Source organism: Ananas comosus, linkage group 19 (assembly GCF_001540865.1).
Source record: "Ananas comosus cultivar F153 linkage group 19, ASM154086v1, whole genome shotgun sequence".
In the NCBI taxonomy this organism is placed as follows: Eukaryota; Viridiplantae; Streptophyta; class Magnoliopsida; order Poales; family Bromeliaceae; genus Ananas; species Ananas comosus.
In genome coordinates, this window is record NC_033639.1 from 9582348 (window position 1) to 9719589 (window position 137242).

General features: G+C 35.7%; 21 protein-coding genes and 1 long non-coding RNA gene across 42 annotated transcripts; 11 read left to right on the plus strand and 11 right to left on the minus strand.

Moving 5' to 3' along the window:
- Nucleotides 17201–19623, minus strand: LOC109724993 (fructose-1,6-bisphosphatase, chloroplastic). Its single transcript, XM_020254026.1, has 3 exons — nucleotides 18952–19623; nucleotides 18093–18489; nucleotides 17201–17835 (listed from the first exon to the last, which is right to left on the minus strand). Exons 1-3 carry the CDS (start codon nucleotides 19381–19383, stop codon nucleotides 17435–17437), a joined length of 1230 nt encoding a protein of 409 aa, XP_020109615.1. The 5' UTR covers nucleotides 19384–19623; the 3' UTR covers nucleotides 17201–17434.
- Nucleotides 18483–22056, minus strand: LOC109724992 (pentatricopeptide repeat-containing protein At3g62890-like). Its single transcript, XM_020254025.1, has 2 exons — nucleotides 19910–22056; nucleotides 18483–18748 (listed from the first exon to the last, which is right to left on the minus strand). The coding sequence occupies exon 1, from the start codon at nucleotides 22049–22051 to the stop codon at nucleotides 20084–20086; it is 1968 nt and encodes a 655-aa protein (XP_020109614.1). The 5' UTR covers nucleotides 22052–22056; the 3' UTR covers nucleotides 18483–18748; nucleotides 19910–20083.
- On the plus strand, nucleotides 25323–30991 carry LOC109725184 (vacuolar-sorting receptor 6-like). Of its 2 annotated transcripts, none has more exons than XM_020254279.1 (13): nucleotides 25323–25715; nucleotides 27235–27927; nucleotides 28021–28112; nucleotides 28288–28357; nucleotides 28521–28604; nucleotides 28697–28773; nucleotides 28884–28965; nucleotides 29539–29621; nucleotides 29726–29789; nucleotides 29876–30004; nucleotides 30143–30246; nucleotides 30366–30471; nucleotides 30665–30991. In XM_020254279.1, the coding sequence occupies exons 1-12, from the start codon at nucleotides 25427–25429 to the stop codon at nucleotides 30465–30467; spliced, it is 1869 nt and encodes a 622-aa protein (XP_020109868.1). In that variant the 5' UTR covers nucleotides 25323–25426; the 3' UTR covers nucleotides 30468–30471; nucleotides 30665–30991. The 2 variants fall into 2 exon arrangements, with proteins under 2 accessions (XP_020109868.1, XP_020109869.1); XM_020254280.1 differs by having other exon boundaries at nucleotides 25324–25715; nucleotides 28024–28112.
- On the plus strand, nucleotides 32959–37609 carry LOC109725166 (50S ribosomal protein L22, chloroplastic-like). Of its 2 annotated transcripts, XM_020254256.1 has the most exons (8): nucleotides 32959–33276; nucleotides 33561–33617; nucleotides 34301–34423; nucleotides 34629–34720; nucleotides 35474–35635; nucleotides 36378–36488; nucleotides 36896–36962; nucleotides 37082–37609. In XM_020254256.1, exons 3-8 carry the CDS (start codon nucleotides 34303–34305, stop codon nucleotides 37348–37350), a joined length of 822 nt encoding a protein of 273 aa, XP_020109845.1. In that variant the 5' UTR covers nucleotides 32959–33276; nucleotides 33561–33617; nucleotides 34301–34302; the 3' UTR covers nucleotides 37351–37609. The 2 variants fall into 2 exon arrangements, with proteins under 2 accessions (XP_020109845.1, XP_020109844.1); XM_020254255.1 differs by lacking the exon at nucleotides 33561–33617 and having other exon boundaries at nucleotides 32960–33276.
- On the plus strand, nucleotides 41378–43871 carry LOC109724651 (myb family transcription factor PHL12-like). Of its 2 annotated transcripts, none has more exons than XM_020253537.1 (6): nucleotides 41378–41833; nucleotides 41994–42070; nucleotides 42236–42293; nucleotides 42552–42618; nucleotides 42720–42792; nucleotides 42911–43871. In XM_020253537.1, the coding sequence occupies exons 1-6, from the start codon at nucleotides 41665–41667 to the stop codon at nucleotides 43574–43576; spliced, it is 1110 nt and encodes a 369-aa protein (XP_020109126.1). In that variant the 5' UTR covers nucleotides 41378–41664; the 3' UTR covers nucleotides 43577–43871. The 2 variants fall into 2 exon arrangements, with proteins under 2 accessions (XP_020109126.1, XP_020109125.1); XM_020253536.1 differs by having other exon boundaries at nucleotides 41379–41833; nucleotides 42717–42792.
- On the plus strand, nucleotides 47389–49890 carry LOC109724623 (dihydroneopterin aldolase 2-like). The gene is made up of 3 exons (XM_020253504.1): nucleotides 47389–47564; nucleotides 48779–48983; nucleotides 49520–49890. Exons 2-3 carry the CDS (start codon nucleotides 48787–48789, stop codon nucleotides 49728–49730), a joined length of 408 nt encoding a protein of 135 aa, XP_020109093.1. The 5' UTR covers nucleotides 47389–47564; nucleotides 48779–48786; the 3' UTR covers nucleotides 49731–49890.
- LOC109725147 (ALA-interacting subunit 1-like) lies at nucleotides 51622–55910 on the plus strand. The gene is made up of 8 exons (XM_020254230.1): nucleotides 51622–52003; nucleotides 52254–52312; nucleotides 52429–52503; nucleotides 52603–52719; nucleotides 53044–53114; nucleotides 53678–53978; nucleotides 54510–54799; nucleotides 55585–55910. Exons 1-8 carry the CDS (start codon nucleotides 51913–51915, stop codon nucleotides 55637–55639), a joined length of 1059 nt encoding a protein of 352 aa, XP_020109819.1. The 5' UTR covers nucleotides 51622–51912; the 3' UTR covers nucleotides 55640–55910.
- Nucleotides 56747–60448, minus strand: LOC109724890 (ribosomal RNA large subunit methyltransferase I). Of its 3 annotated transcripts, none has more exons than XM_020253860.1 (10): nucleotides 60409–60448; nucleotides 60129–60242; nucleotides 59860–60012; nucleotides 59033–59258; nucleotides 58804–58938; nucleotides 58356–58578; nucleotides 57812–57998; nucleotides 57422–57606; nucleotides 57144–57281; nucleotides 56747–56998 (listed from the first exon to the last, which is right to left on the minus strand). In XM_020253860.1, exons 1-10 carry the CDS (start codon nucleotides 60431–60433, stop codon nucleotides 56870–56872), a joined length of 1515 nt encoding a protein of 504 aa, XP_020109449.1. In that variant the 5' UTR covers nucleotides 60434–60448; the 3' UTR covers nucleotides 56747–56869. The 3 variants fall into 3 exon arrangements, with proteins under 3 accessions (XP_020109449.1, XP_020109448.1, XP_020109450.1); XM_020253859.1 differs by having other exon boundaries at nucleotides 60105–60242; XM_020253861.1 differs by lacking the exons at nucleotides 60129–60242; nucleotides 60409–60448 and adding an exon at nucleotides 60104–60124.
- LOC109724891 (haloacid dehalogenase-like hydrolase domain-containing protein 3) lies at nucleotides 60563–63199 on the minus strand. Of its 8 annotated transcripts, none has more exons than XM_020253865.1 (5): nucleotides 63055–63165; nucleotides 62840–62959; nucleotides 61686–62740; nucleotides 61324–61530; nucleotides 60563–61101 (listed from the first exon to the last, which is right to left on the minus strand). In XM_020253865.1, the coding sequence occupies exons 3-5, from the start codon at nucleotides 61941–61943 to the stop codon at nucleotides 60790–60792; spliced, it is 777 nt and encodes a 258-aa protein (XP_020109454.1). In that variant the 5' UTR covers nucleotides 61944–62740; nucleotides 62840–62959; nucleotides 63055–63165; the 3' UTR covers nucleotides 60563–60789. The 8 variants fall into 8 exon arrangements, with proteins under 8 accessions (XP_020109454.1, XP_020109456.1, XP_020109458.1 ...); XM_020253867.1 differs by lacking the exon at nucleotides 63055–63165 and having other exon boundaries at nucleotides 61686–62026; nucleotides 62689–62740; nucleotides 62840–63048; XM_020253869.1 differs by lacking the exon at nucleotides 62840–62959 and having other exon boundaries at nucleotides 61686–62036; nucleotides 63055–63186.
- On the minus strand, nucleotides 66821–68761 carry LOC109725056 (extensin-like). 2 transcript variants are annotated; one of them, XM_020254113.1, is made up of 3 exons: nucleotides 68400–68761; nucleotides 67165–68088; nucleotides 66821–66944 (listed from the first exon to the last, which is right to left on the minus strand). In XM_020254113.1, exons 1-3 carry the CDS (start codon nucleotides 68482–68484, stop codon nucleotides 66913–66915), a joined length of 1041 nt encoding a protein of 346 aa, XP_020109702.1. In that variant the 5' UTR covers nucleotides 68485–68761; the 3' UTR covers nucleotides 66821–66912. The 2 variants fall into 2 exon arrangements, with proteins under 2 accessions (XP_020109702.1, XP_020109701.1); XM_020254112.1 differs by having other exon boundaries at nucleotides 67165–68091; nucleotides 68400–68758.
- Nucleotides 74184–75498, plus strand: LOC109724805 (protein UNUSUAL FLORAL ORGANS; the record flags this gene model as incomplete). The annotated part of the gene is made up of 2 exons (XM_020253733.1): nucleotides 74184–74560; nucleotides 74928–75498. Coding segments are annotated over 2 exons (948 nt in total), but the record flags the coding sequence as incomplete, so codon positions are not given.
- Nucleotides 77129–82599, minus strand: LOC109724847 (protein SUPPRESSOR OF FRI 4). Of its 2 annotated transcripts, XM_020253789.1 has the most exons (7): nucleotides 82066–82599; nucleotides 81040–81137; nucleotides 80017–80140; nucleotides 79098–79489; nucleotides 78371–78528; nucleotides 78232–78285; nucleotides 77129–77494 (listed from the first exon to the last, which is right to left on the minus strand). In XM_020253789.1, the coding sequence occupies exons 1-7, from the start codon at nucleotides 82254–82256 to the stop codon at nucleotides 77423–77425; spliced, it is 1089 nt and encodes a 362-aa protein (XP_020109378.1). In that variant the 5' UTR covers nucleotides 82257–82599; the 3' UTR covers nucleotides 77129–77422. The 2 variants fall into 2 exon arrangements, with proteins under 2 accessions (XP_020109378.1, XP_020109377.1); XM_020253788.1 differs by having other exon boundaries at nucleotides 77129–78285.
- LOC109724868 lies at nucleotides 82785–86333 on the plus strand. Of its 3 annotated transcripts, none has more exons than XM_020253818.1 (4): nucleotides 82785–83061; nucleotides 84357–84473; nucleotides 84804–85017; nucleotides 86195–86333. In XM_020253818.1, the coding sequence occupies exons 2-3, from the start codon at nucleotides 84377–84379 to the stop codon at nucleotides 85007–85009; spliced, it is 303 nt and encodes a 100-aa protein (XP_020109407.1). In that variant the 5' UTR covers nucleotides 82785–83061; nucleotides 84357–84376; the 3' UTR covers nucleotides 85010–85017; nucleotides 86195–86333. The 3 variants fall into 3 exon arrangements, with proteins under 3 accessions (XP_020109407.1, XP_020109406.1, XP_020109405.1); XM_020253817.1 differs by having other exon boundaries at nucleotides 86189–86322; XM_020253816.1 differs by lacking the exon at nucleotides 86195–86333 and having other exon boundaries at nucleotides 84804–85427.
- Nucleotides 86298–88069, minus strand: LOC109724866 (zinc transporter 4-like). Its single transcript, XM_020253815.1, has 3 exons — nucleotides 87358–88069; nucleotides 86972–87121; nucleotides 86298–86655 (listed from the first exon to the last, which is right to left on the minus strand). Exons 1-3 carry the CDS (start codon nucleotides 88024–88026, stop codon nucleotides 86350–86352), a joined length of 1125 nt encoding a protein of 374 aa, XP_020109404.1. The 5' UTR covers nucleotides 88027–88069; the 3' UTR covers nucleotides 86298–86349.
- On the minus strand, nucleotides 92188–96934 carry LOC109724559 (probable allantoate deiminase). The gene is made up of 12 exons (XM_020253415.1): nucleotides 96795–96934; nucleotides 96598–96692; nucleotides 95372–95475; nucleotides 95190–95274; nucleotides 94994–95110; nucleotides 94484–94593; nucleotides 94296–94401; nucleotides 94122–94208; nucleotides 93723–93962; nucleotides 93491–93616; nucleotides 93084–93245; nucleotides 92188–92550 (listed from the first exon to the last, which is right to left on the minus strand). The coding sequence occupies exons 1-12, from the start codon at nucleotides 96895–96897 to the stop codon at nucleotides 92413–92415; spliced, it is 1473 nt and encodes a 490-aa protein (XP_020109004.1). The 5' UTR covers nucleotides 96898–96934; the 3' UTR covers nucleotides 92188–92412.
- On the plus strand, nucleotides 100305–103609 carry LOC109724806 (polygalacturonase QRT3). The gene is made up of 4 exons (XM_020253734.1): nucleotides 100305–100376; nucleotides 100482–100706; nucleotides 102211–102799; nucleotides 103116–103609. The coding sequence occupies exons 1-4, from the start codon at nucleotides 100305–100307 to the stop codon at nucleotides 103607–103609; spliced, it is 1380 nt and encodes a 459-aa protein (XP_020109323.1).
- On the minus strand, nucleotides 105593–106382 carry LOC109725292 (RING-H2 finger protein ATL74-like). Its single transcript, XM_020254436.1, has one exon. The coding sequence runs from the start codon at nucleotides 106270–106272 to the stop codon at nucleotides 105733–105735; it is 540 nt and encodes a 179-aa protein (XP_020110025.1). The 5' UTR covers nucleotides 106273–106382; the 3' UTR covers nucleotides 105593–105732.
- LOC109725293 lies at nucleotides 108958–110543 on the plus strand. 4 transcript variants are annotated; one of them, XR_002220229.1, is made up of 4 exons: nucleotides 108958–109044; nucleotides 109482–109655; nucleotides 109910–110170; nucleotides 110399–110543. It is a non-coding gene; the product is annotated as an uncharacterized LOC109725293 (long non-coding RNA). The 4 variants fall into 4 exon arrangements; XR_002220228.1 differs by lacking the exon at nucleotides 109482–109655 and having other exon boundaries at nucleotides 108968–109044; XR_002220227.1 differs by lacking the exon at nucleotides 108958–109044 and having other exon boundaries at nucleotides 109051–109655.
- Nucleotides 110625–114472, plus strand: LOC109725291 (probable pectinesterase 8). Of its 2 annotated transcripts, XM_020254434.1 has the most exons (6): nucleotides 110625–110713; nucleotides 111129–112436; nucleotides 112523–112694; nucleotides 112794–113000; nucleotides 113638–113897; nucleotides 114140–114472. In XM_020254434.1, exons 2-6 carry the CDS (start codon nucleotides 112048–112050, stop codon nucleotides 114294–114296), a joined length of 1185 nt encoding a protein of 394 aa, XP_020110023.1. In that variant the 5' UTR covers nucleotides 110625–110713; nucleotides 111129–112047; the 3' UTR covers nucleotides 114297–114472. The 2 variants fall into 2 exon arrangements, with proteins under 2 accessions (XP_020110023.1, XP_020110024.1); XM_020254435.1 differs by lacking the exon at nucleotides 110625–110713 and having other exon boundaries at nucleotides 112275–112436; nucleotides 112530–112694.
- LOC109725042 (VQ motif-containing protein 22-like) lies at nucleotides 116655–117917 on the minus strand. The gene has a single exon (XM_020254091.1). It carries the CDS (start codon nucleotides 117855–117857, stop codon nucleotides 117129–117131), a length of 729 nt encoding a protein of 242 aa, XP_020109680.1. The 5' UTR covers nucleotides 117858–117917; the 3' UTR covers nucleotides 116655–117128.
- LOC109725041 (urease accessory protein D) lies at nucleotides 122968–126413 on the plus strand. The gene is made up of 8 exons (XM_020254090.1): nucleotides 122968–123170; nucleotides 123266–123331; nucleotides 123990–124064; nucleotides 124266–124310; nucleotides 124670–124903; nucleotides 125114–125196; nucleotides 125509–125677; nucleotides 126068–126413. The coding sequence occupies exons 1-8, from the start codon at nucleotides 122997–122999 to the stop codon at nucleotides 126191–126193; spliced, it is 972 nt and encodes a 323-aa protein (XP_020109679.1). The 5' UTR covers nucleotides 122968–122996; the 3' UTR covers nucleotides 126194–126413.
- Nucleotides 126586–131264, minus strand: LOC109725064 (UDP-N-acetylglucosamine diphosphorylase 1-like). Its single transcript, XM_020254124.1, has 15 exons — nucleotides 130971–131264; nucleotides 130147–130201; nucleotides 129913–130064; nucleotides 129704–129743; nucleotides 129360–129449; nucleotides 129170–129282; nucleotides 129015–129089; nucleotides 128793–128832; nucleotides 128613–128695; nucleotides 128459–128536; nucleotides 127960–128103; nucleotides 127732–127799; nucleotides 127422–127536; nucleotides 127108–127264; nucleotides 126586–126979 (listed from the first exon to the last, which is right to left on the minus strand). The coding sequence occupies exons 1-15, from the start codon at nucleotides 131142–131144 to the stop codon at nucleotides 126882–126884; spliced, it is 1482 nt and encodes a 493-aa protein (XP_020109713.1). The 5' UTR covers nucleotides 131145–131264; the 3' UTR covers nucleotides 126586–126881.

Consider the following 137242-nt stretch of genomic DNA (forward strand, 5'->3'; position numbering starts at 1 on the left):
ATAGTGAATATAAAAATAACAATAAAAAAAAGGAGAGATAGAAAACACAAAAAAACATAGAAGACCGGATCCGAAGCATTCAGTGTTTGATGCCCAACATTCACCATGGTCGCCGGCGTGCGGAGGACATAAGGAGACGCCATCTATCACAGAAAAAAAATAGTGATTATAAAAATAAACAATAAATAAAAGAGAGATAGAAAACACAAAAAAATATAGGATGATAATTCGCATTTAAACGAGTAACTCAGCTCACCAGATCCGAAGCATTCAGTGTGTGATGCCGAACATTCACCATGGTCGCCGGCGTGCGGAGGACATAAGGAGACGCCATCTATCACAGAAAAAAAATAGTGATTATAAAAATAAACAATAAATAAAAGAGAGATAGAAAACACAAAAAAATATAGGATGATAATTCGCATTTAAACGAGTAACTCAGCTCACCAGATCCGAAGCATTCAGTGTGTGATGCCGAACATTCACCATGGTCGCCGGCGTGCGGAGGACATAAGGAGACGCCATCTATCACAGAAAAAAAATCGTGATTATAAAAATAAACAATAAATAAAAGAGAGATAGAAAACACAAAAAAATATAGGATGATAATTCGCATTTAAACTTGTAACTCAGCTCACCGGATCCGAAGCATTCAGTGTGTGATGCCGAACATTCACCATGGTCGCCGGCGTGCGGAGGACATAAGGAGACGCCATCTATCACAGAAAAAACAGTAAACAATAAAAGAAAAGAGAGAGAAAACACAAAAGAAAAACATAGGATGATATACTAACCAAATGCGAAAATAAAAAACTAAACGACAAAGAAAAAAAATATGACGAAGCGGTGTAATCAGCTCCTAGCTGATCTAACACTATGTAAAGAGGAAATGGAGAGGGAAAGGAAGAATGAGGAGGAGAGAGTGATGGAGAGGGAGAAGGGAGAGGGAGAGAGAGGAGGTGATGGAGAGGGAAAAGAAGAATGAGGAGAAGAGAGTGAGGGTGAGGGAGATGGGAGAGAGAGGAGGAGATAGGGAGAGAGAGGAGGAGATGGAGAGGGAAAAGAAGAATGAGGAGAAGAGAGTGAGGAAGAGGGAGAGAGAGGAGAAAGTGACCCCGGATTAGGGGTGGAACTGGGCCGGGCTTGGGTCGGGTAATACTATGCCCAAGCCCGGCCCAAAAGAAAATGTTGGGCTTCGGGTCGGGCTTTTATCCAATTTTGTTTGAAAATTAAGGCCTGGCCCAAGCCCAAGCCCAATGCCCAATACCCATCTGGCTTTGTGAAGGCTCATTTTATACATTTATCATATAATACATAAATACTTTTATTTGTATAATAATATGTACCATATATTTACTCATAAATATGTATAATTAATTAATTATAAATAATAATTCTATTTAATATATCCTAATATGGAACTAAATATTTTGTTAATATATAATATATCCCCATATATGTATATACCATTAATAACACATATATTATATATGATATATTATATAATTTATTCTTTTTATAAATAAATATTTTATATATATATAATTAAATATTTTATTTTAATAATTAATATATCGGGCTTTTGGGTGGGGCTCGCGCCGGGCTTGGACATGCCCAAATAGGCCCAAAATTTTTTCGGGCCGAAATTTTGAAGCCCGGCCCGAACCCAAAGTCCGGCCCAAACATGGCCCATCCTGCCGGGCCTTGTTTAGGCCCGGGCCCAGTTCCACCTCTACTTATATTTGCTTATTAATAAAATTAATCAAGTACAAATTATATTAATTTAAGTTTATTAAAAAATAATATTAAATATGATCATAAATGATAATTTTNATGATATTTTAAAAATATGTAAAAGAATTTATGGTTTATGATTTAAAATTTTAGATATCATAAAATATATATATCTATTATATTAAATTATATTTAAAAAATAAAAAATAAAATTTTAAAGCAAAAGGGGTGAACCGGGTGCATTGAAAAAAAGCACACTGTTCTCCTAACAGGCAGAGCGGCGGGGTGATTGTCCCACGTGGCCCCAGTGCCACATGGCGTCCATCCGGAGTATCCCCAAATAATTCTATTTGAAAAAAGTGTATTTTCGCCCCTGGCCCGGTGCTTACGTCCAATCCACACCCACAGTAGTGTTACACGCGTGCGAAATGTCAGACATCTGAATGTGTTTTGTGCCGAGGTATTGTCTTTCACCTTTCCAGACGTAACCATGCAGAAAGTCTTGTGCATTGCTCAATTCCGAACCTGAGAAAATTACTGCAGCCGTCTTCACTACTGTACCAACAGACCCCGTGCCTTTTTTTTTTAAAAAAAAATTGAGACTCTTTTATTATTATTATTATTTTTTATTTGAATTTTCAACTAGGTTAAATTTTTAAAGGTAGCGTTTGGCTCGGAAAACAAAAAGGAGAATAAACCGTTGTTCCTCTTTTTGTTTCCAAACATCAATTTTAGAAATCAGAAACAGTAGTTTTCGAATTTCTGAAATAAACTGGTATAAGGTTGGAAAGGCTGTTTCACCTTTTATCTGGAACAAACTTGTTCTCGGATGAGAACAAGATTAATTAAAGTATAAATTTAATTTAATGACAATAAATCATTAATTAATCTAATTAATATATTTAAATTATTATTTATTGCTTAAATAATAAAATAATAAATTAATTTATTATTTATAGTTAATTATTAATAATTATATAATTATTATTATTATTAATTTATTATTTATAATTAATTATTAATAATTATTACTATTTATTATTCTTAATATTTTGATAATCAACATTATTATTAATTTATGATTTATGATTAATTATTAATAATTTATTTATTATTTATTTTTAAGTAATATTTTGATGTTAATTAATTAGATAATATAATTTTAATTTTAAATTATAATTCTTATTCCTCTGGTTCTAATCTAATCATTCAAATACTATTTTTTTTATTTCTAGGAATAACCTAATTTTTATTCAAACGCAAAATTGGTTTAGTTCATACTTATACTTAAACTTATATCTATCCCTGTAATTAGTAATTTTTATTTATACCTGAACCAAACGCAGCAAAGAGTATAGGATCCACGTGATTTTATACATTTATTAAGTTTTCCATTGAGTTGCAGATAAGTCTGTTAGATTCAATAAGTTTAATAAAATTCAATAATTAAACTAAAATAATTATTACTGCATAAGCTAGGTTCGGACATAGTTATTTTCTAGTAAATGACCAGTGCGTTGTACAGAATTAGAACAAAATATTTTATAATAATAATTAAATATATAAAATTTATAAATATGCTTTGTTGAAAAATAAACTTTAATATTTTACTATTATTTGGTTTAGAAAGATGAGAGTTATATAATTATTTAAAAATGTTTTAATAAAAATATAGGTCAATCTATTATTTTAATAATTAAAAAAATAGTATAATAAAGATATACAGAAAATAATACAAAAGATGGTGAAAATAATAATAATAATAATAATAAAATGCGAAAATTTTAGTAACCTCCTTAAAAATAATTAACACTTTAAATCTAAAACCAAAGAAAGATGTATATTAAAAAAAAATCAAAACTCATCAAAAAAATTAATAGACCGGATCGAAAAAAAAAAAAAAAAATATATATATATATACTATAATTATATATATATATAAGATTAACAACTCACCTGAAAAATTATAAATAATAGGCATTAATATAAAGCTAAAATTACAAGAAAAACCCCAGTGATTAATAACACTGTATTTTTACTTTCCCCTTGAATTTAAAAACCTTACACTTATGCCCCTTGTAAAATGAAAAAATGATTCCGGGGGGGATACCAGGATGTTGTAAAATGGACCATTTTTGCCCCTTCGATTGTTGTCTTCTTCCTGAGCTTCCTCAGCAGCCCCTTCGATCCGCCGCTATTTCCACCTCAATCGGCCACGATTCCTCTCCAATTTCTTCTCCACCTGCTCCCCTTCTCCTCCTACACCGTCGCCGCCCATCGATTTCGGCGACAGTAGGGAGGATACTAAGATGGGTGTTGATGGAGAGGTAGACAGAGACAACGAGGGCGAAGGCGAGGCGGCGGAGGAGGACGAAGGGGATGTGGGCAAGGGCGAAGCAGTGGAGGACGACGAGGTGGCGAGGCGGCGAAGCGGCGAGCCGGAGAGAGCGAAGCATCAGAAAAGAGGCATAGGGGTATTTTCGGTATAAAAAAATATTTTTTAACAGAACCCCAAACGGAACCCTAACGGTAGGGGTGAAGTGCACATTTTTCATTTTACAAGGGGGCAAAGTGTAGGTTTTTAAATGTTAGGAAAAAAATTTAAAAAGCGGATTATTACAGGGGATTTTCTATAATTTAGCCTTAAAAATATAATCGAATAGGGTTCGTGGGGACCACCGTCAGCTAATTCTTCCGTACAAGCGATCGTGGGGACAAAGGCAAAGGAATTTCCAAAAACCATTTTTGATGGCTACTCCTTTTCCGGAAATTGTGAGGGGCAAACCGCGCAGAGTAGGATTTGCACCTACTAGCCTATAGGCCAATTTGCACCTATTATAGGCCAATTAATGGGGCTAAAGGTTCAACATCTCGAGGGAGTCCAAAATTTTTTTTTGTTTTTGAGGATCCTCTTGATGGGTGCCGCGTGGCACCTGAGCCNAAATAATGTGAAATTTAAAAACTTAAAATCTAGCTTTAAACGGAGGTTTATTTATTATTTTAGTTTGTACACTTAACTTCATCTTATATGAATTTAATTACAAAATACAAAATCTTTTTTTAATTTATTGTAATGTAAAACTAAAAAAAAAAATTTTTTTTCTTTCTATCATAAGATGAGAAATATAAGGATTTTTTCTTTCTATCATAAGATGAGTAATGTAAGACTAAAAATCGTAAAATGGATTATGTTTCCATAGTTTATTATGTGAAAAATTCAAGAACAAATATATATTTTAAAATTTAATATCTGTAATATAATAATTTAATTTAATAATAAACTTGGTGTGTATGAGTTCCACCCCGTTTTTAAAATACCTGTCGTACAGGTTTTAAAAAAAAAACTCCTGCGAAACCTACCCGTGGCGCACCGTGGGCTCGGTGCGACCGGGTAGCCAGGAAACGAGAACTCGTCAACTTAAATATTTGAAGTACGATAATCTTCATGCAAATATTCTACTAGCACATAGACTATTCTTTCCTTTTTTAAAAAAAGTATTAGTGACAAATGAAAACCTAACCCTTCACACATAAACCATTAGATTAAATTGTACTCTTAGTATTTTTTCTATATGATTTTTTAAATTGTCTTAATATTTTTTCTATATGATTTGATAATCCGAGTCTATACTTTTTAAATATACACTAATATAATATATGCTAATAACATGTATTACAAACATATAATATATGGTAGTATGATATATTATATATGATACTAGTTAGCTTGTTAATTTTTCTACCATTTTTAGTGTAGGGACGTATTGGTGTTAGTTTCATTTCTACAGTTACTTACTTATCCTGTTTAGTCAGTAAATCATTATCATTGATAACGATACTCAATGAAAATTATTTTTACAATAGTTCTCATTCTTATTCTTATTGATATTATATTATATTTTTTTTAAGAGCACTACACACTTGTTGTTGTCGCTTCTGATAGAGGTAAGGTGATGGTGAGATAAATAATATTTTTTAAAGGTGAACTGTACTAGTGGTATTCTTGGCATGCTTTAGTTTTAGAGAATACTGTACATAAAGAACTAGTGATACTACTTGAATTATATTTTCTCTTTATATTTCCTGCGAGATAGACATTGCACCTATTTTGGAGTGATTGATGTATGTACAATATGATTTTATCTATATTGCTTTTATATCAATAATTGTATTCGATCCTTATATTGGTAGAAACATATATTACAAAAGTTTAATATATGCTAATATTATATATTATAAAAGTTTAATATATGCTAATATTATATATTACAAAAGTTTAATATATGCTAATATTAAGTTTAATATATTCTAATATAATATATGTTACTAGTACAAATATGGAGAAAAAGTGAGGAAGAGGAAGACGGAGGTGGCCGTGAAGGAGAGGTTTGTGTATATGTAAATAGTCAGGGGAGTTGTAAGGTAACTGTGGGGTGAGAAAAAAAACGCCGTTACTTCCTTGATAGTAGGATCATACAGCGTATAATCGTAATAGTTGAGAATCAAATTATCGAAAACTACCAAAAATAAAAACAGAAAAACAATTCTTGTTATTAGATATAAAAGGAAAAAAAAAGAGAAAAAGAATATATAGCAAGTCCGTATACATGTAAACCTTAAGTAAAGTTCATATCATGGCTGACAAGTGTAACACCAATATGCTCCTGAGTATCGATTCGTATTCTGTGAACTAAATATTTCATATCTATATGAAATGAAATACTGAGGTGTTAGTTACCTACAAAATATAATAGGCTAATTAATTCAAACTAAATTATATACCCCATATTAAACAGCTCCGTTGCGATAGCCAAATGTGTTGGGCGTTCATCACCCAAATGTAGGCACTCTTCTTCTTCACAAGATTCCGGTCCGAATTCGCGGCCATTACCGTGCTAAACTTGCTGTGCATCTGCGGCGAGGTGCTCCCCACGCTGGGCTTTAGTCGCGAAGCCTTCGGGAACGGAATGGAGGGCCATAGGCAGCGCGGCTAGAATGAAGCAGACAGGAACCCGTGGGAAGTGATCCCGCGGGATTGGAGCAACAATTTCGGGGCTAGCAGTGACAACGCTATGGAGAAGTACTGAGGGAGAGGGAGAGAGACAGAGAGGGAGAGAGAGGAGAGAGTGAAGGAGAGGGAGAGGGAAGAGCAGAGAGTGAGGGAGAGAGAGGGTGCCAACGCATGGAAAAGTGAGGGAGAGAGAGGGAGAGGGGTGTGTTAATTTTGGTATGGTCAAAAAAATATAAAATCATAATTTGGTCCTGAAATCTAATTTTATAATTAGATATATAAAAGTAAAAAAAGAAAAAAAAATATTAATTAAAAGTATACTTCTCCCTTATGTGCTCTTCCTCGGTAAGTGCAGTAACAGGCACATCATATTCTTGCAAAATATATATAGTATTTTCTGAAAAAAAATTTAAAATCATAACTTGGCTCTAAAATACAATAATAAAATTATTATTAGATATATAAAAATAAAAAAAAGAAAAAAATATTAATTAAAAGTATACATTCTCCCTCATGTGCTCTTCCTCGGTAAGTGGAGTAACGGGCACATCATATATATTCTTGCAAAATATATATAGTATCCTCGGAATTGAAGATTGAGTACCTGTATAAAATAAAGGTTAATTACTAACTAAAAATAATAACTTAATTATTTAATTTATTATTCTTATCCTAGATCCAGCAACCCATATGCAATAACATCTAGATTTGTTGCATTTTTTACCCACATGTAGGCATTTTTTTTTTTGCATAAAATCAGTTGTAATGTATGGAATATGGAATAGAAATAAAAAAAACGTGGTTATATAAAAATAAAAAAATAATAAAAAAGAGAAAACACTATGATAGTATTAAGTAATTCCAAAAATTGACAACCAAACAACTAGCGCTAGAAGAAGATGAAAAAGCTTCACAACCTAATCCATCTAAGACTGCCTAAAGAGAAGAAGAATTACAATCAGAGCTGTAAAAAAAATCTAGAAAAATAAGATAAAAAAATAAAAAACAAAAATTTTTTTGGAAAAAAAAGGGAAACACAAGAACACGTAGAGAAAACCTAGCGGAAGAAAAAAACGAAGAGAAAATACTGTGATAGTATATATATATATATATAGTCCAGCTATGGTGCTTGTAAAAGCACCAAGCACTTGGTGCTTATAAATTTTTTACCGTTAGATTTACTCCACGGATCATTTTCAACCATTAGATTATACTATTTAACCAACCATCCACTCAACCCTAGTGTGCCCACATCAGAGGGTTGTGCCCACATCATTCTAACCGCATATCTTTTAATCCAACGGCTAAAAATCTACAAGTACAAATGTCTTGGTACTTTTAAAACATAGGAGTTCAACATATATATATATATATATATATGACGTTATTATCATAATATATACTAATATAATATATGCAACAAAAATATAAATCTATACAGAAAATTTAAAATCAAAATTTGGTCCTGAAATACAATAATAAAATTATTATTAGATATATATATATAAAAAAATATTAATTAAAAATATATCTTCTCCCTCATGTGTTCTTCTTCGGTAAGTGCTTATTCGGTAAGTGAAGTAACGGGCTTGCAAAATATGTATAGTATCCTCGGGAACTGAAGATTGAGTACATGTATAAAATAAAAGTTAGTTCCTAACTAGAAAATAATAACTTAATTATTTAATTTATTATTCTTATCCTAGATCCAGCAATCCATACGCAATAACACCTAGATTTGTTGCATTTTTTACCTAGGCATTCTTTCTTGGCATAACATTATGTATGGTATATAGAAAAGAAATAAAAAAACGTGGTTATATAAAAATAAATAAATAAATAAATAAGAGAAAACACTAATATTATTAAATAATTCCAAAAATTGACAAGCAAACAACTAGCGCTAGAAGAAGATGAAAAGCTTCACAACCTAATCCATCTAAGATGGCCTAAAGAGAAGAAGAATTACAATCAGAGCTGTAAAAAAAATCTAGAAAATGAGATGAAAAAATAAAAAACAAAGAGTTCTCTGGAAAAAAAAGGGAAACACAAGAAAATGTAGAGAAAACTTAGAGGAAGAAAAAAAGAAAAGAAAATACTGGAATAGTATATATATATATACTATGGTGCTTGTAAAAGCACCCAGCACTTGGTGCTTGTGAATTTTTTACCGTTAGATTTACGACTTTGATCATTTTCATCCGTTAGATTATACTATTCAACCAACCACCCACTTAACCTAAGGGGGCCCACAACATCCTAACTGCACATCTATTAATCTAAGGGCTAAAAACTTACAAACACCAATGAATTGGTACTTTTAAAAGCATAGGAGCTGGACTCTATATATATATATATATATGGTGCTTGTAAAAGCACAAGTATTTGTTGCTTGTAATATATATATATATATATATGGAGAGAGAGTTTAGCTATGGTGCTTTTACAAGCACTTGATGCTTGTAAGTTTTTTACCGTTAGATTTACTCCACGAATCATTTTCAACAATTAGATTATATTATTTAACCAACCACCCACTCAACCTCAGGGGCCCACATCATCCTAACCGCATATCTCTTAATCTAATGGCTAAAAATCTACAAGTACAAATGTCTTGGTACTTTTAAAAACATAGGAGTTCAATTCTATATATATATATGTTTGTACAATATACGTTATTAGCATAATATATGCTAATATAATATATGCAACAAAAGTATAAATCTATACAGAAAATTTAAAATCATAATTTGGTCCTGAAATGCAATAATAAAATTATTATTAGATCTATAAAAATAAAAAAAAGAAAAAAATATTAATTAAAAGTATACCTTCTCCCTCATGTGCTCTTCATCGGTAAGTGGAGTAACGGGCTTGACGTGGGGAACTTTGAGCACGGGCTCCAGCAGAGGCCGGTAGGGTGCCATCTCTCGGCGCGTCATGACGGGGACCTGCGCCGGCCTTGGCGTGGGGAACTTTCAGCACGGGCGGAGAGGGGCGGAGGCCGTAAGGAGAGAAAAAGGGAGTGAAGATTTGTGGTGTTGCCATTGGAGAGAAAGAGGGAGAGGAAGAAAGAGGGAATGACAATTTTGATGCATGATACATGCATTCATAGTGGACGATGTACGAGAACATAACCGTTGTTGTGATGCATGATACAAACGCATACAATAACATCATGTATTCCTCTTTCTTAGGGCAATCATGAAGATGATATAATAGGGCAATCATGAAGATGGTATAATGGTCCTTCCCGATACATTTAAAAAACAAAAAAACAAACAGTTTTACTTATTTAGACACACTTTAGGGTTTTTAGTCCCAAAGAAGAAGAGCGTCATTCTTCCCCCTTCAGTCATCCATGTGGTAGAGAAATAATGGATTTTGGTATCGTATCTTCACGAATCTTCATGAGAGGCAGCCGCCCAAAAGCTTTTGGGATCGTATCTGCAACGAATCCTCTGTTATTTTTTTTTAAAAAAAAATTGAGACTATTTTAACCCTTTTTTGCCTTAAATTTAAAGTGCTAGAAAAAAAAATCAATTGATGCCAATTACTAAACTCGGTGATAGAATTCGATAATTGCCACATTCGAGATGTTCTTAAAATGATTCAGAATACAAAATTATTATTTGGAATTCTAACAATACAAATCTAAACAGCAAATAATTAATGAATAGTACCCATATAAATCAACTTATTTAATAACTGCTTATTAATTTGATAATCATCAACTCAAATGACGTTCAAGATAAATCAAGCAAAATGAAAAAAAAAAAAAACAAAACAAATTATGACAAGTATTTTAAGGTCGTCTATAATTGAGTGCATCAATATACATGCTACCAAAACCCAAGAACAACATACACAGAAAACACAATAAAAAAAAAAAAAAAAGTAGGACAAAACATAAAAAATAGAAGTATGTTTTAAAATTTTCTATAATTAAATCTCTTATTGGAATTCTCCTGACCTATTGATCCTAGAGGGTGCATTCTCATAAGATATGATCATAACCAGCATATCTCTCAAAGAAGACGATCCCTGAATTAATCAATATCTATCAATGATTCCAAAAAAAAAAAAAAAGATAATTAAAAATTAGAAAAATGAAAAGTAATTATAGTTTTTTTTTTTGAGAGAGAAATTATAGTTGTTATTAAGAATAGTATAAAAAAGGGTACCTCGATTCTTTTTAGGAGATTGTATTTAAATTTAGTTAATCCGCGCGTGCAAAAATCAGCAATTAACAAATTTGCTTTAATCAACTATGCACACACACGCAAAAAAAAACAAATAACCATCTAAATTAAAATGATCACAAAATTCAAATTAAAGTTAGATTTTAATTTTCAAAGAGAACTAAACCAAATTTTATTTCAAAACACACCTTGCGATCAAATGGACCCAGAGGGTGTGTCACCTTGACCATCAGCATCAATACCGATCAAATGGACCCAGAGGGTGTGTCACCTTGACCATCAGCATCAATACCATTCGTACCCCAACAATTCCAATGCCTTACTCCTAGAATCCACAGTACGTGGTAACTAAAATAGCAAAAAAAACCCTCAATAAATGCACATTAGCCAAAAATAGAAAGTAGCTAGCGTAAAAGGTTAAAATGTATAAATAGTCTCTATACAATTCCAAAACGTTTCACTTCAACACTCTAGCCTCTAAACTTTCTCGTATATATATAACAACCTAATCTCATATAGTTATAGTATCTGACTTTTCCTTGCGAAAATAACCATTCATGCATGTTAGATGAACATCCACCTCTATTAAGTTTTCCTGCTACTTCATATATGTCTTCTTAAGGTAGTAATTGTATTTAAAGAATGAATAAACAGATTAAGTACTGTGAACAGTTATCTAAAGAAATAGATTAGAGTTAGGGAGACATGTCAAAGGAAAAAAAAAATACCCGGACGAGCAGTATAGGGAGGGAAATGGTGGGAGGGAGAAGTAGGTGCATATCAAATGGTAAGATGTTACGGTGGGAGAAAAAAAAAAAAAAAAAGTTACAGTGCTTCAAAATATAGGGAGGTTATCTTTCGATCGGTTGCAAATTACATTTATAAATAATAATAATAATAATAATAATAATATGACTAGCGGCTAAGCACATCAAAAAGTACACATCTGCATGCTTATATTTTGGACTATAATTAGGATATATATGTTTCTTCTTATTATTAGCATCATTAAATGCCAGCCCATTTATTAATTAATTTCTATTTCTATTGCACCTTCTCACATTGCACTTTCTCACGTTGAAAACGAGTGACTTAAATTTGTTTCCTTTCTCCATTTATTAATAAGACGTTAGCGGTCAATGGGCTGCAAGTTCCCCCAAGTTGCCATGCACGTGGAAATATATATAGTGTATACACGTGGACGTGGTTGTAGTACATGTACGTAGTATGGGTACTGCGTCCTTTTGAAATTCCATAGCCAAAGCCAATGAGTTCAAAAAATACATAATTACATGGGTACTATTTAGGAATAAAATAAAATCTTTTCAAACGTTAGAGTGGTAATCACATGCATTGATGGATAAAAAAATAAAAAAATAAAAAAATCTACGGCGGTGGTCGCACCACACCACGACATTCGTTTCCTAACAAATTAATAAATTTTTTACTTTATAAAAAATATAATAAAAATATTTTTTTAAAAAAATTGTATTGAACGAATAAATTTCAAAAACTAAATGTGATTGAATGGAACAAAAAAGAAAAGATTTATAAGGTATAAAATATCAAATTTATAAAGTAAAGATGAATGGAAGTAGGCCGTGCATGGGTGATGTGGTAGACCACATACAGGCAATAATAAACTCTACACATAAATTTTAATTATTATTTTTAAGTTTATCATATAGAAAAATATACACATATTATTATTCAAGTACGTACTATACTTAATTACAAAATACTTATTTCTAAAACCAATTAAGTAAAAAATATAATTTTTTAGATTTTAACTTTTATAAAACTAATATATATTAATTAAGTTGATCGATTTTAGGTCATTAATGGATTTTAGTATGATTTAGATAGAAAAAATCCTACCAATTTCACTAAAATCGGCTGGTGCACAAATTTGATGGTTGGACTGTTAGTTCAAATGGTTGAAAGCTATATATTTTTATTTAATACGTTTAAAGGATTGAATTGATCATTTTTTAGACTTGGTCACGATCGAACCGGTCGAACTGGCTGGTTCCATCCAGTTTTTTAAATCATTGGTTGAAAGATCTACAATCAAATTAAAGTTGGTCATAGATCTAGTATTGCTCATATTTTTTTTATTCTGAGATTCTCTTAATTAATTTTTAAGTTTGCTGAATGAACAATTTTAACAAAATAAATCAAAAAATTTACCAAGCTTAACCAGTTCAAATTATTTTATAATAAAAAATATTTTTAATCATTCAATTCTTAAGGTATAGAAAATCGTAGTTAATGGAGCAATGGTGATTGAACAATCGATCGCGAACAAAGGCTTGATGCAGGAGGGAAGGGACTTTTTTTAAAAAAAAATAAATATTGTGAATATTTTATCAAAAATATAAAAATAATATTATAATAAAATGCTTTTCCGGTTCGTGGTCCGTACAGCGTTCGTGGGGACACAATCGTCAACGAACTACTAAATTTGTCGAGGCAATACTTTTTAATGGCAGCTTCTTTTTTCCCAAATTGTGAGCGGCAAAGCAGCGTAGGGTAGGAGTGGTGCCTATTATGTAGCCTGCAGTGTAGGCCAATTAATGGGACTGAAACAACACTTTTGTGTCTGTGTGGTTCAAATAATAATTTAATTTTATATTTTATATATATATATATATATATATATATATATATATATATATATATATATATATATATATATATATATGTGTGTATATATATGTATGTACATGTACATGTATACATACACACATAATGTTGCCATATTCATACGAGTATACAGGGCCAAAATTTATAAATTTTAAAAATTTGGCATTTTTTAAAAAGGCTTTTAAAATCGGCCCCGGGGCGTGACATACATACATATATATATATACATATATATATATATATATGTATGTATGTGTGTGTATATATATGTATGTATATGTACATGCATACATACACACATAATCATAATGTTGCCATATTCATACGAGTATACAGGGCCAAAATTTATAAATTTTAAAAATTTGGCATTTTTTAAGATTATAACTAAAATGCAAATAAAACAGGACTGGAAACAGAAGACCCGTCCTGCGAACATGAAATTCATTGGCGTTTTGCGCTCCCTCGCTTGCTGATGAAATATTTGTGCGCTAAAAATCCATCTTTGGCTGGCCGGCGCCTCGAATATGGCCAACTATGGATATTTTTTTTAAAAAAAATTTATTCAAATTTAAATTAAATGTAATATAATTTTTATATTATGTAAATTAAAATAGAAATTAAAAGTAATGACGGTATTATAAAAGTAAATATTTTAGAAAGAAATAATATTTAGGACGCAAATAATATTCTAAAAAGGGAAAAGTTATTTCTCTTATAATTTAATACTAATTATTATTCGGAGCGGGTTTTGCGGGGCAAATTAATTTATTTAGCAATATTTCGACCGAAGGTTTTTTCGAGTTAGAACAAACTGTCCGAATTCGTTTATTATCTCTAACTTCCAAGCTCCGAATTCGTTTATTATCTCTTACTTCCAAATTTGTTTGTGTGATAGTTTGGAGTTTAATTTCTTGATCTTTAGACGTTTTTGGCATGTATAATTTTGTAGTAGTTTATTTTAGCTACATGATAATTTATTTTATTTTAAAAAATAATTCAAAGATCAAATATTTTTACACATTTGATCATAGTATTTGAATAATAAATACTACAAGCTTCTTGAGTAAATTAAAGTGATATGTCAGACAAATATCCATGCATCCAAATTAGTTGCTAATTTTTTTTAAATTTTTAACATAAAAAGTGATTAAAACTGTTTAATTAGATAGAATTATTAATAAATCTTATAAAATTTTTTAGTTAGTTGACTAATTTTTTTTAATTACTACATATCAAAAAATTAAGGCAACGCCAATGAGGAAAATTAGAGAGCCATTTCAACTTGATGTTTATAGACCACATTCGGGCTAAACCAACGGGGCGTAAATGGTCTAAATTAAATCGAAGAGAAACCATACCCGGCCCAAAATCCTGGCCCGGCCCAATTTTGCCTACACGTATTTCTAAGACATTACCTTTCTTTAATATTCTACTCAATTCAATTCTGAATATCTTAAATGTTTTAAATATTAATTTAAAGACACTATATAATTATAATCATAATTTTTTTTAAAAAAAATTAGGAACCACTATTACAATTTTTATTACAATAACAATTGACACATGCTTTATTTTTTAGTTCCTTGTGTAAAAAATATATTTCACCTATTGCCTGCCTCTAGGCTCTAGGTTCTAGGCCAATGGGACCACCCAAATGGCTCAAAATTAAAATTATAAATTTCAAAATTATAATGATCGCGTTTTTCACGTGTAGGGATTAAAATTTTAAAATTTCAAATTTTAATTTTTCAAATCTCAAATATAAATTTTAAATTTTAAAAAATTACCATTTAAATTTAGAACGCAATAATATTGTAAAAAAAAAAAAATCTCTCTCATAATTTAATACTAATTATTATTGGGGGTGGGTTTGGCCTGAATTCCAAGTGGACTTAAATTTTAGCAGGGCAAATTAATTTATTCAAGATAATTAAATGCAAAATCCCCTGTATATATATACTTTTTTAGATACAGCAAAAGATATTTTAATAAAGGTCTCCTGATATTTTTTTTTTCTTTCAACAAAAAAAAAAGATTAATAAAATCTTAAAGATCAGCACTTCATTGCTTTTTCAAATACCGCCTCTCAATTATAATTTTTTATCAAGATCCTCCTAATTAATTTTTAAGTTTACTGAATCAAGTAAATTTAATCAACCTTATTAAATATTTAATATTAGAAGTAATTTATAATATCAAATATTCTCAACCATGTATAGAATTTTAATTCAACCATTCAGTTATTAAGGCATAAAAAATTGTAATTAATTGAGCAATGTTGATCGAAAATGATATCGCCACGGTAATATCAAACTTGCACAATTTTATTGATTCCCTTTTAAATTTTTAAAATACTATAAGTATTTCTTAAACACTTAAAATTTCATTAATCCTCCTACAAATCTCACAAACTATTGGGATTGAATTCGACCCTACAAAATTTCCTTTTGAGATGTAGTTGCGACAAAATTACATTTCTAACCCTATTTACGAGTTGGTAAAAATGTATGGAGACCACTCACCAGCAGGCCGACATTTTTTTGTTTTTTACCGACCGTGCCTAGAGTAAGTAACAAAGGATTTGGTAGTTGTTATCCGAGATCAAAGTTCGAATCCTAATTGATTCATATTTCCAGCTAAGTTTATTTTTAAATAAAATAAACGAAGTAGGTAGTGTGCTACCTATCTCTCAAAAAAAAAAATTTTTTTTTTTTGTTCAAAGTTTTTTATTAGTGGTTTTATAAAATATATATAGTTTTTTAAAAAAATAAATAATTTTTGATAAATTTAAAAATTTTAGTTAAAATTTGAATAATTAAAATTGATATTTATAAAGAGTTAATGAAAAACTTAAACAATATACTTTTTAAAAAATTATTAAACGGGCCATTAAAAAATATATTTTAGAAACAATAAATAAACGAGCTGGCCCAGTGCTTAAGGCCGGTCCAGAACGGACCAGCCCGCGCCGGCCCGCACTAAGGATTAGTGCAGGATTTATTGCCTTTTTCTTTCAAATACACCATTCAATGTGTTTGATTAATATTTACATGCCTTTTTCTTTCAAATACACCACTCTATTTGTTTGATTAATATTTACATAACTAGAGATCATATAAAATAATGTGTGGGAAAAGTGGTTAATAGGGACATGCATCACCTTAAGTTTAGTGGTTTAGTTGATTTTCACTATGTTCCTTGTAGCTTAAAAGTTTACACTTTGCTGTGCTATGATTTAGCACAATTTTATTTTACAATCCCGTTCTTTAAAAAATTACGCTGACCTACTGTGTAGTTTAGTATATTTTTCACTTTGCCACCTCTTGATTTTCTTAAAAAAATTCATTTATCGGCTTATTTAATATTAGAATTTTTTGATAAAATAAAGATCAAACCAAATGGAGGGTAAGTGTAAACTTTTTAGAATCAGTAAAGTAAAAAAAATAAACTAAACCACAAGAGGGCATATTTAAAGTTTACACTGGTTTAAATTTATTCTATTTCATTTGGCATTGTTTGATTTTGTGATATTTGATTCAAATTTACACCTACAAAATTTATCAATGTAAACGGCGTAAACTTCAAGAATAATCATTCCGCACAAAAGTTGAGAACCTCTTAATGAGAAATAAATTAGATTTAACCCAACTGGTACAGCAACATACATACATTACCGTAGTGAAAATTTCCACATTTCTACATACGAGTGAACAACAAGAAGTTTGTTTCTAGATACCATCACAAACAGGGATAAGATCAACACAATCTACTGGGTAACAAAAGAAGGAAAAAAAAAAAAAAAAAAAGGTGCTTTCCTATGAGATTCAAAAAATTACGACCATCAAACCTCGTACCCAGGATTTATCTTCTGCTGGATATTTCTATAGCTTTCTAATTCGTGCATATCCTCTAAGCTCCCCATAAACAGGGGAAGCCTTTGATGCAGCTCGACTGGCTGAATCGAAAGGACCCGCGTTTTACCATCTGACCCTCTACCTCCAGCTTGCTCCACGAGAAAACTGAGTGGGTTAGCCTCGTAGACTAAGCGAAGATGGTCCCTTGGGTTCATCACCAATCCACCGTACATCAAAGTGCGGTGAAAATCGGCGACCAGAGAACAGATATAGCGAGCCGAGTACTTCTTAGGAAATTGGCCTTTGCCTTGTCTCACCGTGTCAATATATTGCCTTAAGCCGTCGGGCCAGTCGAAGTATCGCGCATCATTCACGGAATATATCTGTCCTGACATTAAAGAGAAGAACCATAAAATGAGTTGAGAAGGATGCACATACATCACCTTGCATTACATTACATTGTTCACAAAAGAAAACTATCTAGTTTGGTTGAATGTCTAGAGGGATACAATTCCTTGGGTGCTTTTGAAAGTTAAAAAGAAATACATATTCATATGTATGTATGATTTTCTATATATGATAGATAAATAGGTAATTTTACGTGCACATGTACATAAATATATCAAAGTAAAATAATAATATTACCCCTTGGAGGAATTTGTATGCCTGGATGTGTGAGAACAAACTCTCCGGTTAGTTGATCTAAAGTAAATGCATGAGTTCCCGACCCAAAGCTAATGCACAAAATGGTGGCAGATGAATACAACACATAGCCGGCAGCAACAAGTCGCGCTCCATTTTGTAGGGAATTGAGCTGTGCCTTCTCTTCCACAGGCAGATGATCTAATTCCGCAAGCCTATTATATATCCCAAATATGGTCCCAGTGGGAATAGAGGCATCGATATTTCGCGAACCATCCAAAGGGTCAGTGACGACAACGAATGGGCCGTCATCGGCTATCCAAACCGGAAGATCGTCTTCTTCGGACGCCACAACTGCAACCTTTCCGGAATTTCTGAGCGAGGAGAGTATAATCTCATTCTGCGTAAGAAAATGTGCCATTAAAAAAAAAAGAAACCAAAAATCATTCATACTTGTGCTATCCTGATGCGAACGATATCTGGAGAAGTTCGTCTGAGTAGAGCTACATAAAAAGCGTCAACAGCTTTTTCATCAAAAATTCCTCTCCATAGCATTTTGCTTCTGCAGAAGTTGATGCTTGTACTCATTTCACTTTTTGCAAAAGTTCCAAATATTTAGTTTGCTAACCGCCAATCTGTTGCTTTTCATTGCAGAGAAACTGATAAAGAAGCCAAGTTGAACACGGAATTAGCATCCCTACTTAGTGTCTACTGAATAATACTTAACAGTTTAAGGTCAGTATCACTTTCTATATGAATTCACACAACCTGAAGCTAATGATTTCATCTTAACCGGACTAAAGACCATGAAAATTCGAACAAAGCTAATACATAAGAATTAAGTAAGCCAAATTGAGATTACCGAAACTACATCAAGCGGCTTCGGATCATCGCGCGCCGCCGCCGCCGAAGCCGCAGCAGAAGCCATGGCGCCTCGGCCGAGCTCGGCGTTGAAGGGGGAAGCGACGAGGGCGGCGATCCGCTTGCACGCGCACTGCACGTGCGCGAGGAGCACGGCGAGGTCGTCCCCGACCCTGTCCCCGCCCCCGCCACCGCCGACGTACTCCATTAGGGTTTTGCGCCCGCCCCCCACAAGAGAGGCCGAGGCGACGGCCATGGCGGGTCTGGTTCGCGCGGAGTACGAGAGGGCGGCGGGGACGGCGAGGAAGCGGCGGCGGAAGGGGCGGAGGCTAGGGTTAGGGTTTGGGTTTGAGTTCGTAGGGGTAGGGGTAGGGGTAGGGGTGAGGGTGGTGGTGGCGGGGCAGGGGAGTGGTGTGGGAGTGGCGTGTAGCATACCGAGGCGGCCTATGAATTGAGAGAGTGGTATGAAAACGTCTCTCCTCAGCTCTGTTTCTCCTTTTGTCTGGAGATGATGATGGAGGACAAGTGGAGGAGAATTATTGATTGGAATTTGGGCAGGTCCAATTTGGACCGCACCATTCTTCTCGGTTGGGGCTGGTCTATTTTTTAAATATTTTGATCACTTACATTTCAACAGGTGCTTGCTCCATCCAAAATCACAAATTCTGCTGTGCTTGCGATTAGATTGCAGTTATATTATTCTAAACTAGAAACCACCAAATTAGTTAAATATGAGTATAGGCTGTTTCATTTTTAACTACATGTATTTTTGGATCAAAGTGAACGGCTAATAGAACCATTAAATTTAAATTTGTAGCTTAAGTTATAGGATAGCTTAATTTAAAGAATTAAGAATAGTTTGGAACAGGCTCTGAAGTTATTAGAAGCAATATGGTAATATATTATCTTTACTAAAATTAGAAAATTCACAAGCTAGAGACCAATAATTTGAATAGCACCTTTTCAAACATGTTCCATCATTCATCTATGGTTTATCAGAGTCCAATTGTAAGCTCTTGTGCAGCTCCTCCCCCGCATTACCGCAATTAATCAAACAGTAAATTAAGATGTTTAACGCCAGCATGTTCTTCCTCCGATTCGAATTACTCTCAAGTATTCATCTCCGTATTTAGTCACCAGTACTCACCACAGGAACACAGCCCATCTCTGAAATGGTGAAACCGATTCACGTCTCTCACGATAATCTCCCTCTCATAGATCTTCGAAATGAATTTCATGGCCATATGACAATCTCCACATATGCGAAGGTTTTTCGTCACTCTTAAAACCTTACCGGGAGTCGTATTCAGAAGCCCAAATGCAACCGCAAGCTTCTCGCTATGCATAATTAAGTTACATTCCTTCTCTTCCTCGCTAACATCATGTAGAGCAAAACTAGTGTCGGGAACATACCCCGCGGGCTTAATCTTATTCGGAAAATCTTTCAACAGCATATAGATCTCGTTTGCTTGTGGATGAGACTTGTCGCCACCGAAGAATACGTGGAGTTTCTTATTGATCTCAGTCCAACTGCACCCAGGGCTCTTTCTAAAACCAGTGTTCTTCAAATAAGCTCTCAGTTTATTCAACTCCTCCCACCTTCCGGCCTCCGCATACATGTTGGAGAGCACTACATAGTTCCCACAATTCTCGGGCTCCAATATGAACAGTTTCTTTGCCGCAACCTCTGCGATCTCCAGATTTTTATAAGTCCGACAAGCTGAGAGAAGCGCACCCCACACACTTGGACTGGCTTCGATCTCCATCGAATTGATTAAATTCATGGCTTGAACTAACCGCCCCACCCGACCCAAAAGATCTACAACACAAGCATAATGCTCGGACCTTGGTTCCACTTTGTACACTGTTCTCATAGAGTCGAAGTATGAGAGCCCTTGATCAAGTAGCCCGGAATGGCTGCATCCAGAAAGCAAACCAGTAAACGTGATCGAATCAGGCCAAATTCCCAATCTGATCATCTCCTCAAATAACGATGTGGCGTCGATTCCGCGCCCGTGAGAAGCATAAGCCGCAATCATGGCATTATACGAAACTAAACCTTTGTGGTTCTTGCGAATTCGATCAAAGCAGTTTCGAGCTTTCGCGAGGCTCCCGCACTTTGCATACATTGTAATCAGCGCAATCTGAACAGTTGGGTGCAAGTCGAACCCCAACGCAGCGGCGTAACTGTGAATACTCTCCCCCTTCTCAAGGGCGGCGGAATGAGCACACGCAGGAAGCACGCTCACCAGCGTCACCCAATTGGGCTTCACCTCGGAGTCATCCCTCCTCATCTTGTCGAACAAAACCAACGCACGGTCCGCAAGCCCATTCTGTGCATAGCCCGAAATCATTGAAGTCCAAGAGACAATATTTCTATTGGGCATTTCATCGAACAGTTGCTGGGCAAGGTCGAAGGACCCGGCGTTCATGTACCCAGCAATCATTGCATTCCAGGATGAGGCATCTCTAACATGCATTTCATCGAACATGCGACGGGCATCGCGAATCTCACCGCACTTCACGTACAAATTGATCAACGAGCTACCGGCGTAGAGATCCATCTGGAGGCCGGATCGTAGGCATTGGGAGTGGATCGAGCGGCCGAGGGGGAGCGACGGGAGATCGGCGGAGCACTTGAGGGCAAAGGGGAAGGTGAAGTGGTCTGGGGAGAGGCCGCGCGCGAGCATGCAGCGGAGGAGGGAGAGGGCCTCGAGGGGGGAGCCGAAGAGGGCGTGGCCGCGGATGAGGGCGTTGAAGAGGAGGGCGGTGGGGTTAGGGTTCCGGCGGAGGAGGGCGGCCGCGGAGCTGAGGTCGCCGGAGCTGGAGTAGAATGCGGCGAGCTTGGCGGCGAGGAAGGGGTCGGGGAGGGCGCCGGAGACGGTGAGGACGGCGTGGAGGCGGCGACCGAAGGTGAGGGGGAGGGAGCCCGGGGAGCGGATGAGGAGCTCGAAGAGGCCGGGGTAGGAGAGAAGGGGATGGTGAGAGGACTTAGGGTTAGGGTTAGGGTTAGGGTTAGGGTCTGGGGGGGATGGGAGAGGGAGATGGAGATGGTGGGAGGAGGAGCGTTTTGCGAGGGACGGGAAATTGCGAAATCGCATGAGAGAGAGAGAGGCGAGGGAGAGATTGCCGTTTTGGCGGTTACCGTATTATAGTTGGTGAAACAATTACTGAGAACACCCTAGATTATAGATTATTTTGATCTGCAGCCTTCAATCTTATTATTTCTAATCGTTGTTGTTATTATTATTATTATTATTATTTTTATTATTGGATTATTGGATTGATACCAAGCTAACTTCTATACTTTCAATTTAGTTATTTTAATTAGTTTATCTGCAAATAAAAATTTTATTACACACGAAGCTATGTTTATATGTCAAAATAAAATACTCAATAATAACATATTCAGTACGAAAATTTTTTAGTGTAAATTGTTAGGAGTTTAAGTTTTATTCTTTGAAAGATTTTGGTATCCGTATGATAGTATATTTTAAATTTTAACTACGTGATGATTTATTTTATTCTGAAAAGATAACTTAAAAGTTAAATATTGTTTTAGATAGTTGATCATACTTCGTTAAGTAAATTATGTAAGCTTTTAGAGTAAATTAAAATGATATGTCAAACAAAATATTCATACAACCAAATATGACCTAAGTATATCTGTTAACTACTAGTTGCTAATTATTTTTATTTTATTTACTAAAAAGAAATTAAAACTAGTAAAATTTGATAGAATTATTAATAAATTTGATAAACTTTTTTATTTATTTGACCAAAATTGTTTAATTACTACAAATTTAAAAAATTAAAGCAACGACAATGAGGAAAATTAGGGAGCCAATTTAACTTGATGCTTGTGGACCAGATTCGTGGTCACGGAGATATAAGTTTCGAGCCAGACCCAAATCATTTCCAGCCCAAAATCCTGACCCGGCCCAATTTTTATTACATCTATTTCAAAGATATTTATCTTTCTTTACATTCCACTCAATTCAATTCTGAATATCTTAAATATATTCTAAATAAAATAGCAATAAGAACTGATTTAGTTTAACAATACCAAATAATTATAATTATATTTTTTTTAAAAAAAATAGGGACCACTATAACAATAATAATTGTCACATGCTTTTTCGTGAAGCTTGTAAGGTGTAAAAATATATTTTGAATAATATATTTTGTGATGATAATATTTTGTTACGTGAATAATTCAAATGGTTCCCCCTGTTCTTGATGAATTGTGTAGTTCCATAAAAAAGAAAGTAAACATAAATAAGAAAAAACAGATAAATTGATTAAAATAAAAAAAACAGTCCCAAGGCGCAGTGTATTTTCATGTTGTTTTATTCATATCGCTTACGTATTTTGAAATAAGAGCTTTTATCAGTCCTATCAAAATTTGAATTTTTGATTATACTTTTTATCTATAGTACTAGCAGATGTGTACTATGTTTGGCTTAACTTGAAATTATTAAAATTTGAAATTAAATTAGATTTCTAATTGATTAATTTTGATCAAAACTTGATTAGGCATGATCCAAATCTGGTCCAACCATGAATAGCATATACAGAGGAGAATTTATTTTTTTTAATTGAGGAGTTATTCCTATAGATCTACAACAACCTTCGTGTTGCATATGGAGAATAATAAACTACTATAGTGATGCCCAAAAAATAATAATAATCTTCTTTTAATTGACCCAAAATTTCTACTACAAATCTCAAGGGACATTATTGTTTTTTTTTTTTAAAAATAATCTAAGCCTCATTGACTTCGCTAATACCAAAAAATATCTTTTATGTAGATGGATTCCTGATTGATTAATTAATTAATTAATTAATTAATTACATCCTTCATGTACTTGATGCAGTGCCATATACATCACAATATTCAATCCTAAATACAAGTAGAGATGTCAACGGGTCGGATTCATGGCAGATTTTCAAAAATTCGAATCCGAACCCGACTCCAAACCCGAGACCCGAATCCGAACCAGAACCCGATGGATTTTAAAAACCATATCCAAATCCGAACTCGACCAAAAATCCGAAACCCGAACCCGAACCTAAAAATTTGAACCCGAAATATTTATTTTTTTTTCAATATTTCAAAATATATTATATATAATAAAAAAAAAATTCGGGTTCGGATCGGGTTTGGGTTTGGGTCGGGTACAGTCAAAATTCATATCCGAATTTATATTTGTCAGATTTCTATTTTTGATATCCATATATCTATTTAGCATCGGCGATATTCGTTTTATTCGGATTCGGATAAAATTTCGAATATCTATACCTATTGACATTCCTAAATACAAGTGTAGACTTATACTTTTCCTCATTTTATTATAACTTGTGTCCTTCAATTATTTACCACTTAATAATATTGCATGTACCTTTTATATATATAAACAATATCAATTAGGCCAAGGGCATAATCGTCCAAGCACTAACAATTTAAAGCGCTTAAACGGTCACTTTCACTCGCTCACCACCTTTGCCCCTGGTAGTTGGCTCCTCACATCTTTCTATCACCGTCCATGTTTACGCAACATTGACAGATCACTACCTAAACCAAACATGGTAGTAGTAGGAAATAAGCAACTTCCCCCTTCTTCTTTTCTCAATTGACCCAAAACACACAAATTTAAAAAAAAAAACAAATAACAAAAACAAATAACACGAAGTAAGCAATAAGACCTTCTCTCTCTTTCTCTGTGTCCCTCTCTAAAAATTCCACATGCAGATCGTAGGAAAAAAGATTATTTTAATTGGCCATTTTGATTTAAGTCCTTTCTACTATTTATGTTTTGTACTACACTCTTTCAATTTTTATCATTTTTATTAAATAAATTAATTAATTAATAATAATGCTTTTTTGATAGAAAAATAGCAAGTATATCTGTTGTGTTCATTTTTGAAAACATAAGTTTGAACTTGAAATCTCGAATACTAACTATAATTATAGTTCTGTTTAATTTTATTATTTCTATCACTCTTTTCAGTTGGTAATATTGTAAATTTTATACATAGTTAATAGACAAGGCCTCGTACACTCTCTTAACTTTTAATTTCTAAAAATTAAATAATTTTAATCAATTAAATGAAAATTCTTATTAACTTCGTCGAAATAAAACTAAAATAATAAACAAATAATCACTGCTACATAGAGCTACAGAATTTAGTAAAACTTTTTAACTTAAACTCGCTAGGATAACCCACATAAAAAAAAAATTTGGAAGTTAAACTAGTATCCATAATAAAAAAAAGGAAACTTTAGTAATGGGGCATTGTCAGTATTTCCAATAGTCGAAGGGCCTCCACACATTTTTGCCGTCTTTTAACAACCCAACTCGTTCAGTAAGTCGTCTCCCTCCTCCCTCCCATTTTTCTGTCTCTCTCTCTCTCTGTCTCTGAGAGTCAGAGTCTCCTTCACCCTTCTCTCTCTACTTTCTCTCTCTACCTCAACAATGGCGAGCCATGGGCCATGGCTCGCCTCGCTCCTCCTCGTCCTCCTCGGCGCGGGGTTCGCATCGGGGCGATTCGTGGTGGAGACGAGCAGCGTGCGGGTGATCTCGCCGCAGCACATCAGGGGCCACCACGACGCGGCGATCGCCAACTACGGGATCCCCAACTACGGCGGCACCATGGCCGGCGTGGTCGTGTACCCCGACAAGAAGACCACGGGGTGCGACCCCTTCGATTCCACCTTCAAGTCCAAATCCCGTCGCCCCGTCATCCTCCTCCTCGATCGCGGAGGTGAGCTCCCGTCGAATCGATTCATCCATGCTTTGATTTCGATTTAAGTAGATGTATGAGTGACTATTTTGTGTTTTTGTGTTCGATTAGTTACTTTTTTTTTGTGTGTGTGTGTGTGTGTGTTATTATTGATCTCTGAGGTGGGCTCTGATCTACATATGCAATGATCGATTTATCTATGCTTTTGTTTTCGATTAAAGTAGTTGTATGTTCGATTAATTGGGCTTTTTTTTTGTTTTTGCGTTCAATTAATGCTTTAGTTTTTTTAAAAAATATATATTCATTGCGAATTCATCATGAATTATTATTGGGATAACATGTTTGGAAAGTATCTGATGCGTTTTTGTTTGGGTCATATGTTTGGAAACCCCCTCAACTATATATTTATTAAATTTTCTGTAGGAGTTTGACAATTTTCATTTATTTTGGTTGCGGAATATTAGTGTGCTAGCAAATTTATCTGGCATTTTGAACTATACATATGAACTTATGAAGTCCCCCTAGTGTATATATTTTCTTAAATTGGTAAATGATTTGGTCAAACTTCATGACTCTACCATTTTTTCAGCAGATAAAAATGTAAACTTTATTAATAATTAGTGATCGCAGATAATAAAATCATGGGATTTTTATCAAATTTTATAGATAATTAACAAAATAACTCAAATTAAAAGTCCAGGGGCCTACTTCAAAATGGCCGATAGTTGAGCGGTCTACATTCTTTTTTAGTATAAGGCTTTAAGCACAGTGACTTTTAGAAACTTCCTAATCAATTTTTCTTTACCTAGAAGCTACATTGACCTCAATCTATAATTTGCTTCGATCTGACAATTACCGCATTCAATTAGTAAGTTGAACATTCTAATCTCTTGCATTAATTTTATTTAACTCTAAAATGGAAATCATACAAAAGTAGCACATATATAACTTCTTCCTTTAATTTTTTAAAAATTCCATTATTCATCCGTGAAGTAACTCAATCTTCTAAGATAGGCGAAGTCCCACTCTGTCTTTTTCGTCAGTGGGCCTTATTTTAACCCTTTTTTTAAGTCATGGAACTTAAGAGCTTATTAAGTAAATAATTGTGTTTCTTCTCTTCATTTTATGTTCCTATTTTTGGAAATTTGTTTATGAATAAGTAATCAGTTGTTCGCGTAACTTACTTTCTAGTTTCTTTGGGTAGGGATAGTGAATTTTAGAAATTACCACATCGTTTTTTTTTTTGTCTATTTTATTTGATGAAATGCTTCAGTTACTCCATTCTACAATTTACTTTGATGTGGCCACACTCAGTTTGTTAGTTAAGCATTTTTTTCCCTGTTACATTCAACACATTTAGCTTCGAAACAGAAAAACCATTGAAGTGTCAAATATTCCCTAAAAAATCAGTTGTTATATGATTTGTCAATTGTGTAACTTAACCTTCTAAGATGAGCAAAATGATCCTTTTCATCGCTCAACCTTAATTAAATCCTTTTGTTAACCTTGCTTTAAATCCCATTTTCTACTTTGATTGTAGATTGCTACTTTGCTTTGAAGTCATGGAATGCCCAAAATGCTGGTGCTGGCGCAGTATTAGTTGCTGACAACATAGACGAGCCTCTTCTCACTATGGACACCCCGGAAGAAACCCGGGATTCTGAATATGTTGACAAAATTACTATTCCCTCGGCATTGATAAACCGTGCGTTCGGGGAATCTCTAAAGAAGATGATTGAGAAAGGCGGAGAAGAAGTCGTGGTTAAGTTAGATTGGAGAGAATCAATGCCTCACCCTGATGAAAGGGTCGAGTACGAATTTTGGACTAATAGTAATGATGAATGTGGCCCTCGCTGCGATGAACAAATGGACTTTGTTAAGAATTTCAGAGGCCATGCTCAGCTTCTTGAGAAAGGGGGATATACTCAGTTTACACCCCATTATATAACTTGGTTCTGTCCAGAAGCTTTTAAGCTTAGCAAGCAATGCAAGAGTCAGTGCATCAATAATGGGAGGTATTGTGCGCCTGACCCAGAACAGGACTTTAGTGAGGGTTATGATGGGAAGGATGTCGTGTTTGAGAATTTGAGGCAGCTTTGTGTGCATAGAGTCGCGAACGAGAGCGGTCGGCCATGGGTTTGGTGGGATTTCGTGACAGATTATCATGTTAGGTGCTCAATGAAGGAGAAGAAGTATAGTAAAGATTGTGCCGAGGAAGTTATTAGATCTTTTGGTGAGTTTAATTAATTCAATCTCTGAGTTAGCCTTTCTTTTTTTTTTGTCATTTTAAAGACAGGAATTTGATGTGTTTTGGTGGTGTAAAAAGCAGGTTTACCTCTGGATAATATTTTGAAATGCATGGGCGATCCTGATGCTGATACAGAGAATGCTGTCTTGAAGACAGAGCAGGAAGTTCAGGTTGAAAATCTTACACATGACTTTGCTTGAGCATGTTGTTTCTCGGCATCTATCGTTGAAAGAAAATAGCATATTGATGATTGGGAACATTTTGCTTACAAGCCCTTTATTCACTGTGTATTTGGGGTTTCATACGACTGATTACTAGTTTTGCCTTTGCCTTGTTGTGTTATAGATCGGCCAGGGTTCTCGTGGAGATGTGACTATCTTGCCCACTTTGCTTATAAACAATGTTCAATACCGAGGTTTGCTACCGACCCTTATATTTGGGCTAGTTTTTTCCTTGTTCAAAATTTTTCTCACAATGATTAACATTAGGTAAGCTAAACAGTATTGGTCAATGCAAGCATGTTTAATGTAGCTATCGCTGACTGGCTGTATTGTGAAAATGTTCTTTCTTTCTCGAAGGAAAATTGGAAAGAAGTGCAGTGCTCAAAGCCATATGTGCCGGTTTTAAGGAGTCCACAGAACCTCATGTTTGCTTGAGCCCAGGTAAGGAATCAATGTTGATGTTATAAAGCGACAATTTAACCATTTGTGCGTGAAATATATTTTTAGTTTTCCTTCATTTCTCTTGACTGTAGATATTGAAACAAATGAATGCCTTCAATCAAATGGAGGTTGTTGGCAAGATCAGCACTTAAATGTGACTGCTTGCAAGGTACTAATTGCACAACATCCCTTTATATAAATTACATATTAGTGACTAAATTTATTTGTTTTATGTGAATTGGTAACTTATCCTCTGTTTTTTATCGCATTTATTTGCAGGATACTTTTAGGGGCAGATTATGTGAATGCCCATTAGTAAATGGTGTTCAGTATCAAGGAGATGGTTACACTTCGTGTAAAGGTACTTCAAAATTACTACAACATCTACTTTTGCTGTTGTCGATTAATTAAGCAATCAATGAATTTAGCTAAATATAGTACTAGACAAGAACATTAACGTCCTCAATATTGTGTAAGAACTATGAAATCCATAATACTGCTCTAAACGCTATGAAATCTTGTACGTTATGGGAATTCACATAGCCACGCAATCAAGATAATAGAAAGACAAAGAGTAAAGTTTTTTAGAATCTGAGAGGAGTCGTGAAATAAAGGACGCCCAAGACTTCTTAAAATTGTAGTTGAACTTCTCAAATCTGAGCTTCATATTCTCATTATGCATGCATTAACATATTTTCTGCCCTACATGCAATGAAGTATGTGCTGATTACATTCAGGATGAGTTAAACCCTCGACTGAAAAGAGGAAAAATGCCTTCTCCATAGGAAAACCCATAATCTGCCTGCAACCACGCCATTCCAATCTTTTATGCCCCGTTATGATTACATAGACACTTTGTATATGCCTTTTGGCTTAATTATACTTGCTCTGAAGCTGATAGTTAATAATACCTTATATTTCTTTTGAACCTCAGCTGTGGGACCAGGGAGGTGTACAATGAACAATGGAGGTTGTTGGTCAGAAACCAAAGATGGACTAACGTTCTCTGCTTGCTCGGTATTGTGATCTAGTCTTTCTTAAAGATAACTCATATTTTTACTTATCTATACTATGTTTCTTGAAGATTATTTTAATGTGATTCACCTTTTTGTCATACGAAGGATGCGGCATTGAACGGATGCCAGTGTCCTTCTGGGTTCCAAGGCGACGGCCACACATGCGAAGGTACCATTTGTCTATTTCCCCGGTAGTGAAAAATGAAATCTATTGGATTAAGAGAGTGAAGTGACCAATTTGTATTAATATTACAGACATTGATGAATGTAAAGAAAAGCTTGCATGCTCCTGTCCTGATTGCTCTTGCAAGAATACATGGGGCGGGTATGATTGCAAGTGCAATCGTAACCTTCTGTATATAAAATCCGAAGACACTTGTATAGGTAAGGATTCAGCATTAGGGTAAATAAATTGTTCCTTTAATCATTTTTGTATATTTCATTTTTCTCAGTAATTTGTAGAATAATATCTTGATCTATTACTTGCAAAACTCTGATGACTGTTTATGTTTTCAAATGCAGCAAAGAACACGTCGAGGCTTGGGTGGTTCTTAACTCTCTTAGTTCTATCATGTGTGGTTGGAGCCGGAGTAGCAGGCTACATATTCTACAAATATAGACTAAGGGTACGCTGTTGTGCTGTATTTGTAGTGCTAATTTTTTTTGAAGAGAAAAATAGTTTGCATCTAATCCATGATAAGTTTGAAAAAGATTAGAAAAGAAAATTAATCTTCTCCTTTTATAGTCATACATGGATTCCGAGATCATGGCAATTATGTCTCAGTACATGCCACTCGACAACCATCACAACGATGCCCAACCTCTTCGACAAGATTCAGAAGCATAAACAGGTACATATCTTTGTTTCAGCTCAATGTATTCCGTCTTGTAGAGGCCATTTTCATAAAAATCTTTTTTTTTAAAGTCCACTTTCTTTTTTCTTTTTAACTTTTTGCAATTTTTCATAGATTGAGAGGTCCCTACTCGAATATCTGTACATCATTCATCATTCGTCACAATTAAATTTTTTTTGTTCTTTTGCAGGAACAGAGATTGTTGTAAATTTATAACAAGTACACGGAGATTCTTCAGAGATGGTGCCGCAGATTTTCAAATTTTTGAAACTATCTACAAAAATCTTTTTCTTATTTCTCAAAAATGTTGTTGTAAGATGTCAATGAATTTGACACTGCATGTGACAAAAATAAAAATTTAGACTTTTTCACTACCCAATACTCAATTTTATCACTGTAAACTTCGAATTGTGGATATTCTTTAGTTACTGAAATTTGTCAGAACTTTTTTAAAGAACTAGAACTAGAACTGGAATGAAGAAATCATAATGCGACAAAGAACACTATTTTTATGTAATTAATGGTGGCTGTGAAGTTAATACTCATTTGGAATAGTTGGATATTTAAATGGAAAAACTTCAGATACCACAGTTATGGTTCAGCACTTTCTCATTTTAGTACCTTATAGTTTAAATTATATTGCTTTAATACATAGTGGTTTTGTTTTTTTCTTTTCGTTATCCCCTCTGTTAATTTTTTTTTATTAAATCAATGAAAAAGCTAAAACTACATGAAACTAAAATAAATATTCGATAAAAAAAAACGAGGTATCTTAAGTTTTTTTTATATATTTTAACGGAGAGTTGAGGAATAACGGAAAGAGAAAAATAAAACTACATATTACTAAAGTGATAACGCTTTAAATCATAAAATACTAAAGTGAGAAAGCACTAAACCATAGGGGGATATTTGAAGTTTCCCTATTTAAAATATTGTACTTGAACATGGCTGAATAAATACATGTATTGTATATTTGTATTGCATGCTCCATTATTTGCATTGTAGATCTGTAGTTGGTGAGTCAATATAATTAGTTTATCAAGCCAACATCAATTAGTGATCTTGCACCAAATGGTTAGAAATCCTTTTAATTTGTGGTTCATTTATTTAGTACTTAGATGGCGTCACGTTCTACATCATTCAGATCAGCTTGGTCAATAGTTATTATTTGACTAGTGGGAAATCTAAAACTTATAGGAAGCTCTAACTAGAATTACCTATCTCTTTTACAGCTGAAAAAAAAATCAATAAAATAGATATTAATGCTTCTCTAAATAGTTCTATTTAAATAATTCGACTTTTTGAAATGACACTAGTCCAAAATAATAAAGAGCTGGCCTGAATCACGGCCCGGCCCAAAGTGTCCCGGGGCTGGTGCCAGGCCGGCGGTCCAGAAATTCAGGTCCGGCATGGCATGGCCCGACTTTGGGGCGGATTCGGGCTGGTCCGGCCACCGGCCCATCTTGGACCGAGTGAATGTCTCATTATTTTTGTTAGTTAATTCGTAAATTATTCGTGAATTTTTTATTAATAAATAAAATAACCTGTATACATATTACTTTTAAAAATTCGAAATAATTTATATTTTTTTAGTATAAAATTATTATTCGTGAATAATTTACAATCACACAATTAATCGGTGAAAAAAACACGGCTTATCTTGGGCGCACGGCGCACTTAGGTGTGTTTGGTTCCACGTAAAACTGTGGAAAAAAAAATTTTGGTGAAAAAAGAATTTTACGTTGTTTAGTATTTGATTTGTAAGAAAGGAAACCATCCTCTCGCACGGCCACACGCCTCTAGAGTCTCGACATCGAAGTTTGGGTTCTTTAGAACCATCCTCGCCCCGGGCCACGCACCGCTTGCCATCGAAACGCCCCACGAGGCCGAGCATTGGAGGTTCAGAACCACTCCGGCCGCGCACCACTCGCCAATCACCATCGGAATCCCCCGCAAGGCCGAGCATTGCTCACCATCGGAAGTTTGGAACCAACCTGGCCGCTCCCACCGGAACCCCCTGCGAGGCCGCGCACCACTCGCAATCTGGTTTCGAGTTCCGCTTTTTCGCTGCCGCACGCCCGCTTCATCCGGTACAAAACTACAAATTCATATTTTTTATAAGACCATGACTACGAGTGAAGTTAATATTTACTATTATTTGTATGTGCAGTGTCAAATTCTTTTTTTTTTTCTTTCTATTTTGTAGCTCTTTATTTTTATATTTTTAAAAATTATGAGGATTTATGCTAACAGTACAAATCTAGAGGAAAAAAATTTAATTTAATAGTGAAATTTTTTATCCCAAATTTTTAATTGATGAATGTGTAATATCCGTATAAATCACATATCCAAATAATTAATAATCTATTTTTTAGCTGTAATTTTTAATAAATTTAAAAATTAGGATACAAATTTTATTTATATTATATACGTACTGAATTTTTGCCGAATTTTTGCCGAATCCCAATTAAGTCAGTAAGTGTCACATTACACCCTGCAGTCCCTGCCCAACCCTTTAACCCTAACAAACCTCCGTCACTCTCCCTCTCTCTTCTCCCATCCTCAACTTCAAAATCCAAGGTGGTTTCTCGATCGCCTCCTCTTTCTCCCTTAGACTCAAAGCGAAGCTTTTCGATCTCTTCCTCTCCGTTTTCCCTTCGATTTGAGTTTTGAGTCGAGGGTTTTGGGCTCAACTCTCGTCACCTTGGGCCATTGCCAAGCCCTAGCTCCGCCGCCACCGTCCTCAAGGCCGTCCCACCCGTCACCGCCCTCGACGCCGACGCTCACCAATCGGTCGCTCAGGTGCGGAATCACACGCTCCGATTTTGTCATTTTTGTGCTTAATTTTGTGGTGTTGTTGTTTGTGATTGTAATTTTGATTAAGGTGGACTAATTTAAATCGCAGAATTATGCCCCACATGTCAAATTGTAGTTGATAGATTTAGTATCGGTGAGCTGCTTCATAAAATAACGTTAACTTCGGTAAACTGTAATCCACTGCCAAATGATCAAGACCACACTATTTTTTTAATCAATGGTTTCTAAATCCAACAATGTTACTTAAAACAAAACTATTTTTTATGCAGGTTCATTTTCAGTTGGTTTAGGAGGCTGTTATACTTGTGAACTAGCTTAGGTGGAAGGTGGCATCTCAATTGAATCGAGCTTTTTGTTATAGTTTTATCATAGTTTTGACTGTTGCAATTAAGCTTTCTTATTAGCCTGTTGGAAGACTTCATCATGTTTGAGATAAGAGTATATGTGATTGGAATAGAAATGGGTGCATTAGAAGTGCGTTTTTGGTGGTATACTATCCATGTATTCTAGAGATTATTCAAAAAGTTTGGATATAAGATGCCGAATGGTAAGAACCGTAAGATTAACGATTAATTACTGCAATGTCAAAGGCACCTGTTTTTATGTGAATTTAATGGTAATCTGAGATGGCCCATTTAATACATCTGTATAAGTAGTTGTATGATTTGATGAAAAAAGAAAAACGAAGAATGACCCGTAGTTTGGATTCAAAGATGGTGGGTTTCCTTGGGTTGGTTTTCTTGGTTTTCCAGAAAATTAGTAGAGAAAATTGTTTAGGTTACCGTATCTGTTTGTATACCATATATGAATGCATATAATCAAGTGCAATAATGTTGTGTAGTTCTCTTTGTGCTTAGGAAATTTACTTAACATATTTTTTGCGTTAGGAGATTCCCCAGTGCATTGGATAATTTATATATCAATTTAATAAATCCTTGCTGCATTTCGTGATTTCATCTGATCTTTTATTGAACAGTTGTTGATTGAAAAGCTTTTTTTACTTTTTTAGTGATGGTGAGATGGCAAGGTTATCTGCAGTTTGCTCTGCGCCAGATTGGAAACACCATGGGGCAAAACCGTGAAATACACGGCTTTGCATATAGTACCAGTACAAAATGTTATCCATTACCAGGTACATACTGCTGCTCGCAAACCTCCTTATAATCTCGTATTTTCTTATATTTTAATAAAAGGTTTCGGGAGGGGATTTTTTTCTCTGAACAAAAGAAACTGCGCATTCACTGCCAGAAGTGTCGTTGTTTATAAGCTAGCATATTAGTGAAGCTACTCCTTGAAAACGGATTTAGTTACCAAAATTAACACGCATAGACATGCAGGACGATTTGGACGATTTGCACATGTATGGGGAGCATCTGATATTGCTTCAAGAAGAAATCAAGGGCCATTGGATCAATATCTACAACATGCTGTAATGAACTCTTACTACTCTACATGTTTATTATTGATTGTGGTTTTGGTGGCTTCAGATTGCATTACTTGGATTGCTTATTCTGTTAAATGAAGTTAGGAGAAAGTTGTAGTGTCATTTCTATGTTGCCATTCATACTCAATATGTGAATACTATGCACAGACACTCAACAAATGTTGACCACCCTATTCTTTACATCAACATCCAGCATGCTTTTATTGTGATGACTCCTACATTTTATTTGGTGCATGAGTTTGACGAGATATATAGAAGTCTGTTAGTTACTGTTCTTCCTTGATGATCTTTCTCCTCTTTAAGGGGACAATATGTCTCTGTTTTTCCTTATCTTTGAGGGTGAGGACCTTGTTGGAATCTACTTTTGTCTAAACTTCATTCGCAACTTTATTGTTCTTCTGAAAGCCATGTTACAAAGTATGGGGGAGACAGAGTCTCTGCTTATAGCTGAACGTCTTTTTTACAGAGTTTAGTCCTGAGAAAACTCCTTTGCTAGGTTAGTTAAGGCTAAATTCTATGGCTCTGTACTATCATTAAGAATTAATGATTTATGAGTTCTTTATGATGACTTCTTTTTTATACATTTAGACGAGAAATAGTCAGGACATTATATTTACGCTGATTTTTTATGTCATCACACTGATCTTCTTTCACTTTTATGAGTTGCCTTGTTTGTCTTGTTTGAATTTTTTTTATCCTTGTCTCTTGGATTCTGACTTTATAATTGTGTTGTTATAGGAAATTTCCACTACAAGGAGTTTGCTCGCTGGGGAAGAGACAAATATGGTTCCAATCTCTTCTCCTTTGACTCCCTTGATGGGAGAAGCTATGAAAGCTGAGAAAAAGGGTGTAGTTTCTAAACCTCTGACGGTTCAAGCTATTAAGAAGGATATCAGACAGGTGGAAAATATGAAATACTCTTTTATCCATGCTTCCGTGATTCCTCCTTTTATTTTTTTATTTTCTAAATCTTCAATTATTTGACATGCATTTTATTAACCTCCTCTAGCAGAAAGTTTATCAATGTAGTTATTTTTTGCTTAGTATGCCATTATCAGATTCACATGTCTTAGCCTGGAGTTGATGTCTATGTTTTATCCTATCCCAGTGGTTGGGAATATTAAGTGGATAACTTCTCTTTGTTAAAGTTAAATTCTAACCCTCTCTTATGGTTAATAGATGAAGGGGATGATATAACCTGTAACATGAACAAACTTTATCATGTGAACATTGCATCATACACCTACACATGTAAGGACGAACAACATTGGTAAAGGAGAAAAATGATGGGTTTTCACTTGTATACTCCTAGAAATATGCTATATTGCCCAAATACCTCTCAATGGTTGATGTTTGCCTGCATGCCCTTAAAAACCTTGCTTATTTGCATGCATAATTTCACTTATATGCAGGCCATATAGCAGACATTATACTGCTTATTCAACATATTTTGCTTTTGTTGCTTATTTTTTAGTATCTATTCAACACTGTCATATGGAATAGTAAATTGAACTGCAAAAAGCTAGAGTTTGCCTTGACATATGAAATGATTGAGCTATATTGAAGTGTACTGATGATTTTTCTTCAAAGGCCACTATTTGCACCATCAGAATCAACTCTCGTTTCAATTCTTTTAATCCAGAGCCCTAAGAAGATCAATCTGGTGGCCAAACTAGTTCGCGGGATGCGTGTTGAAGATGCCCTGTTGCAGCTGCAAGTAACAGTGAAAAGAGCCGCAAAGACTGTCTATCAGGTCCAATTGATTTACGAGATATTTCATCGCATTATATTTTGCTGACCCCCATTTCCTTGCTACATAACTACATAACTGGTTCTATTCAGGACAAAGTGCTTATCTGAAGAAGTACTATAAGAGTAGTTTGAAGATATATAAAAATTTTTAGTAGAGCTTTCCTAGAAGCAGAAGCATCAAAATGGAGCTTCTGCTTTTGGGGACCTAAAATCTCACTTTAGTGTATGAGCACAAGCAGAATATTTGTTAGCGAAGTGCATGGTTTTGGAGGATTCTGCTTTGTGTAATAGAGCAGTTGTTGCAGAAGGCAGACCAATAGGTATTGAGCGTGAATAAGATTAGAAGATCTGACCAAACATTAAATGGAGTATGTCACTTATCAATTTGTTTCTTGGTAAGCACCTCAGGTGATCCATTCAGCCCGTGCCAACGCAGCCCACAATCACGGTTTGGACCCCGATAAGCTCCTAGTCGGTGAGTCAATTTTTCGACTTTTTATGATAGAAAAACTATAAAATGTTTCAATTCCGAAGTAAATCTCATCATTTCAATTCTAAAGTAAATCTCCTCATTTTCTTGTTTTGGCCCCGCAGATGAAGCCTTTGTCGGCAAAGGAATTTATCTAAAGCGGCTATCGTACCATGCAAAAGGGCGGAGTGGAATCATGGTAAGACCCAAAAGCCGGCTCACTGTGGTGGTGAGGGAGACGACACCTGAAGAGGAGGCCAAAATCGCGAAACTTAGGGTTAGTAACTATAAGAAGTTGACCAGGAAGGAGAGGCAACTCATGCCGCATCAGCTTATTGAGACCACACCTCGGTGGAGTCGCAAAAGGAAGGAGGCTGCCTCGGCTTATGAATGACGTAACCGGTAGGATTCTTTTTAGTTTGCTCACAAACGAATTGTCGGGAACACTTATGTTTTGTGTGCAAATTATTTGTTGGGAGAATCAAATTCTTATGAGCATCTTGGAAATGCTTTGTGATCCTGTGGTGCATGTTGTAGGAAGCTTCGCAGTAATATCATCTATCTGTGGATTGAAACAAAAAGCATGTTTCCAAACTGTACATTGCTTGGTCAATTAATAATGTTATACTAGACAACTACTTTACCCTGCTTTATTTATTTCCCCCCATTAAAGATTTACTGGTACTGTTCTTCACTCGGATCATGTATGGTCATTAAGCTCTGTCATATATAGTTTCAGTAACCAGTGATAGGGGTGGAAACGAGCCGAGCTCGAGCGAGCTTACCTCGGCTTAAATTCGGCTTGAAATTAATTTCGAGCTTAAATTTAAGCTCAAGCTTGGATTGAAATTAATTCGAGCCGAACTCGAGCGAGCCTAATTTCGAATCGAGCGAGCTCGAGCCCTAAACGAGCCGCTTGAAATTCTCAACATCATACGATCAATAATTTAATTTGTATAGAACATTATTTATAATTTGATACAAAAATATGTCTAATAGTTCTAAGTACAAAATAATTATATAAAATATAGTATTATAATATGAAAAAAATAATCTATGAGTTAAATATCTAATCTTTTCAGCCTGACATGTCTTTTCTTCCGCCTTCAATCTCCATATTATTCATTTTCATTTATGCAGTCAAAAATAAATAAATTATATAGATAAATATTGGATTAAACTCTCCAATCACATATAAAAAAAATTAAAATTTTATATGAATAATAATTTTTTACTTTAAATATTCTGTATATTTTCTCAAGCATACAATTAATAGCAAGGTAGGCAACGGCAGGTATATGATGTTACTTGGTAACTTTGAAGGCTTTCGGCTTGGCCGCTTAGGGTGAGAGACAGAAAAAGAGAAAGAGAGAAACATATTGAAAATTTAGAGTTCTGTGAAAGAAAGAAAGAAAGGAAAAATGTATAAATTTAGTGAAATTTGGCCCTTTTATTTGTCTATTGGCTTTGTTTTTATGGGCCAACAATATTGGCCCAATTTTACCTAAACTCAGATTATTCACTCAGCCTATATATAATTAAAATATATTATAAAGTTTATATATTTTTAATATATATATATATATATATTATATATATATATAATATATATATATATATATAATATATATACTATATAAAGTATAGAACTACTATGCATCGAAATATTAGAGATTGATGTTGTGAATTTTTGATTAAGAATTGTATGATTGGGATGATTGCGGTCCCCCCAGGATTAAATAATATCCCTAGTATTAATTCAAAGAAATTATTAAAGGGCTTGATCTAAGAATCAAAAAATCGAAAGCACCATATCCTCTATACTTTCGATAGCATAGTAGCTCTACTATATATATATATATATATATATATATATATATTTGAGCTTTTCGAGCTTTTCGAGCCTGATTCGAACGAGCCGAGTAATACTCAAGCTCGGCTTGAAATGAATTTCGAGCCTTTTTTTTTGCTCAAGCTCGGCTCATTTAATTTCGAGTCGAGCTTGAGCGAGCCAAATATCGAGTCGAACGCGAGCCGAACGCGAGCCGGCTCGCTCATTTGCCAGCCCTAACCAGTGATCACTTATGCAACATTAATTTGTTCGAGCCTAAGGGTGTTTATTTTTCTCAATTAATACTGTTATGCTAGAAATGTTCTGTGAACCTTAATCGTTGAAGCCAACCTTTAATTATTTTTTCATATTTGTTTTACCAAAAGTGGAGGAGGGTGAAGTTGTTTTCAGCCGTAAATTTCTAATTTTATTATTCTATTTGATGTAAATTAAATTCATCTGTAGCTCTATTTAATTTTTCAAAACGCTCTAATTGATTTTACCTTCAACAGTGGCGAAGTCAATTATGAAAGAGGAAAAAAATGGGAAAAAAAAAGAAAAAATGACTTTTGCAACGTTTATTTTTTTTTTCTAAATTGTTATATGTTACAGTAAAAGTTTTTAGTAAAATAAATAAAATAGACTAACTAATAAATTACTTGTGGACAAACAAACAGATCTTGGATGTTCCAAATATTTTATTACTGCAATAGAAGATTATCATATTGTAATTGGAGGAATTTCGCCCATCCCAAAAGTTACAAGTGTCCTAAAACGAGCATATAATATTTTATTTACACAAGAATTTAGTCAAAATATGAGAGCATCTTCAAATGAGTGCTTGAAATCTAAGCTAACATCGCCCAGTAGTGGATATGCATGCATCATTTGCGGCTCAATAAGTTAGAAACTTATTAGGTTATAGACACCAACTTTGCACGTGTATACTGTGTGGAATCCTTTGGTTATATATATATATATATATATATATATATAGAGTGAGGTTACTATGCTATCGGAAGCACGGAGCCTTCCGTGCTTCTACCTCATTTTCGATGTTGCGACTTTCGAATCGTCGATCGGCTCCGTTAAAATTGATCTAGAGTATTTAGAGTACCTAGAAAATAAATTTTATTATTTTTCGATATCATTTGCCTAGTAATCGAATGGGCTCAAAATCGACAAATTTCAATGACCGTAGTGAGCCGTTTGCAAGTTTAACGGTGTAGAAATATCCAAATTATGTGAAATTTTGATAAAAAATTTTTTATACTATATAAAACAAGATCAATATCTTTGATTTAAAATTTTAATGTCATATTATTACATTTTGTAAGATTTTTATTTTCAGCCGTTGATTTTGAGCCCCTTCGTTCACTAGGCAAATGATATCGTAAAATTATAAAATTTATTTTCTAGATACTTCAAATACTCTAGATCAAGTTTAAATGAGCCGATCGACGATTCGAAAGTCGCAACATCAAAAACGAGGTGGAAGCACGGAAGGCTCCGTGCTTCTCATAGCATAGTAGCCTCACTTTATATATATATATATAATTTTTCTGTGGAATGAGTTGATAGCAACATTTGTGGACTAGGTACAAAATCCGTGCCATGTTGTGACGTGTGACAAACAATTTTGAAAAATGTATTTTAGGTAAAATAATAAATCATGTCATTTGTACTAGGTGAAGAGACATATAATAAATAATTAGTGATTTTTGTTAAATAGTAGAGATGGTAGGTGAATTTATTTCTATATATTTTCATGATGCTTGAAAGAGTGGCCTGTAGAAAATTAATTATTTAGAAATATAATCTTAAGCAAATCATTGTTGTAATTAATTATAAGAATTTTTTCAAAGAACCTCTTGTAATTGTCAAAAAGGAGAGAATCCATTTCCTTGTCTTGTTCATCCAAATAAAACTTTTCATGGTAATTTATACGTTATAAAAAAAAATTTATGTGTTTAGAAGTTAAGACTTAAGAATTTTTTTTTTTTTTTGCAGAGAAAAAAAGTTTAAAATTTTCACTTCTTAAAAGTTCTTAAAATCTATAATTTAATAGTCTTGTATATTTCACCTAAGAAATAATTTATATTATTCATAAAAAATAATTTAAAAGCCAAATATAAACCTTTTATCACACCCTTATCTATCACTTTTATTATATTTTTTTAAAATAAAAAAAAAATGATTGACTTAATATAAATAATGTGATGTGACTGCTGTAGTAATAAATTCATGGATCAATTACTCTCTCTCTCTCTCTCTCTCTCTCAATTTATGCATTCTTAATGCCATATATAAATTAATTAATATTATATTACCTGCTCATCAATGGCTTGTGCAAGATAGATGATATACAGAAGACCTAGTAACCTCAAACACTAATCACTTTATTTGTATTCTGATTCAGAAATTTTTTTTTTCCTGTATTCATGGCAATTATAATAAATATTTTTTAAATTTAAAAAGCTATGAGTGGTTGAGATTGAGTAAAGAAATAATATATACTCCCCATAAAAGATACTCTCTCCCTCCTCTCCCTCACCTTTTAGCAAAGGAAGGGCCTAGCTTCAATTTGGTTACTAGCTTTATTTTTCCACATACTTAGAATAACATCTCCCACTTTTTCCAATATAATTAAGGTTGAGATATAGGAGAGGAGAGAATAGAGATCAAGGTGAGAATTAATTAGAAGGAGAGAGAGAGAGAGAGAGAGAGAGAGAGAGAGAGGTGAGGTCTTAGTTTCTCTCCAAAAACAAGGGAACCCTATTCCTCCATTTGTGTTGAGCTTTTATTCTTGAATATATCTCTTTAATTCCAATTCCAAAGATCAAGGAGAGGTAGAGAATTAGAGAGAGAGAGAGAGGAATGTTCCCTACCAAGAAGCCAACTATGAATAGCTCACATGAAAGGTCCATGGGTGTGCAAGGGGATTCAGGCCTTGTTCTCACTACCGATCCAAAGCCGCGGCTTCGATGGACGGTCGAGCTTCACGATCGCTTTGTCGATGCCGTCGCTCAGCTCGGAGGACCCGACAGTGCGAGCCAGTCCCCCTCTATAATATATATCTTCTTCTCCTTCTTCATCACCATATCTTTCTTAATTGTCTTTTGTCTCAATTTAATTTTTCTTGAGCACATATATATTCAATCTATGTACAAATTAATGAGATGAAATTGTTTTTGTGTTTTTGTTAGAGGCCACTCCAAAAACTATCATGAGAGTTATGGGTGTTAAGGGTCTCACTCTCTACCACCTTAAGAGCCACCTTCAGGTATATGCACTCAATTGAAATATATTTGTCATGCAAAAAAATACTCTCTCTCTCTCTCTCTCTGATCAACACTTACATGATAATTTCTNCTCTCTCTCTCTCTCTCTCTCTCTCTCTCTCTCTCTCTCTCTCTGATCAACACTTACATGATAATTTCTACTGCAGAAATTTAGGTTAGGGAAGCAGCCACACAAAGAATTTGCTGAACACTCCATTAAGGATGGTGAGAGAGATATCAAACCACAAACATCCTTTTTATATATCATCTCTTACACATGGTTGTATAATTTTTCATTTGTGCTCTTCTTTTCATGTAAAGCAAAACTATGGTCATGGGCCTTAATCACTACCTTTCTTTATCATCTCTTCTTTTTCCTTTTTTTTCTTTTTTTCTTTTTTATATACCTAAATATAAGCATAATTTTGTTTTTCTAAGAATTATATATAGCCTGTTTCCAACTATATATGTATTTTTTTTCAGCTGCAACACAAGAGCTCCAAAGAAATGCAGCCTCTTCATCGAGCATAATGGGCCGCAATACGAACAGGTGAGTTATATAACACACACATACACACACACATATATATGATCACCTTTTATATATGCTTAAAATATTAACTTGTGAATATTTTTATAATTACATAGCAGGAACTTGCATACTAATAATGATGCACTGAGGATGCAGATGGAAGTCCAAAGAAGATTGCATGAGCAAGTAGAGGTGAAAAAAACAAACTAGCTATCCTTTAAGTAGCTATATATATATATGTATCCATTCCCTTCAATAAAATAAAATAAAAAAAAAATAGTTTGCATAATGAGAATGAATTTGTGAGCAGGTTCAAAAGCACCTACAAATGAGGATTGAGGCTCAAGGAAAATACATGCAAACTATGTTAGAGAAAGCACTTCAAACTCTCGCCGTGGAGAGCACCGGATCGGGAGACTATAAAGAAATTGGAAATCAAGGAGTCATCGACATGTCGTCCATGAAAGAAATCGGTTCGAATTATTCTGCGAGCTTCCCGAATTCTCTCTACGATCTACACTCGCATGGTGCAAACTATGGGCTAGACATGCAATACCACACAGATCGCCCCCTTGTCGACCAATTCTTTTCAACCGTCGACGAGAGGATTTGTCTAGGCAAGAAAAGGCCTGTTAATCCTCACTGTCGTTACAGGCAAAACCCGATGGTCGGGGCTTGGGCCGACAATCTCGGACTTCAAGAGTTAGGATCCTTTGCAGCATGCATGGCTGGCTCACAAGAAGAAGCTAGTAAGAATATTGATAATCATCTTCAAGTTGCACCATCAACTGTTATCGATGTTCGCATTGGAATGGACTCAACAAGGGGCGCGTATGAGGCGAAGCCTATCCTTTCAAGTGACGGCGACGTCGGTGGCGAAAAGAAGTTCGAGTATCCAACGAAGCTCGAGAGACCATCTCCAAGAAGAGCTTCTCTTCTCATTGAAAGACTTAATCAGATGATTAGAGGGTCGTAATTATTTAATTAAGGGTGAGGTTTGTTTAAAGCAAAAAGAAGCAATAACTAAGTCGTGGATTTCGTTACTAAATAATTAGATGAGTGGAAGTAATTAGGAAGTTACAAATTAATTTAGTAATGATACACATGCTAGTATTTGGATCTCATGGTTAGATGTTTGATGCTACCAGGGTTAATTAGCATGCATGAATCTGATCAAGTCCAATAATGCAGTATTGGAATTTTGTAATATTAATACTCATGTGTTGATCATCCTTTTCCTAATGATGGATGAGTTCCTGTGAGTTATATAATTAAGTGTGAAACAATATTTGCCTCTACAAGTTTAAGCGGCTAAGGAATGATTTTTATTTTATTTTTACTATAAAACGTATGGTGATTTTTCATGCGATTCATGAAAGGAATATAAAAAATATATATATACAGTGTGAATTCGTATCCCCACATAACTACGTACTATCTGAATGGTTAGCGGTGAATCCAAATCATGAGCCTAAGAGAATTTTATTAGTAGTTTTTATTAATCAACAATTATGTGGCATGACTCTAAAGCATTATGCACTTCTAAATGTATATAGGATGCTCTACAATAAGGTTAATATTACTTATATATGTTTGGATGATGAAAGGATAAATCAATAATGTTTTTTTTTTTTTTTGAGAGATAGGTAGCACGCTACCAGTTTCGTTTATTTCATTTAGAAATAAACTTAGCTGGAAATATGAATCAACTAGGATTCGAACTTGGGTCTCGAGTACCAACCAGCAAGCCCTTTACCACTTCAATAATGTTGTTTAGCTTCTTTACTGAGGAGTATTATCAAAGTTATATACCCTGCTCAGTAAGATTGGAAGGAACTTGGGAGTTTTTACTCATTATTATTGTTTTCTGCCACATTAGCAGATCATCAACACAATTGTTAACTGATGTTAGGAGAGAAAAAGAGTAGTAATTCCACGATATGTGCGTAACATCCTAATTATCTCTCGGGTACTATAGCACTTGATACATTTTTTTTTCACTTTCCTTACAAAGACCTGGTTATATATCTCATTGTTGTAACCAAGTTCATTTATTTTATAAATAAAGTGAGTAGCGTGTTACCCTTCTCTCAAGAAAATAAAAGAAATTTGGGAGGCTCTATAAGCAGGTGAATTAATCCTCCTCCTCCAAAAAAAAAAAAGTGTCAGAATAATCTAGTATGCTAATGATTAGAGGATCCATGATGATCTTAGAATGCTATGATTAGAGGATTTATCTCTTTTATCCATATAAATTATCTGCTCCTGTTCCCCCAATACTACATCCCAAGTCTTTTTAAACATTGCTTTTAGGTTAGTTGGCACAAGTTAGTTATTCCTTTTATCAACTACAAACAATAATGGAATCTAAAAATTGAGACATATAGAGTACATATATATATATGTACATCATTATATATACATAATAATATATGCCATGAAGACCTAGCTATGAGCTACATACACCACACACAAGTACATATAGAAGATATTCATACTAAAGCAAGAGATATGGGTCCTTATTATTTGGACCTTGATCCTCCTTTTGTGTTGAGCAAGGTAGACAAAGAGTATCTCCTCTTCCTTTATCTTCTTTCCATAGAACATATAGACCCCTCATACACTACATATATATATATATATTTATATTTTATAAGCATTACAATAGTACTAAGTTAATAGCTCTATATTCCTTTCTAATAACATGTAAATCCTCCCTAGTTCACTACTTGGATAAGCTTTTCCTTCTTTTTTCTTTTTTTTTTTTTGGTCTTGTTAAGAAAAGGAGAGATGGTGCAGTTTGCTTTTATGGGTCAAAGAGAAATGAAGAGAGATTAAAGGGCGAGAATGTACGTGTTTCCTGAACCTGGTGTATCTGTACATCTCATGAACTGTACTTAATATTTGATAATTAGTTAATATTTTGAAATCAAATTTAATCTTATAGGTATATATATCTTGCAAATAAGCGTTTAAAATTTATAATTTTGATAAATGAATATAGCAAATTAGATTTTGATTTTGAGAGCTCCGTGAACTACGCATCGGGCGCATGTAACAAATTTATCATTAAAGAGAGAAATGCCCTGCATGGGAGTTTCAGTAAGATTCGAGGAAACTTCTTTGTAAGCTTTGGAAGGGGCCAGGAAAAATTAAACCATAAAAGGGAGAAAGCTAAATGAGAGGGGGAATATATTTATGGCTCATTTTCCAATGTAAATCATCTGTGAGAAAATCAAAGCACCTTGGAATATTCTATTGGGTATGCTTAATTATGTTTATGTTATCTAGTATAAATTTAAGTCGTCTCATTTCAAACCATTATCAAATTTACTTTAGATTAGATACGAAATTTTAATAAAAATTATTTCTATGGTGAGATCATTCAATCTACCATTGATCGACTACAGAGTATAGAAGAAGCGAGAGAGACAGAGTGCGGGAATAGAATCTGAAGCAAATTTGAGACCGAATCCCCTACCTCAACTTGTTTGTCGGCCCCACATAGGAACCAAAATTTTGATGGGACTATCACATCTGTCATTTATCACGAAGACGATGCGAATCTGAAAACCGCATGAACGATGGATGGAACGATCTCACGTTAATGACCATCCCCGCTATTATTATTATCTATTATTATTATTATTTTCTCTCAAACTAACTTGCTAGGGATTGGTGATCCTTTGCCACCTGTAGCTAGGGATACAGAACAGGGCGGATCCGGGGACGGGAGAGGTTTCCCACATCCCGCTTTGTTTCTTGTCGTGTCGGTGCGAAATTAGGGCAGATTAATTTTATTCTTATTTTTGCCCCCAACTTACAGCTTCATTCGGGGTGAACTGGAACGGAAGGGTTTGAATGAATTCAGAGAAATTATATTTTTCTATATTTTTGATTTTTACTTACCGTCCTATTTGGATCGGAGCTCTACCAATCTGAATCCATTTGCATTTTACATGTAGCATGGATTTGCCCATCTCAAAGAAGCTTATTGTTAGAAAAATGGCTAATGGGCAGATCCCCTAACGTTATTGGGCCTCGTCCTTGATTCGGGCCCATTAAGAGACCCAATCCGAAGTTTTAAAAAAGGGTAAACTATACGAACCCCCCCTTACCTATAGCCTATTCTGACACGAACCCCTCAAACGTACTACCAACTATGTAACTTTTTTTGAATTAAATAATTTTAATCAATTAATTTGAAAGTTTTAATAGATTTATAACTAATCCCATAGAATTCATTAATTTTAATTGTTTTTTAGCAGATAAAAATTGTAAATAATAGCTAATGAAATTATTAAATTTACTAAAATTTTAATGTAACACATAGAATAACTCAATTATAAAAGAAAAGGCCAAAACTTTAAAGATGCGTAAATAAGAAACTAAAGTAAAAATGTACCACTTCGAAATGGAGCCCTCAACTTTTATCTATTTATTTATTATTTTGATTGAAACACCATTAATGATTTTAGTCAGAAAAGTTCTGAAGATTTTATCAAATTGGTAATTTTATAAAAGTTCAATAAATTTAATCATTTTTTGACAAAAAAAAATCTCACTAATTAATTATTAAAAACTACTAGAGTCAATTATATTTGATTACATTTTTAACCTAACTCAATATAAAATTTTAAATCCAGAAAATTAAAACGTGAGTAGTCGCCATAGGAAAAAAAAAAAAAAAAAAAGGACGTATTTCAAAACGAGATATGGTGGGAGCGTCTCTACACATTTTCACCAAAACCTAAAATGTAAGGATGCATTTCATAATAGCCCATAGTTGAGGGACACATCATACATTTTTACCTTTGAAGCACCACCGCCCTACCCTGCCCACGCAAAATCCCACACATGGAAGGGAATCGAAAGAGGCGAAATTAAAAAACAAGAGGAAGAGGAGCTTTATTTTCCAACCAAATTAATCAAAGCACTCGCAAATTTGGATTTTGGCGTGGGAGGTGAGTAAATCTCTACTTGGGCTTTTGGTGGAATTGTTATTTTCCAATGAATTTGTATGGATTTAGTACCATTTCACCACTTTGAAACAAAATTTAGTGCTGTAAATTCAATATATTTCTTCAATAATATTCGATTCTGGGGTTTGAGGAATTATATATATGTTTCCTTTTTAGAATAAATTGTAGAATTGGGTGAAACTTGTATTAGTTTGATAAACCATGTTAGAAATTTCATATTTTGTAAACAATGATCAAATTTGGTTCTCTTAATCTAATGCTAGTGCACGTAAAAGATGATTTCCAAGCTGAGGCCATGTTAATTCCTAAACCCTAGTTCTTCGCGTGTCGGAACAAATGGTGTTGTAGCTTCTAAGCAGCAAAAACCATGATTATGTAGTTGTTTGTCCTGCAGTTGAGGACCTTAGATACGGCGGTTGTGCGTGCGGTTCCACGCACAACCACTAAAAAATATAAGGCCTACATGATGAACATATAACCATTTAATCATTGAAATCTCACTGCGCCGTGTTTATAACTTCTCTGACTCGAATAAGCATTCGAGCACCTCTAGTCCATAGTTACATTGAATGATTGATACAGTTTAGAGTTTGAGGTAGGGGATTCCTCAACTTTAATTTGTTTGTTGCACCTTTAAAGGCAATGTTAGTTTAATGGGAAGTGTTAATTTGCTTGATCTTTTCAATGATCTTATGTTTGGCGCGTAGTAAGAAGAGGTAGAATGATGATTTATACGGGGTTTTTGATCCAAGATAACACTAATTTACTTCAGCAGAGCAGGGCAAGCCAAACTTATGTTTCCGACGTTTTATATTTTTGTAGTAGGATGTTGGCGACCTTATCAGTCATGAAAGCATTACCGAGTTGATTTTTTTTTTTTTTTTTCAAGATAGTTTGAGTACTGTAGAAGTTCAGCTTGATTCTTACTTTTATTTGTTGTTATTGTTGCTGCTTCCCCATTTTCACTTGTTCTTGGATATACCCGGATGTTGAACATTTGAGTAGGAAAAAATATAAGCATGTATAGTAAAGAGCTGAGTCAAAGGGTTTCCATTTCAATCTTTAGAAGCCTCATAAACCAAGTAACTTCTAGTATACATTTAGAACCTCATGATTGTAGACATTTTTTTTATTTCGCTACATTGTTATTTGCTTTTGATGCTATATAAAAAGACCGAGTAATGCTATTTTCATAGGCATACTTATGGCCGATCACAAATTTGTTGATGAAGACAAGCTGATATTAAGAGGATTGCAGTTCCACGGATTTCATGGAGTGAAGCCAGAGGAAAAAAAGTTTGGTCAGAAGTTTGTCGTGGATGTCGATGCCTGGTTAGACTTAAGCACTGCTGGTAAAACTGATGATCTATCTGATACTGTTAGCTACACTGACATTTACAGGTAATTCCTTTTCTGAAATATGTTATTTAATATTTTTCTTTTCTTTCTGTCTTATTGTTTGGTTTTGTGTGTAATGTGATCTATTTGCTCTTCAGATTGTCGAGTTCTCAACAATTTACTTTCGTTACACTTGAAACTGTTGTATTTGTCTAATTTTGTTATATGTCTCTAATTTATGTCGTTAGAATAGATATCAAAAACTGGATTGTCATCAACAATGTAGAAAATGATTAACTGGATTGTTCTTTTTGTAGCTCTTTTTTTCCTCTTGTATTTGACATCCATTTTTGTTTATTTGACAAAGTTGTTCTCTTTTTTCTCTAACTCGGTCTGATATCGTTAAATGTCATAATTTGATCTATAATGTGATGAAAACCGCATTCAATTTTTTACAAAATTGAAACTTCAAATTCGAACAGAAGAAAGAAGCAAAGCTAAAGTCCAAACTAGTAACATGCAGCTGTTATTCTTTTCTTCTTTACCCAAATTTGCATCATTCACTTAGGTTTCTCAATCTTTGAATATGTATTGTGCAGGATAGTTAGAGAAGTAGTGGAGGGTCCATCGCAGAATCTTCTGGAATCTGTGGCTCATCTTATTGCGAATACCACTCTTCTCAAATTCCCTCAGATCTCTGCTGTTCGTGTGAAGGTTGGAAAACCGCATGTTGCTGTCCAGGGTGTTATCGATTACTTAGGTGTTGAGATACTTCGATACAAAAAACACGAGAAAACCGAGTCAGCGTGAGATTTTATATCGAGCATGGTATTGTACTAAAGTAAACCGAAGTTAATTTTATGCATCTTGTTTTGCAATGTTTGTTGTTGTTGAGAGGAATTCGCTATTTCCGTTGTTAATTTCTGCTGCAGAATCTGCTAATATCTAATTGCTATGTTTTTGCTGCTCCTGTCTAATTGCACTTTCTTAGCTCTTTTGTATTCTGAAATCTACTTGATTGTTATGTACTAATGTACTCCTCCCTTAATTATTGGGCAAGAACTTTATAACTTTTAATTGAATCTAATTTCTATTTTGGGAGGTGAAAATTACTTTGTTTGGCTCCACTGAAGCTTCTACGTAAATACTTTCCGAATTGTTTTCCGACTAATTGTTTGTTTTTTAAAAAAACAAATTTGTTTTTAAGTGGAGTATTGAAAAGACGAGTTTGAAACTTCTGTTGCAATGAAAAGCTAAATAGAGATTCTGTACTCCAAAATTAAAAGCTCTAATTTAATCATTTTGATTTTAAAAAGTTGTTTAATAAGTTTAAAAATAACATTGGAAAATCAAGTTAGACCCATCATGCCCTTAATAATTTTTTTTGTTAAAATTATTCTAATACTTTCATATCATTAATTTTTATTATTTTCAAGTTATTTTGAGATTCTGTACTCCAAAATTAAAAGCTCTAATTTAATCATTTTGATTTTAAAAACGGCTTCAATAAGTTTAAAAATAACATTGGAAAATCAAGTTAGACCCATCATGCCCTTAATAATTTTTTTTGTTAAAATTATTCTAATACTTTCATATCATTAATTTTTATTATTTTCAAGTTATTTTAGAAGCCACCCCAAACGCGCTTATATAGCCTTTTGGGGAACTCATTGAAGCCGTGATCAGATTAGTTTTCCGTAATAAAGTAATAATAACGTTCAAAAGCAAACCATAGACTTATTATTATGCTCCTGTTGAATATAATTTTATGTGTGACACTAATAATAATGCCAAGCAGGTGTAACTACTACTCTTCTAGAAAGAAAGTGGGCTTGTTATTTCGTACATCATATCATGGAGTTTTGAAATAAAATGTGGCGCTCCAAAATATGAGGCGGAGATGTGACTTTAATCACTCGTAGAAAAAGAAAATAAATCTCTTACACTCACTTTTACCGAGGCTTAATTTAGTATTAAGATCCATCTTACACTATTAAATAATAAAATTAGGATAAGAATATATAAAGAGATATACTTTTGCGTTTTCCTGTAAGACCGTAAAAAATATGTCGTAACTGACTAATGGCGATATACAGAACACAATATTACGTGCAATTTTTCATTGTATTGCATGTAACGTAATTTTTTTACAATTCCAAACGAAGTTTAATTATTCTTATTAATTATTTATGTTGTCCCATGCATCTCTTTTGGAAAAAAAAAAGAAAAAAATTTGCACCTCTCTATACAAATCCATCACCATGCACAAACAAGAATCAAATTTTTGACCTTAATAAAGGATGATTGTATATGAATGAATAGCTGTTTGAATTTTATAGCCGTAAACAATGGAATCAATTAACATAATTTCTAATGGTTAACTTATAATGTTTTTAAATTACTTTGGGAAATTAGATTGAAGAATTTATTAAAATTATCTCGTATTTCATTCGAAATTTATTTAATAATTAAAAAGGATTAGAAATTAAGGGCATAATGCAAAATTGCTTACGGTTTAGGGTCGAAAACTATACATTTTTAACCTTTATTTATTTGCTAATGCTATTCTCACCCCGTTTTTCTATTCTCACCCCTTCGTTGTGTAGGCCTCTACTGATGCGTTGCACGAACTAAGAGCGCCATTTTATTATTATTTTATATAATATAATAATATATAAATATTAATTTTTTTTCCTTCAATTTTATCGATATTTTGACCTCCTTTTTATTATTTTTCTCCTTTCTCTCTTTCCGTGTACTCTTCGCCGGCCAAATACGAATACGATCCATTCTCCTCTCTCTCCTCTCTTGGTCAAAGTAAGAGGGGGACGAAGAAGACGAAGAAGAGGAGAGTTTTCTATTTAGAACGAGATTAGCTTCGTAGATTTAGGCGAAACCCCATAAGTAGGCGCATTCGATCGAAACCCACTTCGATTTAGATCTCTAACCTCTCTGAAAAAACCCTTTTTTGGTTTTTGATTTTGGGATACCCATGATGAACCACACGGGCGCCTCCGCCACCGGATCGAGCTCCGGATCGGGCGACGGGGCGAATCCGAGGAGGAACTCGAAGAGGCCCAAGTGTAAATCTCTCGTCAAAATCGCTCCTTTTTTTTTTGGTGTTTAATTGCTATTTTTCCGACTTAGGGTTTGGTTTTCGTAGTTATTATACTCGGCTAGTTGTGGACTTGCTATGATTGTAGGGTGTTTTAGATCTCAAATTGCTTGCTTTGTGGTAGAACCAGTTGACTTTTTTGATCAAAAATATGCTCTGGAATTTCTATTAATAGCATTAGACTCTTAAATGTGTGATTTTGGGTTGTTGTGTTTCAGATTCCAAGTTCACACAGCAGGAGCTTCCGGCGTGTAAGCCGATTCTTACTCCCCAATGGGTATGTTGAGCTATCACAATTTTCATGTGATTTTAGAACATGTTTTTTTCAATATTCGTTGTAGATTAGGATATTTTAATTAGGGTTAATTGACATGAAGATGATAATCTATGTAGGTCATATCGGTATTCATTCTTGTCGGCGTCATCTTCGTTCCTATTGGCGTCGCTGCGTTGTTAGCTTCCAATAACGTAAGCTAGAATTTCATGTTTCTCTTTATCTCGTTGTCGTAATAATAGCTATATTTGTTGATATATCTTTTGGTTATTGTTTTTAATATACTTTGATAGGTTGTTGAAATCGTTGATCGATATGATGCCGCCTGTGTGCCGAATAACATGACCAACGATAAACTTTCTTACATCCAAAATAAAACGATCAGCAAAACTTGCACAAGAGTACTTACGGTAATGATATTCCGCTTTTGCATATCTATTACAATAGTTCTTAAGGTAGACTTAGGTTTGTGTTTGTTTTCGGGGACTACGAGGCATATATCAAATTATCCTCCTTATCCTATGAAAATTCACTTATTAAAGTAGACATTTATATATTCTTTTATTTTGGGATAATGGGAGAGCCCAAAGAACAAAATTAGTTATCCCATCTAAACTTGTCCCTGAACCAAATTGCACCTTGAGGAATAAAAGGATTGCAATAATCATTAGTTATAATTTTCTAATTACTCTCAATTACCTGGTTACTAGTTCAAAATATTTGTTTCTTTGCAGGTTCCAAAGGATATGAATCAGCCTATCTATGTCTACTATCAACTTGATAACTTCTACCAAAACCACAGGAGGTATACATCCTCCACCTTTTAAACTATTAGAACAAATATCAATTTTAACAGTTCGTAGGTGGTATTGTTATTGAACAGGTTATTGTGTTCTCCTCTTCTTTGAGTCGAATTTAGATCAAAACCTTTATATCAGTTAACAAGTTAAGTAATTTACAGAAGGTAAATATGTAGGGCATGGTGAAATGAATACCTGACCTTTGAAAAATATTCAAACTTTGCGTGTTTGATTTATATACCCGTTTGTCAGAACTTAACGGTATTTTTAACTTTTCAAACAGAAAATTCAATAACTTAAGCAGATTATTCTACTGCTTGGTGGAATATTGTATAGCTTTTTCGATGGTAACTGTTAAGTTCTAAAAGAACATGGCAAAATTTTTTCTAAGACAAAAAATTATGATTAAAGCATAGATGGTACAATTTAAACTTTTAAAGTCTGTGTAACTATTTGAAGATGAGCTATATTTCAAGGTTCTGTACATAACCTGGACATTTGGTGGATATACAAAATCTCCCTCGTATGTTAGTGTGCTATTTTAAGTGGTAATGCAATTCAACTTCAGGTATGTGAAGAGCCGAAATGACCAACAATTGAGAGATTCCAGCAAGGCAAATGAGACAAACTATTGCGACCCAGAGAAAACCACCCCAGATGGTTCCCCAATTGTTCCTTGCGGTCTTATAGCGTGGAGTTTGTTCAATGATACGTACAGCTTTACGCGTGGCAATAAAAACTTGACGGTGAACAAGAAAGACATTTCGTGGAAGAGTGACAGGGACCACAAATTTGGAAAGGATGTCTTTCCCAAGAACTTCCAGAATGGAACTCTCATAGGCGGCGGAAAGCTTGATCCTAACAAATCTGTAAGTGTCAATAGAAATTTGTCTGGTAATCAGAAATCACTCTGATTTTTTACATTTATATCCCTCAAAATCATCTATTCAAATATATCCATGCAAAATTTGAATTTTCTTAAGTTGCCATTGAAAGTATAGTTTCTTAGAAAAAACCATTCGTTTAATTTTGGGAGTCATGCAAATCATGGAAATGTATGTTTTGTATTGAAAGTTACCTAAAAAATGTTTTTAGTAAACAGATGTGCATGTAGACTGTAACTTCGAAGGGCATGTATAAACCCAGATTTTACAGGGATATTTGTAGACTTTTTTCAGGGATTGGAGTCAGTTTCCATTACTTGCCAGCATTGTTAATAAATATACAGTTCACTTTTCTAGTTACCTGTAGTCTTGCCTGCAACAATATACAATTTCAAGATTAGCCTGGATGTTCTTAAAGAACTCCTCTTCTTATGATATTTTAAGTATTCTTTGTGCTACCATGAATAACTTATTACCGAAAATGATATTGATCTGAGGTATTTCTAATGTGAACAGCTGAGCGAACAGGAGGATCTTATTGTTTGGATGCGCACTGCAGCACTTCCAACATTCAGAAAGTTTTATGGGAGAATTGAGGTTGATCTAAAAGAAAATGACACCATAACGGTGACATTGGAGAACAATTACAACACGTACAGTTTCAATGGCAAGAAGAAGCTGGTGCTTTCGACCTCAAGCTGGCTTGGAGGAAAGAATGACTTCCTCGGCATTGCATACCTCACTGTGGGTGGACTCTGCTTCTTTCTGGCGACATCATTTACTATTGTATACTTGATAAAACCAAGGTGAGCAAATTATGGATTATATTAGTAGCAACTTATAAGCCACAAGCTTAGGTAAAACCAACCGAGTTATGGATTAGATGAGAAGCAGATTAAACTTACGAACTATTTTACTATTAAATTGCTAATAAGCAAGAGGTTAAAAATACATAATGATACCTGAGCTGTAGTGCATTTTGAGAGGTGCCTGAACTATAACTTCTGATTTCAGTATATATTTTTTTCATTATTTCAATCTCCTACCTCTCTGTCTAGAATTTAAGGCACTCGTAACTTTTTGATGGAGTAACTTCTTGATGGAAACTGTCAAGTTTTGAACATATGCTGTTTCACCAAGCATCTCTTTTCGTCTTTCCTTATATCCTGGTAGCAGTACCATTTATTTGGTTACTCTTTTGCTGTAGCCTTGACGAATATCATAAAAATACAAATCATATCATCTTCTCTTAACACACAAGAAACTCCATGAAAATCTGTCTTGTTTTTTCTCTTAATTTTTGGACAAATTTGCAATAAGAACTTCGGAAACCATGTTCACTGTTTTATTGTATTCACTGCTCTCAATAAGGATTTGCGAGTGTTGTTTCTTTTATAACATTTGATCCTCGTTCATGTCCTTTTTCCCCCTCATTAGTGGTGCTTGGGTTTCTTTGAAATAACAATGCGATGCTTCTATTTTGTCTGTTCCTTTTTGTGGTGTGTGTTATACTAAATTTGGTCAGTTCTTTCTTCATGCAATATAGTTGGTCTATGAGACCAGCATTCTCATTTATTGCCTCTGTTTGCAGGAAACTCGGAGATCCATCATACTTGTCCTGGAACAGAAATCCTTCCGGCCGGTGAATACTGACTCTCAGATATTCTGTATCATGATTTACCAGCTCACCTTGCATATTATGTATCTTGTACTCATGAGGAGACATATTAACTAGATAATCATCGTATATATATGTTTGGGGGTGAGCTATATACTTGTGGTAGGTTCTTAGATTTTGTATGGAAACGAGTTTTAATTCTCCGCGTGTGTAATTTAGCTAAAAGATTTTATAGAACTTCTTGATTCTTTGACTGCTGAATACTATAAAGTAGCGAATGGCCTTGCCAATATTTACAATTTTCTCTTTTTTCTTGATACAATATCTAACAATTTTCTGCATTGGTTATGATGTCTCAATCACTTATCTCCTTGGTTGATTGGTCATGGTGATGGCTATTAAGACATTGACATGTCCATGAGTCCTACCAAAGTATCAGCTTGATGAGTGTACATTTCGTCCCATTTGAATGGATGAACATTTTGCTTAGTATATTTACTTAAAAAGCTTCTAGATGAGTGACATATAACTAGAAGAGCAAAGCTACCCAAATTCACTCTATATGTAATTGTAAATTTTACAACCGTGGGCTTATTGTTTCGTGTGGCCTTATATTAATTCACTTACCTTGTCAAATTTTTTTTTTTTAATTTTTTTTTTTTTTAACTAATGCCCTAAAAAAGTGTATCAAGGGTGTAAGATGTGCACTCATTGTAGCATTTTTCTCTTTAGGATGATATTCTATAGTTAACTTTTTCATTCATTTTCTTTTAAATAAGATAAATTATGTCGTAGATAAGATATACTTTTCTACTAAATTATAAAAATCAAGATATTTCACGGCATACAAATTAAACTCCAAAATTTTAATTATAGAAGAAAAACTTTATTACAAACAAGTTATTTTGGATAGCATATATTGTGGAAGAAGACTCAAGATCAAAACTGAACATCCAACAAAGATAACCTTACAAAATAGGCTACAAACATATCTATATCCAACCAAAAATGAAAAGTTTAATTTATTGAATTATTTACCAGGCCCTGTAAATCAATGAACAAGAAGAACCCAGCAGTTCCCCTACATTATGTAGTTTAAGAGAGAAGAAAATGACATGCAAGATTTTAATAGTAGTTATCGTAAACTAAGAAGCTAAATTGATGGCACAACATGAAATTTAATCAACTGTGGACAAAGTAAGAAATTACAACAAAAGATAGTAAGGAGAAAAAAGATTCTTATGTTTACAATGTTTTCTCACATCACTCTGAGCAAGAAATTGCTAAGATATTGGCCTTCCGGGTACGACGGATCGATAGGATGATCACAGGCTGCCCCAGCTTGACGTAGAACCGTGATTTTTCTTTCCGCCATTGATGCAGCACCCTTTACAAAATATGCTTAGAATGAGAAAATTACTTATCATTTATTGCATATACCGTGATATTGCGGTCGCCAATTTGAGAAAATGTTTGTAACAATATCATGCAAGTGAGAAAAAATATCTTTTGGAACAAAAACCACAACTTGCCTGAAGAGTTCGCAGGAACAGACCACTTTGAGTCATAGCTCCTGAACACGAGCACGTCATTAGTAGCCCACCTCGCTTTGTTACTTGCATTGCTAGTGAGTTCAAATTCCTGTACATGCCCGACGCACTTTGTAGCACCTAAAAAGGGCGACAGTTGAAACAATTACCTACATCATATTACGAGAGAAATTTCTGTGTGGAATATTTACAAAATCAAGTACTCGAGAGAAATTTAAGTTCTAGAAGCAAACTTGAGAATAAAGCAATGAGGAAGGCACCTTTCTTCGCGGTGCCAGTTTCGGAGGATCAAGTATTACTATGTCCCATGATTCATCTCTGGATACAGCACCTTTCATGAACTCGGTTGCATCTTCTTTGAGAAATGAGATCCTTTCAGGATCCTGCTTATTGAGAAGGATATTCTCATTCGCAAGCTCTAAGGCAGATACCGAGGAATCAATCCCTGAAAATGGTCACATCTACAATGTTAAATTTTCCGTGTTGAAATAATCACCAGTGCCTATGTTACAATGTAATGCAGATCAAAGTTCACGTATTATATCGGTTGCTCGCAAGTAATAAGATCCAATAAGATTCACTTAATATCGCAAATTGTAATTCAATTAAAATAGGAGGATTATGCAGTTTACTGGCTTACAGTATTTTACCAAGGACATTAGTGGCTCCACCCTTTGCAGCATTAAGAGCGAAACCGCCGCTATAGCAACAAAGATCGAGCACTCTCTGATCCTTTGAGAGTAAGGAAATGAGGTGGCGATTTTCACGCTGATCTGCATAAAACCCTGTTTTCTGACCATCCAATGAGACTGAGTAACAAATGCCACTCTCTACTACCTGAAACCAAGTAAATATAAAAAGTGAAGCTACCAAACCAAGATTGGGTACCAAAATATCTAGCAAACATAGTTGTCGGTAGATTATATACTTAGATTGCTTCGTTTTTTCTTATATATATATATATATATTGCAAAACAGTTCGTTATTTTCACCAAGTTCTAATGTGTCTTATAAAAAATCTTTTATCTTCAAACGATGCACAAAACATATCGTAAGTACAGAACTGACTTTACGTCATTTGATTGACATTGAAAATAGAACTGATTTTTGAACTAATGAAAGTTAACGCGGTACCATGTAAATTCAAATTTGCTAGAAATTCAAACTGCAAGAATATTAGTTACAATGCTGCACCTTCACTTTCCCTGAGCATGGAGATGGACTAGAGTCGTTTTGTTCCGATAAATCCAGGCCCTCTTCTTTCAAAATATCAGTTGATGATCTCCATTTTATATGGTTAACAGCACTAACATTACCAACAAGGAACTCAATTTCCTTTCTATATTTCTCAACCCAAGCTGCAGATGAAGCGATAACAGCAACATCACCGAAAATATCCACTATTAAGCCAGAAAGTCTGCATGGAACGCAAACATGTAGAAAGTTCAATAATAAATGCTTTCATACAAGAATACGAGCAAATAAGTCTACAAATAATACGCATTGCAACTAAATTCGCAATATTGTAGGCATTAATGCTCTGACATGCGTCAATGCATGATGCACAAAATGGCGTACAATGTAGTTTGAAATGCGATATGTTGATTCGTGAAAATCGTAAAAATCAGAAAACAAGCGATACCTATCCCCTTCACTGTTAATAAGACGGTATGCATTTGTGTCAGCTGAGGGTAGACCCAAACTTTGACGTAAATCAATCGCAGCAAAAATTCTTGTTTCAAGTAGTTTTTCCATGTTCAAAGCACAAGAGGGATCTCTGTGAAGGGGAAAAAAAAGAGAATAGTACATGGAAAAAAGTAATTCATTATGCTAAACATGGAACATCTAAAGTAGTAAAAACTCAAAATTACCTTTTTGCCTCTTCTTCTAGCTGCATAAGTCTGACACAAAACATTGATACTGAATTGTAAAGACCCCACCCAATCGGCTTTCCTGATCCGTCTGCTACTAGCACTACATCGCCAGTTCTCGGAGGCGGTCGACCAATTATTCTATCTACGGCACCACTATACACCATCGGATTCCCATCTCGAAAAATTTGCGCTTTTCCTTTCTTCAGGACAACTTTTGCCAAACCTAAAAGCGAAAAAAAAAAAAAACGGTGTTAACTTGTTACACGAAGCCAGGATTAAGGACGGCTCAATTGCGTGTTCTTAGTAACAACTTATCATATATGCTAGCTGTGTAACACAAATATATATATATATATATATATATATATATATATATATATATATATATATATATATATATATTCAAAATATAATAGCGTCTATGTATGTATATTCGACTGATTACAGTTGTACCACTGCATTACACAATTTTATCAAATTCAAATCATCCACCACCCGTACTTATGTCTGTAAACTCGATCTGAGTTACCCTCAAAAGCCATATAACAACATACCATCACATAACTTGAGTCAAGCATTTCATCGAACACAAGATAGACTACTTGAGTATCGAAATTTTCACGCTCCTTTGTGAAATAGAAAAGCCCCTATGATCCTCAATTTACTTCCACAACATAGCATTTCATAAATTGGGTGAAACATTTCATCAAACATGATAAAGGTTAGCCGAGTAATAGAGCATCAGGCTCTGAACTCAAATATCATTCTGTGGTAACTTAAGCTTTTAGAGTAATCAGTTGTTTTTTTGCAGAGAGAGGAAGAACCTTTGCGGTTGGCGGTGATCTCTTCTAAGGTGACGGCTACGGCTGCGGCTGCGGCGGCGGCAGAGGAGGATGAAAGGGAGGTGAAGGATTTGGCGAGGCGAGCAGGAAGATGGAAAGCAATCATGGGAACAGAAGTGGGATGGAGCAGCAGGCCTGCAGTCATAGGATGTGTGTGCACTGATTTTTTATGACGTTAGCGCTTAAAATGCTTGATTAATATTTGATTAATAGATTCAGTGAGTAACTCATGAAATAAAAGTAGATTGTACGGATCTGACGGCTGACGCATAAACTGTATGCTGATGTTGAGCCCGGCGCAGACGCATAAACTGTATGCTGATGTTGAGCCCGGCGCAGTTGAATAAGCACTTGATGATTGGTATCTGAAATTATATTTACTATCGTTTAGTTGAGTGTACAATTGAAAATTGGTACATTTACAAATTGGGTTAATTTCACCACTGCTTCTTTAATCTGTCTTAAATTTCAGTTCTGCTACCCATTGAACTGCAAAATTTTTCTTCTTTTTTTCCAAGTTAGAAATCGAACCAGTGGATTCTGAGTCATTTTTCATGGAAGAATGATATTCACATTTCTTTTCAAAACATGCAATCCAATACTCTCACACCGAATACTAAATACATGAGAATCTCTTATTAGTGTGTCCTTCAACCTTCAAGCAACTTACTTTAGTACTAAGAAAAAGCCATAAATTTGGATTTTTCTTTTAATTGCGCATAAACTACATCATTCATCATTGATTATATTGCATTAGCACCCTTCATCAACACCAAATATTCATCATCCAGTCGAAAAAGAGACTATTTTTGACCTATCTCCCATATAACCACATAAAGGGGTAAAAAGAGTTTGACATATTCCCCCCATACTAGTCTAAAATTTTCATTTTTAGTACATCAAAAGCTGTCTCTATCCTTGTTGGCCAGCTGCTATCACTTCTTCCTTGGTAAGCCAGTGCTGAACGGCGACGAGATCGGGAAACACCATCGCGCCCGACTCTCTCCAACTCTCCGCGTCTCGTGTTTTGAATCTGTCCAGAAGCACCGCGTGCATTCCTATGCTGCGGGCCGGAATGTAGTCCTTCCGCATGCTATCCCCGATATGTAGTACTTCTTCAGGTGCTACATTTCCCGCCTTTTCCAATGCGATTTGATAGATTTTCGGATCGGGTTTTTCGACCCCGACGATGCCCGAGAACACCCCAAAGTCCCATTCTGATCCCTGGAACAACAAAAGTAGTATATTGTCAATGTACTATAAAGTGAATGTTTACTTATTGTGGTTTGATCCCTGACTTTTGCCCATCATTTCCTGGATGACTCAGTTTAATGCGAAAGAGAGAATTAAATCCCCGAACCGAACAATTTATCGCAAGATAATTTGTTCCGCCATCGAAACAACGAGTCTAAATTTAATATGAAACGCGAGCTGATGATAGGTAACCTTATTCAGACCCAAAGCAGGAAGAATAACATCTTGATAACGGTATTCGGCGTTGCTAACAATTCCGACAGTGAGACCCTTCTGACGTGCCCATCTCAGGAAGGGCTGAGCATCAGGAAATACCGAGTACGGGGCCGAGGAACCGAAAGACGAATATATGCGTCTGAATACCTTCTCAAATGTCTCCTCATCGTATTCATAGCCGGCCTGCAGCATAATCAATTGCCAAAACACATGCAAAATAAGTATTAGTCATTCACAATACTGCAATTGATTGAAGTAATTCATAAGCCGCATGCAAAAAATATACACCTAAAAAGAGTGTGTACATATACGTACATATCTCAGAACATAATTCTTACCCTGACAAAGGAGTCCTTGACGCATGATCTCCACCAATCGATATTCGGTATCTTCGCCGCATGTCCAAAGCACGGGTACCTTCTTGCCATATCGCTGTACGCAGCCTTAAAACCTTCATGCATTCTTTTATAATCAGGGCATGGCAATCCTACTGCTTTAGCAGCCATACAGTAGTAGTCGCCGAGCTCTCCTTTGTAAGCTATTAGAGTACCCGTGACATCCACAGTGATGCAGCGTAACTTCGACAGGATCGACATTTCTAAGTTGTAGCTACAAAAGAATCAAAGCTCCTACTGCTTCTCCAGAAGCTGTTTTACTAAAGATATCTAAATTGTATGACCTGAAAAGGACTTTGAGGTATCAAATTAGTTTGTTATAGTGTCTCCTAATACAACATGATGTGAGGGGAGAACGAAGAACATAACAAAAGAAAACATCGAAGAAGACAAGGTAAAATGGCAACATATTTTGCCGAAGATAAGTAATAACTTATGACAGGATTAAAGAAACAGTACTAGATTAACAAATTATACTACTAAATTTAAGCAGAGCCTCGTCGAAAGGGTTATATTGCAATCAAGAGATTAACAATTAAAGAAACCTAATTTTGGCTTCTACATGACCATTTTTAACAATACCCAAACAATCATTCTCTATTTTGGCTTCTGAAGAATAAGATGAGCACAAAACATCTATCCATCAAACTCAACAAGTGAAGCATGAGATTAACAACACAAAGAAGATAAATAGAGGCTTAAAGAGAGAAGCAAGATTAACAACAATCAGTTAGAAAGTGTGGCAAAAGCCAAATAAAACACCAAATCAAAGTTGCCACCAGTACCAAAAGATGAAAATTAAACAAGAACATAGTTGATTCTAAAAGCTTGCATGTAGATCTATTACATCATCTAAAAAAAATACAACTTTTAAGACACCTTTTGATTTCACAACAAAGCTAGAACCAGAAACAAAACAAAAACAAAAGATTAAGAAGTATTTAACCTCAAACCCAATGGCTTATCAGATTCAAATTGAATCAGCAGCTCCACTACCACTGAAACAGAAGAACAAGTTCATAAACCAACTAAAAATCCTAAAAATGCTCCCCAAAACGGACCCACATAAGATTTTAGCTTGAATCGAAAGAACCCACCTCAAAGATCACACCTTTATCAGTCCCATTACTTACAAATCAGAACAAAAATATAGGAAATTGGAAAAGGACTTCAGAGATAGCTAAAACCCAGATGAAATTTGCTCTCCAACAATCTATCTATAAATAGTCAACAAGAAGAGAGGTCCCATCATTACTTGGGGCTGAGCTTCCAATGCAAAATTAGTACAAAATTTACAATTTTTAACACATACCCAAGAGAAATTGAACGAATCTAAGCAAAAATTCGTGAGCTCCAGGTTTTGTTGGCTTTTTTTTTAATTGGATTTGTGATAAATGGTTTCTCAATACCAGGGGAGGAAGTCCCTAGTTTTTAGGACAAGGGAAAAGAGAAATAAAATGTATGTTTAGTTCCTGTAGTATCCCAATATTACAATTTGGTTCATGTACGTTTTGACCATGATAAGGGTTGAATATATAATATTAAAATATACCGTTGTGTTAAACTTTTTTAAAAATAAGTAATTATCTGTCAACAATTATTACTCTCTTATTTCAAACACCACCAAACGTACATTGTTAATGATTTAAATTTACAGTTTTAAATACTTATTTCATTCTTAATATATATCGAGTTCTAATTTAAAATTACTGAACTCCTAAACAGTAAACACTTTTCTACTAATTGCGGAGGTGCTGTTTTAATACAAGAGAAAATAATTATTTACCAAAAATTGATTATTTATAATGTATTGGCCAATTTGCATAAAAAATCCACTTATTTTAGATTTTTGCAAAAACGGGCCATCTTTTTTGTTTTTGCAGATTCGCTCCGTTTTTTCAGCAAACTGACCAAAATACCCTTATATTTTTTTCTCTCTCCACTTTTTTTTTCTCTCGTTCTTTTTTCTTTCTCTTCCCAGATAGCAGCGGAGACAAGAGGCGGAGGCGGAAGCGGAGGTGGCCTATTACGATTTTGTCTGGTGCATCCTTACCCTCGCCCGCACACCCCCCACCTTTCTTGCCTCCGACCCCGCCGAGGCCGCGCCGTGAATTTTTTTTTTTTCTTTTCCTCTCCGACTCTCCTCCACCGTCTTCGACGACGACGCCTCTCTCGCCCTTCCCAGCCCTTCTCGTCCTCTCCCTCTCTCTCCTCCTCTGCCGTCTCCAACGACGACCCATCTTCGCCGGCGTCGACTCCGACACCGTGGAGATCACTGCGGCGCTGCAGCCTCGGAGCGGGGGTCCTTAGCGGCGTCGTCGCCGGCGCCGTGGCCGTTGGCAGGGAGGGGTGACAAAAAAAAATTATAGAATAAGCAANAAAAAAAATAAAGATAAAAATTTATAGAAAAAGAAGGATGAAGATGAAATTGCACCGTTAAAAAAAATTATACAGTTTTAAAAAAACGTTGCACTATTATGGTTATAAGTTGCACTATTTAAGATGTAAACTGCAGTTTTAAGATAAAAATTGCACTCTTTAAACGAGAATTACACTCTTTGTGAGATATTTACACTGTTTCTTCTCTTATTGTATTTTTTTAGATATAAACTGCATTCATTAAGATGAAAGTTGCACTCTTTAAACGAAAATTACACTATTTAAGAGATATTTACACTGTTTCTCCTCTTCTTGCACCATTCGATATGTAACCTGCACACATTTAAGAGATATTTATATTGTTTCTCCTCTTGTTGCATTGTTTCTCCTCTTGTTGCGCTGTTTCTCCTCTTGTTACACTGTTTCTCCTCTTAAATTGCACAGTTTAAAAAAAATACCAGTGCAACAGAGAAAAAATAGTGCAACAAGAGGAGAAACAGTATAAATATCTTTTAAAGGGGTGCAGTTTACATCTCAAATGGTGCAATTTTTGTTTAAAGAGTATAACTTTCACTTTAATGGATACAGTTTATATCTAAAAGAGTGCAATAAGAGAAAAAACAGTGTAAATATCTTCTAAAGAGTGTATTTTTTGTTTAAAAGTGTAATTTTTATCTTAAAACTGCAGTTTACATTTTAAGTAGTGCAACTTATAATTTTTTTTGCAGTTAACGATGAAATTTCATCTTCATCATTCTTTTTATATAATTTTTTATCTTTATTTTTTTTCTATTTCTTCTATAATTTTTTTTGGTCACCCTCTCTGCCAACAGCCACGGCGCCGGCCTACGACGCCGCTAAGAACGCCCCACTCCAAAGCTACAGCGCCGCAGTGGCCTCTACGGTGTCGGCGTCGGCGCCGGCGAAGATGCATCGTCGTCGGAGGCGGCAGAGGAGGAGGGAGAGGGAGAGAACGTGAAGGGCGGGGAAGGGCGAAAGAGGCACCGTCGTCGGAGACGGTGGAGGAGAGTTTGAGAAGAAAAGAAAAGAAAAAAGCAAAAAAAAAAAAAGTCACGGTGCGGCCTCAGCGGGGTTGGAGGCGAGGAAGGTGGGGGGTGCGTGGGCGAGGGCAAGAGCGAGAGCGAGAGCATGAGGGTGAGAGGCGAGGCGGACCGTTTCCGCCTCCGCCTCCGCCTTCGCTATTTTTTTCGGCGAGAGATAAAAAAAAGAACGAGTGAAACGAAGAGGAGAGAGAAAGAGGAGAGAGAAAAAATAATAAGGGTATTTTTGTCAGTTTGTTGAAAAGTTGGACAGAATCTGCAAAATCAAAAAAGACGGCCCAGTTTGCAAAAGCTCAAAATTAGTGAATTTTTTATGCAAATTGGCCTAATGTATTTATGCACCATAATTCAAAATTAAAGTCCCTAGTAAAAGTTTTAAGTAACTAAACTATAATATAGTGACAGTACAGGGACTACGTGTATATATTTCACCTATACAAAAGGTGGGTACTGCTCCACTTGGTTTGGGACAGGAGCCGAGGAAATTGAGATATTGAATGCAATTGACCCTTTGTTTGGAGATATTAAATGCAAAAATAAGTAAAAAAAACTAGTAATTAATTACTTGATTCTAATTAATAAGAATATATGTTAATGGTTAAGATATAGGCTAAATTATATAAAATTTTTCTATCAAAAACTTTTTTACTTTTCCTCTTGTCATTTAAAAACTTACACTTTACCTCCTTATAAAATAAAAAATGTTCACCGGGAGAGTACTGTGTCTGTATGAACTGTAATGACAAAATAATCATTTTGCCTCTCACCAATTTTGTCTCCAACCTTACCTTGCTCATCCGCCGCCTCGATCGGCTGCGGTTCATGCCTTGATCTGCCGTGATTCCTCTCTATTTTCTTCTTCACCTGCTCCCCCTCTCCTCCTGCACCCTTGTCGCCCCTACATTTCAGCGACAGTAGGAAGGAAATCGAAATGGGCGTGGATGGAGAGGTGGGCAAGGACAACGAGGGCGAAGGCGAGGTGGCGGAGGAGGGCGATGGGGTGTTTGTGGGCACGGATGAAGATGTGGGCGAGGGCGAGGTGGAGGAGAGCGAAACAACAGTAGAGAAGGCGGAGGATATTTTTAGTATAAAAAAATATTTTATAACGGAACCCTAACATATTACTAACGGTAGGGGATGAAGTGAACATTTTTTATTTTATAAGGGGACAAAGTGTAGAATTTTAAATGATGGGAAGAAAAGTAAAAAAGATATATTAAATTCCATTTTTTGAGATGTCCAAACACCAGGCGCGAATCTGCGATTCGAACTTGAAACTTACTGCTTTAAGTAATTCAGTTACTTAAGCTCTCTGGTGAAAAAAATATCTTAAGAAGAATTGAAGAAACAAATTAAATCACAAGCAATTTTTTTAAAATGCTCAAGCCACAGATAACACGGCTTTAACTATATTATAAACAAAGTACCTGAAAAATACGAATTACATAACTTTATCAAAAGAATAGAAAAAAAAAAGGATTATCCTTAAAGCTAATACAACTTAAAGAAATAAGTAATCCTCAGGATACTAGCTCTTCTGCCCCCATTACAACCAAAAATAGAAAATAATAACCAAAATAGTTTCATAATAAACATCTAAATACAAAAGGGTTCTTATTCAGTACATATATATATATNCAAGTGAAAATTTTTGAAAAATTGTATAGCTTGATAAGTGTTTTTTTCGCGGCTGTAGTCACTTTTGCTCGTGTTAATCCTCTTCGTAATCATCATAAAAGATTGAAATGGCAACCATCATAGCCTGAAAAAAAGCAAATTAAATGGTGTAAAAAGGAGAGGGAAAAAAAAAAAAAGATCATGTAGAATAATGGTGTCTTAAATTAAGTTGGTCGGATGAGCTTATGTATACATGTAGGTTGCAGTAATACAATAACTGTACATATGTAACAACTAGCTGCATGTCAAACTTAACTTTGTTTGATTTGATTTGATTTGATTTGATTTTTAAAAAGTCCTCTTACTTGGATCTCTGGTGACAAGTATTGCCGTGCCGCCGAAGTCGCACGTGCCGCCGGCCACCTTTGTGCGTTGCCAGTAGCTGTTAAATGCGAACGACGCATGCGAAATCAGCGTGTCGGGCTGGTAGCACGACCCGTTGGGCTGTATTACGTCGCAGTCTGCCCCCGACCCGCAAGCATAGTCCATTGCCTCCTGAATGATCGGGTCGGGCACCGTTGGCTTCGCCACGCACCACAACCCGGGCATTGTCTCCGACGGTGGCGGCGGCGGCCCTAGTGGTGGCGGGTACACTATTGGTGGTAGAAACATAGGTGGACCGGGCACGAATTCAGGCGGACTCGGTATAAAACCCGGTGGGCCCGGAGCGTAACTTGGTGGGCTTGGTACGAACTCGGGTGGGCTTGGAACAAATTCCGGTGGGCTTGGAATGAACCCTGGCGGGCTCGGAGTGACTGTCGGAGGGGTTGGAGTCACCCCCGGTGGGTTTGGAACGAATTCTGGCGGGCTCGGAGTGACTGTTGGAGGGGTTGGGGTTACACCCGGCGGGTTTGGAACGTACTCTGGCGGGCTCGGAGTGACCGTTGGAGGGGTTGGGATCACCCCCGGTGGGTTTGGTGTGATCACCGGGTACGGAGAATAGCTAATTGGTGGGGGCGGAGAGAATTGAGCTGGGATACTCGGAGTTGGTGTTGCGGTGGAGGGCGGGGGTGGTGAGAATACCGGGGGGTAAACGCAAAATGGGGGATTGATTGTAGGGGAGGAGGAAGGGCCCATATCACCACCATATGGGGGTAGTACAAAAGGTGAGCCAAAGTAATAGTATGGGTCAGAAGGTGAGTATGATTCTTCGAGTTTCCTCATCGATGTCGGCTTTTTCGGTGATCTGATCAATGAGAAGTGCTTCTCGGGTTGTCTCAGACTCCTTGCTTCTATAAAATCAGCGCAAGAAAAGCATGAAATCGAAAGATGTGTGCTATGTTTTAAAAGTTTCTAATTTGATGTCGAATTTAAGATTTCGTTACAATTCGCTCCTTCCTAATACATATTTAATCGGATAGGATAGTAACATCTACATAAGTGTCATCTAAACGGTACATCCGACTCAAAACCGAGAAATTTGATGAAAGATATGCAATTGTAACGTAATTGCTACACCTAAAACCTCGGTGCAAATTACCCGCGAAGGAATTGAGCTTTAGCATAACAGGGACTACAACTAATGAATGCATATACTTACCACATTGAGTGAATAAGGAAACCACAATTGAGATGTGGAGAATGAGATAAAATGGTGCAAAGTAGCTCTTCTTCCCTAGCTCCATAATAAGTCACTTCTCCACTTTGGGGACACTTCTCTTTGCTATTGAAGCCACAAAGCACTATGAAGCATGGGGATGGGGTTGTTATAGTGATAAAAAGACTAAACAAGTGTGGATCACCCATCAAAAGATGTTGAAGAGGAGCTCCACAAGGGTGAGAGGAAAAAAAAAAAAAAAAAAAGTTGGTGAGGGGTGGAAAGAGCTTAGCTTTGGTGATGATTCTTCAATTGGACACTTTTTTGTCACCCTCTTTGTGATGGATTGGTGATAGATTGTGGTTTTTAGGAGTTGTTTAGGGCAGGGCATCTTTATTTGAATGATGGGTTGTGTTTAGTTTTTTTGCTTTTTTTTGTTTTCTTTTAAGATTTGAATCCTCTTTTCTCCTTGTTCAGTTTTGGCATATGTGCTTGCTTGGTTGCAGAGAAATTGAAAAGGTTATGTAATTTGGCCTTTTTGATTGCTTGTGATCTAAGTTAGGTTTGTTGGGCCAGGCTTGGGTTTAATATGGATAACACATAGTTGAACCACTCCAAAAAAGTATATAAAAAATTAGGATTAATTTTATACATGTCCCTACAAATATAGTGAATGGCAAATATACTCCTACAAAGTTCAACTTTCAAATGTTGTCTTTGCAAAAGTTTTGATATTTTCAAATATGTCCAGCTGATTTGTTACCGTTAGAGAACTGTTTATATTTTCAATTTTGTCATCACAAATATATCCCTCTAAAAGCCACAACAGCATAATATAAAAGGATAAAAATGTCAAAAACTAACTGGGTTAAGTATTTAACCTATGATTAATTAAATTTTTCTAACGGATTCTAACGACAATGACATATTTGAAAATATCAGGATTTTTACAAAAATAATATATAAAAGTTGAATTTTATATGAATATATTTGTCATTCACTATATTTGTAAAGACTTGTATGAAATTAACCCAAAAAATAGTACTAAAATATAAATTAACAAAGAAAATAAATATTGATCAGCATTTGGGGTTGGAATTTGAAAGATCCATGGGCTTTTGTGTGAGTCACGGAAGTTGAGGGTGATATTAATTAATTAGCGTAGCAAATACTATTATTGTTAGGACAGATATAATAATTCTACTTAATATTTGCATGACATAATTTATTATCTTTTAAACCTTGTTTCAGCATAAAATTATTGTATTTTCTGCGATTAGACTCTTTATTCTCAGACACTGATTTGGAATATATCCTAATGTGGTTTAAGGCTCGAAAAATTTTACGAGCCTGATCCAGGAAAATTCTGGGCCACAACTGGGCCATTAAACAGTGAATTTGCGGGTTTTGCGGCCCACAATGCATCAATTTTAGCACCCGTAAATTATTAATTGGTTTGACTAAGTTAATCCTAGAAGAATTTTTTTTTTTTTTTTTCTTCGACACTCGTGAATTAAAATGAAGACTTATTATTATTATAAGAAAGAATCCTAACATGTTGTTAACTGCGAGAGAATTGTTAAATATAGATTTAAAAAATATTATTGTTTTAATAACTTAAATTTTTATATGAAAGTAATTATTTTTTTTTAAAAAAAAAAAACTCAGATGAACGCTCTATTATTAATGGCACCCCCCCTACTATTCTTTCTCAGTACCTGACAATGATGAAACGCATCTATCATGAGTCCCCTGTGTCCCTCTAAGTAATAAAATAATAATACATGGGCCAATAATAATAATAATAATAATAATAATAACTATAGTAACCATAAAAAAGTTGGAAAAAGAAAAGGGAGCAAAGGAGATCTTTCAACTTTAAAGGAAACTCCACAACTTAGCAAATATAGCAACAATGAGGTGCAGAGAAGGAAAAGTGACTAGACATAGGAAATGGCAACAAACTATCCCCACTGGCCACTACCCCTCCAACATTTTCTCCCTTTTTTTTTTTTTTTTTTTTTTTTTTATAAAAGCTCTAATAAACTAAAGTTTATAATATTAAGGGTTAATTTATACAGCCCCATGCAAACATATTGAATAGTAAATAATATTTCTATAACCGTTTGGTTCGGGGTTAAGTAAAAACTTGTTATTTCAGGAATAGAGTTAAATTCATGGTAAGGTAAGGTTAGAGTAATTTTATGTTTGGTTGAGAATTGAGTTTAGTCTAGATATAGGTAAAATAGTGTTTGGTTGGAATAGGTGGGATAAATAGGATAGTGGGTAAAATAGTGTTTTGTTTGGTTGGAGTAGTGGGGTGGGGTGGGGTTAGCTAACCCCACCCCCCAAATTGGGTGTTTGGAAATAACTTCGGGGTTAAGGGGTTATTCCACCCCTTAACCCCGAACCAAACGGGTGCATAAAGTTTAACTCTTCATATTTATTGCTACAAAAGTCCAGTGATATTCGTATTTGCTCTTCTATTTGTTACCATTACAGTATATAAGAGAAATAAAAAGATCAATTTACCTCATTCACTAATTATGATTAAATATTTTATTTATAGTTAACTATACTTTTCTAACGGATCCTAACAGCGGTGGTATATGTGAAAAAATATTAAAACTTTTTTATTAATAAATATGAAAATTAAGTTGAACTTTATAGATATATATATATATATCTGTTATTTGATCTATTTACAGAAAGTTGTACGCATACAATTAACTCTAATATTTAAATGCGTCCTTCTAAATTCATTCCAATAAGATATGCAGCATGACCGAGTAGATGATTGTGAACCATAATTCTAAAATTGTTTCATATATCTCATTTTGTTAATTAATACGACGTAGTAGGTTTCTAAAATCTCATCTAGTGATTTGTAGTCAGATTTTTATAGTTCTTAAGATTGGATCATGGGAACCTCAGTTTATAGAACATAGTCCATATAACATATGTACCAGTTTATCTCTCTCTTCTCTCAGTCTCTCTCCTCTCTCCTCTCTCTCTTCTCTCCTCCGTAACACCTGCTCTCATCTCTCTCATCTCTTCTCTTCTCTCTCTCGTCCCTCTAAACACTCTACTCTCTCTCTCTCTACTCTCTGCTCTCTCTCTCTCTGTTTGGATTATGACCATCTTCTTCGATGCCGTGGCCACATCAAGCCAAGGTCGGGGGGGGGGGGGGGGCGAGTCCTTGCAGGATTGGACGTATGAATCAGTCAATGTGTTGATGTCATCTCTCTCTCTCTCTCTCTCTCTCTCTCTCTCTCTCTCTTGTTTTGTTTTTGTTTTTGTTTTTGTTTTTGTTTCTGTTTTTGGTAAAAGCACAACACAACACAACACAACACTTCACTTGTCTATGAGAAAAGCTATGTACTAGCTATCAGTGTTGTACTCTGCCCACTCCCACGCTACATATCTTCCTTCTGCGCAGCTCCTGACAGCAAGATTGTAGCAATCCTCCATCGACATGTTTTTGGTGCTTTTTTTATATGTATAAATTTTATCTGAACTCTCGAATATTATGAATCAATTACTCAATCTCTATTTCATTTTACTATATAATTTTTCAGTTTGTTTAATTTGAATCACTCAATAAATTTTTAACTTTAAAATATAAAGTACGTTGTTTATTATTACAGCTCAATTAATTAGTATACTTTATATAATTTTTGAAACTATAAATTCATTTACTTAAATAATTAGATTAAATTTTTAAAGTTAAAGTATTGTTAACTTATTCAAATAATATAAATTGAAAAATTAAATAGTAAAACTATATTTCTGAAAGGTCAGATAAAAAATTCAAAATATGCCATAATTCAGACAAGTTCAATATATTTTTATCTTTGTTTATTTATGAGAGGGCAATACCCCAGCTACAAAAACTTTAATTTATCACAATAATATTTTAGTTAATTTGTTTTAATCTATTATAATTAACTTTTTAAGTTGTTGTCCCGTTACTAAATGTAGTTTAAATTAATTAAATTAGACTGTGGAAGTTAATTGTAACAATCTAAAAAATTTAAATTAAAAACCATAATAAATTAAAATTTAATAACCACAATATTGTCACGCGTCTCAAAGTTTGATGAAAGTACTATCTATGACGTGTTTATTGGAGGATAAATTAACCCCGTGAAATTTCTTTTTTTCATTTTGGTTAACTTAACAGAAATGCTAAGTCGACAACTGAAAGAAATTGTAATATCTACAATCTCTCATTAGGATTGTAAATTTACTAACTTCCTTTTTTATTTTTAGTTAAAAAAAAGTGATGAGCTTTGGAAAAAAAAAAAGTGGCTTTCAGATTAGAAGAGGCATAGAATTATAGTTCAAAGTAGATTATTTACCTAGGATTATTTTGAAAGTCCGTTTGCTTCATGGTTTGGAATATTTTAAAAATATTATATATTTTATATAAAATAGTATAATTTTGTTGCTAAATAATATAATATATGTTCAAATATTACAGTATTTTTTAAAAAGTACAATATCGATCATTTCGTTCTCACGTTTTTCTCTCTCATTACCGCCACCACGTACCTTGTTATTGTCTATACCACTCATGAGCTCGCTCGCGAATCTGCTTCAGAAGTATTCTTGATCAGTGACTATCGATCGCTCTTTACCTCCGCCACCTTTGATCGTCACCGTTGTCTCCCTAATTGATTTTTGAAATGAGAAAAAAATCGGAAGAAAAAGAAAAAAAGAGAGAGAAAGAAAGGATAATTAAGTCGGTTTGAAAAAAAACAATGATTCGAATCTTTTGAAATGAGATAAATAATTCATTTTTACAAAATTATAAAATTCGTAAAATTTTTTTAAAAAATAAATCTGAAAATTACGAGAAATTGAGATATGAATAGTAACAAACTGGGTGCCCCCCGCCCCGGGAGCCGAACTCACCAAGCTACAAAAGTAGTCCGTTTCTTTGATTCATATGACTTTTCTTTTTTGTTTTGTTGACATGAGTTTTGTTTTTTGAGTTGGCCTTGTCACGTCGTATAACTCGTGTCGTGTGCTACGGCTTCGTACCCCCCTCCACTGTTTCCCCCTCTTGTCCCCTCTCTCTCTCTCTCTCTCTCTCTCTCTCTCTCTCTTACATGCGTATTCTCTCTCTCTCTCTCTCTATATATAATATATATATATATATACACATGTACACTCACACTCACACTCACACTATTGACTATACCACTACCAAACCAACCTGCATGCAACATCTCTAAACAGTACATATACATACTCTACACACTCATATATCCTCCACAATTTTATTTATATATACCAACACTAGTATATTCACCCCTACTTACCTCCGAGAAGGCTTCCTATTATTATTGTTATTATTATTATTATTATTAATTATTGCTGTTGTGTTGCTGCTACTACTACTGAAGGAAATGAATTTGCTACCGTTGTCGACCACTATCGCTGCCAGTGCGGCCGGTTCCTCCTCGTCGGGCGCAGGTGCAGGTGCGGGTGCTGCTGACGAGTTGGACGGCCGCATCTGGCGCCGTCTCCCGCCGCTTCTACTCCCTCCTCTTCTCCGACGCCTTCCTCCGCTCCCACCTCCTCCTCTCCCCTCGCTTCTTCTGGTTCGCCTTCTTCCTCCTCCCTCCTCTGTCTCCTTCCTCCGCCTCCTCCTCCGCCGCCTCTTCGTCGTCGTCTGCGCTGCTGCCGCCGCCGCCTTCGTCGTCGTCCTCCTCCTCCTCTTTGCCGCCTCCGCATAATATTGCATTGCTTCTCGATCCCGCGACGCTCTGCTGGTATCGAATTCCCTTGTCCTCCCTCGTCCCGCAATCCTTCTCCCCCGCCGCCGCCTCCGGAGGCCTCCTCTGCTTCCTGTCCGACTGCTCCGGCCCCAAGACCCTCCTCCTCGTGAACCCGATATCGAAGATCGCCGCCTGCCTCCCGCCGACGCCGACGCCCCGGCTCTTCCCTGCCGCCGCCTTGTCCGTCGGCCCCTCCTCCATCACCGCCGTCGTCGCCGGCGACGATCTCATCTCCCCCTTCGCCGTCAAGAACCTCACCTCCGAGACGTTCCTCGCCGACGCCGCCACCGGCTTCTACTCCCCCTGGACCGGCCCCCCCAGCCCGCTCCCGCGCCTCTGCAACATCGACCCCAGTCGCATGGCCTTCGCCGCCAACAGGTCGGCTTCGTCTTCGTCGTCATGCCAAGTGAAACAACCATTTTTCTCTACCTCTATCATAACTGCTTATACTCAACGCTACCTCTCATATCTGAACTCGAGACTATAATTTCTCTTATCCTCGACACGTGGCGTAATATCTATGTTAGTATTCTTAGTATTTTATATGTTCAAAAACGTGGCTTTTAAGCGAAATTAGCTAGCTATACATGTACTTGAAATAACTAGAATTCAGAACATGGAGGAGATAGATCTGATATCATACAAAAGAGTAATTTTTTTTATTTTTATAAGTAGCTAACTTATGTTGGTAGAGAACGGCGGTTGGTTTTAATATTTTATGTTTGGACCGCGGAGCGCCATGCAGGTTCTACTGCATGAGCTCGTCGCCGTTCGCGGTGTTAGTGTACGACGTGGCGGCGAACGCGTGGTCGAAGCTGCAGCCGCCGATGCGGCGGTTCCTGCGATCCCCGAGCATCGTGGAGCTCGACGACGCGCGCGAGGGCGGCGGCGGCGACGGCGGCGGAAAGATTGCGCTGGTGGCGGCGGTGGAGAAGAGCAGGCTGAGCGTGCCGCGCAGCGTGCGCGTGTGGGCGCTGCAGGCCTGCGGGCGCGCGTGGGCCGAGGCCGACCGCATGCCGGCCGACGTCCACGCCCGCTTCTGCGCCGCCGAGGCCGGGCGCGGTTTCGAGTGCGTCGCAAATGGCGGCGTCATCGCATTCACGATAAAGGCGGCGGCTGCGGCGGCAGCGGCCGAGGTGCTGCTGTTCGATTCGATTCGTAAAGAGTGGCAGTGGGCCCCGCCGTGCCCATTCGTCGCGCCATACGGCGGCAGCAGAGCGCTGAGGGGGTTCGCTTACGAGCCCCGCCTCGCCACGCCGGCCATCGGCCTCCTCGACTCCTCTCTTTCTCTCTCTTTCCAGGGCTTTTCCGGCTAGAGATAGTATCAGTGCAGGAATTATTATCGACGGAGCATGTCCATTAAATATATATATAGTAAATGGACATTTTGATTCGATTCAATGTATCTGTTTCTGTTGCTACAATATCGTACCTATTGCATATGGATTATTGTTGTGGGAGCAAGAGGGAGATATGTATGGAATGAGTTAGGATAGCATAGCATAGCATAGTGCAGTGTAGGAAGTGTTGGGTTGTTATTAGTTGAAGGTGTTGGGGGAAGCTTAAGTTGTTGGTGTTTGCCTTTTAGAGAGCAGGGGCTGATGTGGTAGGGTCCAAGTGTTTGCAACTGTACTAAAAGGCTTGAGAATTAAGTTGGTCTATTAATTTATTCTCTGTTGCTACTCATGGTTTGGCTTTCTCTCATGGAGAAGCTTGAGAATTAAGTTGGTCTATTTATTCTCTGTTGCTACTGATGATTTGGCTTTCTCTATGGAGAATGGATGTAGTGATAAAATTTAATAAGTGTACCTGCACCAGGTGTATCCATACAACTAACTCATCCACATGTTAGATAATAAATTTAATTGATGGTTAATATCTAAGAATCTTAATAGAGGTATATTCTATAAGATGTTAATCAGCTTAAAACCATTTGGTTCATAAAAAGTAAGTACCCAAAACATTATATTTTTATATATATTTATAGGCTGTTTATAAGATCATACAATGCAAGCAATAAATCTGAATAATAGCTTTGAGATGTTGTTTAGTGCACAAAGCACAGTGCACTGGGTGCATGGGATTGTTCATACAGATAAAGTGGAATAGATAGATGTGTTATTCCTTTTGTATTGTTTTGGTGTGTGATGTGTATACTTTTTCCAGTTAAAGGACAGGAAATGGCGAGGTTTCTTTTTTGGCTACAAAAGAGGAAGAATCTTTTTGCAGTCACATGCAAGAGAGAGAGGGAGAGAGACAGAGAGACAGAGAGACAGAGAGGAGTCTGCAAGAGTAGTCCTTGACAAAAGCTAAGCAGAGAAGGGTGCAGAACCTTCTGGGTGTTGGGATTCTATTATGGGGAAGAGCCAAATGAGGGAATATGCAACTAAACTATTAGAGGAGCATGAGTTGGGCCAATTTTGTGGGTTGGAGCAACTTTTGAAGCAGCTCCCTATCAACAGATTGGTATAGTATAGTTATTGCTACAGGCATTTGGTTTGCAGGTGCTGCTGGCTAATGAATTGCATGGAGCTTTTGCTGAAAGCTGAAATCAGTTTTTGAATCATAAAATCTCCAGTATTTTTACTAGTTTTTCTGCTAGAATTGCTTAATAAACTGCTGCAAGTGGTTTTTTCCCACTAAAATCCTTCCAAACAACTGGGGTTGGTAACAGGAAGTGTAATTGGTTATTCTGCTACAATCTCATTTCAACTTCCTATTGCGTAAAACATTCCGAAAGTTCTATGTTTATTGCAGCAAAAAGCACAACATAGATTTTGATATGCTCCAACAATAAGCCTTAGTGCTTGTTGCCTCCTCCAGTTTTACATGAGCTTGCATTATATCAAAATATAAAAAGCTACAGCATGCTTGCTATTATTTTGCCATCCTGTATTAAGAGCCTCCCTGCAGTGTTAAAAGGAAAGTACTAAACCACACACCATCTAGCGCAGAAAGAAATTCTTATATTGAAAACATCAAATTTGACAAAAATGTAACAGATCTGTCAACTAGTGAGATTACAATCTTGATAAGTCAGACAATTGAGAAACTGATCAAGTCAGGTTACAATAGCCATTAATAGGTTACACGAATGGCGCCCGAATCTTAGATGACTTCTCCGTCAGAGACACTTAATTTTAGGCCAACAAGACCCTAAAGAATGGCATAAACAAAAATGCATCCTAGCTGTGTTTTGTTATGCGATTTTAAGCTTAAGATGCAGCTTCAAAAAAAGAACTAAAAAGCCATTCGACCAGCAAGCCTGCTTTCCGATATCCTTCTGTCGATGGCCGCATCAATGGAGTTCATCTGTTTTAAAAAGATATTTGAACAAGAGAACCAGATAAGTTGCGCTGAAAAAAGAGCTTATACAAAACATAAGTGGGGTACTTTGATCTTCTCTTATCTAACAACATATAAAAGAGCTAAACTTGAATGAAATCTGCTGACCTGCACCAAACTCTGGTTGCGACTGTGACCAAAAATAGATAACAAGATATGCTATGATTTGGCAAAAGCCTGCCAGTGCATACTTATATTCTTGTTCCACTCAAATCCCTACGCTTAGTTCAGCAATAGGGAGAAAGAATATAGAACAAAAATTTAAAATTAAATTTAACAAAATACATACACATTTTCGCATTCCCCCTGGTGCTATGATGAGAACCCTCGAGTCATTTGCAGCATGAGATTGTCAGTTTGTAAAACTAACTAGCAGCAAAGAGTAATTTAAATGCCTACAAACCTTTTTGACGCCCACACATCATCATTATACATAAGGTGTAGAGCAGAGGGTGAGATTAAAGAAGTCATTGATGACATAGAACAGAATAGAATATAGAGGGTAAAATTCAGTATGGGCCACAAAATCGATAAGAATGTGCCAAATTTATAATAGTTTATATGCATCATCAAATCACAGTGATGCAGTTTAGTGATAGCAAATATTTCTGGAAGGTACTGATTTTGCATACCTTACCCAGATAGACCTGCGAAAGGTATTGCAGATCCATCGAACGAATTAAGGAAAGGGTGTGACGACTTACCTGGCTAGTTTCATCATGCACCTGATACTTTGGCAAAGACATTCTTCTTTCCTCCTGTTGCATAGTGCATAATTTTAGAAAACGAGACATCATGACGCAAAATAAAGAAATAGATAGCATCAAAAGGAAGTTATCTTACCATGGACATTGCCTCGTCATCCCAGACCAAGTATACCTCATTGGTGGCTGGCTGAGTAGCAGGGGCCTTGTTAGATATCACAGGTGGGGGCCCAATTGAAGGGGCACCAGTGTTCGGCCCAGACGCATAACTATGTGAATTTGCATAAGGAGCACCACCTAAAAAAAGGATAATACAATGTACTAATCAAACACCAAATAAAGGTAGAAAAAAAGGGAAAGTATAGCATATTAATCAATGCCACATAAATGATGTAGGATGTCTTAATATCAAGACGCTTCTGAGTTAGCTATATACAGTTGCAGCTACCTTACATCTTGAAATGCTAAGACACTTGAGTAATTGCTATTTAGTTTTTGCTCATCGCTCATTCTTTGAACAGATGAAGTTCCTGTGAGCTTAAAAGTACGTTTGATTTAAGTACCTCTATTCACTGGTAAAAAACAGAATATACCATTACTTAATGGAGCAATTCCTTTGACAGAAACAGTTAAATTCAAGTGAAACTTGACGGGGATTTTCTGAAATCAAACTTAATGAAAGTTGAGGCAGCAAAAGCAAAATTTTAAAGTTTAGATACCCAACTCAAAATGCACTAAAGTACAGTTTTTTTTTCTTTTTCTTTTTTTTTGGGGGGGGGGGTGTGTGTTGCTTAATCTAAAGTAACAGAATCAACAAACAGAAAGAGCTATTCCTACTGTTTCTATACTGCAAAAAAATTTCAAACCTTGATTGTTTATGGCATCATATCCACTTGCTGTAGGAGTGGCGTACGCGGAGTTCGTGTCACCTGAACCTCCGAATACTGCTGGAGAAGTTGGTGTAACTGTTGCCGGTGGGGGAGTCGATACATTGGTACTGATGGGGAAAAGTGGCTGCGACACCGGAGTGAGCACGGGTGATGGTAGACCAGGTGCGCCAACTGGCATGGTTGGTAGCAGACCAGGAGCAGAAGTGGATGCTAAAGGAGTTGCTACATTTTGAATAGGAAACAAAGGTTGTTGTGGTGCCATCCCTGTAGGTGGAATAGGGAGTGGAACAGCTGGTTGAGGTGGGAACCATGGCTGCGGCCTTGGGATGGACCAAGTTGGAGGCTGCATCACCAATGTTGGATTGTAACTGGAAGAAAAGTAAAAAGAAAAGAAAAGAAATGAAAAGAAACCCATAAAGTCAAACTAGCATCCTCAAACAGCTAAGGGAAAGTATAAAAAGGAAGAAACAGAAGTGTGACACACACATGCATACACATCAAATACAAAAGAAAGAAAACTATAATAATAACTAGAGGTCATTGGAAAACAAATCTCTGGAGTTCAATTTTCTCAATTCCTTCATTCTTAAACTTAAGAGAATACCCTATTTCTTGTGGGAATTTTTATAAATTTTTGAAAGAAAATTCTGACTTGCAAAAGTGCCTGATGCGAGTTTCTTGAAATCATACAACTGCATAGTTAAGGGTTTAAATCCAAATATGTAAAATTTGAGGCACCTCTTTCCAAAAGATGTAATAACCTACTGGTGGCTTTTTAAGGGGAGCAGGGGTTCAGGGGATATCAATATATTTTTGCCTAAAATAAAAAAGAAAGATAAGAGCATCAAAAAGAAAATGCTATCTGTAACATCGATTAATGTGCACAGGATCATACACTGGAGGCATCGCACCATAAGTTGGTAGTGGAGGATAGCCAATGCCTGGACTGGGTACCACACCAGTGGCAAGTCGACCAGGTGGCACTTCCAACTTAGCCATCTTCGCAGAGGAATCTTCATCTGCATAGTATTTACAGGAAGAAAGGTCAATAAAACTTGCAGAAGAACATAATCATATACACAATAAACAGGCCATCAAGTAAGCAAGAGTAAATCTAGTTCTAGTGTAGACTGAAAATTACAACATTATTAGTTTCGGTTATTCAGACAAAAAGAACTTATGCATAGTCAATAGTTTTCACATCCGGAAATGACCATCAAGATGGACAATATATACGAGGTTGGATACAAGCAAGAAGCTTCATAAACTTTGTGTATGGCATCTGACCACTAGTACGGACAATTTCTACGAGATAAAAAATCAAAGATCAAGCTACCCAATATTCATTGACATTGTTGGATAAACCATAGCAATAAGTAAAGAAGTTCTTACTAAAATCAAGTCAAAAACTAATTCAACTGAGATCTCTAGCTAAAGTCAACCAGAGAAGTAGTATATTACATGGTTAAAGGGTATTGTCACATCCAGTAATTGATAACTAAATATTAAGCATCTCTTGATCCCTAAAAATCAAGTGATTTAGTCTAATAGAAGTAGCATCATAAAAGGATTAACTAATTTGCTCTACAAGGAGATAAAATAAAGATGAGATTTCAGGTCATAAAAGGGAGATAAGACAAAAGGAATAGGATTTAGAGAAGAAGAAGCTGAAAATTGTCAATAATCCCAAGGAAATCTTGTAATACCTCATCTGCTCCAAGTTATTGAATTCATCAAAACTTCCTCTCAAGTCATACAAACAGATTGTAAGAACAGGGTTCTGTTGTTCCAGATAAAACTTCAGGGTAAAACAGTAAAACTCCTACTTTTAAAGAACACAATCGTCATATATTGTGTCATGACCGTAAACCACTCATCCACCTCTGTTCAACACAAGCATGTAAAAGAATATATATACCTTCTCCATAATGAGCCGCTAATATTTCTGGAGGAATCCCTTGCATACCAAAAATCTCGATCTCTGTTGAATCTCTATCAGGCTTTGCATTAGGAACCCTGCAAGTAACAAGTTAAGAGATAAATACAAAGCACAACGTATGTCAAAGTTGATAAATCGTATGATATGAATGAAATGCTGATAGGCTAAAAACAGAATTGCATGAAATGAATACACCCCATATAATCATTCAAAGGTCAAACAGGAAGATTACAAACGACACTCTTTAATTCTCTAATTAGGGAAAGATTAAGTTGAAATCCTTCTTAAGTCATTCACGCAAAATCAAGTAAGACATCTTTTGAATCCCCAAAAACAGACCATAAACGTACATTTTTGAAAAACATAGCTACGTGCTAAATTTGAATCGCATAAAAGTAATGCACATATTAGAAGCAAAAAATATTAGCTCCCCAAATCGTGGAATTTAATCTAAAACAAGAAAAGACACAAATGGATGATAAAAAAAATCTCAAAGCATCAGTATGAAATTATCAATGAAAGATAGTAGCTTCAACCTTCGATGCATTGAATTTACCACGTACACACTATCGCACGCACACATGTAAGCTACTTGGTGTTGCTTGGTTTCATAACCTGGTTAATCAGGGTATGTAAATCACGCCATCTCCGAGTAATATAAATGTGCCAATATTCCTTTTCCCCCCTACACGTAGTGTTCCCAGCCTAAGTTTCGAGCTACTAGATAGTACCAAGGCATCTCAAATCAGCAGCTCAAAACAAAATTAAACAAAAAACCACACGCTAAAATAATATAAACGACACATTTTTTTTTCCGATTTCAGTAATACTACGTGAAGTTCAATGAAAATTAACCTAGTTTAATCCTCCTGCTAATCTGCCTTCTTAGTTTAAACAGATAAATATATGAAACCAACCTGAATCCAAATCACACATCATCATCACGAGAATCGAATTGGTTAAATGCCAGGGGCCAAAGAGATCTAGAGTTAGGGTTTGATTTACTTGGTGACGGTCTCCTTGTGGACCTGGAGCACGTGGATCGCCATGCCGCTCGCGGTGGAGAGCTTCTTGTGGCACACATGGCACTTGAAATGCTTCGCCTTCTGGTGCTGGACCAGGATCTTCTCGTCGTCGAACTCACGGTCGCAGTAGTAGCACCAAAACTTCTCCACCCTCTTCTTCTTCTTCCCCATCGCGGCTCCTCCCGCCTCCTCCTCCTCCTCCTCCTCCTCCTCCTCCTCCTCCTCTTTCTCTTCGGATCCTTCCGACGAATCTAGGGTTTCCCCTCTCCTTCTAGATCGCTCCTCCCGCCTCCTCCTCCTCCTCTTCCCCTTCGGATCCTTCCGACCAATCTAGGGTTTCCCTTCTCCTTCTGGTTCGACGAAGATGCAAGGATTAGGATTGGGGTTAGGGTTAGGTTTAGGGTTTCAAGCTCGTCGCCCCCAACGAATTCCTCTTTCCATGTCTCGATCTCGACCCTGCAACAGCCCTTCTTTTTTATTTTCCCCCTTCGTGTGTTTTTTGGCTAATTTTGGAGATTATTATTATGTCCTATATTTAATGTGAGAGAAATTGTAGTGCACGTGCATAGCACGTGCAAATGAAGTGTCGGGACAATTTGGCCCTTGGGCCTTACTTTTACATCTTCGTCCATTACTTTCTACTATTTTACATTTGTACATCTCTAAATGGTAGTATAAATAGTAATAAGTGTACAACAATTCTTTCTCCCCAATTATCCTTTTATCCTTCTTCTTCCTCCTCCTCCTCTCATCTTTCCCAAATTTCCTCTCCTCTCTTCCCAAACCCTAACCCTAAACCTCTAATCTCCTAACTCTACTCCTCCCAATTCCCTTTCCTTTCCCTTCTCCCCATCTCCCTGTCTCTCTACCTCTTCTTCTTCTCTCGACGGGTTGCGGAATCGCTCGGGACATTACAATTCTCTACATCGACGGGTTGCGGAATCGCTTGGAATATTACACTCAGTCGCCGTTATCAGTAACCTCTATCTCCCCTCATCAATTTATTTCCTCTCATTTTTTTTTTCTCGAATTAGGTTTATTTCTAAGCATTAGATGTAGATTAAATTAGTGGGAATCTTCCTCAATACACTTATTTAATCTTTTTATAATCAGCTAGTTGGGAGAGTTTTACTATGTTTTACTCTGATCTCATTTTTTTGAATCATAGTCCATCTATTCCTTGCTAGTTATTGTAGGATTTGTAGGAATTTAATGTGATTAAACCTAGTTAATCCAGCAAAATACGATTGGGCAAAATATGATTGGATCGAAGCTGTTTACGACTATTTTGCGGTGTCGATTAGATGGAATCTAATAACCTGAAGTTGTATAAGGTTTTTTAAGCGGATTGAGGAGTCGGGAAAATTTTTTTTTTTTTTTTCTACTTTTCTTATGTAGAAACAAGATTTAGTTGAAGAGAGGAAATGGATTGTAGTTGAGTACTCTCCATTTTTTATACAATTCTTTTATGCTGATTAGATTGATCTCAAAGTCACTACAATGTGAATTTTAAGTTTGCTTTTAAGAGTCATAGGATCTAGGGCTTGGTGGATTATGATAGTTCGACTACAGGTCGATTAAATTGCCTGAACATTTCGATTCAATATGGTTTTGTTTCTTTTTTTTCTTTTCATGTTACTTTATTTGTTTGTTTTTCTTTCTTGACCATGGAGTAGTGTTAAAAACCTTTCTATTGAAGCAATTGCCGACCTGTATATTTTCCAATGATTACACATGGTTTTATTAATATCAGAAACTCGGAAAATTAGATACTTGATGTAGTAGACTAGACGATGCTGTTGCTGCTTGGTTGCCTTCTGTTCTTCTAGAGGCTGCGGCATATTGGTTCCTCAAGAATTCTCAGTCACTAAATTGCGAGTGTCTTCATGGGCTTCTTTTCTGTAGGTTTTTTTTTTCGTTTATCAAAAGAATGTCGACATTTTAAAGTCTGCTCTTTTTCCTTCTGAACCTTCAAAATGTGGAAATTTCTGTAGTATCAATCTTGGAGAGTGAGGTGTCGATGGCACTTTAATGCTACCATCACACATTGCATCTATTTCTTTGTGTTCTTCTGTTCCTGTATAATCAGTCTAGATCTTGCTATTCAGCAACTTCTTCTAGTGATTTATGTCAAAAAGGGAACTTTAGCTGTGAATCCATTTGTATATGACTGCTAAGTTTGATTAGTGGAATCTGCCATCTCATGATGTTTAAATAATCAAGCTTGAACCGAAATAATTGTGTATTGAGTACTATTTCCATATCCAACAGGGTACCAATCAATAGAAGCAATGCCGGGAGTAATACAAAAGTTCTTCATTGCATCTATGGTCATGTGGATGGCCCCAGTTGCAATATTATACGGGTTTAATAACAAGTTATTTCCCGGTATGCATTTCTTCTCTGACCTGTTCCTCTTAAAGTAATTACATACTAAACAAATATGTTGGAAACCTGTAGATTTCCTTAATCATCATTATCCTATCATTTTTTAGCTTAATACTTTTCCCTTCTCCTGTAGGCATTTAAGATTCCACTCTCCTATTTTGTCTTATCGCTCTTGGTTCATATTTTTCATCTAAGGCTCCATCTAATGATATGATTTGAGATGTAAATATGGAAATTGTACCTTCATATTACCTAATCTTGCTTAATTGTTTGCTTAAATTGCACGCTTGTTTGATTGTTTGGACTTGCATACTTGTGAATATCAAACAGGTACGCGTCAGCTTTCCTCCGAATCCCAGACACTATTAAGCGGATTCGTTGCTGTTATATCGGTCAACTTGGTCATCATATTGTACATTTATATGGCAATGAAAGAGCCCGCGGCTCATGAGCATCAGCCCGATCCATCCTTTTTAGCTGAAGCGAAAGCCAGTATCAGCAAAAATACAACCCAATCCAGAGAAAAAGAGGAGTAAGAATTAATGTAAGTTAAATGTGAATTTATCTCTAATTAGATGTTTTATATCCTTTTTACGTTCCACTAGTACTCTAAAAAGTTTTGTGACGGTATAATGATCAGTGTGCAATTGCTTGTTTTAATTTTGATTACATAAAAACAAGTGTATTATCTTGTGTCTTGATGGTGTGAAAGTTGGTGATAGCAGTCAAGTTAGTGTATGAACTCCCCAATGCAGCAATTTGTGCAGTTACTACAACTGCAAATAACTAGATATTGGAACAAAGATCATGTTCAAACAACATATCAAGTTTAGTTGAATGATCTATGAAATAGCATAAGTGGGTACTGTTTTCACTTCCATTTGTCTTGTGATATTATAACTCTCCATTTCTTGATTTATTATTAATAAATTATTTACTTGCTTCGTACTTTCAGTGCATAGCTTTCTGAATATTCTTCATTTTACCTTTTCTTTTCCTATTTTTTATGTTTGAGATGTTGATTGTGCTATTCTTACTAATTGAATATTGCAATTTAAAAGCACAAGTATTATTAATTAGTGTGTCCTTTTGTTAGGGCATAAAAGTATCTTTTGAATATCTGAAGATTTTTGTGTAGTATTTGGCGAAAATACTGTCACAAAGTTGATGAAAATAGTATTCCTAGGTTTGACATAAATCATTGACATTAGACTCATTCCCTCTTGCTGATATCTTGGAAAAACAAGGTGGACATTGAAGCTGGGTTGGTTCAGGGACCCACCATTTTTATCTCTTCTCCACTCTGCATATCTCAGCCTAATAAGGGTCTAAGTGCTTCTTGAGAATGTGTTGTCCCAGTAGTTATGTTAAAAAAAAAAAAAGGCACTGTACTAAAAATCTTTCCAATAGCTTTACTCTGCCTCAGAATTTGAGGAATCGATTTGGAACCTATACTTTTAAAGGTTTCATGTCTCAGTTTTGCTTACTCTTGCAGCAGAAGTTTCAGATTTTTGTTCTTTAACCTTTCTCAAAAGCTCTACTAAAGAATGCTTTTGCGAAAAGCAGATATAGAATCGTCTCGCCCGTAACTTTTATAGCTATTATAGAGTTTGGTTCCAATCCAAAATGCTGACAAACTGTTTTCGTCCATCACACCAAAATTTTTCGAATTTCACCACCAAAATGTTACAGCATATCTTAAAAGCGCATTTCAGCTGCAGCAAATGGAAACATTCCATCTGCGAACTCGACAGCGAGCAACGACAGCATAATCGAACCACTCGGTCGAAAAGAGGAGCATTCCAATGTATCAAAGAGGATGGCGAAAACCTCTCGGGTTAGCCTCGAGTTGTCGGTCTTGAAGCATTTTGTGTTTCTAGGCCCATTTAGCAAGAAGAGACATTAAACCCCCGCCGAGAAGAAGGGCGAAATGCGTTCCTAACTGAAGCCGCACGTTGGTTTGCACTCTCGGGTTCATGAAGTCCGCTGCCAGGAGATCGACGAGAGCCATGTAGATTAAGATCCCCGCGGAGGCGGAGTTGAAGAGGCCTTCGACGATTAGGGCGGTCGCGCTGGTTCGATCGTAGCTGGACGATATTGCTATGCCCAGCAGAATACCGATCGGAGCCGTGAGGGAGAAGAAGGTTGCCATGATCACCGTTGCCCTGGCTCTAAACTTTGCCTGCGGTTATGAAAACAAAGAAGAGGCTCAGTACAGCATAGAATTGGCAAAATTTTGATCCTCGGATGCAATGCAAACATTCTTATTCATTTTTCGGTGTTTTAATAAGTAAATTTGGTCCTTAGGATTTAAAACTATCTATCTAGTGCTACATTAGTGGTGAGAAAGTCTAAATGTAGCACATGTTTGGCTCGGTCTCGGAGTGCTGCTTGAGAAAGCGCCGACACTTGCTTAACAATAACAGAATCTTCAAATTAGAACTTCTTACTTTTTTTGAAATTAAAACAAATGTATTTCGACTTCACGATGAAGTTACCTGAACAATACATCCGCCGAGCCCTATGCCTTCAAAGAACTGATGGAAACTCAATGCTCCCACCAGCGGCCTGATAGTGGAGGGTCTCTGAGAAGCACCCAAGGAGACACCAATGATCACAGAGTGCACCACAATCCCCAGCTCCAACACCTAAATCAACAACATCAGGGAAACAAAATGAACTAACAAAATCCCCAAAGCTCACTTTGAACGTAGTAATGATACCAACAACACGAAGTGTCTCATTCACTGCAGTTAATTGAAGCGTAGTTTTCAATAAATTAAGTCAAATCATGTCCTGTACTGATGATAAAAGCAGTGTCGTAAAATACGTAATAGGAAACAGTTCAGAAATAGTTTTATCTGTTTCTTGCTGACTGTCTCACCTGAGAAACAATGCGGTGGCGAATCCTCTCCGCCGCCGACGCCTCCTCGTCAGCTCCTGCTGTCTCCGCCGCGCCGTGTGCGTGCCCGTGTGTCGCGTGCGTGTGCACGTGCACGTGCCCGGCGTGCGCCCCTCTCCCCTCCTCATCAACGCCTCCTCTTCCGTCGCCGTCGTCGTCGTTGTCGTCGTCCAGCGGCCGCGCTTTGCTGAAATGGGCGCGGCGGTAGTAGCCGGTGGCGAAGGAGTCGAGCATGAGGGTCATGGCGGCGGACGCCATGGCCACGAACCCCGCGAAGGGGAAGGCGCGCCAGGGGGAGCGGGGGACGCAGGGCGAGGTGAGGGCGTCGAAGGCTGCGGGGAGGATGTGGACGAGGCCGGTGGCGAGGATGACCCCGGCCGCGAAGGCCTTCACCGCGAAGAACGCCTCGCTCTCCGCCCGCAGCGCCTGCACCGACCGCCCCGCCATCGGGATGACCACGCCGGCCGCCCCCGACGACAGGATCGCAGCCACCGCCACCGCCTTCAGCTTCAGCGCCTGCGCCGCGCCGCGGCCCCCCTCCGACTGGTTCTTGCTGCAGCTGCAATTCCCTACACCTTGAATTGGGGTGAAGAAGAGGAAGAAGAAGAAGAAGAAGAAGAAGAGGAACAGGATCTTCATCTTCATCTCCATTGAGAGTGAGGGAGAGAGAAGGGTTGAGTGAGAGTGAGCGTGAGAGTGAGAGTGAGAGTGAGAGGGTGGGATATGATTATGTTAGTTAAATAGGGAAAGAAACATTGGAGGGGGTATGGGGATTTGTAGTGTAATAATGGGCTCATCACAAGGGAGTGATGAGACCTATAAGAAAACATTAAAAAAACAAAAAACAAAAACAAAAACAAAAACAAAAAAGTCTTTTTCATAACAGATTACGTGGCACACGATATATATATAAATTTATGCGCAATACTATCTATTCATCTTAACATAATAATAATCATTTAATTATTTTTAAATATCCCTCGATTAAATATCTTTTGAGGAATAGATAGTATGCTATCCGTTTCGTTTATTTTATTTAGAAACAAACTTAGCTGAAGATATGAATCGATTATAATTTAAACTCGAAATCTTGGGTACCAACTATCAAGTCCTTTGCCATTTGCGCCGGAAACGGCCGGTAATTTTAAGTTACTTTACAAATAAGTATAGATGAATTAATGAAAAGTGTAAATCAAGATAATATATAATTATGACATGTAGTTTTAAGCTTGAAACACACCCATTGAATTATATACTTTATAAAATATTATAAAATTCATTTATAACAAAAACATGTTTTCTTATCTTATCTATAAATATAAAGTTTATACTAAAAGACTTCTTGCACGTCGTTTATATTCATCTGCTTATTTTATTTTTTTATAACTGAATTGTGTCAACCTTTGAATCCTTTCATGTATAAAAAACTTAATTAAGAACAAAAAAAAAAGTTATTCTTGTGAATTAATTCTACAATAATTCATAAATTATATTATTATTCCACGCTTATATTAATATGTTGCTGTCAATGAAATATTATGGCTATATATGTAAATTTGTAAAATGTTGTCGAATTTATTTGTCAGTGTAGTATTAGTATTATTAATATAATAATAATAATGGTCTCGATATTTTTGTGCAATATAAATTGCTTGTTAAATATGATTTTATTTATATGAAATAATAATAGGTATTAAAAAAAGGAATATGCAAAAGGTGGGAGAGGGGACTAAACAAGGGGGAGGGAGATGTCTCAACGTCACAATATTGTGCAACAAAAGTAGATGTTCTTCTTCTTTTTTTTTTCTTTTTTTCCCTTTTTTTTTTTTGGGGTGTTGACATGATGTTGTCATCGTAGACTCATGAAATGTGATGACTAAAAAGGGCGTAAGGAAAAGGGGGGGGTGTACGTAGCCAAACTGGTAGGTGGAGATTTGATGAGGTAAAAAGCATCATCTTTAATCTTAAAAGCTCGAAATGATTCAAAATAATAATAATAATAATAATAATAATAATAATAATTAAATCGTGTGGATACAGTATTTATATATTTTTACTATAACTTTTTTTATTCAGAAGATCTGTCCGCTAAAGATGCACCGTTTTTTTTGTGGAGACAAATCAAAATTACTTGAATAAATTTAATTCTCACCTGCTCACGAAAAACACTTCTATAAAGTCTCGAGCTAGATCGGACACGCAACCTTACTTAAAATTTAGGGTCTATATTGTGGCCCCTTGTTATTTCAATTATAACAAAACTCTCACAATTATGAAAATAATGTTGAAGTACAACTAATAAACTATGAGAATCAAAGTACAGAACTTTATTGACTATTTGTAAAGAAAAGTTCTCTGATTTAAATTTCATGATAGGTTCCATTTGAAAGTTGGATTCTCTCATTCTCAGCCACAAATTGAGGGAAAGGAAAACTACAAAATGTTTGACTATTGCTAGAGGTCTTATTAATATATTAATATATACAATATAATTTCTATTATTATTAATAATTTTTATGCATACTCAAAAACATTTTATGAGTTTACTAATACATTAACAATACAATCGAAAATCCTTTGCAGAAGTACGTACCCTGCTCTAATTTTAGTAAAGCCCTCGAATAAATGCAGCAACTACCACCCAAAAATGGGAATCATAACAACTTCACAAAATCATTGGTCCCAAAAAGGTTTAATATGTTATATAACTCCTATATATGCTCTCTTTATTATTTGCTACAACAAAAGTCCCAAGGTCTTTTAGGCAGCGTTTGGTTAAGGAATAGGGATAAAAATAGGTCCTTATCCCCTCCCTTTATACCCAAATGCTAATTTTTTATCCGAGAATAGTAGTTCTCGGTTATCCCCACCAACACCTCCATTTTTTAATAAAACTATCTAAAATTATTCTTATCCTCGCGAACAACCCAATTTTCATCCAAACACTATTCTTCTTATCTCCATACTTGTACCTATTTCTGTAATAGCTAGTTCTTGCTTATATCCGAACCAAACGGTACCTTAGGTTTTACTACTACAATCATAAGAGAACCAAAGCTTTTTGAATACTTGCGTTAGAGAATGCCCACCATAGAAAGTGTTGTTTATATGCTTCAACCATGCACTGAGTGTTGATTGAATAATTACTAACATTTACATACCAACACAATAGCAGGAAAAATAAAAGTATACACAAGAATAGTAAAGCATTTCTTTTACTAGTTCCCTTTTTTTTATTAATTTTCTCAATGACCACCAGTGATTGTTGGATACACATAATGAATTGTGTGAAATATTTTAATTAATTTATGCACAATGTTTGAAGTGTTATATATATATGGATTTGTCGACTTATAAGTTTCATAAATATAGAACTCTTTGTGACAGACGGACTCAAAAAGTATTTTTCTTATGAAAGGACAAATGATTTGTGCTCACTGGGAAAAAAAAAAACACACTTATATTGCTGATGTGCTGGCAAATTTTTATAAAATATTTGGGACTCTGCACATACGAATCATTCAAAATGCTACACATTATTTGTGTCAGAACATCAATAATTATTCATATTTTTTTATAGAAAACACTTTGAAGAACACTTTGAAGAATCCATTAACAATGTATAGGAACTCTTAACTTGGAAAAATAACTTTATAGGAAGAATCATTAGAGATACATCTCCAATGAGTCTTACGTAGTGGTACTTTAAAACTTTATTTATAGACTAAATGAATTGCTAAAATAGAAAATATCCAAATATTTGATGGAAAATTTGCTTCAGGAGACTAACCAACAGGAATGTCAATTAAGTGGTCCCTGTCCTAGACTAACCGACCGTCCCCAGAGCAAGTGGCAAAGAGCTTGGTGGTTGGTACCCAAAATCCAAGTTCGAATCCTAATTGATTCACATTTCTAGCTAAGTTTATTTCTAAATGAAATAAAACGAAGCGGATAGCGTGATAACTATCTCTCTCAAAAAAGTGGTCCCTGTCTTAGGGACCTCAAGCATTAAAAAGGACACCAAAGTGGTTCAATCAATAGTGCTCTAGCTAGTGACACACACTCAAAAAAGTCACGAGCTTTGTTTCTCAAACATGCTTGGTGCACGTGGAGATGTTAACGGGTCGGTTTTTCACCAATTTTAACATAAGATCATGAGGCGAAACCCGTTAAGATATCAAGTTTTATCTGTTGCCGTTGAAAGCGCAACAAAAATATATTTCATTTATTTTTGAAAATGATAACATGCGATGTAGATTGCAATAGTTTGATTAGACTAATTTCGAAAAAAAATATATCTCTATATATTTTTGCTCTAGTTCTCTTCAACCAAGTGCGCCCTAAATACTTTGGATATTCGCAATCTTAAGGATTTAGCAGCCATGGCTAGAGTTTTAATTTGTACAAAAAAGGTTAATGACGATGGTATTTTTAGTGCCAAAAATAACTCAATTTAATTTTATTTTTAATATAAAAAAAACATTAAATTTTTGCTCGTGAAATTATTGCTTTTCCAAATAGAGAAGCTCCATAAAGTAATAAGTCCCAGTGGTGTGAAACTGGTCAGAGTCTAATTGAGTTGGTGGAGCCACAAAAAATATCTCCCTCACGTGTTGCACCCAAGCACAGATATTAAAGCGAACCCAGAAGTGGAGGAAACTGATGAGCGCGACTGCGAACAGTGGCAAAGTAAACAACATGGCCATTTTGATTGAGCTGAGCCTAAAAGGAGTCATGCTATTTACTGCAACGATTCCGCGAAAATAAGACGTTTCCTCGGAAAATCCATGCGTCATCTCACACCGCATCGCATGCAAACCAATCAAAATCCTTGATTCCGCCAAAATAAGGCATTTCCTCGGAAAATTCATGCATCATCTCACACCGCATCGCGTGCAAACCAATCAAAATCCTTCACCCAGAACACGAGCCTCAAATACCTCACCACAGTGAGGCTTGTTCCCGCACAAATAACCTTTCATTTTACATTAATACGTCCATTTACACGTAACAATTGGTACAACATTACGGAAAATTTTACACACTATCTCCGACTACATGTTGCTCAAGAAAATGAAGGAGAGCAAGACCAGAAGCCCAGACATCATCATCCAACACAAATTCCTCGGGAGAATGGCTGATTCCCCCTCGGCATCGAACAAACAACATGCCGACCTGCGCCCGTATCAACGACAAATTTTAGATGACGAGAAAGTAACTAAGTTCTACAAGAACGAAATTTTAACTATGGAACCATGAATTACCGAATCCCCCTTAATCACTTACGAGAAGCGATTGTGTAACCTAGTCCCTGATTTTTTTTTTTTTTTTTTTTTTCCCGCTACTGACCAATCTGCCCCTTTTCATCTAAATTAGTTCCCCTTTCACTTTATCTAGAAGATGAGTAAAATGGTCATCTTACAGAACAGGTCTCACAAGTTCGGGGACATAGATGTTTAACTAACAAGTTCAGGGATTAAATTTCACAATTTTGAGAAAGAACAGGATTTATTTGTCCACATTTATTCATTTGTTCTACGAGTTACGGGATATGGATTTCTTGATCATTGTTCAACGAGGGAAAATGCAGATTCTGAACTTTTCGGCGTAAATATAAAGATTGAAATTGCGATGTGTAGGAGTTTGCAGCATTTTAACATGAAAAAGAAAAAAGAAAACCATTAATCACATAGCATAATTCGACCAACCTTTGTTAACCGAGCCATCGCCATTGCATCATGTCCTGCTCCACTCATTAAGATCGGCATCTCGCTAGGGGTGTAGCCGTGCATCTTTCTTAAAGCTGAAGTTGCCGCTTGTTTTAATTGTACGGCTAATCCCGAGTCGCAAAGAACAGCCTCTGCACTATGCTGAAAAGAATAAAGCTTAATTTAGTCAGATGTATGTCCGAATGAATGCAGAGTTGAGCTATACTACACTCAAAAGGATATCAAATTACCAAGAGTATTAAAATAATCCACAAATTAAACAATATAAGCTTTGGATGTCTTTTCGCTTGGAACATTGACTAAACAAGGATTGCATCCAAATCTAACTATGCTGTGTGAGTGTCGTGTTCGTGAAGAGAGAGAGAGAGAGAGAGAGATGCACACACCTTAAGTTCAATTGTACAATTGATCATCCGACGATCACACTTCCAATAAATTTGCTTTGAGAGCTCAGCTAGTATGGCTTCCCTTGCTTTGTCATCAATCACCCGTACATCGACGGTAAAATTAACCTGTAAATGGAATACTTATTTCACTTAACTGCGTAAATATATTACTTAAGACACTGATAATATTATAACATAATTAAAAGGAAAAAGAAGGGCAAATGATCATTTCCTGGCCAGGGATGACATTGCTCGCACTTGGCCAGCAAGATAGTTCCCCCACCGTGCAGACCAATCCCGCTAGAGATTCCTTCGTGACGCATCCACATTCATTATCATAAGTTAAGAATTTCTCGGGTTTTCTACACAGACTTTCCAATGTTACAATTAGTTCAGCAGCAGCAGCCATCGGATCTTGGCGCAATGGCATCGGGACTGTTCCGGCATGCCCTTGCACCCCATTTACTATCACCTGGAGAAATCATTTTAGAATGTAACAGCCTCTAAATTAGCTCATTATAAACATTTGCATTAAAAACCGGAATTATTCAACAAATTTTAGATACAACTCTAAATTTCAATAGATGTTCCATTATTTCAATCATAGCCATTGAGCATTATGCTCAAATACCTTTAATCGTGTCTGTCCGGCTATTCCTTTGACAATGCCAAGAGGATAACCCAGTGTTTCCAATACAGGGCCTTGTTCGATGTGAACCTAAGACATTATAATAGAGTTGGAATAAAGTTTCGATCATTTCCTTATCTAGTATAAGATATTCTACCCATTATCAAAAGATTATACCTCAACATAACCCCAAACGGATTGTGGATTGTACTTGACTCGGCCAAGGCTTTCAATGGTAGCCTCGAAAGAGTTTTCTCTAAGGACATTTTGCACTGTAACGCCACTGAATAAGTTGCATGTCGTAAGTAGCACATCAACGGTTTTCCACTCAACAGAAACTGGCTAGATTTATATACAAAAATAACCTCTTATCAGTTGCGAGCAGTGTCGATGGTGGTAGGATACCAGCTACAGCAGCACTCCCTAAAAAAGTTGATTGAAACCTGACACCTTCCTCATCACTGAATGCAATCACCTGAGATTACACAGTAAAAAGTTGCTAAATTAATATTATGATTTTCATTGTTCTTTTAATGACTATGAAAATGAGGCCGATTCCAATGCAGTATTTATAAAGAAATAATCCTACGTACAGAGTTTTACTTGTTTAAAGAAAATTACTGGTAAGGATCAACGTAAATAATTATTTTTTATTATAAAAATAATTATAGATTAGATTAATCACCAACTACTCATCATACTAAATTTTCTTCTGCTAGAATGTACGATAAGATCCATGGTTTATACAACAACATGCAGAGGAATCAGAATAATCATAGTATAACTAGAAGACGTTATTTAATCTTTACCAGTAAATTCAAGTGAGAACAGTCTCCACATATATGAACAGGAAAAAGTATAAGATAATATCTAACCTCCACCGGCCTATATAGTTTCTGCAATTTCCCACTGATCTTCAGGGCCTTCAAAGCAGAGATGGCACATATTACACCAAGTGCTCCATCGTACATACCAGCATCAACAACAGTGTCCTGTTTAGGCAAAAATATACACACTATCACATTTCACGTTACGGGTACTAAGGTAAATTAAAGATGTCCGACTGATCACCATGTGAGATCCAATCAGTAAGGCCTCAGCACTTGAATTGACCGACTCAGTTCGACCATGTATGTTGCCCATTTGGTCCACCCAACTATATATCGAGCAACATACAGGTCAGTAACTTCAATAACTTCATTATAAGTTAGAAATGAAAAAAGAGAGAAACAAAGAAAAGAAAAAAACCATACGATCTTAATCCAGCATCCTGCATCCAACTGATGATAAGATCAGTAGCTCTTAAAGCGGCAGGACTTAAGAATGTCCTTTCAAGATATCCTTCACGATCAGATACCTAATCAAAAGAAACTATGATATTACGGGAGAGCAACTTCGCTATGTACTGAATCAATCAGGGAACTCCTTCATAATTAAAATAGTTATTTATTAAAAAGAAAAGGTAAACCTGAAAAACGATAACACAAAAACAGATTGTTCGGAAGGTGCATATTGGCCGGTTGAGTTTCTTGATGTACTTGGGAAATAAATACCCTCAGGTAATAGTACAATTCACTAGCTTCTATTTATCCCGAAAAATGGCTTTGATTTAACGATTAAAATAAAACCACATTTTGCATAAAGCTGTCAATAGATTAGTACCCACAAACTAACAATAAATTTTTCCACCTTTCAACAGGTTTTCGGTACATAAAGCATCGAGAAAACCCTAGATATCTCATGTAAGTAAATAGTCATTGAATCAACTATTGCAGTAATTTCATCATATAGCCAGATTTTGGAATAATATGACAGGATACATCGGAAAAGTTGCATTACTACATACTGTGTTCAGTACAAAATTGAGTAGCAGGTGATCTGGGACTTCAGTAACAAAGATATGAGTGAACTGTTTACCATCTCTAGATCACAAATTGCACCAAACTTCAGAGTCTCATTACCATCAATTTATCAAAGAACAACTTAGACGTTTCTTAATACTGTCTTATACCAACAATTAATCCTTATACAAAACAAATCATACTATAAAAGTAAATGCTTTTTTTTAATCTATGTCGACTTGTAACTATCATAAACAGAGTACATACACACATACATATCTAAATAATATATAATCATAGACTAAGTGGTGTCACTCTAAGTTTCCATCTCTTAGCAATATGCAATATAATCTATATATCACATCTTAAAATTATCTTTTTTTACTGTAAAAAAAAATTTCATAGGAAACAAAAAAAATACATGTAATGGTATTCAACAATACAGAAATATATTACATCTCTCACCATCATCTTACGTCTATTCAAACATCACAACCAATCCATAAAAATTTTATGAAAAATACCTTGAAACAACTAGAATTAACATTAACAGATCCATACCTACTCAAATCACAATCCACATTTCCACTACTCTAAACAAGCAAAAATTAGTCCAAAAATATAATCGAAATCGAAACCTTTCCGAGCTCTCTGATTCTAAACACCGCCTCATCCCTCAGAATCTCCGGAAACAGTTCGTTCCCCCCATTTCCCACGCTTCCCATCTCCGACCCTTCAAATTAACCAAATTCCCATCACAGTTCGCAGAAAAATTACGACAAAAAACCCTAAAAATAGCGGGAAATTTTGAAAAAAAAAGAAAAAATTGAAGCACCGAGGATTAGATTGAGCGTGAGAAGGATCGAAATTGAGAAAATGAGGAGATTAAGGGGATTGGGAAGGGGAAATGGTGAGGATTTTGGGAGAGAAAAAGCCATGGTTTTTTCGCTCCACTATTTTCATTGTGTGGCTCCTCCGAAGCGCCTCGTTTATATATTGCTTTAGAGTGTGCTCATACACTGTTCCGTAGGAACACAATACATATAAACAGCGCGGGAAATTTACATATAAACCCTCAACAAGTGTAAATATGTTACAACATCCCATCTTTTTTTATTTTTTAATTTGTTTTTGATAGAGCTTATTAATGTTTTAATTAACTGGCACACTATTCAGTATACTATCAATTTGTTAGATTTTTTTTCATATTTTTTATAACAAAATTTTAAAATAAATACTAATTAATTTTAAAAATCAATGCAAAAGTAACAAATACACCAGTAAGATTTCAAAATTAATATAAAAAACTTTATTAATTTTTACAATTTTTATGAGAGTTTGGGGGGCAATTTGTAATTTTCCCAATAATCAGACTGTAACAATCAATCCTAGCCGTTCAATTAATGGTTGTGGTTTTAAGTTATATTGTTCCTAAGGTGCAAGATACCATGTCCCGTGACAAAATAGAGTTCTCTGGATACGTCTCCATGCGCGCGCATAAAAGCTCTATGCGAGATTCCATCCACCGTCCGATCAGGCAAGTGTACGGTATTTTGCGAAACCGCAGATGGGATTATATGCGGATGTTTGGATGATTAAATTCCTTGTTCAGGAGCGCAAGCTGTGTAGTGGATCTAAAAGAATAAAATTATTTATTTGATTATTTGATACGGAATCTCGGATACGTGGATTCTAACCCAGAAAAAAAGGGAGCTGTTAAGGGACTAAAAAAATGATAATAAAAATTTAATGGGTATTTTTGAGTGTATCCAATTTATTTTGTTCATCGAGAGGCTTTGTCGCATATTAGTAGTTTAATTTTTCAGAATCAATTGATTTGATAATTATGTGCTCAGTGCACGAAACTAGAGAACTGTTGTATTGCATTTTTTTCGTCATGCACGTTGATTCTGCCCATAATCTTGACAGAAACTTTTTGTTGCTGCATTGAAAACTTTAAAAATTTTTTGGGATACGCATGTTATGTGATAAAATTCATACTATTCAAACGGTAACACCAGGAGACGTACTTGCGGTAGATTCTCTCCTTTCAGTCGAATCAGTGATACTAAAATAAGACTTATATTTTCATATTCAAAATCTCACTTTTGTTTTCTGTCATAACAAAAATACTAAATATGCTATCTGAAGCAAACAACGATAATTTTTATACGCTCAACCATGTTTAGGGTACATTTTAAAGTACCCATAGCTACAATCTTGGAATTAGGTTGGTGATTACGCATGATAGCATGATGATAAATAATAAACAAAGTGCACGCACTACGTATATCAACACATGGATGGCATATGAGAATGTTTTATATTATAAAAATGCATGCATGTATGAGTATGACATAGCACGACATACATTCTTGAATAATTTATGATGCATGCATGTATGAGTGTGACGTCGCACGACATACATGCTTGAATAATTTATGCTTATTTATATTATAAGTAATGGAATATTCGTTCATGCATGAGACCATGCTAACATAAAGATCTAATAAAAAAGGAAACCTAACTTTTATAATTGGTTCATCTTCTGAGTTCCATGGACACAGGTGACAATGTACGTGGCTCAAATTCATCCACACTTCTTTTTTTTTTTCTAATAAAAAAAACCTTAGTAAAATAATGAAACTTTAAACTAATATATATATATATATAAAGAGAGAGAGAGAGGGGGAGAGAGAGTGTGTGTACGGCTACTATACTGTTATGAGTACGATCGCCTTCATACTCATAAGTTGTTTTCGATGATAGAGCTTCCGAATCGACGATCCACACCGTTAAACTTTATCTAGAGCATTTGAAACATTTAGAAATCAAATTTCATAATTTTTCGACATCATTTACCTTACGATCAAAAGCTCATAAAATTGACAATTTTTAACGGCCGGTATGGAATACTTTTTAGTTTAACGGTGCAAAAGAATCCGAATAGGTTGAATTTTTGATAGAAAATTATATTCACTACCTAGATAAAGATCAATAACTCCGATCTTAAATTGAAGGATCCGATCATCCATTTTTAAGACTTCGTTCGATTTTGACCGTTCATTTTATGCCCGCTTGATGGACTTTAATTATTAAGATTTCGAAAAATTATGAAATTTATTTTCTAGAAGTTTTAAATACTCTAAATCATATTTAATGGAGTGGATCGTCAATTCGGAAGCTCCATCATCGAAAACAACTTGTGCATACGAAGGGCCCAATACTCATAATATATAATATAGTAGCCCTACTCTCTCTCTCTCTCTATATATATATAGCGCAAATCCAAATTAACAATTTCACATGGTAAACACGATTAGCTAACAAATGACTACTGGTCAGATCGAAATTGGAATATATATATATATATATACGAAGTCCGAGACCATGTTAAAAAGCATGAATTAAGTTATAAACTATACTTTATCATGAGCAACGCTATATACACTTACAAATACATTTTATAATATTTTACAAACTAGCATATATTGTGATATCTAATTAATACAAAAGCGTAAATCATGAGAAGTTAAGCACGACTTATGAGTTTGAAATGGAAATTTAATCATTAAATTATATAGTTTGTAAAATATTAATTGTGAGATTTGTTTATGTAAAAAATATTAATTTTTCATATTTTTTAAGTTCCTCGTACGAATCTCTCATGGTCACTGTATCAGGTTTTTCTTTTTTTCTTTTTTTTTTTTGTTTAATCCATAAGACACAGGATGATTTCTTATATACAGAGACAATTAGTATATCCCACTGTATGGGAAAAGTCACTTGTTTTTCAAACCATATCTAAGAAATTTAAATTAAACCTAGCAAAAACTTTTTAAATTTTGAACCTGGGTTGGATAATTTATTCTCATGCAATATACACATATATACCCATTTTCAAAATTTTGAATTACCATCCTTTCTATATATATATATATTGTTACTATACGTACGGTTTTAAAGGATAAACTTAATCAACCGTATTAATTAAATGTAAACAGCTCAAAAAGGATAAACTCTACTAATTAAATTTAGTTTTAGAAAATTTAGAATGTACACCCTGCGCTTAGATTTGAATTATTTTATATTTCCCCCCAAAAAAACGTATTTATATCCTCCACATTAATCCTACTTATACCACTCAACTCTTATCATTTCTTTTTGATCTTTTTATATATTCTAGCTGGGGAGGGAGAAAAAAAAGAAAAAAGAAAAAGTGAAAATTAAGGCTCTATTCTAAGTTGATATTATGAAGATTCAATTGCTTTTACTACTAACCACAATATTGTGTGTGCAACACAGCATTGGCTTTTCACTAGAGAGAGCCCAAAAGCGCTTCCCCATGCGCTTAAGTGGAGAACAACACTATCAAAGGTTCTTAAGAAGTGCTTCTGCTAGAAAAAGTTCAACTAAGGTATATATATAAGTTCATGACTATATAGCTTTTCTATAAATCACGAGTTTATTTCATTACGTACGTATTTTTCGATCATGTGTATATGCTTTCATTTTATTGTAGAAGAGTCGAATGTTCAATCTGATTGAGTACGGAGCGGACCCGAGCGGGACGCTGGATAGTAGTGAAGCTATTCTAAAAGCCGTAGAGGATGCGTTTAAAGTGCAGAGCGCGAGCGGCATGTTGTGGGGGGTCAATAACTTGGGCGGCGTGGTGATTGATCTGCACGGTGGCTACTACAAGATCGGCAAGCCGATCCGATTCCCGAGCGGCGGCGGGAATTTGGTGGTGAGCCTCTATTTTTGCGTTTAAGTTATAATTATTGATTTAGTTGATCATATTAGTAATTAATTAACAACGCTCTCAGTTCACTATAACAAATTAATATTTAAGAATGTTATTTTATTAGTTGTAAAAAGTATCTCAATATAGTCTAGCGTCATATTTGAAAGCGTCTGTTAAAACGTCGGCAAATGAAGAGTTGTCATATATATACTGACGCTTATGCCAAGCGGCGATAAAATATAATCTGATATTTTAAAATTTTAGAATTTTTAGAAAATTTTGAAATCCTAGAGCTTCGAAACATCGAAAAATTAAAAATAATAGCAAAGTTTATTATTGAATAAATATGACAATGCTTTTTAAAGCGTGTCGTCTAAAAATTGTCTTTATATTAAGATTTTTTTTATATAAACTATGTAATTTTTGTTTATACGAAAAAAAAAGAGAAATGATAGTATGATTCTTTCTAATAATAGCACTTATTTAGTTATTTCCTTATTCAAAAAATAACCATATATAGACATTTACTTTATTTTCCTTAAAGAAAAATATGTATATAAAGGCCACTATTCAAAAGTTTGAAAAATGATTAATTATTAAGATCATAAAAGCAATTAAAATGCTTCTCCAAACAGATAAATCTTAAAGTTGGCAAGCGCAGTTTACTCTTCAAGCCGTTAATTAGCTTCGGTGTATTTCCAAGTACTATTTTAGCCTTAAATGTCGCCTCACAACTTAACTACTTCAGACAAATCCATTTAGCAATTGTAAATACTTTTTTTTTTAGAATAATAATAACATATATAAGTTTTCGCTGTTAAATCTATCATATTGGCCATTTTTTTATCTATTAGATCATACTAACCGCTTATTAAATTTTGGAAGATCACTATCATCTTAACCGCATATCTCTTAATCAAAGACTCGACAATTTATCAGCACCAATAACTTAGTATTTTTAATAATATAGAATCTCGATTATATATATATATATATAGAGAGAGAGAGAGAGAGAGAGAGAGTAGAGCTACTATACTCTTACGAGTATAGAGCCCTTCGTACTCATAACTTAGTTTTGATGATAGAGCTTCCGAATCGATGATCCACTCAGTTAAGTATAATCTAGAGTATTTAAAACTTTTAAAAAATAAATTTCGTAATTTTTCAAAATTATAATAAAGTCCATCAAACGGACATAAATTGAATGATCAAAATTAAACGACATCCTAAAAATAAATAATTAGATCCTTCAATTTAAAATCGGAGTTATTAATCTTTATCTAGATAGTGAATAAAATTTTCTATCAAAAATTCAATCTATTCCAATTCTTTTATACTGTTAAACTAGCAAATATTCTATACCAGCCATTAAAATTACCAATGTTGTGATCTTTTGATCGTAAGATAAATGATATTGAAAAATTATAAAATTTAATTTTTAAAAATTTTAAATATTTTAGATAACATTTAGTAGTGGTATATATTAGGACTGATCTTTTGAATGTAGTTTCAAGGAGGCACGATAAAAGCATCAGATAACTTCCCCAGCACCGGCTACCTCGTCGAGCTCCACTCCCCGCAATCCTCCCACCGCCTTTCGCGCCACAATTCGCACTCTGCCAACCGCACCGCCGTCCACGCCTCCAACCTCGGCATCTACTACGAGGACATCACCTTCCGCGACGTCCTCTTCGATGCCAATTTCCGCGGCGGCGGCCTCCTGGTCGTCGACTCGGCCCGCACGCGCGTCACGAACTGCTTCTTCACGCATTTCCTCACCGACGGCATCCTCGTCGAGGGCGGCCACGAGACGTTCGTCTCGGACTGCTTCCTGGGGCAGCACCTCACCGTCGGGGGCGATCCCCGGGAGCGGAACTTCTCTGGTACCGCGATAAACCTCGCTAGCAACGATAACGCCGTAACCGACGTCGCGATTTTCTCCGCGGCCGTCGGGGTCCTCCTCCGCGGACAGGCCAACATCCTCACCGGCGTCCACTGCTACAACAAGGCCACCTACTGGGGCGGCGTCGGCATCCTCGTGCGCCTCCCGGGTTCAAGTCAAACCAGGCTCGACAATTGTTATATGGACTATACAGGTACACTTTACTACACCACACGTTTTTCACTTTCTATACTATACTATTTATTTTACGCAGAAACTCTGTGTTAAAACATAAAGTTTAGAGCAAAATTTACGCACAAATATAGTCTAGGGTTTGACTTCAAACTCTCTACGGTCAATTCTCATGTGTTCTACTTTTGCACTAGAAAGTCTACGCACAAATATAGTCTAGGGTTTGACTTCAAACTCTCTACGGTCAACTCTCATGTGCTCTACTTTTGCACTAGCTAGCTAGTAGCCTAGTACAAGTAAATTTGCGCGCGCTTAAATTAATATTTTATATTCAACAGGTATCGTTCTGGAGGATCCATTCCAAGTAATCATAACCAACGCATTCTTTTTGGGTGACGCGTACATCACACTCAAGTCCATCAAGGGCGAGATCTCGGGTCTGAACATCGTCGACAACACGTTCACCGGGTCATCGAACAGTCCAATTGTCAAACTCGACCACTCCGAGAAACCGTTCACGCACATTGACCAGGTCGTCGTCGACCGCAACAGCGTGCGGGGGATGGCCCTGAAGTCGACGGTCGGGAGGTTGACCGTAGCGGGGAAGGGGAGCCAGTGGACCGCCGACTTCTCGGGGCTGCTGGTGTTTCCGGACCGGATCACGCACGTGCAGTACGCGCTCCACTCGCGCGACCGACGGAGCATCCCCGTGCACGCGCTGACGGGCGTGGCAAACAACAAGGTGGTGGTGGAGGCGACGGGGGTGGTCGACGCTGTCGTGTCGGTCGCCGTCGACCAGTACTTGATGCCCGGGGAGGTCAACCACTTCTAATTAAGTAGAGAAAAAAATAATAATAATTTCGGGCTCTTTTTAATATTAATATTTGATAGATATAACATTCATTATTGGGTGAGTCGTGATTAGTTAAATTATTTATGCTGTTATTTTGGATATTGAATTTATGGGTAAGTTTAATTAGTTGCTTTTTGCTGATTAATTGTGTCTGATTTGGTCAAAAACAAAATGCTATGAATTTAGAACTTGGCAATGTTAAGATCGAAGTTTCAAACCCTATATCAGAGATTTGAGTTAATCTCGAACATTAAACAAAAAAAAAAAAAATCAACCTAAGCAATTTGTCTCATTTTTTTATTTTCACACTGTTGAACGTTACTGTTGAAAAAAGTAGTAAATAAATTTATCGTGTATAATTATTAACGATGGACCGACCAAATTTAATCAAATTAAATATATATATATATATATATATATATAAAATCAATCACTACAACAAAAACGGTCTATAGCGACACTTTTAAATATAGGTACATGTCAAAAAAGTGCTGCTAGCTAAANCTTGAAAATCGTTAATTAATTATAAAAGGAGGAGAGAGAAAAGGGGGAAAGAGAAAAATTAAAAGTGGGGCTACTGCTAAAATATTGGAATAAATCTAATATATAAAGTATTCTCATCATGAATAATATTCTCAGTGGACTTTAATTTGGATTCCCCGAAAATTAAAGCATTTCCCCTGTTACCATGATAACCACTTGAATTGAGGTCAACATCATGGTCTCTTTTTCGTCGTAGTTGTCATCAAGTGGTTTCCCCAAGTGGAGGAGCATCGCTAGATATAACATTGGATCGCCTTTTATGGTGACAAATCAAATAATTCTTTTTTTAAAAAAAGAAATTAAATATGGTCACAATATTTAGAAAATTTTAAAACTTACTTAGAACTATTCAGTAAAATTCTATTCAGTGTTAAAAGTTTTTATTATGATTGAAAAGTAGGAATTAATGCAGTCGAATATTCAGATGAAATAATATATTTAGTTTTCGATATTTTTTTTCAACATAAAATAAATTACTTCATAGATCTACCATTACAAACGCGCGATAATTAATAAGATGTTTTAGAGATTAAATTTCGAACTTCTGCCTTTGAACTATATAAGAAAGTTTTCAAATCAAATAATTTAGTCGCCTTCGAATATATATGTAAGAAAGTTTTCCTATCAAATAATTTATTATTAGATAACTAATTTTAACATTCAAATAGGATATTAAAGCTGTGAAAAACATTCTGAATAAAATAAAAAATTTTAATTTTAGGTTATTATTCCTTTTCTGAAGTGTGATAATTACTTTTGACTCCTTGGATTACTATCACTATTGAATATAAATATTAAAAATATTATTCTCTATCAATTTAAGTTTTTGTATAATTACAATTGTTTTATATAATTTAACTAAGTACTAAAGTAGAAAGTGCTAAATTTGAGTCCCATAAATCTCCTAACATTATTAATTTCTTTCCATTATATTTAAGTTCACGTCTTTGGCATATCGAAATATCTCAAATCCAAACATAAAAAAAAATGTTGAATATAAATATAATAATTAAATACGGTCTCTAATAGTTTATTTTTTAAAGAACAACGAATATTTCATATAACTTCACGTCTTTGGCCTTACCAAGTTATTAGTATTGTTTAATTTTTTTTATTTAAAAAAATTAACATCGTGAGTCTATTAAAAAGTCTTGAACTTAACTATAAGCTATAAGAAAATAAGGATTATTCCGTATAATTTAACGCATTAAAACAAAAGGGGTAAAAAAAAGCACTCTTAGACAAAAGGAGCAATTTTCTCATCCTGCAAAAATCACACTGAAACAAAAGGACTAACTTTCTCAACTGCAAAGATAGGAATAGACGTTATTGACCAGTAAGATTACCAAATTTGGTTAATGCTTTTAGTAAAGATATATAACTCTAATAATACTATTTTACTAATAAAAATAGAGTTACTTAGACTAAGAGAGCATGATATTAATAATTTACATCAGCTAGAGCCACATAAACATGCACTGATCACCATGCTAGAAAGTACACGTACATACCCAGAAAAAGAAAACCTAAAGATCAAATTCTCGCTCGAGAAGTAGAAGTCAGTACGCCAGTACATCCAGAGAACAGCCCTCGGCGACGCTGCCTTCGGATGATAACGGTGGTGGCAAGAGGCATCGGCGGCATGTCGGGCACGAGCTGCGCGACGCGAGCCAGCGGTCAACGCACGCGACGTGGAACTGGTGGCCGCACCCCGGCAGCACCCGGACCCGTTCACCATCCGCAAAGTCCGACAAGCATATGGCGCACCCCGCCGGCGGGGCCGGAGCGGCGTAGGTGGCGATGGGGAGGGCGGCGACGTGCTCGCGCTTGAGGCCGCGGGCGGCGCGGCGGCCGCAGCGGGCGGCGGGGCTGGCGAGGGCGCAGCGGACGGCACAGCGGAGAGTGGATTTGAGGCCGAGGGCGCAGACGAGGGCGCAGATCATGGCAGCCAGGATAACGGCCACATCGTAGTCGAGGGGAGCCGCCGAGTGATCGGCGCAGGGGGGAGGTGCTGTGGTGGAGGGGGTGGGGGGGAGGTAGGGTTCTTGCATGTTTGGCCGAGCTAGGGTTTTCTCTGGGTTAATTACATGCTCATGCATTTGATACTATTGTTAGTGTGTAAGATAAAGATATGAGAGAGAGAGAGGGGAGTGATAAACTGATAAGCCACTAAGCTGCCTTTTTCTTTTGAAAGAAGGGTAATGGGATTGGAGAGGATGGCATCTTAGTACTTGTGACCAGGGCTGCCAATGCAGCTTGCTGTTCGCAAGCCAATTGATCGATGTTGGGCTCGAAATAAGCTAGAGATCGAGCGGAACACGAGCTGGGCTAGTTTGCTCTAGCTTGAATATATATATATATAGAGAGAGAGAGAGAGAGTTCGGCTGGAATATTATCGATAGCACCAAGCGTTTGGTGCTATCAAGTTTTTTGCCGTTAAATTTAACCATTTAACTATTTTCATCTGTTAGATTATATTATTAAACCAATAACTTACTCAACCCTAGGGGGCCCATATTATTCTAACCGTACATTTTTTAATCCAAGGGTCAAAATCCTAATAGCACCAAATGCTTTGTAATATTGATAGTATTCCAGCCTAGGTATATAGAGTCCGGCTGGAATACTATCGATAGCACAAAACATTTTGTGCTATCAAGTTTTCCACCGTTAGATTTAACCCTTTGATTATTTTTATCCATTAGATTATACTATTAAATCAATAACTCACTCAACCTTAGGGGGCTCACATCATCCTAACCGTACATTTTTTAATCCAAGGGCTGAAAACCTAATAGTATTCCAACCTAGGTGTATATATATATATATATATATATATATATATATATATATATATAAAGTTTGACTATTATACTATCAATAGCACAAAGTGTTTTGTGTTATTAAGTTTTTTGCTGTAAAATTTACTCTAACTATTTCCATCCGTTAGATCATACTATTCAACTAACCACCCACTCAATTCTAGAAGACCACTATATATCATCGTAACTATACATCTTTCTTCCAATAGCCGAAAACCTAATTGCACAAATGACTTGGTACTATTAATAGTACGGTAACCTAATTCTATATATATATAGAGTGAAAAAGAGAGAGAGATTAAACTGGAATATTTTTGATAGTACCAAACCATTGGTGATATTAAGTTTTCAGGTATTGAATGAAAGAAGTCTATCTATCTATCTATCTATCTCTCTCTCTCTCTCTATATATATAATATTATATAAATTTTATTGTTTGAATTTTAGGCCAATCAAAATAGAATGAAGTCTATATTTTTTGAATTTTAATTATTAGAAAATTATTTTATCTTATTTTATTTTTTTACCTAGTAGTAGGGCTGACGATTTAACTTATTATTTGCGAGCCAGCTTGTGTTTGCTCGTTAATAAACAAGTTGGACATGAGCTGAACTTTTCAGCTTGATATTTTTGCAAACCAGTATGCGTTCAGCTCGTTTAATAAACAAGCGAACACGAGCCGATCTTAGATCGCTTATATTTGCAGATATTTTGGGTAAAATATTTTATATGTAAATAAAATATTCTTTTCGAAAGAAGCTTTAAACTAGAGTTTTTGTTTCTGTTTCATAAGAGAAACTATTTAAGATATTATAGTAATTACAAATATTCTATACGCACCGTGGAGCCAAACAGATACTTAGCTGCTATATACCCCATATTCTTTTAAATTGATAATTTGGGGCAATACAATGCATTAATTAATAAGTGTCATTTTATGAAGAAAAAGGAATCAAGCAACATAACCTAGTTGTTATTAAGGCATCGAATATTTCGTTTTCCCTAGAAAAGAGAGAGCACCCTTTTACTTATTTATATATTTATTTATATTTTCACAATCATTACACAACAACACACATGACACAACCTAAAAATTGGGTTTCTTGCAAAATTTTCTTAGTCTTAATCAGTTGCCCTGTTCCAATTTTGAAGGAATTAGTTAAAGATGCCAAAAAGCTTCTCATAAATTAATACATCAAAAAACATCAAAAAAAAGGGGCTCTCACCATGTTTGTGCTATTATTCTCTGTACAAAATCATAGTGTGAGGCAACATCAACGCCGCAGTGGTTGTTATTCGGAATGCTATTCAAAAAACGGCGGCACTCGCCGGTTGTTTTACATTATATATTATTTTATTCTTTTTTTAACAAACGGAGGTTTGAGCCTTCGACTTTGTATGTAGCTCTCGCCGCCATTTTCATAGCTCGGAAAATGGCTCGGCTACGGATGCAAATGGATCTGGATTGATAGAGCTTCTATCCCAATCCATTTAAAACGGGACAAGTGGAGACGAAAAAATAAGATAAAAATAACATATTTCAAATTCTTCCCGATCCACTAAGGAAATTGAGCAGGAGGTGGGAGTACTTTTTCTCCTCTCGATCTATTCCGATTCACTAAAATTTCGTCAAAAATCTACTTTTATCCTAACGCGTCGAGAATGACATGATAAGTGAGGAATCTGTCATGAATCTATCCGGACCCGTCAAGAAAAAAGGGCGGCATAGGTCCCCACCTCCCGCCTTCAGATCCACTCCGTTTGTATCCATCCATATTCATGGCCCGAGATTTTGTCCATTTGACTTGGTCAAGTCATTTTAGACCGGACTCGGGTCTAAAATAGCAAAGAAAATTTCGGTTCGGGTCTGGTTCGACCCGGACAACTTTATCCGGCCTACAATCAGGTCCGGTCCAATTGTATAACTAGGCCCGGCCCAATGTTTGCTTACTAGTCGTTGCATGAAATTAGGGTTTGCTTCCTCCCTCCACTCTCTCTCTCTCTCTCTCTCTCTCTCTCCCCCCCCTGCGGTGGATCATGGCGGAACAGGTAAAACGCACACTCTTCGTCCTCTACGTTCTCCTTTTCTCCCATTAATTGCTCTATGCATGCATCAATTGCTTACAAAAGTGTTCTTAGTCCATGTCCCTGAGTATATGAAGCAAATGATAGGAGATGGGAACATAGAGAGGTCAGAAGAGATGTTGTGAGCTTGAATTGAGCCCTATTTAATGAGTGCTCGAATGGGTCTTGCTGTAATTAGTCGATTATTCGGAAAGTTTACGCCTTTATTTTTTGTATGTAGTGTTAATTTAGTGTTAGTTTAAAATGCTACTTGTAGTTAGTTTAATTTAGTGCTAGTAAAATACTACTTGTAGTTATGCATAGGGAAAAAAATGCAATCTTTTCTTATTTGTATTTAGAAAATTTTGTAATGTGAAATGCATCAGACGTGTTTCTCGCTTTGATCCATGATGGACCTGTAGGAATACTCCAAGACTCCGCCGTTGTCGTTTGTTCATGTATCGCATTAGATAGATATTGTGTTCATGGAATACGATTCATGTGAAGGAAGCTTCGGACTCGTATTGTTCGTGGATTGAGATCTCTCGTTGTGCTTCTGTAGCTCGGATGTAGAGCGGTTGGCTGTTAAGCGGCAAGTAATATATCTTAATTTTTTGCATCCCATTTACACAAAGTAGACACCTAGGATGGAAACTGCTTGTGTAGTTGTTTGATTTTAGTTTGAGAATCTTCTCATCTTAGTATTTGGAACTATTGGAATGGTATTATCGTTGTTTCGTTTTGTATTAATAAAGCAAGCTCTAGAAGCATATAGCTGATTTATAAAGGTTAATAGTTAGTGTTCATGGGGAAAAGTTTGTTTTTTGATGGTTTGTAATTTTTCCTGCAGAAGGCATTCCTCAAGCAGCCAAAGGTTTTCCTTTGGTGACTTTTTCCTGCTTTCTGTTTGCACATTTTTTTCATGGTTTTACGTGTTACGTGCGATCGTGTTTTAGTGACAAGATGGTTTGTAGCTCGAAGAAATCTGGAAAGGGAAAGAGACCTGGCAAGGGTGGAAACCACTTCTCGAAGAACATTGGGCTGGGATTCAAGACTCCCGGAGAAGTCATTGAAGATATGATCAGCTTATTTTACTTTTGATATAAATTTGGTAAAAGTTTCTTGGAACATCTGACTAATCAAATTTTCTGTCCATATTTATTCAATGGTTTTGAATAGTTTACGTTGCAGTGTAACATTTGTGATTTATATTGATCAAGTGGCTGGATTTTCAACAGCATGTGATTATTTTTATTTTATGTGCTGTATTAGTTTGTGTTAAAGTACTCCTCACCAACGCAGCCCTGTTTATTTTATTTTATTTTATTTTTGCTTGCAGGGACATGTATAGATAAAAAATGCCCATTACTGGCACCATATCCATTAGGGGCTGCATTTGGATGGCACATGCCATATTGCCAAAAATGAGTAGAACTATTATCGTTCGCAGAAACTACCTCCACTATGTGAAGAAATATTGAAGGCAAGCTAAATATCTGCAACTTGATTTTACTTTGCCTGCAATTTTATTAATGAGTTAGATGGTATATCTCTTTTCTTTCAGGTACAAAAAGAAATACCCAAATATCCCTTCACACATATTCCCATGCTTCCATGTGAAGGAAGGAGATCATGCTATCATTGGCCAATTCCAGTACGCCTCCTAATGCCCTAATCTAACAATCTAGCTAGATAATTAACCTTTATATATTTCTATTGCTCATTGACTCGCGGAGTAGAGAAACTGCTTTAGAAAGTAGAAGCTTCTAGAAATCATGCACTAGGCAAACTAAAAATCTGCGCTTTTTCTGCGGGGGGGAAGTTGAATTGAGCTCCTGGGTCCCGAAAGTGGAAGCTCCAGGTTGAAGCTTCTTCTTTTGCTAGAATGAGTTGCTGTTGAGGATATTTTATCGAAATAGCTGTTAGTGCTTCTTTGAATAGCTTTAATGAGAAAATACTTAAATAGAAGTTCCAGCTAGGCCAAGCAGGGCTGTAGTATGTCGATCTGTTAATGATTTGCCTATTGTAAAATTCATGTGGTTTGATCATACAGTAACTTGTTTATTTAGGTAATTATCCAAGACTCTGAGGTTCAATGTCCTAAAAGTCATTCCAGCTGGATTGACAAGCACAGGTGGAAAGAAGGCATTCGCCACCTCTTGAGGCTGTCAAATTCCTATCTATCCTGCCTAATTGAGTTGATAAGTAGTAACTACTACGAGTCTTGCTCTCTTATTGTGTGCATAGTGGTTTTTGCTCAATTCAGTTTTCCTGTTTCCTGGTTTTTCTCTATGGATGTGACTAGTGAAATTAGTTGAAATTTTATTTTATTTTGACTATTTTCTGTGGTATTGTGTTGCTAACATCAGAAGCAACTGATTTTTCCTTTTACTTTTCTTTAAGTGACAAATTTAATCCTTTCCGCGAGGAACGGCATGTAGATTCTTTCCATTTAAAAATGTGGGAGCACTGAGAGTTACTTCAGATGTTGATATCTTATTTGTCATCATTTTCTACTTTTCAATTAAGTGTTTAGTGCTGGTACGAATTTGTAAGCATACAAGGCAGTGTTGTTATTGTTGCATCACTTGAATTTAAAATTTCTCTTGGTATGACCTGTGATGGTTCATTAACTACTTAAGTCGTTACCGTTATGTGTTAACTACTAAAAAAAGATTTAAAGGGACGATTTCGTGTTAAATTAAACTCATCTTGTTTGAGAGTTGCACCACTCTCTCTGTTTAGCAAATCACATGCTTAGAGACTTTGGTCTAATTTTTATTCCACCAGAAAATATTTGGTAACTTGGTAGGTTGACTGACACCCTCAACTTGAAGAAAATATTGTTTGGAAGGCATGTTATCTATCCTTGTGCTTCAAGTGCATCTTTAGGGTTTGGACATTCCTTATTTGGAAACATGATCTAACTATTCTAATACCCTTCTCACCTCTCTCTCTTTGTCCCTCTCTCTCATCCATTCCAACAGCATGAGCCACAAAGGAACTTACCTTTGGGCTCTATTTGCATCTCTTGCATCTTTGCTCTCTACACAACTCATAATACAAAATCCACCATATTTGAAACTCTTCTCCATTTTCACGACATTCGTCGAACCACCCGATCTTGTTTCTATTACAGTAGAGAGCTCCCACCACCTCCGCCGCCGCCACCACCACCGCAAGCGACCTGTGTCCAACAGCACAATCTGCGATGATTTTCTCCCTGACTTTCCCCCGTCGGACACGAACATGACTTCCTACTTATGTGTCGACCGCAACGGCTGCTGCAACTTCACGACGGTGCAATCGGCGGTCAATGCGGTCGCTGACTTTAGTCCAAAGAGGACCATCATATGGATCAACAAGGGAATTTACTAGTAAGCTACGTTCCTAGTTTTCCTTCAAGAGAGAATGATTGTCCATATTCATCCTTCACAGCTAGTAGAGCTAAATGTGTGTTTAGTGAGAAGGTTATGATCTTGAAGACAAAACCCAACATCACATTTCAAGGGCAAGGGATGGACCTGACGGCGATCGCGTGGAATGACACGGCCAACTCCTCGCACGGCACTTTCTACAGCGCATCGGTCACCGTATACGCAGCAAACTTTGTGGCAAAAAACATAAGTTTCATTGTACATACTAGAATTAACACCCTTCATATATTCTTGCAATAGTTGGGCAACTAACAAAGTAAAAAACTTGCTTGCTTCTCGGCATGTTTGTTGTACCAGAATGTGGCCCCCATACCGAACCCGGGCGATTTCGGAGCGCAAGCCGTGGCAATTAGGGTCGCAGGCGATCAAGCCGCCTTCTGGGGTTGCGGGTTCTTCGGAGCTCAGGATACTCTCCATGATGATGGAGGTAGACATTACTACAAGGAATGCTTCATCCAAGGCTCAATTGATTTCATCTTTGGGGATGCTAGATCCTTGTATGAGGTAAGTTCTACCACTAAATTTTGAGCCTAATTGGTAATGTTCATAACCAATCTAACAAACCTTTCTCAGTGTAATAACAATCTATTAGTCGATGGCGTTTTCCAGTCACACTCGCAATCGGGTTCGTCGTTGACAGTTGGATTAAGTGTGATTTGGCTCTGATCAAACTATGAAGATGGGTAATTGTGTCCAAACACTAGTTTAATTTGATCACAAGGGTTAGTGTGACAAACTTTGGATAATGTTAAACTCCAAATTGCATGTTCCTTTCCTTTTCAGCTGACTCTTGTACCCTCTAAGGGACAAAAGATCCTTGTAGGGCCTTCTTTGGTTACTTAAGCTTTTGCAAAGATATTTTTTGAAAAGGGAGGCGAAAAAAGCAATTCCTCTTCACGGCTCCACACTTTATTTGCTAGATGTTTGACAGTAGAAGTAGAAGTTTTAAATAAGATGTCTACTTTATATCACAGCAAAGCCTCATATTGTTTTTTTTTTTTTGGTTTGTCATGTTTTTAGCCGCTGTTTTTTACGTTAGAAACCGCTGTTTTTTACGTTAGAAAAGTTCTTCTAGAAGCCTGGCTAGAGAAAAATGAAAATATTGAAGAAGAATCTCTGCTTGCTGCAACTTGTGACTCAGGATTGCAGGCTGATCTCCATAGCCTCACCGGTGCCGGCCGGAGTGAGGTTCATAAACGGCGTGGTGACCGCGCACGGCCGAACGTCCGGCGACGAGAACACGGGCTTCGTGTTCGTGAAGTGTAGCATCGGAGGGACGGGCCAAATATGGTTAGGCAGAGCCTGGAGGCCTTACGCCCGCGTCGTCTTCGCCTACACCTCCATGTCCGACATCATCGCCCCCGAAGGGTGGAACGACTTCAACGATCCCGCGAGAGATCAGTAAGAATTCGAAACCACGATACATATACACGTATATATACATATTGCAAACAACCTTGCGCGAAATATACGACTGCTTTTTTGGTTTCCGAAAGTATTGTAGCTCAATTTGTACCTTTACATACGGCAAAAAACATCCAAATTTTTAGTAAGTGTACAAATATAATGAAAAATGAAAGCCTCATGGAATTTGGATTAAATGAAACTCTTTTTTTTTAAAAAATAATTTTTAATGTTAACAGGAGCATCTTTTTTGGTGAGTACAAGTGCAGTGGTGATGGTGCAAATTTGACCATGAGAGTTCCTTATGTTCAAAAGCTCAATGACACACAAGCTTCTCCCTTCCTCAATATTTCTTTCATTGATGGAGACAAATGGTTGCTACCTTTTGGTAATTAAAACCTATAATTTAATACTAAATACACCATAAATTAAACAAATGTTATATAATAAATAACACTCTTTTACTATTTAGTTTAATGAGGGCTAGAGAGAGAGAGAGAGAGAGAGAGAGAGAGAGAGAGAGAGGGTACTTCCACATATTCCTCTTTCTTAATATAAAACTTAAATGGATATTAAACATACAAAAGAAATTCACATAAATGTGCACATGTACCACTTTGTTTGCAAAAAAAAAAAAGAAAAAAAAAAGTGAATATTACTTTGAATTATTTGTGTTTTGTCATATTCTTTTTGAAGCACACTTGTGCATGATTAGTTTGATTTTTGGAGCAACTTATGCTTAATCTAGAAGCGCTTTTCCGAAGGGCTCAAATTGAACGTGGACTGAGAAATTGGACCAAAGAAAAGTCATCCAATTTATATGGGAGTAATAATAACGTAAGAAGACTTAAATGCATTAACAAGTGGTCACCTAAAGGAATTATTAAGTCAACTCTCTTAATCTTATTTGCTATTTAAAGTTTTAAACACCACCGTGCTCTTCATGGCACTGAGATTTGTGTACCAACAATGGCAACGATGCATGCGGATGTTGACTTGACCAAGTTTGAAGAGGACCATGATCTTACTGTTCTAAACCTCAAAAAGAATAAGTAATTATTCGAATATTCTCGCTTCGAGCCAAATGTATGCGTACATGTGACCCACGATCATATCAAAATAAGAACAAAAATCAATACAAGGAGGGTCTGTTTGGTCTTGTTGTAGATTGCAGTGCAGTCGAAACAAAGGATTAAGATGAAACATTATAGTACGGTCGTCGTAAGTTTATCCTCTCTACGACACAATGCAAATACAGAACTAGAGCTTCTGCGTTCGATCTTAATACCTCATTTTTTAGCCACCGAACTTTTCTACTTGCTAAAAGCTAACTTTAGAGTAATCACTATTATGGAGTTTCATTCTTTTCCAATAATAAATGTTGTTTTAAATAGTTTTTTTTTTTTTTTTTTTTTTTTTTTTTTTTTTTTTTTTTTTTTTGCAGCGAAGAAAGAGAATTGCTATTTGTTGCATTGAATCTTATGGTAATAAATGGCTAAATAATGTTATTTATTTGCATCATTAAAACATCGATCACAAATTGTTATTATAGATAAAATTATTATAGTGAATGTAATATGGTATCAGAAACAGTCCTAATCGCAATTCTCTTTTTAGTAGTCAAATCTCTATCCAATACCTCTGCTCGTTTATTCCATGTAGGTTGCATGGTTCACATGAAAGAACCTGGTTTCTAATTTATTACACGTTCTCTATGAATTTGCTGGACCAGTTAAAATGCGCCATGTGTTGTTTTGTGTGTGGCCTGGTCTATAGACCGGGTCTAGGCAATGTTAGGAACACCCATTACAAGGTGGCGTGTTACGTGCGTATAGGAGTAAACTCAGAGGCCAGGAATTGATCCCGTGTGAGCACAATTTTGGAATTTATTATAGCAGGTGATCCGCTCGTAATAATAATTTATTAGTTTAAAATATTTAATTTTAATTATTACTAATATGATTAATGATTTTTATGTTTTTAATCTTTGTTTTCATTCGATACGCGATTATTCAGCTATCACATTTAATTTTTGGTCCTTCTTTATGGCTGATTTTTCATATAAGCGTAATATCAAAATTTTAATCTCCCATCTCCCTTACATGTGGGCGTTGAGTCAAAGGGTTAGAACCCGTGATTGAATAATGAGTTTCAATTCACTATTTTTCAAAAAGAGGAGAAAAAATCTGAGTAAAATATCTGAACAATTACAAACATATTCTACAACATTTAGCGGAGACGTATAAAACACAAAACAACAAGTGAACATAAAAACCGACCGTCATAGTTGGTGCCTGAGAGATTCCAAATTCGAATACTAATTGATTTACATTCTCAGCTAAGTTTATTTCTAAGCCTCCGTTTGGTTCGGGGTTAAGGAAAAAGTAGCTATACCAGGGATAGGGTTAAGTTCAGGGTTAAAGTGGTGTTAAAATTTTTTTGTGTTTGGTTGGAATAGGTGGGATAAAAAGATAATGATTGATAAATAAGAAAAAAGGTGAGGGCTCGGGATGCGTGCGGGGTTAAAGTTGGGAAGGGGAGTGGGGTTAATGATTGATAAAGAAGAAAAAGGTGAGAGCTCGGGATGCGTGCGGGGTTAAAGTTGGGAAGGGGGTGGGGTTAGTAAACCCCACCCTTTTTTCATGGTGTTTGGGTATAAATTGGGGGTTAAGAGGTTATTCCACCCCTTAACCCCCAACCAAACGGGGGCTAAAAGAAATAAACGAAACGACCAACTTATTCAATCCAACCACAAGGAAAAAACCAAATTGGTATATAGCTCTAGTAAAACTTTTATCTCCCCAAAAAAACACACAAAAATAAAACAAAGGGGAAAAAAAACAATCTAAAGTGCTCGTCAACATCAAACTCTACTGTTCTAGTCGAAACACGACAAGCGTGATTTTGACTTTGACACCGCGCGATGCCAACTACGTGGACCCCACTTTCTCCACTCATTAAATTCATCCCCTTCGCGCACGTTTATAATAATATCATCATAAAAAAAAAAAAAAAAAACACATAAAGTTGTTCTAGAAAGATTCCTTACGACTTCTTCTTCTTCTTCTTCTGAAATAAGTAATATAACACCGTAGAGAAAACAAAAAAATAAAATAAAATAAAATAAAAATATTTACATGTGTTGTTGATAATGGGCTCGATCCCCTCCTTAATTATCTCTCTCTAACCCAAAATAAATTGGATATTGCATGCATTTATAATATCTAATTAAGAGAAGTACCCGTCGACTCTGCTATTAGCGGAGGGCGCCGTCGTCTTCGGCAGCATCATCTGATCGTGCACGCCGTCGAAGACGAATCCTTCGCTCATCTCCGCCTGCGATGCCGACGACACGCTACCGCCACCGCTGTAGCCATGAACATATATATCATCTTGATCATTTTTACCACCCGTGTTACTATTATTATTATTATTATTGTTGTTGTTGTTGTTGTTGTTGTTATTATTATTACTACTATTGTAGAGATCTTGGGTGAACACAGGTCGGCTGTAGTGGAACTGGTCCATGTAGGAGGGCTGCTGCTGCTGCTGCATGTGGCCGAAGGAGACGACGGTGGGGGCGGGCCGAGCCGAATCGCCGAACATGGGCCCGAAGTTGATGACGGGCCCGGCGGTCGGGGGGAGGTGGGCCGGGGGGCCGGACGGGATGCCGGTGAACTGCTGCACCATGGCGCGGAAGTTGGCGGTGTCGGTGTTGAGCAGCGTCGTCGGGGCCCGACGCGAGGCCCGCGACCGCCTGCGGGCCGTCTTCCCGGCCCGGCCCATTTGCGGCCCACAACCGGCGGCGGAGGCGGTGGCGGCGGAGGCTGCTGCAGCGGCGGTCGTCACGACGGTCGACTCGGCCGGGCCGTGCCCGAACATGGCCGACGTCGAGGAAGGATGCGAGCCGAGAGCGTAGAAGTGGGCCCAATCCGTAGCATCGCCACTCATAGCCATAAAAATTGATTAGATTAATAATAAAATTTGAACCGAAGTAAGCTCGAGCTAAACGAGGGTGGGGGAGGAGAAGGGGATGTATGGGAGATGGTATAAATAGATGGATTTGGAGAGAGTCAAAAAGAACGGAGTTTCACGAGGGTCGTTTTCGGCCGTCGGATGGCCGAGTGGGGGGAGATGGAGGGCGGATGACGCGCCACGTGGAGAAGCGCGGCGCTTCTCGAAGGAAGGGACGAGGAAGGGTCGTTGGAGACAATTCTTGATGACGTGGCGGGTCGGGGCGGCTACGTCATCTTGAGTTGAGGGTGTTGACTTGTTGACCGGGTGTTGCTTCGGTTTCGGGGGGTTGTTTGGCTCCGCTTAATTATTAATTAATTAATTAACCCCAACAATTATTGCTGACGCCCACACCCCTGCATATGTGGTTAGTTGTTACGTACTACTAAATTATATAAATTATTATAATTATGCGAAATAACTATTTTCTCTACGGGCTTAAATTATTAGAGAATAATATTTTTATATTTTATCTACAATACATAGTACACTGCTTTTTTTAAAAAAAAATAATAAAATCTGTCTTTTTTTTAAAAAAAAATAAATGCTATCCTAGTGTTTGTTTAAAATATCAGAATAAGAATTAATTAAATTTTGCTTAGATGAAGAGACGCTAAAAATTACGTGTTATTCTAAACATTGCATCTCATTTTAAACGTTCAAATGTTAATATTATTGGCTTGATTTGTTATATACCAAAACAACAAATTGTTTTGATAGAAAATGAGCTTCACATGAAAAAAAAAAAAAAAAAAAAAAACAAAGCAATTGCCAACTTATTATTATTTAAAAAAAAAACATTTTTTTTTCATATTCTCTTTTGAATTTTCTTTCACGTGCCAAATGTGAAAGGGCTAGATGCCAATTGTGGCGGCAAAGGCGGTTTTTGAGCAAATTACCGCCTGCTCCCGGTGCGCCAAATTATTTATAGACCGCTAATTATACTTATTCATAAGTGTTGTAACATACAGAAACAAATCCGACCAATATGATTTACAATATCTAAAAAGTTTAGACATAAAAAACTACGTGCGCACAAAGTTCAGAAAGGGATATAACTCGACCTTCCAAATGCTGCAAAACATATCGGATGAATTAGATTTTAATTTTAAAAATTTATAATTAGATATATTTTTGTACTGCAACACTTCTCATCAAAAGGAAGCATCCAAGAAATGCTTCCTCCTCTAGTTGATAGCAATGTTGTGATGAATCATGAATATTGTTAGGTGTATTCACATGCCCTGTCATTTTCAAGTTAGCTAGGATAAATAGAGACATAAGATTCTCTCATCCCTTCTAATTCCTCTCAATTAACTTAACCATTTTTTCTTACTACATTAGAATTAGAATTGCAACATTATTTTTCCTCCTAATATATATATATATATATATATATATATATATATAGANTATATATATATATATATATATATATATATATATATATATATGAGTGAGACTACTATGCTATCGGAAGCACGGAGCCTTCCGTGCTTCCAGCTCGTTTTCGATGTTGCGACTTTCGAATCGTCGATCGGCTCCGTTAAAGTTGATCTAGAGTATTTGGAGTACCTAAAAAATAAATTTTATTATTTTTCCGTATCATTTGCCTAGTGATCGAATGAGCTCAAAATCAACAAATTTCAATGGCCGTAGTGAGCCATTTGTAAGTTTAACGGTATAGAAATATCCAAATCACGTGAAATTTTGATAGAAAATTCTTTATACTATATAAAACAAGATCAATATCTTTGATTTAAAATTTTAATGTCATATTATTACATTTTGTAAGATTTTTATTTTCAGTCGTTAACTTTGAGCCCCTTCATTCACTAGACAAATGATATCGTAAAATCATAAAATTTATTTTCTAGATACTTCAAATACTCTAGATCAAATTTAATAGAGTCGATCGATGATTCGAAAGTCCCAACATCGAAAACGAGCTGGAAGCACGAAAGGCTCTGTGCTTTCGATAGCATAGTAGCCTCACTATATATATATATATATATTTTATTATTATTATTATTAAATATTTTCTCCATGGTAGGTAGTTTGATAGGTTGAGATCGCTCAAATCAATAAATTTTATTATATATTTTATTTGCTTCTAGCCTTCTGGGGTAGGTGAAGCTTGAAGATTCCCAAAAATTTTGATTGAATATAAAAGCTCCAGGTGGAGCTACATTAGGATCTATTAATAATTAAGGTTAGGTATTCATTCGTACGCCAACAACAGTTCATATGAAATTATAAATAATAAAGGCATAACTTAATATTTGATATTTACCAACGAATTTAACGAATTTTAAAAGATCTAATCAATATTTTTCTTATATCCTGTCAAATCAGTCTCTCCCTCGTATTATTAATTTGTGTTTTAACAAATATATATGGTGCGATGATATTATTAGATCTTTACGTGTAAACAATAACTCATATAAAAGAAAAGACAAAAATTTGATATTTGATATTTGATAGTAATATATCTTTAGATCCGAGCTTAGTTAATTTTAAAAGTTTTAATTAGTATTATTATTATTAACTTTGTTTGAAACCTATAAAAGCTTTTTAAGTTGATAAATAACCCCAACTTTTTGCCGGAATAAAGAGAACATTGCATGTAATTTTCCCACTATCTAGCCATGTAAAGGTCAAGTCAAATTAGTGGGCGTTCTCATCACTTAGCCTATGAAAGAGACAAGGTGATAGTAACGCACAAAACTATGCATATGAATAGAGCACATGCTTAATGAATCTACCCTACATCATATTATTATTATTATTATTATTATCCCCCCACCATTTTCCTTTCTTTTTTTCTTAAAAAAAATACTAGAAAATTAATTAATTAATTAAATTAAATTCTCCTCTTTGTACACTCAAACACGTCACTTATATTGATCACTACATTAATTGGAAGGTACTTTTGTGGAGTTGTGTCCCATATTTTCACACCCAAAGCTTAATTAACACATCATGATGTAGGTGTCGAAGAGTACTATATGATGACTAAATATATCCTTTTCCCAGTGTGTTTTGATACGCCCATATCTTGTCTCACATCTCATTAATCTATCCATATCCTTATCTTCGATGATTAAGCCATCCAAAATAGAGCTTGAGGTACTTAGTTTATTTATTTTTTCAGAAATGAACTTAGCTAAAAATGTAAAACAATTAAATTTCGTATTTAGAACTTAAGATATCAACTATTAAATTTTTTATCACCTCCGTTAAAAAACGCTCGATGATATGAATATAAAGCTTTTAACTCTTTTTTTTTTCTAAAAATACTGTTCAAACTTCTCTTAGTATTTAGTTTTTAGATGCGGCAAAAAGTATCAGAAGCATTGATTATTTCTGCTTTTTGATTAATTCTAGACGCTCATTTATCAATAATAGAATGTATAAACTCTAGGTTCTTTACTTAACATTCCGTTATTACTCTAATTATCAAATATTAAAGAATTTGTGCTAATGCAAACTTTTTTTTTTTTTTAAGGAGAAAGATAACATTCTATTCGTTTCAAACCACTGGTCGTCTAGTTGATAAAATACTTAAATATATTTTTGGAATGGGTTAAAATAAAAAAAAAATAAATGTTGGCTCAAGAGTCTGCATGGCGCGGCTCGGCTCGGCTCGGCTCGGCGCGCTCCATTGGAGCAAGAATAGTAAGAACCGGACGAAGAGGTGACGTAGCGAATGACGTGGAATGGGGGTCAAAGGAGGACCGAATATTTTATTATTAAATTATAATAATTACTCAATTAATTTATTTACTATATATCAAATCCGAGGATTCGAAGGTTATTATATTTTAATATTATTTTATTAATATATTAATATTAAATTAAAGTTGAAAGGGATCGCTTTGGTTATTAGGGGTTTGGTATTACGTGGGCCCCGCCCGGATTTGGACCGTTAAGCACGTTTGTGCTTGATTAGCGGCGAAGGTGAGATTTATTGGCTGGACCCGGTCCAATGGACCGAAACAGGACCAAACGATTTTCTTTGTTTTTTTGGTGAAAAATGAATGGTGACCCCCTCAACTTTAGGCGTTTATGAAGCTGATCCCTCAATTTTTATGTTTTATTGGCACCACTAAACTTCTATTTTTTTTTTACTAGACATAAATTTTTATAGTTATTAATCATTAATTGGTATAATTTTTTTTACTAAAATATAATAATTGTAGTAATTAGACAGTGAAATCACGAATGAAATCAATATAACCCCTAATAATAAAATAATTTTGTTAAGTGACTGCAATCATAATTTTTTGTTAAGTGACATCTCCTTTAACTTTTTAGTTTTTTAAATTCAATAATTATAGATAACTAAATAAAGGGTTTTTGTTAAATTTAAATGTTCTTTAGCTATTAGCTGTTAATTGATTAAATTTTATTTGTATAAAATAATTTAAACTATAAAATTTGATGAAGTTAAAATTTCTTTATCATTTAGCTAATATTAGTCCGGTTAAGTTGTTGAAATATGTACTTAGGTGGTTAATAATAGGATTTTAAAAGTTTAAGTGACTACTTAAATGTAATTACGGGTAAACTTCAAATACCATCCTGTGGTTTCACAGTTTCTCACTTTAGTATCCTGTGGTTTAAAGTGTATCAATTTAATATTCTGTGGTTTCATTTTTCTCTTTTCGTCAGATTTTTTTCGTTAAATTAGTGACAAAGTTAAAATTAAAAGGTATTAAAGTGAATATTTGATAAATCTAGGTGTGGTATCTGAAGTTTTTTGAATATAATTTAACAAAATATTAACGGAGGAGCTGACGAAAAGAGAAAAATGAAACCACAGAATATTAAATTGTAAAAAAATTATATGTGGACCCCACAACCCCCCAAAATAAGAGAATAAATTGATACACTTTAAACAACAGGGTACTGAATTGATACATTTTAAACTATGGGATACTAAAGTGACAACGTGCGAAACCACAGGGTGGTATTTGAAGTTTATCCAAAAAATAAAAACAGAAGGATGTTCAGCCAAATACATGTATTTCAAGGGATGTACATGCAAAATTCCCCTTCGTCCTCTCTCCCCCGTTGACAATGAATAGTTCCCCTTTCTCTTCTCGACCTGCGTCGTGTGTAGAGAGAGAGAGAGAGAGAGAGAGAGAGATGGAGGAGGCGACGGGAATGGCGAGGGTGGAGAAGGTGAGGGGGAGATCGACCGTAACGCGCTGCTTCTCCAAGTACCCTCTCAAGCTAATCCTCCCCAAAAAGGTGCCCCAATCACTCCCCCCTCTACTAACCCTAAAACCCCTCCAATTTCCCCTTCGTTTCCCCCTTCATTTGTGCACACTCTCGCTCTCTCTCAGGTGGGCTCCGTCCATGTCGATGCGGTTTGGATCTACACTCTCTCCTACGGCGGCGGCATCGTCTCGGTCGCGATCTCTTTTAATTTTGTTGTTATTGTGCAGTTTATGGATTTTATGTTGTTTTTTTCAGTGTAAAAATGTGTGGAAATGAATTATACTGTGTTAGTCTTTAAGAAGTTTTGATTTTGCTGTGTAATTTGTTTAAAATTTCGATTTTGTTGGGTAATTCGCTTGATTTGAGCAATTTGTGGATCTCTTATTATAAAATTTGGGTTTGGGGTTTAGGGTTTATGGATCTTAGTTTTTTTTTTTTTTTTTTGAGAGAGAGAGATAGATAGCACGCTACCGCTTCGTTTATTTCATTTAGAAATAAACTTAAATGGAAATGTGAATCGGATTCGAACTTGGGTCTCGGGTACCAACCACCAAGCCTTTTGCCACTTGCTCTAGGGACGGTCGGTTATGGATCTTAGTTGTTATTGTGCAATTTATGGTTCTTATGTAGGTTTTTTAGTGTAAGTTGTTTTTTAGTGTAAACATGTGTGGACAAGTCGTTTTTTAGTGTAAAAATGTGTGGACAATTTGGTTTCTAGTGTAAAAATTTGTGGACATGAATTATACCATGTTAATGTTTTGAGCCGACTAGTTGGTCATTGTCAAAATTTAATTTTTGATCCGACTAGTTGGTCATTGTCAAAATTTAATTTTTGATGTTGAATTTCAGGGAGATCGAGTTTCGTGTCGGATAAGCGTCGGTGACGGGTGCACGGCGGCTATGACAACTCAAGCTTCAACAAAGGTTTCACCCTTTAGTACTCTTCCCATATTTCTGTATTTCATTCGTTATGGCTTGAGATCAGCGAAGGTTTTGCTTATGATTAAATACTAGCAAATTCTGTACCTGCATTATCTCGCTCCACAGAATGGTAATCTGATTGTGTTAGTTGCGAAAATCTAATATGCGAGATGTTTTAAACTTCGATAACATTTGCAATAACAGGTATACAAGTCTGTGGATTCAAAGTGCTCCGAGCAGATCTTGGCGGTAAAGTTACTCTTGAACATGTTAACTTCATACCATTCTTGTTCATGTTTGATCATATAATAGCTGAACCTGCAAATTCACAAATTGTTACAAATTTTATTATTCAATATATGGTAACGAAATTAAAGGTTTTGTAATAGATGAACATAACCGGTACTTCCGCTGTATCAAATGACTATGGGCATAACCGTATGTTGGTGTTATGAAAATCGAAAAGTGTTGTTAACTCAGAAAAAGTAACCGATCCTTCGTGGTAGATGTTTATTGCTACATCATCCAAAAAATTTTCATTTCCTAAATGCTATTTCAGAAAAGAAGTGAATTCTGAGACACACCAATATACTTGTTCTGCGCAGTAGGCTAGAATTGGAAAAGATGCGCTTCTCGCGGTTATTCCAGATCCTGTGACCTGCTTCTCAACTGCTCGATACTCCCAGAAGCAAGTATTCAGACTCTTTTCGGATTCAAATTTGGTTGTTGTTGATTGGATTACCAGTGGGCGTCACGAAAGCGGAGAAAAATGGGACTTTGAGCACTACAGGAGTACCAATCACATTTTCTTAGAAGAAGAACAACCGCTTTTTCTCGACTCGGTAGTGCTTCCCCTTGTCTTGTGTTTGTAGTGCAGATTTTTTATCTCTGGTTATTTGTATTTCATTTACTATTTTGTACTTTTGAAAAAGGCCAACCATCACAATTTTATTCGGTAGAGAATAAAAGAAAAAAGAAAAAGGAAGAACACTATATTTGTGGTTCTTTTTCCTTTCAGCTTTGTAATACAAATTGAATTTTACATTTAACAGGTTGTACTAGAACAAAAATCGAGTGTCAGTATCGCTGAAAGGATGCAGCAATACCATGTAATTGCGATGGTCGTAATCCTGGGGTAAGTTCTTCTCTTCTGATTCAATTTTAATCTATCTGTGGCGAAGGTATATGAAAATTTTATTTGAATATGAAATTTAAAAAACAGCAAAATCGTAAGGAGATATCATGATGGCTCCAGCAACATTCAAACATTTATTGATATTTTAATTCAAAAATATTTATATAAATTCGATGCCAGATATTTCTTATACAACTCAAATCCTTAAACAACCATTTAAGGTAATTCTCCCGAAACCAGTGAATGAATTAAGCAGATTGAGAAGATGTTTCATTATGATGGGTTCCAAATTTTACGAACTAAATTTTGTAGGCCAAGGCTAAAGCATACTCAGAATCAAATACAAGATGAAGTGAAGAAGATGATGTCCGGGCAATTCCGACTTCCTACGTCCACTTCAGGCCGTTATGCGAGATCAGAATCCAAACATTGCCAAATACCGCCACCTTTTATCGCCTCTTGCAGTTCTTTCGGGCCTCAGGTATGTTCCTATTGTGAGGGTCTTATACATCGATTTTACTATAGGCCCGTTCTGGCACCCAGGATTAGATTGCATCGTTATGTTAGATGAGAGGGAGGGTTTAGCGACCCAGAAATGTTGAGGATCATCATGAGTAGGGGTAGGTCCGAGATGCTATAGGATTTTAAAAATCCAATCTCAACTTCCCAAATGGGATTTCGATAGTCCCATTCCCGGTAGGATTATTTGACATGACGAGGTTCGATAATCTCAAACCCTCACGACTCTTGACGCCTTCGAGCTACTAAACCCGTCTTTTCACCCAACATTTACAGAAGCATATTTCATGGTCTTACTTTCGCAATTTGTAACATATAAATTCCTTCAGCTTATGCTTATGGTGTAACACAGGCAGTCGGCTTGGTGATTCGAGTAGCGGCAACGACCACAGAGTCCGTATACATGTTCTTAAGGCATCATCTTGCTTCATTGGAGCCATTTCTGGGAGTTGCACCGTATTTCCAATCGGGACGATGAATGCCTGTTCGATTTCAGCGCGAACCCGGGTCGAGTTGCGTTTGTGACGGTCGCAAGATGGCGCGCGTTTCAGCGTCTGAAGACGACCATTTTTCTTGCCTTTTATTATTTAAATATCTTTTAAGCTGTTGAAGTTCCTGCTGTGTATTTATTGGAAGGAATTTGTTTTCTTTCACAGTATATAATTTCGTTCAAATTAAAGTTTTCCAGTTCGATATTAGGCGAATCTAATTTCGAATATTAACAAATGGCTTTGTGAACTAACTCTTTAATTATCAGATCTTACAGGTTTCTCCGTCTTTTTATTTTAATGAATTTTGGATTTTTGAGTATATCTGAACTTTTCAATGCATGAAATCAGATTGAAATAAATTTAACATTCACAGGAAAAGAAAGGAGAAAACATTAATTCCAACAACTAAGAAAACAAGTTTACAAGCTACACATCCAATTCTTGGTGTTTATTCCCTTAAAACAAGTATTGCACACTGAAACCAACATAACTAAAATTTGGTTCCACATAGTTTACAATTACATCCACTGCGTCAACAAACTCAACTCGCAAAAAAAAAAAGGCGAAAGAGAGCCAAACCGCATAACATAAACCTAACAGCACTCAAAACTATTTCTCACAGAATCATATAGAGCATGGTTAAAATGAAACTATTCCTTGCACAATCTCTAAACCCTAGAATGTAATTTCGCTCGGTGCATGAAACGTCCTCCCACGGCATATGGCTTCGAGGTTTTCTCCGGTATACGAGCAAAGAGGAGAAATTTCTACACCTGCAAGTGAAATACTTACATCAGATACTGCAACTTAGTTTTATCACAAAATGGAAAAGAAAATAATAATAATAATAATAATAATATGCACACAATTATGACTTAGTTAAGAGCAATTTATATTCTACCTGTTAAATATAGTGGCACAGAGTGAGTAATGAAGCCACCTGCGGCAACTACCCAGCGACTGTGGAGGCGTAGAAGCATCAACCGAGCGCTGTCGGGGGTGTCGTAAGTGGCACCATTAGCATTCTTGACCGGTGCGAATTCCTCCTCCCTCAATACCTGGTTTTTTTTTTTTTTTTTTCAAATTTTAATTCAATAAAATTCCAAAATCGTGGCGAATGAACGGAGAACTGGTTCTTAAGTTTCGATCTCAGTGAAAAATTAGTCAAATGCTCATGATCGAAGTAGTTTACATGAAGGGAAATGTCGTTGTTACCTCAAAAAGTGCTGTCGATGGAGAGTAAGCAAAAGCATCAAATATAAACTGCTCGAGCTTTAAGCCGGCGGTATATCCATGGATTGAAGGAATCTTCTTCTCCGCTAGGTGGTATCTGTCATCGAATGTCGGATATATAACGAGAGTATAAGAATGTAGCGACCAAACATATTTATAACACCAATTTGCGCGGCACGCGCGGCGTAATGAAAACAAGAAGCATGGACAACAATTACTAGATGGTACCAAATATGAAAGTATACGAAAGCTGAATTGCAATGTAAACACAACGAAATGACTAGAAACTAACATGCTGTCCTTTTCGAGGCCGCTGGCTACTTGATTCAGGAAATCCAGAGTAAACATATGTAAGCATACCTACAATAAATGTTCGAGAAATGAATAAGCATAGATGCATATAATGAGTGAGAGAAAGAAGCACTTTAGAAGGAAACATGACAAGCTAAAAGTAATTCAATATAAAGAGATGAATACTGGAAAGCGCGAAAAAATGGAATGAGAATATGAAAATATTTACATTACTCCAGCAAAAGCGAAGGCGGCCGGTTATCTGATTGATCTCAGAAGCCATTGACTGCTCCATTTCACTATATTCAACCACAGTGAGGGGCCCACCTCTGCCACGTTGGACAAACACCCCGACTTTCTCTTGCGGATACGCCTGGTTAAGTAACCATATTTTCGTGAACCAAGTAATAAATTACGTATACTTTTCTCGAAAGAAAAGGATAACGAATATAATTCCCCAAATATCGAAATAGGTAGAATAGTACATATACGCAGATGAGTGTATAGCCAAGCGGATAATAAGAAGTGGCGTAGAAAACCTCGAAAGTTTTTTTTTCCCCCTTAACGGAGTACTGGAAACATATAAAGTTTAGCCGTCTTAAGTAAAACAAGCAAGAAATGGCTGTCCAAAGTGAAAAGTATATCAAACTCAAATTGCAACCCTGTTACAAAAGTAAAGTTCATGCAGAGAATGGTCTCCAAAATGAAATATACAGAAAATATTTTACCTTCCTTACAACTTTCGCTGCGGCAGCTACACCTTTATCAATAAAATACCCCAAAAATGTCGGATCTGCAACACGGACCTGCCCTCTGGAAGTTAATCCGTAAAAAAAAAGGGAAACAGCGGAAGTGAGATTTTATAGTTGGGGAATTTCTTACAAGTGCATTATCAACTCCATAACAGTCCACATATTTCACACCCCTCATGGCCATATCTTCCAACAGTCTTGAAGATTTTAAAGCTGTACAGGAATTTTTTTTTAAAAAAAAGACAAAACTTGATATGATGCAGCAATCCATAACTTGTAAAAGAACATCTTCGTCATTTAACAGGCATACCAGAATATACCCCTCCATTTCCATCAGGAGCCTTAGCTACCTGCTTTGAGAAAATGTGTTTGGATTAGTAAAAAAAAAAAAAAAGTGGTCGGCGCATCTATAAATTTGTGACCCGCTATACACAAATAAATACAACATTTGATAGGAAAAATTATATCACGTTATGAGATTTCTTTATAAAAGGTAAATAAAAATGTAAACGGAAAAAAAGAAAAACAATACCTTGTAGGGTGTCTCCATGATAAATCGACCGTCACTAGAAACACAGGGGAGAGTGCCTTGCTTGAAAAAGGTCACCTACGGCGAACGAGGGTAAGCCAAAGGCGATACTTACTCATAAAACTGAAATATTTGTTAAGTTTTTCTGTTCTTTTTACCTGATCGGGTTCTAAGCCAAAATACTTATGGCTTTCAAAGAACTTGCGGGTGGGCTCATCCGTAAACGGGCTAGTCATTATGTACCAATGAATGGGAACAATTCCAGCAGAGCCTGTGAGTAACACATGCATTAAGCTACTAAAAATGAGGGGGAAAAGTAGCGTAAAAGTTGCTGGGATATGAAGTAACCATCAGTGGACTGAGCCGCAAGCTTCTGAACACACAAAATGCGCTCAGCTTGAAGTTGAAAAAGTGACTTTCCTGATGGGAGTCCAATGTCTAAAACAAGGCACAAATTGAATATGAGTTAGTATTCAAATCGGTTATAAATTGATATATAAGTGATTTTCTTAGTACGATATTCTCAGGTGCAGTAGATATTTGATCTGTATATTTGAATATGCACACTGGATAATTTTTCATATAATAGAGATTTCTATTTAGATCTAAGGTCTATCCCTCAATGCACGAACTGAACCGCCAGTAAAATGCATAATAAATATGCGGAACTAGCTCAGGACTGATCTACTTACTGAAACATCCCTTTGGATCTGAACTTCCAAGCCGAGTGCCCTGTGCGAAAATCACAATTCAAAGCACAAGAACAGTATTTACACATTGGTTCTAAGCGAATTATATATATAAACGGATAAGTTAAATCAAGAGGAGATTTCCAGGAAAAGACATGTCTTGTACAAACTGCAGCCTCTAAACAAAAGTGAGATGATAGCAATTAGAATACCTGACCGCCAGACAAAAGTACAACGGCCAATTTCCCCTCCGAGACGGCCTTCAATCCTCTCTTCCACCACCGCTCTCTTTCTTCAGAAGTTCTTTGTTCGACGGTTGAGACGCTCGACTCTGGAACAGGCTCAACCGCGGGCAATGGAAGGCCTACATAAACCACAAATCAAAAGGAAAGGAAAAAAAAAAACACCTCAAATGTGCGAGGAGAGAGAGGGAGGAAGAAACTCACCTTGGGATCCAAGTGAGCATCTGATAATCCGGTCGATCCTAGGAAGATCCAGGCTCTGATGCGTACAATGTGACAAGAATTACACATTTTGTGCATGAGAAAGTCATCAAGAGCAATGGATTACATGGTTAGAGTGGATGAAAATGTGACTTCCTCTTGTTCTCGAGAAAACACTGGATGTTATCTACAATGGCTACATTGATCCAACCAAACCTTTCCATTTCCAACATTTTTTTCTTTTTTTTTTGAGAGAGAGAACATTTCACTACCATAACATTCATTGCACTACAACTAAAATTGCAATAAGAATTGGCGAGATCAATCAAACTTGCAAAAGAAGACGGGGTCTTCACAGATCCAATCAAGTGAAAAAAAAAAAAAACATTAAATTTTCACTACCATAATGTGAAAAATGGTAGGACCTATTACTCAATGTGAACCACATGAAGCAACTCGATCGAAAAGCACACATTTTTCACACTCGCGTCCAATCGAATTAACCAGAAACTACACAAAACGAAGTCACTTCTTCAAATCCATTGGAACCCAGTTCCCCAATTTGACCAAAAAAAAGGGAATTATATCAAAAAGGTCGCTCCTTCAGCTCAAAATCGATCGAATCCAACAGAAAACACCCAAAGGTCGATCTTTTAGCTCAAAATCGATCAAATTCACCATAAAACTCCCAGAAAAAAGCCCCGATCCCCCCGAATCTACACCAAATCTCAACGGATCCAACTCGAGCAATCGATTCAGGGGAGGGGCCCGGAAAGCGAAAAAGAAAAAGGGGGTGTGGGGGGGGGGGGAGGGATTAGGGCAACCACCTCGATGTCCTTGACGAGGAGGTCACGCTCGTCGGGGGTGAGCTCATCCCAGAGGGCGAACGCGTCCTCTTGGCCATAGTCCTTGAGCCTCTCCAGCAGCGCCTGCGGCGGCGGCGGCGGCGGTGTCCCGCCGCGCCGCGCCGCCGCGTCCGATCCGATCACGATCTCCTTCATCTCCCCCCCTCTCCCTCGATCGCTCTCGCTGTGGAAACAGTGAAGGGGAGTTGGGGACACAGTGCGCACCAAAGAGAGAGAGAGAGAGAGAGAGAGAGAGAGAGGTGATGGTGTTGGAGAATGGAGAGTATATTAATGTATATATGCTTTGGTGGACAAAAAACGTAGGTTTTGTTGATTTGGTGTGCGATATAAAATAGCGAAACAGTGTGGATCCCCAATCACATATTGCCACGTGGACAGTTGATGAACACTTGGTGGGGCCACCTAAATCTATCTAGGGAGTCTATTTTAAAGAAATTTCTTTTTTTGTTTTTTTTTTTACCATTAGAGGAGTGCTCTTTGATCATTAGAAAAGCGTAGCTTTTAATTCTTATTTTTTTTTATTGTTATAGTAGCAAATAAACTAGTTTGACTGTTTGAGGGTTTTTAGCTAAATAAAAAAAAGAAAAAATTTTAAATTTCATCGTGTAGTTTCGTATTTTTTTATTTTAGTATTCTATAATTTAAAGTGTATCACTTTCGTATTCTGTAGTTTTATTTTTTTCTTTCTATTATTCTCCCCACTAATTTTTTCGTTAAATCAGTGACAAAGTTAAAATTAAAGAATACTGAAGTAAATATTCGATAAATTCTATGTGAATATTTGAAGTTCTTCCACATATAATTTAACGAAAAGTTAACAGAATGACTGACGAAAAGCGAAAAATAAACCCACAGGTTACTAAATTGATACATTTTAAACCATAGGGTATTAAAATGAGAAAGTGCAAAACCACAGGAGTTGTATTTGAAGTTTACCTTAAAAAAAAAAATTTGGATGAGATTTTGAATCTTCAAGAATTTTTTTTTTTTTGTGCTGCATAAAATTTATAAAATATAATTTAGAATTTTCTAATATATATTTATTTATTAGTATTATTTAAATATTATTCAAACTTTTTCATTCCTCTTGCATCCTACAATGTTTTAGGAACACTTTTTAGTTCACGCTATGCAGTATTTCTGATTATTTCTACAGAATTAATAATTTATTTTTGATGAATCAAATTATTATTAATATATTATAATATAATATTTGATTCAATACAGTAATATCGGATTACTCCGGATGTAAGAGTTGATTGGGAGGGGATGTAGAGAGAGTCAGAGAGTGAGAGGGGGTCGGAGAGAGAAAAAAAGAATAAAGTACTTCAAATTTATAGAATGGAGAGATGGATTAGCAATGGAGAGAGGTAATTATGACTTTATAGTTGTTCATAAGTTGCGTCATAATTTATAATTAGTAATGCAAGATACTTATTTTTTTTCCAGTAATATTTTTGGATAATTCTATGCTATTAGTAATCTTGTATAACTGATAGGATTACATGTAGGATGAATAAAACGCAGTAATCTAAAAAAAAATTCAGCAAAATTTGGAGTAATATTCCTGATGAAATAATATAAATCAAACACGTCCTAAATGTATTATTAGCCAATCATATTTTGAGGTGTTAAAGTGGTAAGGCCATTTCTTAATGTGTTGATAATGTATTTTTATACTATTTTGTAGTATTTGAGTTTGAACATTAATTGGTATATTTTCTAACCTTAACACTAATTGTTATTTTTTGCGCCTTTCGGAAATTTTTTTGTAAATTGTTGATATTTTGACAATCTTATATATGATTTCAATTGCGAGCATATACCAATTAAAATTATTTATATTATGCATATCTTATTTCATCGGTCAATCTGTCCGGTGTCGCTAACACAGCATTATTTTTGACCAAAAATAAATATATTTAAAAATTTTATTTCAAAAGTTTCATTTTGATTTAGAATGCCAACAACAACGTCATTTATCAAGAGCGAAAATGCTATTCCATTTATCTATCAAAATAGGCCCAAAAAAGACCCTTATAAATATACGTTTTTTTCACTTTTTATTTCATATTTTTCAAAAATTTATATTTTACTCCTTCAATATTTCAAGCTGTTGCATTTATCCCTTCTCCGTCAGGATTCCAACACTATTCTTTCAATTTCATATAATTTAGGAAAAACTTTAAATACCTCCTGTTATTTTGCACATTCTCACTTTAGTACTCTGTGGTTTAAAATGTATCAAGTTAGTACCCTATGCTTTCGCACTTTCTCAGTTTAGTACTCTGTGGTTTAAAGTGTATCAAGTTACTACACTGTAGTTTCGCACTCTCTCATTTTAGTACCCTGTGGTTTAATATTTCGTTAAATTATATATAAAAAAACTTCGATACCCTACCTAGGTTTATTGAATATTCATTTTAGTACTCTTTAATTTTAACTTTGTCACTGATTTAACGAAAAAAAAATCCCGAAATGAATAATAAAAAAAAAATGAGACCACATGGTACTAACTTGATACAAAATGAAACCACAGAGTACTAACTTGATATACTTTAAACCACAGGGTAGTAAAGTGAGAAAGCGCGAAATCCAGGGTACTAACTTGATACACTTTAAACCGCAGGGTAATAAAGTGAAAAACTGCGAAACCACAGCGGGGTATTTGAAGTTTTCCCTATAATTTATACCGAAAATATCATTCAAAATGACATAAACATATTAAAATATTATTTCTTTTTATAGAAGAGATAATGATAATTTGTTCATTTTACTCTCTTTGTTAAAATATTAAAATGAGAGAACCATAGGGGGGGTATTTGAAGTTTTCCTTATAATTTATACCGAAAATATCATTCAAAATGACAGAAATATATTAAAATATTTTTTTTTATAGAAGAGATAATGATAATTTAATCATTTTACCCTTTTTATTAACGCCGTACCTCCTAAAAATATTTCTGAAATTTTAAAGAAACAAAATATAAATTTTTAAAATAAAAAAGCGAATCTTTACAAGAGAGTATTTTTCTTTTTTTTGGGAAAAACTTCAAATACCCCCATTGTGGTTTCACTTTTTCTCACTTTAGTACCCTGTACATGTGGTTCAAAGAGTATCAAGTTAGTACCCTATGGTTTTGCACTTTCTCACTTTAGTACCCTATGGTTTAAAGTGTATTAAGTTTTTACCTTGTGGTTTCACGCTTTCTCACTTTAGTACTCTGTGGTTTCGCACTTTCTCACTTTAGTACCTTGTGGTTTAAAAACCACAACTTGATACAAAAATAAAATCACAGGATACTAACTTGATACAAAAATAAAACTATATGGTACTAACTTGATATATTTTAAACCGCAGGGTACTAAAGTGAGAAAGTGCGAAATCACAGGGTACTAAGTTGATATATTTTAAACCACAGGATGGTAAAATAAAAAAGTACGAAACCACGGGAGAGTTTTTGAAGTCTTTTTTTTTTTTTTTTTTTGTCTATTTTAGCCATCAAAATATTGAATTTCCCACTATTTTCCAAAAAAGTAGGAAAATTCCAGCTTTGAAGCGAAGCTAGAGAAGCACTCATTACTCCCTTTTTTGGTTGGGAATTTATTAGTGCTTGTTGGTGGAGTATTTTTTTTTTGCTCAACAACTTGATTTCTATGCATGCACCAAACTGCTTTTGTGTCAGAGGCATATATACCAAAGCAGTTCGCATCTGAGAATTGTGGAGATCCGTTTGTAGCTGTGCCCGTTTATATAAAGCTTTGTACAGAGGCGATTCTTTATTAATGATGTAGATGTTCTATCTCCCAAGGCGCGTGATGCGATTTAATGCCAAAAAAGAAATATCGTACATATATCAACATTACTAGATCTAACATGTGCATGTACAAACTTTTGTACTATATCCCATTAATACTTAGTTGGTAAAACAGTGCAACATCTATCTGAATTATAGACCATTTTAAAGAACTTGTTCTACTACCGACCGTCCCTAGGGCAAGTGACAAAGGGTTTGATAGTTGGTACTCGAGATCCAAGTTCGAATCCTAGTTGATTCACATTTTCAGCTAAGTTTATTTCTAAATAAAATAAACGAAGCGGATAGCGTACTAACTATCTCTAAAAAAAAAAAAAATTGTTCTACTATATTATCTATAGTACTGAGGTTTCGATACTATAGTCTCGTTTTCGATCTTAGAGTATTCAAATTAGCGATCCAAACCATCAAATATGATCTAGAGTATATAAAATTTTTAGGAATAAAATTTCATCTTGTTTCAATATCGTTTACTTAGTAAGTAAATCATATCAAAATAAACGGTACAAATTAAATAGTTTTTAAAATTTGAGAATAGAACTTGTCAATTCAAGATCAAGAATGTTGACCATGATCTAAATAGTTTAAAGTATTTTCTATCAAAATTTGAATTAATTTTGATTTTTCTACATCCTAAACTATAAACTCGCCAAAGTAATCATTGAAAATTCACTAGTTTGAAATGGTTTGATCATAAAGTACATTATGTTAAAAAAAATATAAAATTTTATTTCTAAAAATGTCAAATACTCTAAATCAGTTTTAACGGTATGAATCGTTAATTTGAATACTATAAGATCGAAAATGAGACTGTAGTATCAGAGCCCCGGTACTGTATATAGATAGTATGGGAGCCTAGCTCCAGCTGTTCAATTTTTTAAACTTTTAATTACTATCCAACCTTTTAACTTATTTAACTTTAGTTTCGGATTTGAGTTAGCTGACAATAATTTAACTTCAAATTTTGAACATATTGTTTATCTTTACCTATTTATATAATTCTTATAGTTATAAATTTATTAAAATAAGTAATTAACTAGATTTCAAAGTCATTGTACCGCTTACTAATTTAAATCAAACCAATAGAAAGGTTGGATAATAAAATTAAAATTTTGAAAAACTAGGTACTGATTCAAAATAACTTATAGCTTAGGTAAGTAATGTACATTTTCACCTACTTAATTTTCAAAGGTAAATATTACATATATCTAACTAAGTATTCTTAGCAGTAATTACTAGCACCAGAGACCAAAAGCAAAAGTTTGCAATTTGCTGAGAGAAGTTAATAAAAGAAATTTATATAGCACTTTTCTGAATAACACTTGTTTCAGATAGTATTGCGTTTGCGAAGCTAAATAGATCATAAAAGAGGATTTTGGAAGCAAAAAAATGTTGAACTTTTTAAGATTAATTTAATACAGATCCCTACAAATATAGTGAATGACAAATATATCACTATAAAGTTCAACTTTCATATGTTTTTCCTGCAAAAGTCCCGATATTTTCAAATATATCCCTGCCGTTAGAATTCGCCAGAAAATTTTAGTTAATCATAGATTAAATACTTAATCCCAATTAGTTTTTGATATTTTTATCCTTTTATATTATACTGTTATGATTTTTGGAGGGATACATTTGTGATGGTAAAATTGAAAATATGAATAGTTTTTTTACGGTTCTCTAACGGTAACAAAGCAGAGAGACATATTTGAAAATATCAGAATTTTTGTAGGAACAATATATGAAAGTTAAACTTTATAAAAATATATTTATTATTCAGTATATTTGCAGGGACCTGTACGAAACTAACCCAAGTTTTTCATAACAATCACTTGTTTGCTGTCTCATTTGTGGTGATTTGATGGCTGAACTGTAACAGTTGGCAGTTGGCTCGGCCCTCGCCGACAGTCTGCACCATGGCCCATTGGGCTCCCCCTGCAGGGATAATTTTATTATTTAAGTTAATCAAAGATAAAAACGTACATAATTTATCCGACTATCGGCCATTTTGAATCAACGATTTAATCTTTTAAAATTTTAATTTTACTATCTACCTTTCAATTTAGTTGATTTGAACCGATCAATGATTTTGTGACCTTAAAATTTAAATATATCGTTTATTTTTGCAACTTTAGTTAGAATACTTCGTACAATTCTCGCAAATAGCTTAAATTCTGAAGTTAAAGTACTGTTGACTCAAGATGGTTCATAGTTCAGCTAAATTTTATANAAGAGTGTGGATCCCCAATCACATATTGCCACGTGGACAGTTGGATGAACACTTGGTGGGGCCACCTAAATCTATCTAGGGAGTCTATTTTAAAGTATTCTGTAGTTTTATTTTTTTCTTTCTATTATTTCCTTCACTAATTTTTTCGTTAAATCAGTGGCAAAGTTAAAATTAAAGGATACTGA

What these genes read in the sequence shown, in the direction of transcription:
- LOC109724993 (XM_020254026.1), bottom strand. Translation starts at nt 19,383, where the DNA reads ATGCTACACGCCACTCCCACACCACTCCCCTGCCCCGCCACCACCACC. An exon ending in AGCCGCTTGATGTAGTTTCG is followed by an intron (nt 18,490 to 18,951) that starts GTAATCTCAATT and finishes TTTCTTACGCAG; the next exon opens with AATGAGATTATACTCTCCTC. An exon ending in CATACAAATTCCTCCAAGGG is followed by an intron (nt 17,836 to 18,092) that starts GTAATATTATTA and finishes CTTTAATGTCAG; the next exon opens with GACAGATATATTCCGTGAAT.
- LOC109724992 (XM_020254025.1), bottom strand. Translation starts at nt 22,051, where the DNA reads ATGCGATTTCGCAATTTCCCGTCCCTCGCAAAACGCTCCTCCTCCCAC.
- LOC109725184 (XM_020254279.1), top strand. Translation starts at nt 25,427, where the DNA reads ATGGCGAGCCATGGGCCATGGCTCGCCTCGCTCCTCCTCGTCCTCCTC. An exon ending in AGACAGAGCAGGAAGTTCAG is followed by an intron (nt 28,113 to 28,287) that starts GTTGAAAATCTT and finishes GTTGTGTTATAG; the next exon opens with ATCGGCCAGGGTTCTCGTGG. An exon ending in TAACGTTCTCTGCTTGCTCG is followed by an intron (nt 29,622 to 29,725) that starts GTATTGTGATCT and finishes TGTCATACGAAG; the next exon opens with GATGCGGCATTGAACGGATG.
- LOC109725166 (XM_020254256.1), top strand. Translation starts at nt 34,303, where the DNA reads ATGGTGAGATGGCAAGGTTATCTGCAGTTTGCTCTGCGCCAGATTGGA. An exon ending in TTAAGAAGGATATCAGACAG is followed by an intron (nt 35,636 to 36,377) that starts GTGGAAAATATG and finishes CTTTTAATCCAG; the next exon opens with AGCCCTAAGAAGATCAATCT. An exon ending in CCCCGATAAGCTCCTAGTCG is followed by an intron (nt 36,963 to 37,081) that starts GTGAGTCAATTT and finishes TTGGCCCCGCAG; the next exon opens with ATGAAGCCTTTGTCGGCAAA.
- LOC109724651 (XM_020253536.1), top strand. Translation starts at nt 41,665, where the DNA reads ATGTTCCCTACCAAGAAGCCAACTATGAATAGCTCACATGAAAGGTCC. An exon ending in TCAGCTCGGAGGACCCGACA is followed by an intron (nt 41,834 to 41,993) that starts GTGCGAGCCAGT and finishes TGTTTTTGTTAG; the next exon opens with AGGCCACTCCAAAAACTATC. An exon ending in GATTGCATGAGCAAGTAGAG is followed by an intron (nt 42,793 to 42,910) that starts GTGAAAAAAACA and finishes ATTTGTGAGCAG; the next exon opens with GTTCAAAAGCACCTACAAAT.
- LOC109724623 (XM_020253504.1), top strand. Translation starts at nt 48,787, where the DNA reads ATGGCCGATCACAAATTTGTTGATGAAGACAAGCTGATATTAAGAGGA. An exon ending in AGCTACACTGACATTTACAG is followed by an intron (nt 48,984 to 49,519) that starts GTAATTCCTTTT and finishes TGTATTGTGCAG; the next exon opens with GATAGTTAGAGAAGTAGTGG.
- LOC109725147 (XM_020254230.1), top strand. Translation starts at nt 51,913, where the DNA reads ATGATGAACCACACGGGCGCCTCCGCCACCGGATCGAGCTCCGGATCG. An exon ending in CGTTGTTAGCTTCCAATAAC is followed by an intron (nt 52,504 to 52,602) that starts GTAAGCTAGAAT and finishes ATACTTTGATAG; the next exon opens with GTTGTTGAAATCGTTGATCG. An exon ending in CTTGCACAAGAGTACTTACG is followed by an intron (nt 52,720 to 53,043) that starts GTAATGATATTC and finishes GTTTCTTTGCAG; the next exon opens with GTTCCAAAGGATATGAATCA.
- LOC109724890 (XM_020253859.1), bottom strand. Translation starts at nt 60,433, where the DNA reads ATGAAAAATGACTCAGAATCCACTG. An exon ending in GATCACCGCCAACCGCAAAG is followed by an intron (nt 59,259 to 59,859) that starts GTTCTTCCTCTC and finishes TTTCGCTTTTAG; the next exon opens with GTTTGGCAAAAGTTGTCCTG. An exon ending in TGTTCCTGCGAACTCTTCAG is followed by an intron (nt 56,999 to 57,143) that starts GCAAGTTGTGGT and finishes TATTTTGTAAAG; the next exon opens with GGTGCTGCATCAATGGCGGA.
- LOC109724891 (XM_020253869.1), bottom strand. Translation starts at nt 61,943, where the DNA reads ATGTCGATCCTGTCGAAGTTACGCTGCATCACTGTGGATGTCACGGGT. An exon ending in TCAAGGACTCCTTTGTCAGG is followed by an intron (nt 61,531 to 61,685) that starts GTAAGAATTATG and finishes ATTATGCTGCAG; the next exon opens with GCCGGCTATGAATACGATGA. An exon ending in CTGCTTTGGGTCTGAATAAG is followed by an intron (nt 61,102 to 61,323) that starts GTTACCTATCAT and finishes TTGTTGTTCCAG; the next exon opens with GGATCAGAATGGGACTTTGG.
- LOC109725056 (XM_020254112.1), bottom strand. Translation starts at nt 68,484, where the DNA reads ATGGAGCTAGGGAAGAAGAGCTACTTTGCACCATTTTATCTCATTCTC. An exon ending in TTCCTTATTCACTCAATGTG is followed by an intron (nt 68,092 to 68,399) that starts GTAAGTATATGC and finishes CTGATTTTATAG; the next exon opens with AAGCAAGGAGTCTGAGACAA. An exon ending in ACTTGTCACCAGAGATCCAA is followed by an intron (nt 66,945 to 67,164) that starts GTAAGAGGACTT and finishes GCTTTTTTTCAG; the next exon opens with GCTATGATGGTTGCCATTTC.
- LOC109724847 (XM_020253788.1), bottom strand. Translation starts at nt 82,256, where the DNA reads ATGGGGAAGAAGAAGAAGAGGGTGGAGAAGTTTTGGTGCTACTACTGC. An exon ending in TATGGTGCGATGCCTCCAGT is followed by an intron (nt 79,490 to 80,016) that starts GTATGATCCTGT and finishes CTTTTCTTCCAG; the next exon opens with TTACAATCCAACATTGGTGA. An exon ending in TGATGCCATAAACAATCAAG is followed by an intron (nt 78,529 to 79,097) that starts GTTTGAAATTTT and finishes TCCTTTTTTTAG; the next exon opens with GTGGTGCTCCTTATGCAAAT.
- LOC109724868 (XM_020253818.1), top strand. Translation starts at nt 84,377, where the DNA reads ATGCCGGGAGTAATACAAAAGTTCTTCATTGCATCTATGGTCATGTGG. An exon ending in TAATAACAAGTTATTTCCCG is followed by an intron (nt 84,474 to 84,803) that starts GTATGCATTTCT and finishes AATATCAAACAG; the next exon opens with GTACGCGTCAGCTTTCCTCC.
- LOC109724866 (XM_020253815.1), bottom strand. Translation starts at nt 88,026, where the DNA reads ATGGAGATGAAGATGAAGATCCTGTTCCTCTTCTTCTTCTTCTTCTTC. An exon ending in GCCACCGCATTGTTTCTCAG is followed by an intron (nt 87,122 to 87,357) that starts GTGAGACAGTCA and finishes TTGTTGATTTAG; the next exon opens with GTGTTGGAGCTGGGGATTGT. An exon ending in TCGGCGGATGTATTGTTCAG is followed by an intron (nt 86,656 to 86,971) that starts GTAACTTCATCG and finishes TCATAACCGCAG; the next exon opens with GCAAAGTTTAGAGCCAGGGC.
- LOC109724559 (XM_020253415.1), bottom strand. Translation starts at nt 96,897, where the DNA reads ATGGCTTTTTCTCTCCCAAAATCCTCACCATTTCCCCTTCCCAATCCC. An exon ending in AACTATATAGGCCGGTGGAG is followed by an intron (nt 94,594 to 94,993) that starts GTTAGATATTAT and finishes GTGTAATCTCAG; the next exon opens with GTGATTGCATTCAGTGATGA. An exon ending in ATTGTACAATTGAACTTAAG is followed by an intron (nt 93,246 to 93,490) that starts GTGTGTGCATCT and finishes TATTCTTTTCAG; the next exon opens with CATAGTGCAGAGGCTGTTCT.
- LOC109724806 (XM_020253734.1), top strand. Translation starts at nt 100,305, where the DNA reads ATGCGCTTAAGTGGAGAACAACACTATCAAAGGTTCTTAAGAAGTGCT. An exon ending in CTAGAAAAAGTTCAACTAAG is followed by an intron (nt 100,377 to 100,481) that starts GTATATATATAA and finishes ATTTTATTGTAG; the next exon opens with AAGAGTCGAATGTTCAATCT. An exon ending in TTGTTATATGGACTATACAG is followed by an intron (nt 102,800 to 103,115) that starts GTACACTTTACT and finishes TATATTCAACAG; the next exon opens with GTATCGTTCTGGAGGATCCA.
- LOC109725292 (XM_020254436.1), bottom strand. Translation starts at nt 106,272, where the DNA reads ATGCATGAGCATGTAATTAACCCAGAGAAAACCCTAGCTCGGCCAAAC.
- LOC109725291 (XM_020254434.1), top strand. Translation starts at nt 112,048, where the DNA reads ATGAGCCACAAAGGAACTTACCTTTGGGCTCTATTTGCATCTCTTGCA. An exon ending in ATCAACAAGGGAATTTACTA is followed by an intron (nt 112,437 to 112,522) that starts GTAAGCTACGTT and finishes ATGTGTGTTTAG; the next exon opens with TGAGAAGGTTATGATCTTGA. An exon ending in ATGCTAGATCCTTGTATGAG is followed by an intron (nt 113,001 to 113,637) that starts GTAAGTTCTACC and finishes CTTGTGACTCAG; the next exon opens with GATTGCAGGCTGATCTCCAT.
- LOC109725042 (XM_020254091.1), bottom strand. Translation starts at nt 117,857, where the DNA reads ATGGCTATGAGTGGCGATGCTACGGATTGGGCCCACTTCTACGCTCTC.
- LOC109725041 (XM_020254090.1), top strand. Translation starts at nt 122,997, where the DNA reads ATGAATAGTTCCCCTTTCTCTTCTCGACCTGCGTCGTGTGTAGAGAGA. An exon ending in AGCTAATCCTCCCCAAAAAG is followed by an intron (nt 123,171 to 123,265) that starts GTGCCCCAATCA and finishes GCTCTCTCTCAG; the next exon opens with GTGGGCTCCGTCCATGTCGA. An exon ending in CAACTCAAGCTTCAACAAAG is followed by an intron (nt 124,065 to 124,265) that starts GTTTCACCCTTT and finishes TTGCAATAACAG; the next exon opens with GTATACAAGTCTGTGGATTC.
- LOC109725064 (XM_020254124.1), bottom strand. Translation starts at nt 131,144, where the DNA reads ATGAAGGAGATCGTGATCGGATCGGACGCGGCGGCGCGGCGCGGCGGG. An exon ending in TGCGGCTCAGTCCACTGATG is followed by an intron (nt 129,283 to 129,359) that starts GTTACTTCATAT and finishes TGTTACTCACAG; the next exon opens with GCTCTGCTGGAATTGTTCCC. An exon ending in ATGGAGTTGATAATGCACTT is followed by an intron (nt 128,537 to 128,612) that starts GTAAGAAATTCC and finishes TCCAGAGGGCAG; the next exon opens with GTCCGTGTTGCAGATCCGAC.